Below are 121421 nucleotides of genomic sequence, written 5' to 3' on the forward strand. Positions count from 1 at the left end.
CCATCACTGAGCCCCAGATCCCAAAAAATGAGAATGCTACGGGGCTCAGAAAATGACGCCAAAAGTGCGATTCTTTTTTTTGGACAAACTTCTGAATTGTTAACCCCTTAGATGAAAGTACACCTATACATGTTTGGTGTCTATGAACTCATACCGACCTGAGGCATCATAATGACACATCAGTTTTACCATATAGTGAACACTGTGAATAAAATATCGCAAAAACTATCATGCAATTGTACTTTTTTGCAATTTCACCGCATTTGGAATTTTTTTTCCCGTTTTCCTGTACACTATATGGTAAAACTAATGGCTTCTTTCAAAAAGGGAATCTGTCACCAGGTTTTTGCTCCCCCATCTGTAGAGCCAGGGACCCTGATTCCAGCGATGTCAAAATCAATGTTTTCTCTGCTGCAGATCTAGCAGTTATACAGAGCTCATGAATCTGCTGGACTACCTACAGCATGCCAAGTAGTCTTGTAATGATAATTTCCTGCTGATTAAACAGTTATTTTAGCAAAACTACACTAAGTATCCCAGTAAGTGACACATCACTGGAATCAGGGGCTCTGTCTCTACATTATGCTGCTCTCATATTATGTGGCAAAAAACTGGTGACAGATTCCCTTTAATGTTGTTATGTCACATATGCCTCCGGTACGTGTATGGCAGTTTTCTCACGTACCGGAGACATGTACACACGTAGACCTAGGTATTCCTATGGTTTTAGATACACGTAAGTATTTTCGCACGGAACGTGTGTCCGTTCCGTACTTACGTGTGTCCGTGTGTTTCTCACGGCAACATGTCCGTTTTCTCTCCGGCATCATGGGTGTCACAGGTAATGCAAACGGACCACACGGATGTGTTCCATGTGACACGCACCAGAGAAAAGACATGTGTCTGTGAGAAAAAAAACCAAACCTTTACTCACCTTCTCCAGCCCTCCTGTCTCTGCCGCTGCTGTCACTTGCTTCCGACCCCCGCTCATTATGCTCATTGCATATTCACTTTACTGCGGCTGGAAGCAGCAGCAGTGGGGAGTCGGCAGGATCGGAGACCGAAGATCAGCACCACGGACAGCGACGCCAGGGACAGGTGAGTAGAAAGTTCCCGTTCTCCGTGTGTTATCATGGATAACCCACGGAGCACACACGTGTGCCATACACACGGCACACCGAGGGCAATGCGCACCTTTGACATGTCCGTGAAAAATGTGTGTGATTTTCACGGACGTGTGAAACAGGCCTTATAGACACAAATTAGCCAAAAAATGAGAAAATTATGGCTTCTATAACTGTGAATGAACAAATAAAAAAAACCTATAGGTCCCAACCGTCCCATTTACAGCGGCATAGTCGTGGACATCTGCTGTATGACCCTCACTGCCTCCATGCGCCCTCGGACATCTCCTCTGCCAGGGTAGTTTGTCCCTCTTTAATCTCGGTAAAAATTTGGAGAACCAGATTATGTGTTGGAACGTAACAGGAGATTAAGTCAGAGATGTATGAAAGGGACAGGTTATGTATGGGAGATTATACGTGGGGAGGTCAGAGGTGAGGACAGGTTGTGTACAGGAGATATGTGTTGGTAGGCCACATGAGATTAGATCAGAGATTTATGGATGGAATAGGTTAAGGACCAGAGATTAGGCTGCACATCCAGTAGAAATGCATCGCACTGCATAGGCCAGTCCCCGTTACTGAGGCATTTGATAATTACATCATGCGTTGCAATAGCATGGATGCTGATGAAATCTGTCAGCCACTGTGGGCCAGCTATAGAGGAGGACGCCGCGCAATGTGGGAGCCAGGGAGGGTGAGTACAATATATACCAAGAGGGGAACAGTATACACCAGGAGGGGGACAGTATATACCAGGAGGGACCCAGGAGGGGGACAGTATATACCAGGAGGGACCCAGGAGGGGGACAGTATATACCAGGAGGGGCACAGTATATGTGGCGCCCTGGACAAGCCAGGACGTCACAGGTACTGCAACAACACACCCCACACCCCGGTTAGGAACATCTAAGTCAGACACAAATCCTTGTTGCCTCCCTCCAGGGGCTGATGTCCACACCAGGTGGGGCGGAGCCAGGCGGTTGGCTCCACCCACCGAGGAGTTCACAGTCCTGGAGGCGGGAGAGGGGTAGGAGAGTAGAGTTTGGAGCATGAGTGAGGGAAGTAGGAGCGGAGGAACTGACTGGCCGTGTCCGGGTACGTGGCCCGGACACAGAAACAGCAAGGTTGGCAGACGGTGGTGACTGTCTGCAGGAGAGGCCGATTGACGCACAACCGTAAGGACCAGGGACGGGCGGTGGCCCGCCGGTACCGGATCGGGGAGCGAAGAGAAGCCAGCACCATCCGGCAGGGCCTACGGACCCCGACCAGGCTAGGAGTCACCGTTAAACTGGTCAAATCCGTCAGCGACGGGAACCTCCGGGGTTTCCCAGCAGTAAAGACCCGACTGAAGGCAACCGTCCAAACCGTGAGGGAGATAAAGCTACCGCCAGAGCTAGAGCTCCCAGGGCCAGAGCCTGCGGGCAAAAAGGGTCTCCCTTAGCCAACATACCGCTGGGGAGCGGGTTACCGGTGGGAAGCCATCGGGACCGAGAACATAACACCGGTGCAGGGAGAGACAGTTACCGCCAACCTACCGGGAGTGACCGTGGGACTCGTCCATCCAGCCGTTTGTTTTACCAGAGACTCCGTGTGCGTTACTGGCTGAGTAAGTACCACCGTACCTTCTGGCACTGCGCTGCCCCGCGACCCTGCACCTGGCCAAGCCCCGCAATCCACCAAACAGACAACAACTCCAAACCCCGGGACTACCAAAATCCCCCTGCCCACGGAGGGGAGAGAAACATCCCAGCCGCTCCCGGGATCCCCGTACAGAGCAGCGGTGGTGCTCCAACCTCACCACACACCGTGGGTGGCGTCACAAACCGACATCCCAAACACCAACAAACCACCCCTTTCACTCATGGGCGAGGAGCGCCGCTCGAGTCCCCGGATCCGGCCCACGCTCGAGCCACCTAGCAGCAGCAGCATCAGCGCCGGACCCGAGCGTGGTGAGCGCAGCGCCCCGACGCCCGCGACATATATACCAGGAGGGGGGACATATATACCAAGATGGGGGACATATATACCAAGATGGGGAACATATATACCAGGAAGGAGCCTAGGATGGGGTACATTAGAACATGATGATGGACATTACTACATAATGGGGGGAGGGCAATTTATATGTCTTTATGGGATTTAGAACACATACATATACATACATCTGACCAACATGCGGGGATGGATGGGGGTCCAGGTCCAAATTCATCGAATTCTAGTTACACCACTGGTCATTGTTGATGTGGATCTGAATTCTACATGCAGTGAAAGGTTTGGCAAGTGGAGAGTTTTGGTACAAAGAGACAAGCCAATATCAGACTGTTAAGAGACGATCAACGATATATTGGTCAATTAACGCACGTTTACAAGGGCTGACAAATCTGATATAAACAGAATGATAGTTATTACACTTGTTCTGTCCTCCGCAGCATCTCGTTGTGCTGCTGAAGCCGACATAAACGATTGCGGGTGATGTCCGGGGTGTTTCCACGTGCAGATAATTGGTATTGTGCGTCCTTACATATGTCAGTATTTCCAAAATACAGAAAATCCTTGTTCAGACACAATACAGTATTATCAGACCAGGGATGAATGGATGCAGAAACGTATACTCTAACCAGGGCTACTGAATAGATAACAGTAAGTGCGTGGATTGGCAACTAAAACCAGATGTGTGGCCCTGTCCCACAGGCCACGGTCATGTCTGTAGCCGTGTTGATCGTCGTGTCTCCGCATTCCTTTGAGCCTTTGGCTTGGACGTCAGCAATTGATGGAGATGGAGAGCAACTTGTTGCCTAAGCCTCCTCGAAAGTGTCAAACACTTTCCATCGATGATGTTCACTTACCCAACACACACAAGTGCTACACAAACAACACACAAGTGTCCTAAATGCATCTGAGTGCCGAGCAAACACACAACTGGACCCGAGAGATGTTTACTGACTTCTAGGACCTCTCTACAGAGAGACAATCCCACACTCCTCCTGGTTCTAGTTGCCTTCTTCTTACCTTATGTGCCCTAGGAAGCTAAAAGCATCCCACGTAATAATGACAACACACACCGGCAATCTACACTATATTTTCAATGCATGGAGTCAAGGCTATTTAAGTGGGTCCTAGAGCATCTCACAGTCAGTGACACCTTGGGAGCCAAAGTATGGACTTATAAATAAGGCGGACACAGATATCCATCATCATGAAAAAGAAAATTAGGGACTCAATTGTGTCATTTAGTATGGCCAGCAGTACTCTTCCTTGACATGTTTTTTATCGCCCATGGATATCTATGGAGAGACCCTTGCACTTATTGCTCATCACCTTCTACATGGCTAAGCCATGATAGTCGCTTGAAACCTTTCTCCTAATAGATGGGTGTCCCAAAGATAATATGTCACCATCACGACTATACAAGTGCATCTCAAAAAATTAGAATATCCTCAAAAAGTTAATTTATTTCAGTATTTCAATGCAAAAAATGAGACACATATATTATATAGAGTCATCACACACAGAGGGATTTATTTCTATATATTATATAGAGTCATTACACACAGAGGGATCTATTTCTATATATTATATAGAGTCATTACACACAGAGGGATCTATTTCTATATATTATATAGTCATTACACACAGAGGGATCTATTTCTATATATTATATAGAGTCATTACACACAGAGGGATCTATTTCTATATATTATATAGAGTCATTACACACAGAGGGATCTATTTCTATATATTATATAGTCATTACACACAGAGGGATCTATTTCTATATATTATATAGAGTCATTATACACAGAGGGATCTATTTCTATATATTATATAGAGTCATTACTCACAGAGGGATCTATTTCTATATATTATATAGAGTCATTACACACAGAGGGATCTATTTCTATATATTATATAGAGTCATTACACACAGGGTAATCTATTACTATATATTATATAGAGTCATTACACACAGAAGGATCTATTTCAAGTGTTTATTTCTGTTAATGTTGATGATTATGGCTTACAGCCAATGAAAACCCAAAAGTCATTATCTCAGAAATTAGAATAATTACCACAAAACACCTGCAAGGGCTTCCTAAGTGTTTAAAATGGTCCCTTTGTCTGGTACAGTAGGCTACACAATCGTGGGGAAGACTGCTGACTTGACAGATGTCCAAAAGGCAGACACTGACACACTCAACAAGGAGGGTAAGTCATAAAAGGTCAGTGCTAAAGAAGCTGTCTGCTCACAGAGTGCTGTATCCAAGCATATTAATGGACAGTTGAATGGAAGGAAAAAGTGTGGTAGAAAAAGGTGCACAAGCAACTGGGATAACCACAGCCTTGATAGGATTGTTAAGAAAAGGCCATTCTAAAATTTAGGGTAGATTCACAAGGAGTGGACGCTGCTGGAGTCAGTGCTTCAAGAGCCACCACACACAGACATATCCAGGACATGGGCTACAAGTGTCACATTCTTTGTGTCAAGCCACTCAATGACCAATAGACAACGCCAGAAGCGTCTTACCTGGCCAAGGAGAAAAAGAACTGGACTGTTGCTCAGTGGTCCAAGTTGTTGCTTTCAGATGAAAGTAAATTTTGCATTTCATTTGGAAATCGCGGTCCCAGAGCCCGGAGGAAGAGTGGAGAGGCCACAATCCAATCTGCTGAGGTCTAGTGTGAAGTTTCCACAATCAGTGATGGTTGCGGGCAACGCGGAGCTGGCGAGCGCGCGGCATCCGGCAGGGAGAGGTAGTCGCTCTACGAGCTGAAGATATCCAGGGGTGGTGGGGGACCCGCTGACTCCAACTGTGGGGGGTCACTGACTCCAGCCGCGGGGGGGTGGGGGGGGCCGCTGACTCCAGCCGTGGGGGGCGGGGGGGGCTGCTGACTCGTGCCACCGGGGGGGGGGGGCGCTGACTCCAGCTTCGGGGGGCCGCTAACTCCAGCGGCGAGGGCGGGGGGGGGGCTGCTGACTACAGCCGCGGGGGGTGGGGGGGTGTTGACTACAGCCACGGGGGGCACGAGGGGGGTGCTGACTACAGCCGCGGGTGGTGGGGAGGGGCCGCTGACTCCAGCCACAGGGGGGGTGCTGACTCCAGCCGCAGGGGCGGGGGGGGGCACTTACTCAAGCTGCGGGATGCGGGGGGGGCACTGACTCAAGCCGCCAGGGCAGGGGGAGCACTGACTCCAGCCGCAGGTGGTGGGGGGGGGCACTTACTCCAGCTGCGGGTGGTGGGGGGTGGCACTGACTCCAGCCGCGGGTGGTGGGGGGGCCGCTGAGTCCAGCCCCAGGTCTTGGGGGCGCCCGCTGTCTGCAGCCCCTGCCTTGCTTTAGCTGGATGTGTGGTGGGCACACATCCAGCTGAAATGCATCGCTGCTCAGAGAGAATGCTGCAGGATGTGGGAGCCGGGGAGGGTGAGTAAAATATTTGAGTTTTTTCTTTTTGCAGTAGACAAACATACGAGGAGAGACCCAGGAAAGGCACATATACACAAGAAGAAGGAGATATATACCAGGAAGGGGACAAAAACCAGGATGGTGACATATACAGTTAGGTCCAGAAATATTTGGACAGTGACACAATTTTCGCGAGTTGGGCTCTGCATGCCACCACATTGGATTTGAAATGAAACCTCTACAACAGAATTCAAGTGCAGATTGTAACGTTTAATTTGAAGGTTTGAACAAAAATATCTGATAGAAATTGTAGGAATTGTACACATTTCTTTACAAACACTCCACATTTTAGGAGGTCAAAAGTAATTGGACAAATAAACCAAACCCAAAAAAAAAATATTTATTTTCAATATTTTGTTGCGAATCCTTTGGAGGCAATCACTGCCTTAAGTCTGGAACCCATGGACATCACCAAACGCTGGGTTTCCTCCTTCTTAATGCTTTGCCAGGCCTTTACAGCCGCAGCCTTCAGGTCTTGCTTGTTTGTGGGTCTTTCCGTCTTAAGTCTGGATTTGAGCAAGTGAAATGCATGCTCAATTGGGTTAAGATCTGGTGATTGACTTGGCCATTGCAGAATGTTCCACTTTTTTGCACTCATGAACTCCTGGGTAGCTTTGGCTGTATGCTTGGGGTCATTGTCCATCTGTACTATGAAGCGTCGTCCGTTCAACTTTGCGGCATTTGGCTGAATCTGGGCTGAAAGTATATCCCGGTACACTTCAGAATTCATCCGGCTACTCTTGTCTGCTGTTATGTCATCAATAAACACAAGTGACCCAGTGCCATTGAAAGCCATGCATGCCCATGCCATCACGTTGCCTCCACCATGTTTTACAGAGGATGTGGTGTGCCTTGGATCATGTGCCGTTCCCTTTGTTCTCCAAACTTTTTTCTTCCCATCATTCTGGTACAGGTTGATCTTTGTCTCATCTGTCCATAGAATACTTTTCCAGAACTGAGCTGGCTTCATGAGGTGTTTTTCAGCAAATTTAACTCTGGCCTGTCTATTTTTGGAATTGATGAATGGTTTGCATCTAGATGTGAACCCTTTGTATTTACTTTCATGGCGTCTTCTCTTTGCTGTTGACTTAGAGACAGATACACCTACTTCACTGAGAGTGTTCTGGACTTCAGTTGATGTTGTGAACAGGTTCTTCTTCACCAAAGAAAGTATGCGGCGATCATCCACCACTGTTGTCATCCGTGGACGCCCAGGCCTTTTTGAGCTCCCAAGCTCACCAGTCAATTTCTTTTTTCTCAGAATGTACCCGACTGTTGATTTTGCTACTCCAAGCATGTCTGCTATCTCTCTGATGGATTTTTTCTTTTTTTTCAGCCTCAGGATGTTCTGCTTCACCTCAATTGAGAGTTCCTTAGACCGCATGTTGTCTGGTCACAGCAACAGCTTCCAAATGCAAAACCACACACCTGTAATCAACCCCAGACCTTTTAGCTACTTCATTGATTACAGGTTAACGAGGGAGACGCCTTCAGAGTTAATTACAGCCCTTAGAGTCCCTTGTCCAATTACTTTTGGTCCCTTGAAAAAAAGGAGGCTATGCATTACAGAGCTATGATTCCTAAACCCTTTCTCCGATTTGGATGTGAAAACTCTCATATTGCAGCTGGGAGTGTGCACTTTCAGCCCATATTATATATATAATTGTATTTCTGAACATGTTTTTGTAAACAGCTAAAATAAAAAACTTGTGTCACTGTCCAAATATTTCTGGACCTAACTGTATACCAGAATGTGACCAGGACGGGAATATATATATACATCAGGAGGAGCCTAGGATGGGGATATACATGCTGGGAAAGGGACAAATAAACCAGGATGGGAACATATATACCAGGAGCAGGATATATATACCAAGAAGGGGACAGGAACCAGGATGGGGACATATATACCAGATTGTGCCCAGGAGTGGGATATACATACCAGGAGGTGCCCAGGATTGGACATATATACCAGGATAGGGACAAATAAACTGGGATGGGGACATGCATACCAGGAGGGTCCCTGGATGGGGACATATATACCTGAAAGAGGACATTTATGCTAGAAAGGAAATAATAAACCAGGATGGGGACATGCATACCAGGAAGGGCCCAGGATGCAGACATATATACCAGGATTTGGACATATATACCAGGAGGATATTATACAGAGAGACAATGTGTGTGGGGGGATAGTATACAGAGGGGTAGTGTGTGTGGGGTGATATACAGAGGAGTATTGTGTGTGAGGATATATATAGAGAGGGGCAGCTTGTGTGGGGGATAGTGTACAAAGGGGCAGCGTACATGAGGGATATTACACAGAGGGTCATTGTGTGTGTATATATTATACAGAGTTGCAGTGTGTGGGGTATATATAGAGGGGCAGTGTGTGTGGAGGATGCTACACAGAGGAACAGTGTGTGGGATATTATACAAATGGGCAGTGTGTGTTGGTATTTACAGAGGAGCAGTGTACATGTGGGGACATTATACAGAGCAGAAGTGTCTGGAGGGGGATATATTGAGGAGCAGTGTTTGTGGGGAGATATTATACAGAGGAACAGTGTGTGGGAGGATATTATACAGAGGATCAGTGTGTGGGAGGATATTATACAGAAGAGCAGTGGGTGTGGGAGGATATTATACAGAGGAGCAGTGTGTGTGTGAGGATATTATACAGAGGAACAGTGTGTGTGTGTGATATTATATTGATAAACAGTGTGTGTGTGTGTGTGTGTGTGTGGGATACTAAACAGAGGAGCAGTGCGTGGGGGGATATTATACAGAGGAGCAGTGTGCATGTGGGGATATTATACAGAAGACCAGTGTGTGGGGGGGTATTATGCAGAGGGGCATTGTGTGTGTGGGATATTATACAGAGAAGCAGTGTGTGTGGGGGGGATAGTATACTGAGGAGCAGTGTGTGTAAAGGGATAGCATACTGAGGTGCAGTGTGTGCGCGGGGGATAGTGTACTGAGGTGCAGTGTGTTTGGGGGATATTATACAGAGGAGCAGTGTGGGGGGGATATTATATAGAAGCGCAGTGTGTGGGGGATATTACACTGAGGAGCAGTGTGTTTGGGGGGATATTATACAGAGGAGCAGTGTGTGTGTGTGTGTGTGAACATTATACACAGGGGCATTGTGTGGGTATATTCTACTGAGGGGCAGTGTTTGTGGGGGATATTATACATGGGGCAGTGTGTGTGGGAGAGATATTATACAGAGGAGCAGTGTTTGTGTGTGTGTGTGTGTGTGGGATATCATACAGAGGGGCAGTGTGTGGGGATATTATACACAGGGATATCGTGTGGGGGTACACTGAGGGGCAGTGTGTGGGGGAATATTATAAATAGGGGCAGTGTGGGAGAGAGATTATGGAAAGGGGCGGTGTAGAGAGTATATTATGGAGAGGGGAGGTGTAGGGGGTGTATTATTAAGTTTCTAAGGGAAATGCTTTATTTTCTGGAACAACTTCAAAGGTGCTCACACTTTTGGCCATAACTGTGTGTATGTGTGTATATATATACACACACACACGTTTTTCCAAGAATGGTGGTGAGTGTGGAGGGCTTGAGGGGTGGAGTCAAAGCTGGGGTGGGGTGTAATATCCATGGATATGGCATAAATGGTTGAAATCGGAAGACCTCTAAAAAAACGAGATCAGACGTGGTGGATTTGAGGTGCAGATTCTCCAGCACAAATTTGTAATTTATTGTACATTTGAAGAGATTAATTTTCTTAGGATATAAAAAAATGGCCTCCTGTCCTCATTTGTTTTCTGGGAAACTGGGTAAAAAATCAGTGGGGGGGGGCACAAAAGGGCAGTTTTGCACAGGGCGCCATTCAGGCTAAGGCCGGCCCTGTCTGTCACATCACCCATCCTCTGGGGCCCGGCCCTGCTTGCGGAGTGTCTACCATCCAGGCTGCAAATAACACCAGCCCCAGCAGTGACATTCTGCAGTGGAGGCTCCATACCTATAGCCGCAACCCCACAAGTGGCGTCACATATGAACACTAACTTAATCCCTTGTAAATATATCCCCATTACAAAAAGAGCCCAAGGCACGGAATCGGGCAATGGCCACCAGAGTGACATTCCCAAGACATACACTGCCTGGGACCGAGTACCCTGTATCCCTGGGTGCGACACTACCGCCGCAGAGGATTGCGGATTTTAGTTACATTAGGCTTTCCCCCAGTTCGCTGCACCCCCTCCTCCTCCTTCTCCCTCTCCGAGCATTTCGTCCATATCAGTCGCAAGCTATATGCACTGCGTAGGTGAAGCGGCAACAGGCTATGGTGAAACTAACTTCTTTAGGTGACAAACAGCAGACTGCCACAAAATTGTTGAAAGGTATAACAGACCAGACAGAACTGTGACTCTCAACGCTTAATCTACAACCAGCACGGTCGTGTGTGATAATAGCTGTAACTTGGTGGTGGCTCTGAAGCTTGCCAAGCTCACATATGTACCAGGCCTGACCGATGTGCTCAACTTAATGGTTCAGCACTTTTGGAAAATCTATCCAGATTTGCCTGAGATACATGTAAAGGTACACCGCGTGTGCGCCCCATTTGTGTCCCACTGACTGCCTTTCCCATGACTCTCGCGTTATACGCGTTTTGGCCAACATTGCTTACTGGTTGTTCATTCTTATTCTTCTAGACCCACGCTACAAGAAGAACTTTCCATCTCTCCTTCTTGAGGTGGAGAGAGCTAGTAAAAAAGTGCAATACCTAAAGTTCCTAGTTGAACAATTTGTACAAAAATTTCCCATCTGAGAATGCTGAAAGCACAGATCATAGCTCCATGGGCAAACAAGGAGGACAGAAGAGGGAGACACACAGCAGATCCAACAGAGGCAGGGGAACAATATCAAGGGTCTAGGACACTTTGATCAGATCCTCCCAGCACCCAAGCTCTGATGCGCAGGGTAGCTTAATAAGGACGGAAAAGTGTATGAAGATGGTGAAGGAGTACCTAGCCGACCGTACCAGCATCCTCCGTGATTCCAGTATAATCTTAGGGTATCCAAGCTGGACATATGGCATGAACTCTACTCCCTGGAAGTGATGGCCTGCCTATCGCTAGTGTTTTGTCAGAGCGAGTTTTTAGTGTCGCCAGGGGCATAATAACTGGTCAATTGAAAATGCTAACAGGCTGACTGCTCTCAAAATGAACAAGGCCTGGATTGGCCCCAACTTCTCAACCACAGCGGATGACATCAGCAGACTATAAAGCCAAATCAAATATTCATTTTTTTCCTGTTGTATACCCATGCCCCCCTTTTCACCTCAAGAAGTTATACAGTTCATGCTTTTTGGGGGGCCCTCCTCTTCCTACACCATATCAACAGGGTTATAATGTGACGGTCACTCCAAATGTTTTAGAGGGCCATCAGCCGACCCTCACTCATAATTCTTAGAGGGCCAGCAGGCATACCTATTAATAGGTAAAAGAATAGATGTAGGCCTTAAATGGACTTTTGGTTGTAAGTTGCAGCAGCAAGGTTTGTAAGGCTAGAATCCCTAACTACATGCCTTTAATTCACTATCCTTTCAGCAGCTTGCCCTACACTAGATGCAGATAAGAGCGGTATTATTAGAGAATAGAGTAGATTTTATAAGTATTAGCAACAAAGTCTGTGAATGTAGCCTGGGCTATAGGTTGTTTGTTCAAATGTAATAAGATTATCTGTGTATGTAAATAATCCATGTATAAATGAAATTGCATAAATATCTGTGCCTATATAACAATTGCAATAGGTTATAACCTAGTTCATAGCCCCAGATGTATGTTCAGGAAAGGGTTAACCAACAAGATGATGAAGCCAAGGTACAAATGAACGAACTATGAACAAGGGAGATATTCATTAAGTTAATTGGGGGCCTTATCAGTAAAATTCACAGTAGAAGAAATGTAATATTTGTAGGATGAGGCGGGTGATCCCATACTCCCATGCATCACTCCTACAAAATCTCATCTTTGCTTAAGCGGGTTTTACACACTGCGATATCGGTCCCGATATCGCTAGTGTGGGTACCCGCCCCCATTTGTTGCGGACACGGGCAAATCGCTGCCCGTGCCGCACAACATCGCCCAGACCCGTCACACATACTTACCTGCCCGGCGACGTCGCTGTGACCGGCGAACCGCCTCCTTTCTAAGGGGGCGGTCCGTGCGGCATCACAGCGATGTCACTGAGCGGCCGCCCAATAGAAGCGGAGGGGCGGAGATGAGCGGGACGTAACATCCCGCCCACCTCCTTCCTTCCGCATTGTGGCCGGGAGGCAGGTAAGGAGAGCTTCCTTGTTCCTGCGGTGTCACACGGAGCGATGTGTGCTGCCGCAGGAACGAGGAACAACCTCGTTACTGCTGCAGTAACGATATTTGAGAATGGACCCCCATGTCACTGATGAGTGATTTTGCACGTTTTTACAACGATGCAAAATCGCTCATCGGTGTCACACGCAATGGCATTGCTAATGCGGCCGGATGTGCGTCACCAATTCCGTGACCCCAACGAGTTCGCATTAGCGATGTCATAGCGTGTAAAGCCCCCTTTACCGTCTTCAAAGTGTGAGAAAGGAATGTACCATCTGGGATGATATATGATCTCATGCATTCTCCCAATGCTGCCCATACGCACTCCCCCCTAATTATTCTTTATCAGTATATGTGAGCAAATGGAGAAGGTTTGTAAATATGTTTCAAGGCTGAAATTATGTATTAATGCTTGAACAATTCAATACACGAGTTCAGACGCAAGCCTGGGCTCAATCAGAGAACATGTCCTGTGTTCATTGATTATTGAGTCTCATAATATCTGTACAGATAGATAATTTGGCCCATACCTCTGGATTTGCCCTGAACAAAGACTCCATTAGCAGTCTTACCCAAATTTCTCCCTTGACAGGTCTGTGAATCTAGAATCCCTGCCAACAGACTTCTACTACACTATCCCTTTTCCAGCAGCTTGCCCTACACTAAACGCAGCTAAGAGCGATATTATAGAATTAGCCCTGAAAAGGACTGCTGGTATACTGTTTTATCAGCAGGTACTGTCATGCTATAAAACACTATCCCGTTTCCAGTAGAACTTCTCCCTTCACTATTGCTGGGTACAGTGCACCAATCATGGCATCTCTGGGTCTTATTTAGACTCAATGGCGTGATGTGGCCGGCCAATCACAGTAATGCCAGTAGCCAACATGGCCATAGCATTACTGTGATTGGTAGGCAAACCCCGCATGTTTAGTAGCTGAAAAAAGCCACAAACATTCAGGATGGGGACTCGAGCACTGTATGTCAGGACAGTATACACCAGAGCACTGCATGTCAGGACATAGGACAAAACTACTGGAACAGCATGTCCATCTTGAACTGTCCTCATACCTCTCTTCCTGCTCCATTTTTGACCAGTTACAATCTGGCTTCCGACCCCATCATTCCACTGAAACTGCCCTAACCAAAGTCACTAACGACCTACTAACTGCAAAATCCAAGCAACACTACTCAGTCCTCCTCCTCCTGGACCTGTCCTCTGCCTTTGACACAGTGGACCACTCCCTTCTACTACAAATTCTCTCGTCTCTGGGCATCACAGACTTGGCGCTATCTTGGATCTCCTCATACTTAACCAATTGAACTTTCAGCGTCTCCCACTCTCACACCACTTCCTCATCTCGCCCTTTATCTGTCGGAGTCCCCCAAGGTTCAGTTCTTGGATCCCTGCTGTTGTCCATTTACACCTTCGGCCTGGGACAGCTCATAGAGTCCCACGGCTTTCAGTATCATCTCTACGCTGATGATACGCAGATCTACCTCTCTGGACCTGACATTACCTCTCTACAAACCAAATTCCCACAATTTCTGTCTGCTATTTCATCCTTTTTCTCTGCTCGATTCGTAAAATTGAACATGGACAAAACAGAATTCATTGTCTTTCCTCCTCATCACTCAACTCCCCCACCTGACATATCCATCAATGTCAATGGCTGCCCACTCTCCCCGGTCCCACGTGCTTGCTGCCTGGGAGTAATCCTAGACTCTGATCTCTTTTTTAAGCCACACATCCAAGCCCTCTTCACCTCCTGCCGCCTCCAACTCAATAATATTTCCCGGATCCGTACATTCCTTTCCCAAGAAGCTGCAAAAACCCTAGTACATGCCCTTATTATCTCCTGCCTGGATTATTGCAACCTCCTGCTCTGTGGCCTCCCTTCTAACAGTCTCACACCCCTACAATCTATTCTAAACTATGCTGCCTGACTAATCCACCTGTCCCCTCGCTACTCCCCGACCTCTCCTCTCTGCCAATCCCTTCACTGGCTTCCCATTGCCCAACGACTCCAGTTCAAAACCCTAACCATGACCTACAAAGCCATCCACAACCTGTCTCCTCCCTACATCTGTGACCTAGTCTCCCGATACTTGCCTGCACGTAACCTTCGATCCTCACAAGATCTCCTTCTCTACTCCCCTCTCATCTCCTCTTCCCACCATCGCATCCAAGATTTCTCCCGTGCCTCCCCCATACTATGGAATGCTCTGCCACAACACATCAGACTCTCGCCTACCTTGACAAGCTTCAAAAGGAACCTGAAGACCCACCTCTTCCAACAAGCCTACAACCTGCCGTAACCCTCAGTCTGATACAGCGCCGCACAAACAGCTCTACCCTCACCTACAGTGCTGGCCAAAAGTATTGGCACCCCTGCAATTCTGTCAGATAATACTCAGTTTCTTCTTGAAAATAATTGCAATCACAAATTATTTGGTATTATTATCTTCATTTTTTTTGCTTGCAATGAAAAAACACAAAAGAGAATGCAACGAAAATCAAATAATTGATCATTTCACACAAAACTATAAAAATGGGCCAGACCAAAGTATTGGCACCCTTAGCCTAATACTTGGTTGCACAACCTTTAGCCAAAATAACTGCGAACAACCGCTTCCGGTAACCATCAATGAGTTTCTTACAATGCTCTGCTGGAATTTTAGACCATTCTTCTTTGGAAACTGCTCCAGGTCCCTGAGATTTGAAGGGGCCTTCTTCAAACTGCCATTTTGAGATCTCACCACAGGTGTTCTATGGGGTTCAGGTCTGGACTCATTGCTGGCCACTTTAGTAGTCTCCAGTGCTTTCTCTCAAACCCTTTTCTAGTGCTTTTTGAAGTGTGTTTTGGGTCATTGTCCTGCTGGAAGACCCATGACCTCTGAGGAAGACCCAGCTTTCTCACACTGGGCCCTACATTATGCTGCAAAATTTGTTGGTAGTCTTCAGACTTCATAATGCCATGCACACGGTCAAGCAGTCCAGTGCCAGAGGCAGCAAAGCAACCCCAAAACATCAGGGAACCTCCGCCATGTTTGACTGTAGGGACCGTGTTCTTTTCTTTGAATGCCTCTTTTTTTTCCTGTAAACTCTATGTTGATGGCTTTTCCCAAAAAGCTCTACTTTTGTCTCATCTGACCAGAGAACATTCTTCCAAAACGTATTAGGCTTTCTCAGGTAAGTTTTGGCAAACTCCAGCCTGGCTTTTTTATGTCTCGGGTTAAGAAGTGGGGTCTTCCTGGGTATCCTACCATAAAGTTCCTTTTCATTCACACGCTGACGGATAGTACGGGTTGACACTGTTGTACCCTCGGACTGCAGGGCAGCTTGAACTTGTTTGGATGTTAGTCGAAGTTCTTTATCCACAATCCGCACAATCTTGCGTTGAAATCTCTCAATTTTTCTTTTCCTTCCACATCTAGGGAGGTTAGCCACAGTGCCATGGGCTTTAAACTTCTTGATGACACTGCGCACTGTAGACACAGGAACTTTCAGGTCTTTGCAGATGGACTTGTAGCCTTGAGATTGCTCATGCTTCCTCACAATTTGGATTCTCAAGTCCTCAGACAGTTCTTTGGTCTTCTTTCTTTTCTCCATGCTCAATGTGGTGCACACAAGGACACAGGACAGAGGTTGAGTCAACTTTAATCCATGTCAGCTGGCTGCAAGTGTGATGTAGTTATTGCCAGCACCTGTTAGGTGCCACAGGTAAGTTACAGGTGCTGTTAATTACACAAATTAGAGAAGCATCACATGATTTTTCAAACAGTGCCAATACTTTTGTCCACCCCCTTTTTTATGTTTGGTGTGGAATTATATCCAATTTGGCCATGACAATTTTTTTTTTTCATTGAAGACAAATTAAATGAAGATAATAATACCAAAGAATTTGTGATTGCAATCATTTTCAGGAAGAAACTGAGTATTGTCTGACAGAATTGCAGGGGTGCCAATACTTTTGGCCAGCACTGTACTGTATCCTCACCTATCCCTTGTAGATGGTGAGCCTTCGCGGGCAGGGACCTCTCTCCTCCTGTAGCAGTCTATGTCTTATATTGTTTATGACTATTGTACTTGTCCCTATTATGTACACCCCTTTCACATGTAAAGCGCCATGGAATTGATGGCGCTATAATATTAAATAATAATAATACGGAACCAGGGCACTGCATGTCAGGACAGGGGGCATCAGACCACTGTATGTCAGGACACGGGGCAACTGAGCACTGTATGTCAGCACAGGGAGTACTAAAGCACTGCACGTCAGGACATGGGGCATCAGACCACTGCATGTCAGGACATAGGGCACTGCATGTGTAGCACCCGTAAAGCCATCAGGAGCTACAAGGTACTGCATCCCCACCAGGATGCAGGGCCTACCCCCAGGGACCAAGAAGACCAGTGCCGGTAACAACCAGACATTCAAGTTAATCCCTGTTTTTCCCCAAATTCCGCAAAGACTGGTACCAGGCTAGGGTTGGACCTATGGATGGCCACTTAGAGGTGGAGCCGATCCATTCCACTAGATGACCAGGTGGGAGGGGCAGACAGTGGACAATCAGTCTGAGTCAGAGTGAGCTGGTGATGGAGGGAGCAAGTGGAAGCACTGACAGGAGTGTGACAGTGACCTGAGGGCTGAGGCGGTTGGTTGCCGGTGGAGTACTCCCAGAACCACGCACCAACGGGGTACAGAATCCTAGGTCAGGCAAACGCTCCAGGGAGACCTGATAAAATCTGCACAGTGAGGGGACCATCAAGGACCTCACTGACCTTGAAGTTCGGGACACAGTAGCAACGGGAGAACTGGGGACCAGGACCAGAAACTCCGACCCCACAGGGTTCACTCTACCGTCATACGGACTACCATTAAGTGACTACTAAGAGGGGACCCCCAGCCACTCCAAACCACGGGGACCCACCAACCAAAGACGGGTGCAGGGGAAAGAAGCCACCAGATCACTAAACCGGCACTGGGACTAAGGGGACCAGCGGTCAGCACCATCCAGCCTTAGGTGACCAGTTTCCAGCTTACTGTGAGTAAAGGAACCAGTCACACTGCAACCCCTTGTGTGGCCTACCTTCTTTCCACACCTATCTACATCACTTATCCTCTGGGACCTGGCCCTACTTGTGGAGGGCCCAACATCCAGGCTGCCATTAACACCAGCCCCAGTAGTGAGAACTGTGCAGCGGAGGCTCCATCCTCATAGCCACAAACCGCAAGTGGCGTCACGTGTGAACTTCATTCAAATTCCCATGTAAATACTGTATAATCCCCTTTTTAAAAAGCACCCAGGGCACGGGACCGGGCAACGGCCACCAAGTGACATTTCCCAGTTATACACCGCCCGGGACCGAATACCCCATAACCCTGGGCGACACATAAGCGACAGGGGGCATCAGAGCACTGCATGTCAGGACAGGGGGCAACTGAGCGCTACATGTCAGGATAGGAAGCACCAGAGCACTGCATGTCAGGATATAGGACACTAGAGCACTGTATGTCAGCACAGGGGGCAGAAGAGCACTGCATATCAGCACAGTGGGCAGCAGAGCACTGCATGTCAGCACAGGGGGCAGCAGAGCACTGCATGTCAGCACTGGGGGAAGAAGAGCACTGCATGTCAGCACAGGGGTAAGAAGAGCACTGTATGTCAGCACAGGGGGCAGCAGAGCACTGCATGTCAGCACAGGGGGAAGAAGAGCACTGTATGTCAGCACAGGCGGCAGAAGAGCACTGCATGTCAGGATATAGGGCACTAGAGCACTGCATGTCAGGATATAGGGCACTAGAGCACTGCATGTCAGGATATAGGGCACTAGAGCACTGTATGTCAGCACAGGGAGCAGAAGAGCACTGTATGTCAGCACAGGGGGCAGCAGAGCACTGCATGTCAGCACAGAGGGCAGAAGAGCACTGTATGTCAGCACAGTGGGCAGAAGAGCACTGTATGTCAGCACAGTGGGCAGAAGAGCACTGTATGTCAGCACAGGGGGCAGAAGAGCACTGCATGTCAGGACAGGGGGCAGCAAAGCACTGTATGTCAAGGCAGGGGGCATCAGAGCACTGCGTGTAGGGACAGGGGGCAGCAGAGCACTGCGTGTAGGGACAGGGGGCAGCAGAGCACCGTGTGTAGGGACAGGGGGCAGCAGAGCACCGTGTGTAGGGACAGGGGGCGACGGGGGGCAGCAGAGCACTGCGTGTAGGGACAGGGGGCAGCAGAGCACCGCGTGTAGGGACAGGGGGCAGCAGAGCACCGTGTGTAGGGACAGGGGGCAGCAGAGCACCGTGTGTATGGACAGGGGGCAGCAGAGCACCGTGTGTAGGGACAGGGGGCAGCAGAGCACTGCATGTCGGGACAGCGGGCAGCAGAGCACCGTGTGTAGGGACAGCGGGCAGCAGAGCACCGTGTGTAGGGACAGGGGGCAGCAGAGCACTGCATGTCGGGACAGCGGGCAGCAGAGCACCGTATGTAGGGACAGCGGGCAGCAGAGCACCGTGTGTAGGGACAGCGGGCAGCAGAGCACCGCGTGTAGGGACAGCGGGCAGCAGAGCACTGTGTGTAGGGACAGGGGGCAGCAGAGCACTGTGTGTAGGGACAGGTGGCAGCAGAGCACTGTGTGTAGGGACAGGGGGCAGCAGAGCACTGTGTGTAGGGACAGGGGGCAGCAGAGCACTGCATGTCGGGACAGCGGGCAGCAGAGCACCGCGTGTAGGGACAGCGGGCAGCAGAGCACTGTGTGTAGTGACAGGGGGCAGCAGAGCACCGCGTGTAGGGACAGCGGGCAGCAGAGCACCGTGTGTAGGGACAGGGGGCAGCAGAGCACTGTGTGTAGGGACAGGGGGCAGCAGAGCACTGTGTGTAGGGACAGGGGGCAGCAGAGCACTGTGTGTATGGACAGGGGGCAGCAGAGCACTACGATCCCCGAGGCACCCCTGGCACCCCGTTATATGTGGCGTAGTCGGCAGGATCCGGATCATATGCAAAGGGTCCCGATTCAAGAAGATGGAGACCAAGTGGTGCCTAGGGCACAGGATCCGGATTGTTGGCGAAGGGTCCCGATTCCATGGTGGGAAGAACAAGTGGTGCCTAAGGTGTTGGACCGGGCACAAGATGGCGGCAAGATGGCCGCCGTCTTCATGGACACAGTGAGCGCGCGAAGAATTGGCGCCAAAAGAAGAGCCTGGGGCTGGCCGGTGAAGAAAAAGAAGTGCGGAGTGCGCCGCTCAAAGAGGGGAGGTGCTGGCCCCAGGACGATGCTGATGAAGATATGTGAAGTGGGCGGCGTTACTGGAAAAAAGAAGAGCCGCCTTGGCTGGGTCGATGTGATGTGCGAGACTGGGGGTGGAGTGTACCCAAGAGCGGGAAAAGAAGGCCCGCCTCCACCTTCCCCAGCTTCTCCACTGTCCCCGGCGCCATTACAGGAAACGACAATGCAGAGACTAACTCTGAGCAAAATGGAGGCTCCAAGAACGCAACATACTGCAGTGGGCGCGCTGGTAGCAACCAGCTTGGGCAGAGGACGCCCGAAGCAGACGGCGGACACAGAAGGACTTGCCCTTGCTTTACCGGCCGTGCCAGAAGGACCGGAGCGGCCTACAAAAGTTACCTGGGTCACTACCTGGGATGCCGCGACCGGTGAGACCTCGACCGAAGTCCGGGCCACATACCAGGCGCGGCTGCATACAGGAAGCAAAGTCCTGGGAACCCCAACTCACTCAGCAGTTCCGGCCCCGGAAGAGCCACACGCCCGGGAGCTAGAAGAAGACGAGTGGGGATTCTTTTGGGAGCCGGTGAAGCCGACGCCCCCGACTCAGCGGAAATCCCCATCGCCTGAACCCGATCCGGTGCAGGAGAGATTACTGGCCGAGACCGTGGCCCGCGAGATGATGGCTGGCCCCCTGAGTGACGAGTTTGAACGACAGTGTACCGTCGGCACCGTAGTAAAGTTCAGCCAGAAAGAGGGCTATGGATTCATCGAGGATGAAGAGACCGGTGACCATTTCTTTTACAACCGGGTGAACCTGGACACTGAGGGCTTACCACAACGCCTTCATACCTTATACCCGGGAGAGAAGGTGAGGTTCCGGAGAGAGGTGGGATGCCGGGGCCTATTTGCAGTAGGAGTGACCCGGATGCCCACTACCCAAGAGGCTGCACAGTGGCAACAGGAAATCGAGTGGGAAGAGTGCCAATACCTGCGGCGTACACAACCAAGACCGGTACTGGCTGAAGTTTCCCGGCCGAAAAGCACACTGGCAGTATCACCTGAAGTCATGACCGGACTGAGCGCTGACCCAGAGAAGGAAACCCCGGCGGTGCTGGCAATTCATCAGAGCCTGGTCACACATCCGGTGATCGTTGTGGGCAGCCCACAGCCGTCCCGTTCAGAGACACCGTCACCCCCGTCGGGGGTTGAGGAGACAAGACCGGAGACCGAGACACCGGAGCCAACCGTCAACTATGAACCCTTCCGGAGGCTGCGCCGCTTGCCAGGTCAGTCCCTGTCCGATTACGTGAGGGCTCAGCGGGCTGAATGGCAACGGGCTTACCACCCCGAGTGAACCGTCATGACCGGAAGATAAGGGACCTGTTTGTATTGAGTACCGGCATTGTTGAGGAGCCGGAAAAGTTCCATTGTTTATAACCTGTTCAAGCTGCTGAGCCCGGAAGGAGCCTGACGCTGGACTGAGCTGGGGGCTCCCTCCGCATTGTTAAAGAAGATCTTGCTGTTTTGTGTTCCTGCCTTCTAAGACCGGGAGTGCTGCAAAAGCCTCCGGGCAGAAGCCCTGCAAAGACCGGGAGTGCCTGCCGAAGGCCTCCGGGCACACTATCCACTAAGACCGGGAGCTCCCAGGAGGGACTCCGGGCGCCAGACTGGTGCGCCCTAGAGTGTGCCTCGGTGTGGACCTGTGTAGAGTTTTATAAAAATGACTTTGTTACTTAAATGTGGTTTTTAGGTTTATGCCTTGCCGGGAGGCTTAGGCAGAAAGAGGGGAGGAATGTAAGGGGTGGGCAGACCCCTTACAAGGAGGCAGTGTTGTAGTTAATACAGATGTTATTTAATAAAAATGTTTTATTGTATTGCACTGTTTTAGTGGGTTCCCCTAGTGGCCGGGTGGGACGGCTGTCCCCATGGGAACAGGGTAGAGGAAAGGAGGAGCCGGGAGAAGAAAGGGGAGGGAGGAGAAGAGTTGTTAAGGAAAAGTTAGAACCAGCAGCAATAGAGTCCGGGACGGGAGAGAAGAAGCAGAAGGGGCAGAGTGTGGGAGCTGGGTGAACAGGAAAGCGAGAGAAAAGAAGAGAAGAAGTGTCCTCAAGGGTGAAGCAGTATTGGTGTGGGTCCAGTCTGTGTTAGCCGGAGTGGGAGCCAGGTGAAGTGGAGTAGCCGGGCACATCCCCACTAGAGGAGACATACAGAGAAGGTTTTCTCCAGCCGAAAGTTGTGACATCATCTGAGTTTTGCCTCTGTCATGAAGAAGGGTACAATAAACATGCCTGCTGGTTCAATTGATCCACGTCTATCAAGTGTTTGTATCTCTGACGGCGACATCTGCACCACCACACTCTGCCCCACCAAGTCATCTCCTGTCCCAATAGTGACGGCGGAGCCGGGGGTAAGCCTGCCAGAAAAAGGGGCCACGACTACGATCCCCGAGGCACCCCTGGCACCCCGTTACATAGGGACAGCGAGCAGCAGAGCACCGCGTGTAGGGACAGCGGGCAGCAGAGCACTGTGTGTAGGGACAGCGGGCAGCAGAGCACCGCGTGTAGGGACAGCGGGCAGCAGAGCACTGTGTGTAGGGACAGCGGGCAGCAGAGCACCGCGTGTAGGGACAGGGGGCAGCAGAGCACTGTGTGTAGGGACAGGGGGCAGCAGAGCACCGCGTGTAGGGACAGGGGGCAGCAGAGCACCGCGTGTAGGGACAGGGGGCAGCAGAGCACTGTGTGTAGGGACAGGGGGCAGCAGAGCACCGTGTGTAGGGACAGCGGGCAGCAGAGCACCGCGTGTAGGGACAGCGGGCAGCAGAGCACTGTGTGTAGGGACAGCGGGCAGCAGAGCACCGCGTGTAGGGACAGCGGGCAGCAGAGCACTGTGTGTAGGGACAGCGGGCAGCAGAGCACCGCGTGTAGGGACAGGGGGCAGCAGAGCACTGTGTGTAGGGACAGGGGGCAGCAGAGCACCGCGTGTAGGGACAGGGGGCAGCAGAGCATCGCGTGTAGGGACAGGGGGCAGCAGAGCACTGTGTGTAGGGACAGGGGGCAGCAGAGCACCGTGTGTAGGGACAGCGGGCAGCAGAGCACCGTGTGTAGGGACAGGGGGCAGCAGAGCACTGTGTGTAGGGACAGGGGGCAGCAGAGCACTGTGTGTAGGGACAGGGGACAGCAGAGCACTGTGTGTAGGGACAGGGGGCAGCAGAGCACTGCGTGTAGGGACAGGGGGCAGCAGAGCACCGCGTGTAGGGACAGGGGGCAGCAGAGCACCGTGTGTAGGGACAGGGGGCAGCAGAGCACCGTGTGTAGGGACAGGGGGCAGCAGAGCACCGTGTGTAGGGACAGGGGGCAGCAGAGCACTGCATGTCGGGACAGCGGGCAGCAGAGCACCGTGTGTAGGGACAGCGGGCAGCAGAGCACCGTGTGTAGGGACAGGGGGCAGCAGAGCACTGCATGTCGGGACAGCGGGCAGCAGAGCACCGTATGTAGGGACAGCGGGCAGCAGAGCACCGTGTGTAGGGACAGCGGGCAGCAGAGCACCGCGTGTAGGGACAGCGGGCAGCAGAGCACTGTGTGTAGGGACAGGGGGCAGCAGAGCACTGTGTGTAGGGACAGGGGGCAGCAGAGCACTGCATGTCGGGACAGCGGGCAGCAGAGCACCGCGTGTAGGGACAGCGGGCAGCAGGGCACTGTGTGTAGTGTCGATTATTGACCATAGAAAAAAACAAAACCCTTTAAAAATACATTTTATTATTTCATGTTAAAACAATCCCTAGACATACACACAAACAGGACAGACAGTCCCAAATCTGCCAACGTCCAATGGAACCCCTCTGTAATCCTACCAAAAAGGGGCAGGCAAATAAATGGGATAAGTCAAATTGTCCCCTAATGAACAATCAATTCATGCTGTATCATGATAAATCCAGTATCGTGTAGGAGTATCAAAAAAATGATGATAGTGGTGCAACCAGGGTATGGCCCAAATTCCCTTCAACAGGCCCTACCTACCCGCGGAGGTTGGCACCCTAGACCTGGACGCAATGGCGCCCCCGCTCACCGATGACTCACCCTTCTTTCCCTCCACTGATCTTATGTGCAGCTATTCTGGGAAGAGGAGGGAGTGTGGGGAGGTTGCACCAACAGACTGATCAATAAATGAGGACTCAAACACACACATCAATGATACAGTAGATATTCCATATTACAACAGTGTTAAAGTGGACCAGATCAAAAAAGAGGATCACTTGCAATATCAAAGTACGATTTCTGATCCTGAGTACTAAAAAATTCCCCTAGCACCAATCCAGTAATTGTCCAACAAACCTCCAGGTGGACAAATAGTGAAATACATTAATTGCCTATTCGGTATATTGCATATAGCTTCTGTGGGGGCGTTATGGGGGAGAGGGGGGGGGCAGGGAGGGAATGGGTGGGGGGGGGGGGAGGGGGAAGGGGGGAAAGGGGGGCTGGTTAGATAAAACTAGAGAAGACCAACTGTTCATTCAGACCATTAGGGTTGACAGAATCTAGCCAAAAGATCCAGCGTGTCTCCCTCTGCAGGAGTTTCTTGTCCCAATCTCCTAAACGAACCGATAGTGGGATCACCTCAATGACCCTAAAAGAGATAGAGTCAAGCTTCCCATTATGGCAACTATTCACATGGCGAGCTAGGGGGGTATCTCGTTTATTTCTGATGTCGCCTAGATGTTCACCTACCCTAATTTTCAATTGTCTCTTAGTCTTGCCAACGTAGTCTTTTGGACAACTACATGTGCATAGATAAATAACGCCCTCCGTTTTACAGTTAGCAAAGTAGCGATTTTTATACACTCTGCCTGTAATTGAGCTTTTAAATTCTTTTGAGGGAGAGACATATTTACAATATGAACATGATCCACATTTAAAAGTCCCCACATCTCTACGGTCTAACCATGTACCGCTCTTATTTAATGGGGCAAAAAAACTGTGGACAAGTTCATCCTTTAGGGTTCTTCCCCTCTTATATGTGATCGAAGGATGATCACAAATGGCCCCGCCAATATCCGGGTCACTTTTTAAGATGTTCCAGTGTTTCCTCAGTATTGACATAATCCTACCATTTTGATCATCATACATCCCTATCAATCTCGTCATGTTGTTATCATCCCGCTTTGGAGTAGAAATCAGAAGATCACTTCTGTTCTTATATAGAGCATTCTAATGTGCCTGGTCGATCACATCTACGGGATACCCTCGTTCTCTAAATCTATCTTTAAGGCACTCTGCCTGCCTGCTGTATTCCACAGTCGTCGTACAGTTCCTGCGCAATCTGAGAAATTGGCCTTTGGGAATTCCTGCCTTCAAAGTTCTTGGGTGATAACTTTCCCAATTTAGAAGGCTATTAGTGGCATTAGGTTTCCTGTACATTGTGGTGCTCAAATTCCCATCCGGCTCCTTAGTTATCAAAACGTCCAGAAACGGTATTTTACTGCCACCAATCTCAAAGGTAAACCTAAGTCCCAAGTCATTGTTGTTAAGATGTTGAATAAACTGACTGAATAGGTCAACTGGGCCAGCCCATACCACCAGGATGTCATCAATGTAGCGCCCCCAGAAACGAATCTGGGGGCACCACACCGAATCATCCTCGGTAAACACAAATGTCTCCTCCCACCAACCCAGGAGCAAGTTAGCGTATGTGGGAGCACAGGGGCTCCCCATCGCAGTGCCCCTGAGTTGGTGGTAGAATTTGGTATTGAAAATGAAGTAATTATGTGTCAAAATAAACCGGATCAGTCGCAGCATGAACTGGTTATGTGTGGTCATAGAGATGCCACGCATCCCCAAAAAATATTCCACTGCTCTAATGCCAACATCATGTGGAATACAGCTGTAAAGGGATTCAACATCTATAGATATTAAGATGTCCTCTGGAGCAACAGTCAGTCCCTCAATTTTGCCAAGTAAATCCAAGGTGTCCCTTAAGTGTGAGGGCAAGGCAGAGACAAAGGGGCGAAGGATCTTATCAACATATATGCTGCACTGTTGGCATAATGCATCGACCCCTGACACAATGGGGCGACCTTTCAAGGGATTAACCCCCTTATGCACTTTTGGAAGTGCATAAAAGGTCGCCACCATTGGACATTTTGGGAACAAGAAACTAAATTCATCATCAGTAATCAGTCGTAACTTTTTTGCTTCCTCTAGTAGAACCCTCAATTCTCTCATATACACCATGGTGGGATCTTGTTTAAGGATCTCATACGTATTCCGATCGGAAAGGATCACCTGACACATGATGAGGTAATCCTTCCGATTCATGACCACAACGTTACCTCCTTTATCAGAAGGTTTGATTACAAGCTCAGGATTTGCACCTAGATTTTGTATAGCAAATCTCTGAGCCTGAGTAATGTTGGGTAAGGCAGGTGTAGATCTTGGGTTGATTTTTTTGATATCATCACAGACAAGTTTAAGGAAAATATCAGTGCTATTAAATTCACTGACAGGGGGCATCCTTTTACTCTTAAGCTTTAAATCAGAGAAAGGTCCCTCCCCCTCAATTCTCCTTCCCTCCTCCTCCAAGTCAACCAGTGTATTATAGTCAGACAGAAGGTCTGGTGATATCCCCAACTGTTTACACTTCAACCGGTCATGATTGGCAAAAAACTTTCTCCATTTAAGTTTACGAATAAATAGATTTATGTCCTTAACCCAGGAGAAAGCATCAAATCTGACAGTGGGTACAAATGACAGTCCCGATCTTAATACTGAACATTCAATGCTGGTCAAAACATGGGAGGAAAGATTCAAAATCTGTAAATCTCCAGAGACTACTTGATTTTTTTGTTGTTGTATTGTTGAGGCTTCCGCCTCAAGTCGTACGGACCCAGATCCCGCATTTCTAAAAAAGAGGGCATCGACACTGATGGCACTGAGGACATAGAGGAAGAGGAGTCCCCAGAGGCGAATGGTTGATCCCGAAGAGGGGCCTGAGTGTTTCTCCTCTCTGGGTTTCCTCTCCATCTTCTCTTAGGGGGTCCCCTATTTCTTGATCTCCTATTGTCCGTATCAGAAGAATCAGCGTCTGTTGAGGAGATGTCACCAGGACGTTGTTCTTTAGTTAGGAAGCTATAAGCTTGTTTATCTTTGAAGTCTAAAAGATCTCGGACAAACTGGAACGACGGTGACGGATACCGAGGTGCACACGTGGCTGACTGCAGCCAGTGCTACTTACCCTAATAGGGTGCCCCTGATGAACCCCGATGTGACTCGTGATCGGGGGGAAACGCGTTGGGCAAGTTCTTACAGGTGTCAACTTGGACCCAGGGTTATTTCCACCATTCATAGCGCTTCAAGGATGAGATAAGTACTATGTTCATATCAGATTTATTTGCTGTATGGTTACTTGGACCTGATTGATTCTGGCTGTGCCCCACTGCATTCTTGTGAAATACACAATAGCAATGTGCCTTCTATGAAAGTTTATGTGTATTGCCTTCTGTGAAGTGCCTACTTATGATATAACCTGGTGGATGGTCCCTAACAGCTCATAGAGAGGACTGCTCTGGGATCAAATGACCTTATTTGTGTGACCCCTTAAGAGCTTTTTGCCTCCGTTTGCATTGATTTTCAGCTTAGGGATTGCATCTATTGTATGATCTGGTTATGATACACAGAAGCTATATGCAATATACCGAATAGGCAATTAATGTATTTCACTATTTGTCCACCTGGAGGTTTGTTGGACAATTACTGGATTGGTGCTAGGGGAATTTTTTAGTACTCAGGATCAGAAATCGTACTTTGATATTGCAAGTGATCCTCTTTTTTGATCTGGTCCACTTTAACACTGTTGTAATATGGAATATCTACTGTATCATTGATGTGTGTGTTTGAGTCCTCATTTATTGATCAGTCTGTTGGTGCAACCTCCCCACACTCCCTCCTCTTCCCAGAATAGCTGCACATAAGATCAGTGGAGGGAAAGAAGGGTGAGTCATCGGTGAGCGGGGGCGCCATTGCGTCCAGGTCTAGGGTGCCAACCTCCGCGGGTAGGTAGGGCCTGTTGAAGGGAATTTGGGCCATACCCTGGTTGCACCACTATCATCATTTTTTTGATACTCCTACACGATACTGGATTTATCATGATACAGCATGAATTGATTGTTCATTAGGGGACAATTTGACTTATCCCATTTATTTGCCTGCCCCTTTTTGGTAGGATTACAGAGGGGTTCCATTGGACGTTGGCAGATTTGGGACTGTCTGTCCTGTTTGTGTGTATGTCTAGGGATTGTTTTAACATGAAATAATAAAATGTATTTTTAAAGGGTTTTGTTTTTTTCTATGGTCAATAATCGTGAGTACACCCTTTACAAAAAAATGTTTTCTGGTCTTTCACTGTGTGTAGTGACAGGGGGCAGCAGAGCACCGCGTGTAGGGACAGCGGGCAGCAGAGCACCGTGTGTAGGGACAGGGGGCAGCAGAGCACTGTGTGTAGGGACAGGGGGCAGCAGAGCACTGTGTGTAGGGACAGGGGGCAGCAGAGCACTGTGTGTAGGGACAGGGGGCAGCAGAGCACTACGATCCCCGAGGCACCCCTGGCACCCCGTTATATGTGGCGTAGTCGGCAGGATCCGGATCATATGCAAAGGGTCCCGATTCAAGAAGATGGAGACCAAGTGGTGCCTAGGGCACAGGATCCGGATTGTTGGCGAAGGGTCCCGATTCCATGGTGGGAAGAACAAGTGGTGCCTAAGGCGTTGGACCGGGCACAAGATGGCGGCAAGATGGCCGCCGTCTTCATGGACACAGTGAGCGCGCGAAGAATTGGCGCCAAAAGAAGAGCCTGGGGCTGGCCGGTGAAGAAAAAGAAGTGCGGAGTGCGCCGCTCAAAGAGGGGAGGTGCTGGCCCCAGGACGATGCTGATGAAGATATGTGAAGTGGGCGGCGTTACTGGAAAAAAGAAGAGCCGCCTTGGCTGGGTCGATGTGATGTGCGAGACTGGGGGTGGAGTGTACCCAAGAGCGGGAAAAGAAGGCCCGCCTCCACCTTCCCCAGCTTCTCCACTGTCCCCGGCGCCATTACAGGAAACGACAATGCAGAGACTAACTCTGAGCAAAATGGAGGCTCCAAGAACGCAACATACTGCAGTGGGCGCGCTGGTAGCAACCAGCTTGGGCAGAGGACGCCCGAAGCAGACGGCGGACACAGAAGGACTTGCCCTTGCTTTACCGGCCGTGCCAGAAGGACCGGAGCGGCCTACAAAAGTTACCTGGGTCACTACCTGGGATGCCGCGACCGGTGAGACCTCGACCGAAGTCCGGGCCACATACCAGGCGCGGCTGCATACAGGAAGCAAAGTCCTGGGAACCCCAACTCACTCAGCAGTTCCGGCCCCGGAAGAGCCACATGCCCGGGAGCTAGAAGAAGACGAGTGGGGATTCTTTTGGGAGCCGGTGAAGCCGACGCCCCCGACTCAGCGGAAATCCCCATCGCCTGAACCCGATCCGGTGCAGGAGAGATTACTGGCCGAGACCGTGGCCCGCGAGATGATGGCTGGCCCCCTGAGTGACGAGTTTGAACGACAGTGTACCGTCGGCACCGTAGTAAAGTTCAGCCAGAAAGAGGGCTATGGATTCATCGAGGATGAAGAGACCGGTGACCATTTCTTTTACAACCGGGTGAACCTGGACACTGAGGGCTTACCACAACGCCTTCATACCTTATACCCGGGAGAGAAGGTGAGGTTCCGGAGAGAGGTGGGATGCCGGGGCCTATTTGCAGTAGGAGTGACCCGGATGCCCACTACCCAAGAGGCTGCACAGTGGCAACAGGAAATCGAGTGGGAAGAGTGCCAATACCTGCGGCGTACACAACCAAGACCGGTACTGGCTGAAGTTTCCCGGCCGAAAAGCACACTGGCAGTATCACCTGAAGTCATGACCGGACTGAGCGCTGACCCAGAGAAGGAAACCCCGGCGGTGCTGGCAATTCATCAGAGCCTGGTCACACATCCGGTGATCGTTGTGGGCAGCCCACAGCCGTCCCGTTCAGAGACACCGTCACCCCCGTCGGGGGTTGAGGAGACAAGACCGGAGACCGAGACACCGGAGCCAACCGTCAACTATGAACCCTTCCGGAGGCTGCGCCGCTTGCCAGGTCAGTCCCTGTCCGATTACGTGAGGGCTCAGCGGGCTGAATGGCAACGGGCTTACCACCCCGAGTGAACCGTCATGACCGGAAGATAAGGGACCTGTTTGTATTGAGTACCGGCATTGTTGAGGAGCCGGAAAAGTTCCATTGTTTATAACCTGTTCAAGCTGCTGAGCCCGGAAGGAGCCTGACGCTGGACTGAGCTGGGGGCTCCCTCCGCATTGTTAAAGAAGATCTTGCTGTTTTGTGTTCCTGCCTTCTAAGACCGGGAGTGCTGCAAAAGCCTCCGGGCAGAAGCCCTGCAAAGACCGGGAGTGCCTGCCGAAGGCCTCCGGGCACACTATCCACTAAGACCGGGAGCTCCCAGGAGGGACTCCGGGCGCCAGACTGGTGCGCCCTAGAGTGTGCCTCGGTGTGGACCTGTGTAGAGTTTTATAAAAATGACTTTGTTACTTAAATGTGGTTTTTAGGTTTATGCCTTGCCGGGAGGCTTAGGCAGAAAGAGGGGAGGAATGTAAGGGGTGGGCAGACCCCTTACAAGGAGGCAGTGTTGTAGTTAATACAGATGTTATTTAATAAAAATGTTTTATTGTATTGCACTGTTTTAGTGGGTTCCCCTAGTGGCCGGGTGGGACGGCTGTCCCCATGGGAACAGGGTAGAGGAAAGGAGGAGCCGGGAGAAGAAAGGGGAGGGAGGAGAAGAGTTGTTAAGGAAAAGTTAGAACCAGCAGCAATAGAGTCCGGGACGGGAGAGAAGAAGCAGAAGGGGCAGAGTGTGGGAGCTGGGTGAACAGGAAAGCGAGAGAAAAGAAGAGAAGAAGTGTCCTCAAGGGTGAAGCAGTATTGGTGTGGGTCCAGTCTGTGTTAGCCGGAGTGGGAGCCAGGTGAAGTGGAGTAGCCGGGCACATCCCCACTAGAGGAGACATACAGAGAAGGTTTTCTCCAGCCGAAAGTTGTGACATCATCTGAGTTTTGCCTCTGTCATGAAGAAGGGTACAATAAACATGCCTGCTGGTTCAATTGATCCACGTCTATCAAGTGTTTGTATCTCTGACGGCGACATCTGCACCACCACACTCTGCCCCACCAAGTCATCTCCTGTCCCAATAGTGACGGCGGAGCCGGGGGTAAGCCTGCCAGAAAAAGGGGCCACGACTACGATCCCCGAGGCACCCCTGGCACCCCGTTACATAGGGACAGCGGGCAGCAGAGCACCGCGTGTAGGGACAGCGGGCAGCAGAGCACTGTGTGTAGGGACAGCGGGCAGCAGAGCACCGCGTGTAGGGACAGCGGGCAGCAGAGCACTGTGTGTAGGGACAGCGGGCAGCAGAGCACCGCGTGTAGGGACAGGGGGCAGCAGAGCACTGCGTGTAGGGACAGGGGGCAGCAGAGCACCGCGTGTAGGGACAGGGGGCAGCAGAGCACCGCGTGTAGGGACAGGGGGCAGCAGAGCACTGTGTGTAGGGACAGGGGGCAGCAGAGCACCGTGTGTAGGGACAGCGGGCAGCAGCGCACCGCGTGTAGGGACAGCGGGCAGCAGAGCACTGTGTGTAGGGACAGCGGGCAGCAGAGCACTGCGTGTAGGGACAGCGGGCAGCAGAGCACTGTGTGTAGGGACAGCGGGCAGCAGAGCACCGCGTGTAGGGACAGCGGGCAGCAGAGCACTGTGTGTAGGGACAGGGGGCAGCAGAGCACTGTGTGTAGGGACAGGGGGCAGCAGAGCACCGCGTGTAGGGACAGGGGGCAGCAGAGCACCGCGTGTAGGGACAGGGGGCAGCAGAGCACTGTGTGTAGGGACAGGGGGCAGCAGAGCACCGTGTGTAGGGACAGCGGGCAGCAGAGCACCGTGTGTAGGGACAGGGGGCAGCAGAGCACTGTGTGTAGGGACAGGGGGCAGCAGAGCACTGTGTGTAGGGACAGGGGACAGCAGAGCACTGTGTGTAGGGACAGGGGGCAGCAGAGCACTGCGTGTAGGGACAGGGGGCAGCAGAGCACCGCGTGTAGGGACAGGGGGCAGCAGAGCACCGTGTGTAGGGACAGGGGGCAGCAGAGCACCGTGTGTAGGGACAGGGGGCAGCAGAGCACCGTGTGTAGGGACAGGGGGCAGCAGAGCACTGCATGTCGGGACAGCGGGCAGCAGAGCACCGTGTGTAGGGACAGCGGGCAGCAGAGCACCGTGTGTAGGGACAGGGGGCAGCAGAGCACTGCATGTCGGGACAGCGGGCAGCAGAGCACCGTATGTAGGGACAGCGGGCAGCAGAGCACCGTGTGTAGGGACAGCGGGCAGCAGAGCACCGCGTGTAGGGACAGCGGGCAGCAGAGCACTGTGTGTAGGGACAGCGGGCAGCAGAGCACCGTGTGTAGGGACAGGGGGCAGCAGAGCACCGTGTGTAGGGACAGGGGGCAGCAGAGCACCGTGTGTAGGGACAGGGGGCAGCAGAGCACTGCGTGTAGGGACAGGGGGCAGCAGAGCACCGCGTGTAGGGACAGCGGGCAGCAGAGCACCGTGTGTAGGGACAGGGGGCAGCAGAGCACCGTGTGTAGGGACAGGGGGCAGCAGAGCACCGTGTGTAGGGACAGGGGGCAGCAGAGCACCGTGTGTAGGGACAGGGGGCAGCAGAGCACTGCGTGTAGGGACAGGGGGCAGCAGAGCACCGCGTGTAGGGACAGGGGGCAGCAGAGCACCGCGTGTAGGGACAGGGGGCAGCAGAGCACTGTGTGTAGGGACAGGGGGCAGCAGAGCACCGCGTGTAGGGACAGGGGGCAGCAGAGCACCGTGTGTAGGGACAGGGGGCAGCAGAGCACCGTGTGTAGGGACAGGGGGCAGCAGAGCACCGTGTGTAGGGACAGCGGGCAGCAGAGCACCGGGTGTAGGGACAGGGGGCAGCAGAGCACCGTGTGTAGGGACAGGGGGCAGCAGAGCACCGTGTGTAGGGACAGGGGGCAGCAGAGCACCGCGTGTAGGGACAGGGGGCAGCAGAGCACCGCGTGTAGGGACAGGGGGCAGCAGAGCACCGCGTGTAGGGACAGGGGGCAGCAGAGCACCGCGTGTAGGGACAGGGGGCAGCAGAGCACTGCGTGTAGGGACAGGGGGCAGCAGAGCACCGCGTGTAGGGACAGGGGGCAGCAGAGCACCGTGTGTAGGGACAGGGGGCAGCAGAGCACTGTGTGTAGGGACAGGGGGCAGCAGAGCACTGTGTGTAGGGACAGGGGGCAGCAGAGCACCGTGTGTAGGGACAGGGGGCAGCAGAGCACTGCGTGTAGGGACAGGGGGCAGCAGAGCACCGCGTGTAGGGACAGGGGGCAGCAGAGCACCGCGTGTAGGGACAGGGGGCAGCAGAGCACTGTGTGTAGGGACAGGGGGCAGCAGAGCACCGCGTGTAGGGACAGGGGGCAGCAGAGCACCGTGTGTAGGGACAGGGGGCAGCAGAGCACCGTGTGTAGGGACAGGGGGCAGCAGAGCACTGCGTGTAGGGACAGGGGGCAGCAGAGCACCGTGTGTAGGGACAGGGGGCAGCAGAGCACCGCGTGTAGGGACAGGGGGCAGCAGAGCACCGTGTGTAGGGACAGGGGGCAGCAGAGCACCGTGTGTAGGGACAGGGGGCAGCAGAGCACTGCGTGTAGGGACAGGGGGCAGCAGAGCACCGTGTGTAGGGACAGGGGGCAGCAGAGCACTGCGTGTAGGGACAGGGGGCAGCAGAGCACCGTGTGTAGGGACAGGGGGCAGCAGAGCACCGCGTGTAGGGACAGGGGGCAGCAGAGCACCGTGTGTAGGGACAGGGGGCAGCAGAGCACCGCGTGTAGGGACAGGGGGCAGCAGAGCACCGTGTGTAGGGACAGGGGGCAGCAGAGCACTGCGTGTAGGGACAGGGGGCAGCAGAGCACCGTGTGTAGGGACAGGGGGCAGCAGAGCACTGCGTGTAGGGACAGGGGGCAGCAGAGCACCGTGTGTAGGGACAGGGGGCAGCAGAGCACCGCGTGTAGGGACAGGGGGCAGCAGAGCACCGCGTGTAGGGACAGGGGGCAGCAGAGCACTGCGTGTAGGGACAGGGGGCAGCAGAGCACCGTGTGTAGGGACAGGGGGCAGCAGAGCACCGTGTGTAGGGACAGGGGGCAGCAGAGCACCGCGTGTAGGGACAGGGGGCAGCAGAGCACCGCGTGTAGGGACAGGGGGCAGCAGAGCACCGTGTGTAGGGACAGGGGGCAGCAGAGCACTGCGTGTAGGGACAGGGGGCAGCAGAGCACCGCGTGTAGGGACAGGGGGCAGCAGAGCACTGCGTGTAGGGACAGGGGGCAGCAGAGCACCGTGTGTAGGGACAGGGGGCAGCAGAGCACCGTGTGTAGGGACAGGGGGCAGCAGAGCACCGTGTGTAGGGACAGGGGGCAGCAGAGCACTGCGTGTAGGGACAGGGGGCAGCAGCACTGTGTGTAGGGACAGGGGGCAGCAGAGCACCGTGTGTAGGGACAGGGGGCAGCAGAGCACCGTGTGTAGGGACAGGGGGCAGCAGCACTGCGTGTAGGGACAGGGGGCAGCAGCACTGTGTGTAGGGACAGGGGGCAGCAGAGCACCGTGTGTAGGGACAGGGGGCAGCAGAGCACCGTGTGTAGGGACAGGGGGCAGCAGCACTGCGTGTAGGGACAGGGGGCAGCAGCACTGTGTGTAGGGACAGGGGGCAGCAGGGACTAGATATTACTGGAAACCAATAAGCCTCAGAAAGGTGAGTGGCAGTACAGCACACCCGATACTGTCTGTCCCGTGGCGATACCGGCCCCCTGCGGAGTGGTACAGTCCGGCAATGACAGCTCCAACCGACAGTCTATCAATCAGTAACCCACGATGCGTCTCCACGGCGACTCCAGAGCGAGCGCGGTTGGACACGCCCACTCCTCTTCCTGATTGGCTAACCTTTGTTTTCTTCCAAGTTTTGAGTTGCTGCGGGGCACACAGACCGGAAGCGGAAGTGCAGAGAGCCCCGGAGCGGCTGACAGCGAGGATGGTGTCCTGGATCATCTCCCGGTCTGTGGTGTGAGTATCCCGCTCCTGACTCACATTGCACACCGAGGCGGGCGGGGGAACTACAAGTCCAAGCAGCCCCTGACCTGTAAACGTCTATGGGGGGCTGGCACCAGCTCCCTGCATGGCAGTTGTGCCCAGTATGGGGCAGATACAGCGCTTTCTGGGACCTGCTGAAGCTGAGTGATCCCCCTGATACAGGGCAGCCCAGACTCACTCACCCCCAGTCCTGCGCCAGGATCCCCTCTGCAGTGAGGTGGCCTCCTTATCCGGGGTCACTGACCGAGGGGGTCGAAGGGCGGCCGGTGTTACCCCGGTCTCCATGCGACCTGTCAGTGGTCGCAGAGTCTGGGTTTCCTCTGATTTTGGGGTCACTGTGGGATCTAAGGGCGGTCAACGTCTCCCCTGTCCCGTGTGACCTGTCAGTGTTCATGGTGGCCGGGCCTCCTATTCTCTGGGGTCACTGTCTGTGGGGTCTAAGGGCAGTCAACGTCTCCCTGTAACCTGTTAGTGGTCACATAGCCCGGGCCTCCTTTTCTCTGGGATCTCAGTCCATGGGGTCTAAGGGCCCCCCCATGTGACCTGTCAGAGAGGTCGGGTCTCCTTTCATCTGGGGTCTCTGTTCATGAGGTCTAAGAGTGGACCCCCATGGGACCTTTAAGTGGTCACTGAGGCGAGGCCTCCTCTCCTCTTGGAACGCTGTCAGTGGGGGTCTAAGGGCAGCTGATATCTCCCCATGTGACCTGTTTCTGAGGCCGGGCCTCATCTTATGTGGGGTCACTGTCTGTGGAGTTTAAGCGTGGCCCCCCATGGGAGCTTTCAGTAGTCACAGCACCCAGGCCTCTCCTTATCTGAGAACCCTGGCCCCATGTTACCTGAAAGTGGTCATAGAGGCCGGGCTTCCTCGTCTCTTGGGTCACTGTAATTGGGATCTAAGGGCTGCCACCCACATGTTACCTGTCAGTGGTCACCGAGGCCTGACCTCTTCTTTGACGTCCGGCTCATGGTGGGGGATCATATATCCCATAGATTTGTCACATGGCCCCTCTCCCGCTCCACTGATGGCCGCTGATCAGCTTTGGTCCACCTGAGCGCTCACACCAGGGGCACCCCAGTCCCCGTCAGCCCCCTGATTGGTGGTAGTCGACCGTAAGATCCTTCAGCCCCCATACACCTTAGTTACCACCTGACAGCTGATTGATGCCTCGTCCGTCTCTCTTATACTCAGGAGCTCTTGGTGCTCTTTGAGAGCCACTGGCGAATGTTTCTGGTGGCGGTTTTATCTTTTGGGACAGCAAAAGACATACTTGATCCATAAGTCCTACAACAGTCACCTGTCCTGGCCCCCACACATCATGTCATTCCATCTTATCGGTGGGCTCGGCTGACTTTAGTCTATTGGGAGCTTTACTGAACAGATCTCATGTGCCATGGTTGTGTTATCAATATCACAGTCCTGGAAAGGTTATTTAAAGGGACTGTCCAGTACTGTGATATTGGTATAATATAAGACCAATCAGCTGTTCCTGTGATTAGTACCGCTCCGTCACTGGTACCGAGCCCTATGTTTATTGGATCTGCAGTGACAGATCTGTGCCAATCACATCCGGCTGGCACCATCACCAGATGATCGGCAGGAGTAAAGCTGGGTTCACACATAGCGACAACGACGTCGCTGTTACGTCACCATTTTCTGTGACGCAACAGCGACCTTGTAAGTCGCTGTTATGATCGCTGCTTAGCTGTCAAACACAGCAGCCGAAGCAGCGATCATAACGACGCTGTGCTACATGTGCAGAGAGCAGGGAGCCTCGCATACTGCTTAGTGCTGGCTCCCTGCACTCCTAGCTACAGTACACATAGCTGCAATGGCAGCTAGAGCGGCGGACACTGGTAACGAAGGTAAATATCGGGTAACAAAGGTAAGGTCTTCCCTTGGTTACCCGATGTTTACCCTGGTTACAGCTTACCGCAGCTGCCAGACGCCGGCTCCTGCTCGCTTCATTTCGTCGCTCTCTCGCTGTCACAGCAATGTGTGCGTCACACCGGGAGAGCGACAACCAAAAAATGAAGCAGGACATTCAGCAACGACCGGCGACCTCACAGCAGGGGCCAGCTCGTTGCTGGATGTCACACACAGCGACGGGACGTCACTGCTACGTCACAGAAAATGGTGACGTAGCAGCGTCGTCGTTGCTGTGTGTGACACCACCCTAACAGTTGTTGGAGCCCTCCAATTTGATATTGATGAGCTGTCCTAAGGATTGGCTATCAGTATGACAGTACTTTACAAGCCCTTTAAAGACATGGAAGCATAAATAATAGTCCTAGATTGTAGCATCACATGACTCTTCTCAGCCAATCGGAAGCATTGACAGATCATAGGGCACCTTTGCACAGGGCGATGCTTGGTAGATGTGGCCACTATGGCTACTGCATACGGGATCTCACAGATTTCACTACACATGAACTATAACTGGTCTGGGGGGATACATTGGGGGTCGTTTCCTAACACATGCTGAATGTTGGGAAACGACCCCCAATGTATTCCCCCCCCCCCCTCCCAGACCAGTTATAGTTCATGTGTAGTGATATCTGTGTGAGCAGAGTGTTGCCTGGTGCTGCAGCTCCTCCTTATCTCAACCCCGGGCACCTACATACTGACCATCAGTGGTGTTTTCCTGCAAATCCCCTTAACTTGAAAGGCATTATAGCTCTGTAGACAGGATGAATAGTCAATGACAGAAGCTTTACCAGTCATTTAATCAGGTGTCCAATATTAAAGGGGTAAACATAATGGGTGAGGGACTGCAAGCCGGGACCCTCTGATGCTCAGATTAGGGGTCATTGTGGGCAATCACCAGACGGAGGGCACGAGATCACAGAGCAGGTGACTGCGGACATTTCCATTCTAATGATCCATTAGGCAGGAGTTGTGTTTTTGTGATGCCGCTGAGCAGTGATTCATGTGTTTGGGTGTGCCCCGTGACGCTACCTGCGCTGGCTTCACCGGTATGAGCCTGTAAGCCGGTCACATGGGAGCAGAGTCGTCAAACGTGGAAGATGTCAAATTACTAAGAAGGTGTCATGCTTTTACTACTTTACTGCTATTAGGCCTCACTTTACTTTCTGATTAGTTTTATTTGATCCATAAAACATTCCTCTTAAAGGTGAAGTCCATTTTGGGCACGTTCGGCTCACATTGTGGTCAGATATTGCGGCAGTTTTGCTCCAGGGGTCCCAATAGCAGGGAAGCGGCAATCCATAGCCTAAATCTGGTCGAACGTTGGGGATCTCAGGCGGCCAGCTTCTTTTCAGCAATGGTTATCGTTTCGGATGACACAGGAGTAAGTTAAAACTACAATTCGCTGGTCTCTTTCCAGTGATGGGATACAGACCTGTCACTCAGCACTTTCCACTTGGGTCGGCATCTGTCACTCGTTCGTGTCATAAGTCACCAGAAAATGGCTGTCGAGGCTGAGTGTGTGGGGGGGTGCGGCTGTTGAGGCTGAGTGTGTGGGGGGGATGCGGCTGTCGAGGCTGAGTGTGTGGGGGGTATGCGGCTGTCGAGGCTGAGTGTGTGGGGGGTATGCGGCTGTCGAGGCTGAGTGTGTGGGGGGGATGCGGCTGTCGAGGCTGAGTGTGTGGGGGGTATGCGGCTGTCGAGGCTGAGTGTGTGGGGGGGATGCGGCTGTCGAGGCTGAGTGTGTGGGGGGGATGCGGCTGTCGAGGCTGAGTGTGTGGGGGGGGATGCGGCTGTCGAGGCTGAGTGTGGGGGGGATGCGGCTGTCGAGGCTGAGTGTGGGGGGGGATGCGGCTGTCGAGGCTGAGTGTGGGGGGGGGATGCGGCTGTCGAGGCTGAGTGTGGGGGGGGGGATGCGGCTGTCGAGGCTGAGTGTGGGGGGGGATGCGGCTGTCGAGGCTGAGTGTGCGGGGGGGGTTGCGGCTGACGAGGCTGAGTGCGGGGGGGGGGTTGCGGCTGACGAGGCTGAGTGCGGGGGGGGTTGCGGCTGACGAGGCTGAGTGCGGGGGGGGTTGCGGCTGACGAGGCTGAGTGCGGGGGGGGTTGCGGCTGACGAGGCTGAGTGCGGGGGGGGTTGCGGCTGACGAGGCTGAGTGCGGGGGGGGTTGCGGCTGACGAGGCTGAGTGCGGGGGGGGTTGCGGCTGACGAGGCTGAGTGCGGGGGGGGTTGCGGCTGACGAGGCTGAGTGCGGGGGGGGTTGCGGCTGACGAGGCTGAGTGCGGGGGGGGTTGCGGCTGACGAGGCTGAGTGCGGGGGGGGGGTTGCGGCTGACGAGGCTGAGTGCGGGGGGGGGGGTTGCGGCTGACGAGGCTGAGTGCGGGGGGGGGGGTTGCGGCTGACGAGGCTGAGTGCGGGGGGGGGGTTGCGGCTGACGAGGCTGAGTGCGGGGGGGGGTTGCGGCTGACGAGGCTGAGTGCGGGGGGGCGTATAGTATAGTGGCCATAAATGGCACTGCAGGCTCGTGGGCTCACTCTCAGGCTTTGTGCACACAGTGCAGTTTTGTGATGACTCCATGCCTATCATTATGCCAGCACAGTCAGTGAGAATCCTGAAGTGTTGTGGGCATGTTGCTTTTTCTTCCAGATTTGGTGCAGATATAAATCTGCAGAATGTCTATTCTTTGTGGTTTTTGCAGCGTTTTTACAACCCAGAATGCATGGGAAAAACACACACCAAAGGCGCGTCAAAACAATGGGGTCTTGTTCTGCCAGAGATGTGGATTTGGTTCAGAAAATTCCGCTAGCAAATACCCGGTGCGCACAGACGTAGCATTACACGGTCTGCACCTGATGCCTTTTGTGATGGTTTTTTTCCTGACTTTCTAAGGCCCTGTGCGCACTTACCGGATTTTGCCGCGGATTTGCTGCATGTTTCGCTGCAGAAAATGTTCATAACATCTCTGCAGTGAATCACCAGCAAAACCTATGGAGAAAAAAAATCCTGTGCGCACTAGGCAGAATTTGACAGCTGCATGTTTTGCTGCGGAAATCCCGCAGCAAAAACAAGTGCATGTCACTTCTTTTCCGCAGGTAGCTGCGGGTTTTCCCTAATCTAATGTAAAAATCACGCAGGGAACAGCTTGCGGAAAAACCGCACCAAATCCGCAACAAAACGCGACAATCCGCATGCGGATTTGGGTGCGGATTTTTTCCGCAGGTGATAAGATCTTTGAGAGCCTGCGGAATTTACGCAAGGAAATTTCATTTCCTAGTGTGCACATAGCCTTAACGCGGTGATTTTATCACAGTTTGGCAGAACCGCGTGGCATGGACACTGCCCTCAGCAGCAGGATCTACTCGTGGGGTCTTCAGATGATCTAGTTTATATGGGGCGGCACAATCCTATGATTTGTCGAATCGTTAAATTGACATCTTTCGCCTCCACATATCTGCATGTAAATGAGGGTCTGGGGGTGCAGAATGCGGGGGGCACTGATGTCTGCAGCGAGGGCGGCTGGCTGAGTAATCCCGGCACGTGATTAATGACAGTTTTGGACACTTGGTGGAGCGTGGTCCCGGGCGTGTGCGGCAGCTTGTAAACTCTCCCTGTGTACGCTGTATACAGGGCGGCGGGTGGTGTCGGCCTCTCCTCGCCTCTGATGAAGCTTCGGAGCAGTGCTTGGCGGTGTGGGTGGCTTGTGTATAACGTCTTGTGTTTTCTTCTCCCCTTAGGCTCGTCTTTGGGCTGCTGTATCCCGCCTACTCCTCATACAAGGCTGTGAAAACCAAGAATGTCCGAGAATATGTAAGTATGGGTAGAACACGAGAATCACACATGAAGCCCCCCCGATCTGCCCAAGCTCACAGAGGTGGATCCCGAACAGGACGCAGACACCTGTGAGCTCCACGTATAGACCGGAAAGGTGGTTTCACTTCTCAGCCACGTGGTATGCCACAAATGTCTGCTAGGTGAGGGACCTGCACAAATCGTGAGACTGGAGAGGTGGCTGCACGTGCACTGGTCTCCCCATTCACTTTTATGAGGGACCCAAAAATGTCCCATCACACTTCCATGTTCTTGAGGTTGGTGCAGGTCCCAGATCAGGCCCATTCAGAGCATATACCCTAAATGTATGAGAAAGCATTAATTTTTTTTCTTTTTTTTTTTTTATTTTCTCCCACTTCTTTATACAGTGGAACCTCACTTAACGAGTAACCCACTTAACGAGAATTTTGCTTAACAAGCAAAGCTTTCTGTAAATTTGTAACCCGGTTTACGAGAAACAAAGAAGAAAAAAATCAGCTCACCGAGTTGCTGTGATCCGCTGTATATCCAGGGCTGCGCACGGAGGGCTGGGCTGCCATATAGAAATCAAGGAAGAAAAATATCCAGCGCGGTCCAAATTCTCGTATAAAAAGTCATCTTTATTATTTAATCCATAAAAATAGGGGTTTACAGGCGGTCAGCAAGATAAATGGATGTAAATAGGACCCCACAAAGCTACGCGTTTCGACGTGAGTCTTAATCATGCTCTCCGTGATCATGATTAAGACTCACGTCGAAACGCGTAGCTTTGTGGGGTCCTATTTACATCCATTTATCTTGCTGACCGCCTGTAAACCCCTATTTTTATGGATTAAATAATAAAGATGACTTTTTATACGAGAATTTGGACCGCGCTGGATATTTTTCTTCCTTGGTTTACGAGAAAGCTTTGCTGTGCGAGCAAAATCCTCACCGCACACACTTCCGGTTCTGTAGTTACACCGCACTCTGAACTGCACTTGCAGTCCACACAAACACACACGCACGCACACACATACAGTATTATGCTCACCTTATCTTCCGTTCCACCGCCGGTCTCATGGTTCTTGTAGTTCCCGGGTACATTGCGACATGCTCGCAGCGAACAAGTACCATGAGGCCGGCGGTGGAACGGAAGGTAAGGTGAGCATATAATATGTGTACCTTCCGTTTCATCGCCGGCCTCCTAGGTCCTGTAGTTCACCGCTCCGCTCCACTCCAGGCTGTGCATCGGCATCCATAGCAACGAAGCAGGAACTTCCTGGTTCCTGTCACCGCTACTCAAAGGCAGCGCGCTGGCCAATCAGAAGCAAGCGGCTCTGCCTTTGACGTCAGCGCTCTGGCAGGAAGTTCCTCCCTCGTCGTTATGGTAACCCGATACACAGCCCGCACCGGAGAACAGCAAGTCTCAGGAGACCGGTGATGGAAGGTAAGGTGAGCATATAATGTGTGTTTGCGTGTGTGGAATGGCACAATAGGGGACCAGGATGGGACATTTAACAAGTTGTGGAACGAATCGTCTGCATTGCAATGACTTCCTATGGGAAATCTTGCTTTGCTGAACGAGTAACTTGGTTTACAAGCACAGTCCCAGAACGGATTGTTCTCGGTAAGCAAGGTTCCACTGTATATCAATATTTTTTTTTCTTTTATGTTAGTTTTTCATTACATCGTCATTTTTACCATATAATACACTGAAAAAGGGGAAAGAATTACAGGTTGGTGTAAATGGTGTAGAAAAAAAACCCAACAAACCCCACAGTTCTGCCATTTGTTTTGTGTTTACGTAATTGTTATCTTTACTGCACAAATCCAGGTCAATATGAGAAATGATATGTTATAATTATATATTCTATCAAATTTATATAGTTTTTGTTGGGGCTCGCTCAGACTAGTATAACTCGGACAAGGGCTATCTGTGGGTGCAGCGCATATCAGATGGCAGGCAGCTATTCCAGCTCAATGGGTGCGTGGAAATGGAAATCATCAGACACTCTTGATTACATCCAATTTCTGCCGACGAATTGAGGAGGAGACGTTTTCTTCTCCGGCCCAACACAATCACTTCACTGGAAAACCGCAGACTAGTCCACGAGATCAACAACTACTCCTCCGCCATTAAGATGGTGCTGTTAGTGATTGAATGTGGCACCTTTAGGCTACCTGCGCACACTTTTTTTTTTTTTTTTTTAAGTGCCGCATTTTATGGTGCAGTTTTGTTGTCTGAAAGTTCTCATTTTTGACTTCCCAGCAAAGTCTATGAGAATTCAGATTTGCTGTGCGCACATTGCAGTTTATGGCTATGTGCACACGCTGCGTTTTTTTGACGCTGTGTTTTTGGCTGCGTTTTGCTGCGTTTTTGATCTCTGCGTTTTCTTTTTCGCTCCTAATTGGGAGACCCAGACAGTGGGTGTATAGCTACTGCCTCTGGAGGCCGCACAAAGAACTACACTTAAAAGTGTAAGGCCCCTCCCCTTCTGGCTATACACCCTCCCGTAGGAGTACGGATTCCTCAGTTTTAGCTTTGTGCGCAGGAGGTCAGACACGCACGCATAGCTCCATTGTTTTTAGTCAGCAGCAGCTGCTGACTATGTCGGATGGAAGAAAAGAGGGCCCATACAGGGCTCCCAGCATGCTCCCTTCTCACCCCACTGTATGTCGGAGGTGTTTGTAAGGTTGAGGTACCCATTGCGGGTACGGCGGCAGGAGCCCACATGCTGATTCCTTCCCCATCCCTTTTTACAGGGCTCTGGGTGAAGTGGGATTTACTGGTCTCCAGGCACTGAGACCGTGCTCCATCTACAGCCCCTGGAGAAGATGCTGGATGGAGCGGAGTACATCAGGGACATGGCCCTGCTTCCTCAAGGTACTCTGTGTCCCCGTGCATTTGGCGCTCACACCGCAGCATGCTGGGTGTTGTAGTGCGCCGGGGGACATCAGCGCTACGGCGCTTGTGCCATGGCCTCATTCAGCTTCGCTGAAGCAGGCACACCTCTGGGAATCGGTCGCGCCGGCCGCTGGGACTGCGGCGCGGCTGGCACTTGTGGTGCGCCGGGGACTTCAGCGCGGCCCGCGCTTTTACGGCGGCCGCGCTGATAACTCGAGTCCCCGGCTTTTGCGGCCTGCTTCCGTTGGTTCCCGCCCCCAGACCTGCCAGTCAGGAGAGGGGCGGGACGCTGGCCAGTGCATCAGCGCCGAGGGCTGGAGTCGTTTTTACATACTCCAGCCCTCACAATCGGCACAGAGGGGACACTGTTTCCCGCACTTTTGTTTGGGAACTCCCACGGACCGCCCCTCTCCACAGACGCCGGCAGCCATTCCTGCTGACACGCTGAGCTGCAGAGGGGAGCCGGGGAGACCCAGACAAGGAATTCTGCGCCTCTTACCCGCTATTCAGCGGGCGGTAAGCAGCCCTTTGGGCTCACCCCCTATTGTGCCAGTAGTAATCTTAGTATTTTGTTCCTGCAAATACTTTGTACTGCATAGCGCTGGTCGCCCTTTGGCTATAGACTCTCTCACATTGCAGAGAGCCAGCAGCATGTCGTCCGTAAAACGCAAGGGTGCCAAGGCACAGACATTATATGCTTCCTGCACCGCATGTGGGACTTTTCTACCGGCAGGCTCCACGGACCCCCATTGTGTGCAGTGCTCGGCCCCTGCGGCGCTTGCACAGTCGGGACCTCTGCTGGACGTGACCCAGGGTGTACCACCTGTGAATGCTGTCCAGGTGACAGGAACTGAGTTTGCAGCTTTTGCTGACAGAATGTCTCTCACTATGTCACAAATTCTTGACACATTGCGAGCTAGGCCTGTACTTCAGGCCACGGACACTGTGCAATCATTGCCCCCTGGTCCCCCTCAGCTGAATTACCTCCAAGCTCCGGGACGGGCATATACACCTCAGGGTGAAGACTCTGACTCGGACGATGGCCCCGGGCAGCCTAAGCGGGCTCGCTATGACGGGCCTTCACATTCATCTCAATGGTCAGGATCCCAGCGAGATGAATCTATGGGTGATGAGGCGGACGTAACTGATCAGGATTCTGATCCTGGGACCGCTCTCAATCTAGATACACCAGATGGTGACGCCATAGTTAATGATCTTATATTTAACATCAATAAGATGTTAAATATTTCCCCACCAGCTCCTCTTGTAGAGGAGTCAGCTTCGCAGCAAGAGAGAATCCATTTCAGATACCCTAAGCGTACATTAAGCACTTTTCTGGACCACGCTGACTTTAGAGACGCAATCCAGAAACCCCACGCTTATCCTGAAAGGCGTTTTCCTAAACGGCTTAAAGATACACGCTACCCTTTTCCCCCTGAGGTGGTCAAGGGTTGGACCCAGTGTCCAAAAGTGGATCCTCCAATTTCCAGGCTTGCAGCTAGATCCTTGGTTGCAGTTGAAGATGGAGCGGCACTTAAAGATGCCACTGACAGGCAGATGGAGCTCTGGCTGAAATCCATCTATGAAGCGATTGGAGCGTCATTAGCGCCTTCTTTTGCGGCCGTATGGGCACTCCAAGCTATCTCAGCCGGGCTTGTGCAAGTCGACTCAGTCACACGTGCATTTGCCCCGCAGGTAGCACCATTGACCTCGCAAATGGCGGCATTCGCGTCGTACGCGATTAATGCTGTTCTTGACGCTACAAGCCGCACGGCAGTGGCGTCAGCCAACTCCGTTGTTTTGCGTAGGGCCCTGTGGTTGAGACATTGGAAAGCAGATTCTCATTCCAAGAAGTGCTTAACCAATTTGCCTTTTTCTCGTGACCGATTGTTTGGAGAGCGTTTGGATGAAATCATCAAACACTCCAAGGGTAAGGACTCATCCTTACCGCAACACAGACAAAACAAACCCCAACAGAGGAAGGGTCAGTCTGGTTATCGGTCCTTTCGAGGACCGGGCAGGTCCCAATTCGCCTCGTCAAAAAAGACTCAAAAAGACCAGAGACGCTCAGATTCTTGGAGGTCTCAGTCACGCCCAAAAAGGACAGCCGGAGGAACCGTTGCCAAGACGGCGTCCTCCTGACTTGCGGTCTCCGATTCCCACACCCGCGGTCGGTGGGAGGCTTTCCCACTTTGGCGACATTTGGCTGTCACGCGTCAAAGACCGTTGGGTGAGGGATATTCTGTCTCACGGGTACAGGATAGAGTTCAGTTCTCGTCCGCCAACTCGTTTCTTCAGAACTTCTCCACCACCAGACCGAGCCGATGCTCTGTTGCAGGCGGTGGCCGCTCTAAAGGCGGAAGGAGGGGTGACCTCCGTCCCTCTTCAGGAACAAGGTCACGGTTTTTACTCCAATCTGTTTGTGGTCCCAAAAAAGGACGGATCGTATCGACCCGTCCTGGATCTAAAGTTGCTCAACAGACACGTAAAAGTCAGGAGGTTCCGGATGGAATCCCTACGCTCCGTCATAGCCTCAATGTCTCAAGGAGATTTTCTAGCATCAATAGATATCAAAGATGCGTATCTCCACGTGCCGATTGCACCAGAGCATCAGCGTTTCCTACGCTTCGTCATACACGACGAACACCTACAGTTCGTAGCGTTACCTTTCGGTCTGGCAACAGCCCCCCGGGTCTTCACCAAAGTCATGGCAGCAGTAGTAGCTGTTCTGCACTCGCAGGGTCACTCGGTCATCCCGTATCTAGACGACCTGCTTATAAAGGCACCCTCTCAATAGGCATGCCAACACAGTCTGAAGGTGGCACTAGACACTCTCCAGAGTTTCGGGTGGATTATCAACTTTCCAAAGTCTCATCTAACCCCGACCCAATCTCTGACTTATCTTGGCATGGAGTTTCATACTCTCTCAGCGATAGTGAAGCTTCCACTGGACAAGCAGTGCTCGCTACGGACTGGAGTGCAATCTCTCCTTCAGAGCCAGTCGCACTCACTGAGGCGCCTCATGCATTTCCTAGGAAAGATGGTAGCAGCAATGGAGGCAGTCCCGTTCGCGCAGTTTCATCTGCGCCCTCTACAATGGGACATTCTACGCCAATGGGATGGGAAATCGACGTCCCTCGACAGGACTGTCTCCCTCTCTCAGACTGCCAAGGACTCTCTGCGTTGGTGGCTTCTCCCCACCTCATTGTCACAGGGAAAGTCGTTCCTTCCCCCGTCCTGGGCAGTGGTCACGACGGATGCGAGCCTATCAGGGTGGGGAGCGGTGTTTCTCCACCACAGGGCTCAGGGGACGTGGACTCAGGAAGAGTCCACCCTGCAGATCAATGTTCTGGAAATCAGAGCAATCTATCTTGCCCTGCGAGCCTTCCAACAATGGCTGGAAGGCAAGCAGATTCGGATTCAGTCGGACAATTCCACGGCGGTGGCGTACATCAACCACCAAGGGGGAACACGCAGTCGCCAAGCTTTTCAAGAAGTCCAGCGGATTTTGACGTGGGTGGAAAGCAGAGCGTCCACCATATCCGCAGTTCACATCCCAGGCGTGGAAAACTGGGAAGCAGACTTTCTCAGTCGCCAGGGCATGGACGCAGGAGAATGGTCCCTTCTCCCGGACGTGTTTCAGCAGATCTGTTGCCGCTGGGGGACGCCGGACGTCGATCTGATGGCGTCACGGCACAACAACAAGGTCCCAGTTTTCATGGCACGGTCTCACGATCACCGAGCGCTGGCGGCAGACGCCTTGGTTCAGGATTGGTCGCAATTCCGACTCCCCTATGTGTTCCCACCTCTAGCATTGTTACCCAGAGTTCTCCGGAAAATCAAGTCCGACTGCCATCGAGCCATACTCGTCGCTCCAGATTGGCCAAGAAGGTCGTGGTACCCGGATCTGTGGCATCTCACGGTAGGCCAACCGTGGACACTACCAAACCGTCCAGATTTGCTGTCTCAAGGGCCGTTTTTCCATCTGAATTCTGCGGCCCTGAACCTGACTGTGTGGCCATTGAGTCCTGGATCCTAGCGGCCTCAGGTTTATCTCATGAAGTTGTTGCCACAATGAGACAGGCTAGAAAACCATCCTCAGCTAAGATCTATCACAGGACGTGGAAGATATTCTTAGCGTGGTGCTTGGCTCAAGGGTTTTCTCCCTGGCCATTTGCATTGCCAATTTTTCTTTCCTTCCTGCAGTCTGGGTTGGAAAAAGGTTTGTCGCTTAGCTCGCTTAAGGGTCAAGTCTCCGCGCTATCCGTATTCTTTCAGAAGCGCTTGGCACGGCTTTCTAAGGTACGCACGTTTCTCCAAGGAGTTTGTCATATCGTTCCTCCTTACAGACGGCCATTGGAACCCTGGGATCTGAACAAGGTTCTCATTGCTCTCCAGAAGCCGCCTTTCGAGCCTTTGAAAGAGGTTCCCCTTTCTCGGCTTTCACAAAAGGTAGTTTTTCTTGTGGCGGTCACGTCTCTTCGAAGAGTGTCCGAGCTAGCGGCGTTATCTTGCAAATCTCCCTTCCTGGTGTTTCACCAAGACAAGGTAGTACTGCGTCCAATTCCAGAGTTTTCTCCCAAGGTGGTTTCTTCCTTTCATCTCAATCAGGATATCACTTTGCCATCTTTGTGTCCGCATCCAGTTCACCAATTTGAAAAGGGTTTACATCTGTTGGACCTGGTGAGAGCACTCAGGATTTACATTTCTCGCACGGCGTCTCTACGCCGTTCTGATGCGCTCTTTGTCCTAGTCGCTGGTCAGCATAAGGGATCGCAAGCTTCCAAATCCACCCTGGCGCGGTGGATCAAGGAACCAATTCTTCACACATACCGTTCTGCTGGGCTTCCGATCCCATCTGGACTGAAGGCCCATTCTACCAGAGCCGTGGGTGCGTCCTGGGCATTGCGGCATCAGGCTACGGCTCAGCAAGTGTGCCAGGCGGCTACCTGGTCGAGTCTGCACACGTTTACCAAACACTATCAAGTGCATACCTACGCTTCGGCAGATGCCAGCCTAGGTAGACAGGTCCTTCAGGCGGCGGTGGCCCACCTGTAGGAAGAGGCTGTCTGACAGCCCGTTCATGTGGTATCTTTTTACCCACCCAGGGACTGCTTTTGGACGTCCCACTGTCTGGGTCTCCCAATTAGGAGCGAAAAAGAAGGGAATTTTGTTTACTTACCGTAAATTCCTTTTCTTCTAGCTCCAATTGGGAGACCCAGCACCCGCCCTATTTGTTCTTAGGGTTTCGTTTTTCGGGTGCACATGTTGTTCATGTTGTTTCTTAAGTTCTCCGATCTTGTTATCGGATTGAATTTGTTTTTGAAACTGTTATTGGCTTTCCTCCTTCTTGCTTTGGTACTAAAACTGAGGAATCCGTACTCCTACGGGAGGGTGTATAGCCAGAAGGGGAGGGGCCTTACACTTTTAAGTGTAGTTCTTTGTGCGGCCTCCAGAGGCAGTAGCTATACACCCACTGTCTGGGTCTCCCAATTGGAGCTAGAAGAAAAGGAATTTACGGTAAGTAAACAAAATTCCCTTCTTTCCAATGCATTGCATGGGGGGAAAACGCAGAAACACGCAGGAAAGAATTGACCTGTCCATTTTTTTTTTTTTCTTTTTTTAAGCTCAAAAACGCAGCTTAAAAAAAAAAAAAGTTGTGTGCGGACAGCAAAAATGAAAACTCATAGACTTTGCTGGGGAAGCAAAGTCATACAGTTTTGGGGCCAAAAACGCACTGTGTGCACATAGCCTAAAGTGTCACAAACATCTGACAAAAAAACTGCAGAGTGTTCTATCTTTTTGCGTTTTATCTCTGCATGTAACACTAGTGATGAGAGAACTCGCAAATCGATCGGAGGGGGATTGAACCCTGGCATCTGGCCTGATACCAGTCCCAATATAATCTATGGGGACCAGAATCCGTGCAAAGGGGTAGGAGCAAACGCTTTATACTTACCGAATTACCAATGCGGCTGTACCTGCTTCCACAGAATCTCATTCACTTCCCGGGTCTCTCATTACCTTCATTGAATATGCACTGCTTTCCCCGCCCACTGGCATCTGATTGGTTGCAGTCAGACACCCCCCCACATGCTGAGTGACAGTGTGTCTGACGCTTCCAATCACAAACACTATGTGCGTCTATCATACAGTAAAATAAATAAATAAAATGTTTGGCGTGGAGTCCCACCCCCCCTATTATGATATCCAGCACAGATAAAACATACGGCTACAGGCTGTGCCCTTATCTTTGCTGTGTATCAAACTAAGAGGAACTGCATGCAGCTTTTTTATTATTATTATTATTATTATTATTATTATTATTATTATTATTTATTTAAATAGATAATTTAAAAAAACCTGCGTGTGGTACCCCCAATTTCTTTGTCGCTCCATTGGGAGACCCAGACAATTGGGTGTATAGCTTCTGCCTCTGGAGGCCACACAAAGTATTACACTTTTAAAAAAGTGTAACCCCTCCCCTCTGCCTATACACCCTCCCGTGGACCACGGGCTCCTCAGTTTTATGCTTTGTGTGGAAGGAGGCACACATCCACTCATGCATTCTCATACACAGTTATGTCAGATGGAAGAAAAGAGGACCCCGATGGGGTCCCCGGCATGTTCCCTTCTCACCCCACTATGTCGGCGGTGTTGTTAAGGTTGAGGTACCCATTGCGGGTACGGAGGCTGGAGCCACATGCCGTCTCCTTCACCATCCCTTATGCGGCTCTGGGAGAAGTGGGATCCTAAGCGGTCATCCATGAGCTGGGACCGTGCTCCATCCGCAGCCCCTGGTGGAACCTGCTGGACCGGAGCTTCTTCACCCCCAGGGACCGGGCCCTGCAACTGGAAGGTACTCTGTGTCCCCATGTGGAGTCTGTACAGAGAGGGTCGCACCTTATCCTCGGAAGCCGCGGTAGTTCCGTCCGTTGTCTTTTCGGCGGACTTCCGCGCCGACCGTGCCTGCTTGTCGGGCACGGCCTTAAATTTAGTCCCCGGCTTCGCCGCGGCCTAGTCGCGAAAAATCCCGCCCCCGAGCCTGCCTGTCAGGGGTTAGGGCGGGATTGCCGACATGACGTTCGGCTTTGAGGGCTGGAGCATCTTGCATGTTTCCCTCCCCCCTCATTGACCACTGTGGGGACTCCAGATTCCCGCTCTTTGCTAGTGCCGCCCCCCCCCCTCCCTGAGAGCTCCGGCGGCCATTTTTTAGCATTCTGCCCGTGGATGCTACTCAGCAGCAAAGCTCTGCAGCTCCGGGGGATCCACGACAGGGAATCTGGAGGACACACTCCGCTCGTTAGCGGTTGGTAAGCCACACCGGTCACCCGGTGCTGGTCCCCCTAGGGTGCCGGGATATGTGTGTGTGTGTGTGTGTGTGTGTGTGTGTATGTGTGTATATATGTATACCGTATATATAATATAATATAATATATTAGATATATATATCTGTTCGGAAAGGCCGTATACCCTTTTCCTATATACCCTCAGTGGTCACTCTCCTAAGAGACAACAGCATGTCGTCCACAAGGAGCAAAGCTACTAAGGCACAGATTTTTTTCGCGGCCTGTACCTCTTGTCAGGGCTGTGGAGTCGGTAAGCCAAACCTTCGACTCCGACTCCGACTCCTCAAATTCTCTTGCACCGACTCCGGCTCCGACTCCGACTCCGACTCCGGCTCCTACATATATTGCTTATAGTTAGGTGAAAAATTTATTGTAGTACATGAATATGTGTATGTGAACATCAGACATTTAATAATTTTTATGATACAATAATCAAGATATTTGGATAGAACATAAAATATATTTATTGGAATACAACTTTAGAACACAAAAAACTGTAATAAATTGTAAATATGTAATACACTATGTAATATACAGTAGATTACATATATATCTTGTGTGTGTGTATATACACTGTGTATATATATATTACATATTTACAATTTATTAGTTTTTTGTGTTCTAAAGTTGTATTCCAATAAATATTTTATGTTCTATCCAAATATCTTGATTATTGTATCATAAAAACAATTAAATGTCTGATGTTCACATTGTACTACAATACATTTTTCACTTAAATATAAGCATTATACTAAATGTTATTATTTAGTCAAATATTCAGCACATTCTGCATTGCACTCCTGTCCCCAATTTATTATATATTTTAGGAGTCGGAGTTGGTGAATTTTATACCGACTCCGACTCCACCAAAATGAGCTCCGACTCCGACTCCGACTCCACGACTCCGACTCCGACTCCACAGCCCTGCCTCTTGTGGGGCTATGTTGCCTGCGGGATCCACCTATCCTCACTGTGATCAATGCTCGACTCCTGCCACGCTTCCTCAGCCGGAGCCTAGGGCACTTGTGGGCCCCTCGGCTCATGTAGATCCCCCTGCTCCCACTGAACAGGCTGCAGGGACAGAGTCACCGTCGTTGGCCTCTTTCGCTGAGAAACTCTGTTACTTTCTCAGTCCATTGCACAGTGTATGGACAAATGGTCATCTAAGCTCCTTGAGGCTTTGCAGTCCAGACCGGGTCCTTCACAGGCCCCGGCCCCTGTTAGTCTGTCTCCTCCAGGCCCTTCTCGGTCCGCGCCGCAGCGCGCTCCCAGGATAGCCCCTAGGCCCCAGGCGGAGGACTCCTGCCCGGACCGCAGCCCCAGACCGGCTAAGCGACCTCGTTGGGACTCTTCCCCGGCCTCCTCACACTGCTCTGGATCCCAGCTTGAGGACTCTCAGGACGACGAGGCGGACGTGGGAGCTGAGGGCTCTGACCCTGACTTCGCCCTTAACCTTGATACCCCTGAGGGGGACGCCTTAGTAAATGATCTTATCTCGTCCATCAACCAGGTGTTGGATCTCACACCACCGCCGCCTCCTGCAGAGGAGTCTGCTTCTCAGCAGGAGAAACACCAGTTTCGGTTCCCCAAACGTACGCGCAATACGTTTTTTTGATCACTCTAACTTCAGGGACGCTGTCCAGAAGCCCAGAGCGGTTCCGGACAAGCGCTTTGCTAAACGGCTCACTGACACACATTATCCCTTTCCACCTGAAGTCGTTAAGGGCTGGGCACATTCTCCCAAGGTGGATCCTCCAGTCTCTAGATTGGCTGCTAGGTCCATTGTGTCTGTTGCCGATGGCTCATCCCTGAAGGATGCCACTGACAGACAGAGCTCTTGGTGAAGTCTATTTATGAGGCCACGGGCGCGTCTTTCGCCCCGGCCTTTGCGGCCGTGTGGGCTCTCCAAGCAATCTCGGCATGTCTGACTGAGATTAATGCTGTCACGCGGAATTCTGCTCCACATGTTTCTTCCTTGACCTCTCAGGCATCGGCATTTTCGTCCTACGCCATGAACGCCGTCCTGGACTCTGCTAGCCGTACGGCTGTAGCATCCGCTAACTCCATGGCAGTCCGCAGGGCCATGTGGCTGCGCGAATGGAAAGCAGACTCTGCTTCCAAAAGGTTCTTAACTGGTTTGCCTTTTTCTGGCGACCGTTTGTTTGGCGAACGGTTGGATGAGATTATTAAGGAATCCTTGGGAAAGGACTCCTCCTTACCCCAGTCCAAGCCTAAGAGACCTCAGCAGAGAAAAATCCAATCAAGGTTTCGGTCCTTTCGTCCCTCCGCCAAGTCCCAATCCTCTTCGTCCAACCGGCCAGAGGAACTCCTATGCGTGGCGGTCCAAGTCACGCCCCCAAAAGGCCGCAGGAGCCACTGCCTCCAAGACGGCCTCCTCATGACTCTCGGCCTCATCTAGCCACATCCTCGGTCGGTGGCAGGCTCTCCCGCTTTGGCGATGCCTGGTGGCCACACGTTCAAGACCGATGGGTGAGAGACTTTCTGTCTCATGGTTACAGGATAGAGTTCAGCTCTCGACCTACGGCTCGTTTCTTCAGAACCTCCCCACCCCCCGCACAGGCCGACGCACTTTTTCAGGCAGTGGACGCTCTAAAGATAGATGGAGTTGTGATTCCCGTTCCCCTTCAGGAACGTGGTCGCGGTTTTTACTCCAACTTGTTCGTGGTGCCAAAAAAGGACGGGTCATTCCGTCCCGTTCTGGACCTCAAGCTGCTCAACAGACATGTGAGAACCAGACGATTTCGGATGGAATCTCTCCGCTCGGTCATCGCCTCGATGTCACAAGGAGACTTCCTAGCATCGATCAACATCAAGGATGCTTATCTCCATGTGCCGATCGCACCCGAACATCAACGTTTCCTGCGTTTCGCCATCGGGGACGAACACCTCCAGTTCGTCGCATTGCCCTTCGGCCTGGCGACAGCCCCACGGGTTTTCACCAAAGTCATGGCATCCGTCGTGGCGGTCCTGCACTCTCAGGGCCACTCGGTGATCCCCTACTTGGACGATCTCCTAGTCAGGGCTCCTTCTCGGGTGGCGTGTCAACGAAGTCTTTCCGTCACTCTGGAGACTCTCCAGCAGTTCGGGTGGATCATCAATTTCCCGAAATCCAAGTTGACGCCGACCCAATCACTGACTTACCTCGGGATGGAGTTTCATACCCAGCCAGCGTTAGTCAAGCTACCGCGGGACAAACAGCTTTCTCTGCAAGCAGGGGTGCAATCCCTTCTTCGGAGTCAGTCACACCCCTTAAGGCGCCTCATGCACTTCCTGGGGAAGATGGTGGCAGCTATAGAGGCAGTGCCGTTCACGCAATTCCATCTCCGGCCACTCCAATGGGACATTCTTCGCAAATGGGACAAGAGTTCGGCTTCCCTCGACAAGAACATCTCTCTTTCCCTTGCAACCAAAACATCACTTCAGTGGTGGCTCCTACCCACATCTGTCTCGGGGAAAATCCTTCCTACCTCCAACCTGGGCCGTGGTCACCACGGACGCGAGCCTGTCAGGTTGGGGAGCGTTTTTTCTCCACCACAGGGCTCAAGGAACCTGGAATCCAATAGAATCGTCCCTTCAGATCAATATCCTGGAGATAAGGGCAGTATATCTAGCCCTATAGGCTTTCCATCGGTGGCTGGAGGGCAGGCAGATCCGAATCCAGTCGGACAACGCCACTGCCGTCGCTTACATCAACCACCAAGGCGGCACTCGCAGTCGTCAAGCCTTCCAGGAAGTCCGGCGAATTCTGCAGTGGGTGGAAGTCACAGGCTCCACCATCTCCGCAGTTCACATCCCGGGCGTGGAAAACTGGGAAGCAGATTTTCTCAGTCGTCAGGGCATGGACGCGGGGGAATGGTCTCTTCACCCAGACGTGTTTCGAGAGATCTGTCGCCGCTGGGGAACGCCGGACGTCGACCTCATGGCGTCACGACACAACAACAAGGTCCCGGCCTTCATGGCTCGGTCTCAGGATCACAGAGCTCTGGCAGCGGACGCCTTGGTCCAGGATTGGTCGCAGTTTCGACTGCCATACGTGTTTCCACCTCTGGCGATGCTGCCCAGGGTACTACGCAAGATACGGTCCGAATGCCGTCGCGCCATTCTCGTCGCTCCAGACTGGCCGAGGCTGTCGTGGTATCCGGATCTGTGGCATCTCGCGGTGGGCACTTCCAGACCGCCCAGACTTGCTGTCACAAGGCCCGTTTTTCCATCTGAATTCTGTGGCCCTCAACCTGACTGTGTGGTCATTGAGTCCTGGCTCCTAGCGTCTTCAGGGTTATCTCAGGATGTCATTGCCACCATGAGACAAGCCAGGAAGCCTATGTCCGCCAAGATCTATTACAGGTCTTGGCAAATCTTCTTATCCTGGTGCTCTGATAACGGTTTTCCTCCATTGCCGTTTGCCTTACCCACATTCCTTTCATTCCTACAATCTGGAATGGACAAGGGTTTGTCCCTCGGCTCTCTCAAGGGCCAAGTTTCTGCGCTCTCCGTGTTTTTTCAAAAGCGTCTAGCCAGGCTTCCGCAGGTCCGCACGTTCCTGCAGGGGGTTTGCTACATGGTTCCACCTTACAAACGTCCGTTGGAACCTTGGGATCTTAACAGGGTCCTGACGGCTCTTCAAAAGCCGCCTTTTGAGCCGCTGCGGGATGTCTCTCTCTCCCGTCTTTCTCAGAAGGTGGCCTTCCTGGTGGCAGTCACATCACTTCAGAGAGTGTCTGAGCTTCCAGCGATGTCATGCAAAGCTCCCTTCCTGGTTTTTCACCAGGATAAGGTGGTTCTGCGTCCTGTCCCGGAATTTCTCCCTAAGGTGGTATCCCCTTTTCATCTAAATCAGGATATCTCCTTGCCTTCCTTTTGCCCTAATCCAATTCACCAGTGTGAAAAGGATTTGCACTCTCTGGATCTAGTGAGAGCACTCCGGCTCTACGTGTCTGTGCGAGACACGCACGGCCCCTGCGCCGTTCAGACGCGCTCTTTGTCCTTGTCGCTGACCAGCGCAAGGGCTCTCAGGCCTCCAAGTCAACCTTGGCTCGGTGGATCAAGGAACCGATTCTCGAGGCCTACCGTACTTCGGGGCTTCCGCTCCCTTCAGGGTTGAAAGCCCATTCTACCAGAGCCGTAGGTGCGTCCTGGGCATTGCGACACCGGGCGACGGCTCAGCAGGTGTGTCAGGCAGCTACATGGTCTAGTCTGCACACTTTCACGAAGCACTATCAAGTGCATACCTATGCTTCGGCAGACGCCAGTCTAGGTAGGCGAGTCCTCCAGGCGGCGGTTGCCCACCTGTAAGAGGGGGCCGTTTTCGGCTCTTTCTATTGAGGTATTGTTTTTACCCACCCAGGGACTGCTCTTGGACGTCCCAATTGTCTGGGTCTCCCAATGGAGCGACAAAGAAAAAGGGAATTTTGTTTACTTACCGTAAATTCCTTTTCTTCTAGCTCCTATTGGGAGACCCAGCACCCGCCCCTGTGCCCTTCGGGCTGGTTGTTTTTTGTGTACACATGGTGTTGATGTTGATTTGTTCCTTTGGTTCATGGTCTTCAGTTCTCCGAACATCCTTCGGATTGAATTTACCCTAGACCAATTTATAATTTTTCTCCTTCCTGCTTTTGCACCAAAACTGAGGAGCCCGTGATCCACGGGAGGGTGTATAGGCAGAGGGGAGGGGTTACACTTTTTTAAAAGTGTAATACTTTGTGTGGCCTCCAGAGGCAGAAGCTATACACCCCAATTGTCTGGGTCTCCCAATAGGAGCTAGAAGAAAAGGAATTTACGGTAAGTAAGCAAAATTCCCTTTTTTTGATACCCAGCCAAGATAAAGCCAGGCAGCTGGAGGCTGATATTCTCAGATTCTGGAGACCCATAGTTATTGGGAGCCCCCCAAACTAAAAAATACCCTGAAGCCGGCCAGGATTGCTGCATTCATTAGACAGTCCCGGCACTTTTCCCGATTGTCCTGGTGCCATGCAATAGGGGTAATAAGCGGTTAATGGCAGCCCATAGCTGACACTAAGGGGTACTTTGCACGTTGCGACATCGCTACTGCGATGTCGTTGGGGTCAAATCGAAAGTGACGCACATCCGGCGCCAGTAACGACGTCACAACGTGTAAAGCCTTGATGCGCCGATAAACGATCGCAAAAGCGTCGTAAATCGGTGATCTGTGTAGCGTCGGTCATTTTCATAATTTCGCTGCAGCGACAGGTACGATGTTGTTCCTCGTTCCTGCGGCAGCACACATCACTGTGTGTGAAGCTGCAGAAGCGAGGAACTTCTCCTTACCTGCCTCCACCGGCTATGAGGAAGGAAGGAGGTGGGCAGGATGTTTACGTCCCGCTCATCTCCGCTTCTATTGGCCGCCTGCCGTGTGACGTCGCTGTGATGCTGCATGACCCGCCCCCTTAGGAAAGAGGCGGGTTGCCGGCCAGAGCGGCGTCGCAGGGCAGGTGAGTGCATGTGAAGCTGCCGTAGCGATAATGTTCGCTACGGCAGCTATCACAAGATATTGCAACTGCGATGGGGGCGGGAACTATCGCGTTCGGCATCGCTAGCATCGGCTAACGATGTCGCAGCGTGCAAAGTACCCCTAAGCCCTAGATTAGTAATAGGAGGCGTCTATATGACACCCCCATCATTAATCTGTAAGTGAAAAGCAATAAACACAAACACCGAAAAAATCCTTTATTTAAAATAAAATACAAAAAACACCCTCTTTCACCACTTTATTAACCGCAAAAACACCTAGGTCCGACGTAATCCACACAAGGTCTCGCAACAATTCCAGCATTGCTAAATCTGATTTCACACTAAGCGGCCATAGAACATGAACGCCCTCTGTGAGGTTCAGGCAGAGACTGAATGAGCCCCACAATGAGCAGTGATGTCACTCAGGTTAGCCGTGGCCACACTTGAGGTTCCTACAGTCATTCACCTGTGATCACAGGTAACTTGACTTCAGTGACCTCACCTGAGTTCATTGAGGTGAAGTTACCTGCAGTCACGGGTGGACGATCTTGGGGAAAGTCCAACTGTGGCTGCGGCTAACCTGAGTGACGTCAGCGCTGATAGCGGCTCAGTTTCTGTCTGAATTTACAGCGTGCGGTCATGTACCATGATTGCACACTGTGATTTAGATGTAGCAGAGCTAGAATTGTCGTGGGACCTCGGGTGGATTACATTGGACCTGGAGGGGGGTTTTGGGGGTTAGTAAAGTGGTGAAAGAGCGTTTTATTTGAAAATAATTACAATAAAGGATTTTTCCAGTGTTTGTGTTTATTTCTTTTCACTTACGGATTAGTAATGGGGGGAGGGGTCTCATAGACGCATCACATTACTAACAGTGGCTGCTGAGGGCTGCCATTAACTCCTTATTACCACGATTTCCATTGCACCAGGGAAATCGGGAAGAGTCGGGTAAAGTGCTGGGATTGTCGCATCTAATGGATGCAGCAATTCTGGGTGGTTGTGTGAGAAAATGGTCAGTCGTGTTATACTTAGATCCTGGGACAATTTGAGCAGACCAACTTTGCAGCTAATGAGATGCATAAGTGACAGTTCTCCCCAGAATGGAGCCATAAAATGACCTCCGTGTCATTTAGAAAGAATAGAGAAATGCCATAATTGAGACAGCCTCAGGGCTAGGAGACTGAATATGTGGTATTATATAGTAGCAAATAGTGAATATAGTGAGTTAATACAAGAACCAGAACCATAGGCCTGTCAGTATTGAAGTTATGGCAGCATACTAAGAGCCGTGATGTGATTAATGATGTTAGTTGATATGAACCTGGAGCTTGATGGTTTTTAACGGAATTGGGTATTAATGTGTATGTATATTGACATGTTGGACTATTGCTTTGCTATCTTTGTCTTATAATGCACACACATTTTTCCTCAATATGTAGCTCTTTGTCTAACCAAGTATAAAAAGCCCCTACACTATAGTTCGTGGCCAGATAGCCAGACCACCCACTGCCTTCGTATCTGGACACCTGCGCGTGTTTGCATGTCTTGTATCCTGTATCTGCTCTGTTGCGTACTCTGAATAAATCCTCAGCCCCTGCTTTAAGAAGTTGTCTACACTGTCTTCTTCAAAACTATTGAGAAGGATTCATTCTTGGACACTCACGTAATCTTGCAGGCTGCTATTTTTAGGCTAGGTGGCTCCCAATAATAATTGATCTCCCCAGCCTGAGAATATCAGCCCCCAGCTGTCAGAGTTTACCATGGCTGGGGATCAAAATTAAGGGGACCGCACACTGTTGGCTTTTTTTATTTTAATAAAAAAAAAAAAAAAAAGCCACATGTGGTTCTTTAGTTTGATACATAGCCAAGATAAGCACACAGCTTGGGGCAGCAGCCTGCAGGCGTGGGCTTTATCTGTGCTGGGTATCGTAATATGGTGGGGACCCTACTCCAATTTTTATTTATTTTTTACTGTATGCTTAAAACCTGCAGACAAGGGTGTCTGACTAATCACAGGCCCGGTCATGCAGGTTGGGGGCGCGTCTGACTGCAACCAGTCATAGACACCTGTGGGTGTGGGAAGCGAGGAATATGCATGAGCCTAATGAGCCACAGCGGGAGCAGTTCACAGCTGTGCAGGAGGCTTGGTAATTATGGCGCGCTCACTCTTCTGGCATTCGGGTGCCTTTGAATCTGCGTACGCATGTAGCCTTATCGTTAAACTGTTGCGATCGTCAGATGTCATGTATGGAGCGGGTTCAGCTTCCTACATGAGGACTCCATCAGTGTTGGATGTACTAGAACATCCTACGTCCTGAAGAGGTTAACGGGGGGCCAACAACTGATGACAAATACATTTCTCATGTAGCCTGCTGTATTATTCTGGTGATGGGCATCTCGGTAGTGTTATTGGGGATGCACATGGGAGAATAAATCCAACGCTCTTCACCCGCAGGGAATGATTCATTCTGCAGAGGCCCGAATTCTCACAATTTTGACCCGCGTTGTCCAGCACATTGGATGTGACCTCTTCTTGTCTTCTCAGGTGCGATGGATGATGTACTGGATCGTCTTTGCCCTCTTCATGACAGTGGAAACCTTCACAGATATTTTCCTTTCCTGGTAAGGGTTTATGGAGAATCTCCTTGTATTAATGAATAAAGTGACTTTATGAGCAGAAGAGGTTTAGCTTTTATTAGGGTGAACCTGTAAGGAGGACTCATATAAAAAATTACTTATTAGGCTATGTGCACACAGTGCGTTTTTTTTGCAGCATAAGGCTATGTGCGCACAGTGCGTTTTTCGCGGCGTTTTTGCGCGCTTTTCGGGTGCGTTTTTGGCCTCAAAACTGCAGGACTTTGCTTCCCCAGCAAAGTCTGAGTTTTCATTTTTGCTGTCCGCACACATCTGTTTTTTTTTACCTGCGTTTTTGAGTTAAAAAAAAAAATGGACATGTCAGTTCTTTCCTGCGTTTTTCTGCGTTTTCCGCCCATGCAATGCATTGGAAAAACGCAGCAAAACGCAGAGATCAAAACGCAGCCAAAAACGCACCAAATAGCGGCCAAAAACGCACAAAAACACAGCGTCAAAAAGACGCAGTGTGCGAACCAAGCCTTATTGTGCGTTTTTGGGCTCAAAACTGCATGACTTTGCTTCCCCATAAAAGTCTGAGTTTTCATTTTTTCTGTCCGCACACAACTTTTTTTTTTTTTTATTTAAGCTGCGTTTTTGAGCTTAGAAAAAAAAGACATGTCAATTCTTTCCTGCATTTTTCTGCGTTTTCCCCCCATGCAATGCATTGGGAAAACGCCAAGATCAAAAACGCAGCAAAACGCACAAACACGGTAAAAAACGCATGCGTTTTTTAATCTGTGCGTTTTTTGTGCGGTTTTAGTTGCCAAAAACGCAGCGTCAAAAAAATGCTCTGTGCGCACATAGCCTTAGTTAGGTCCCTGCTATTTTGGAGATCCATGAGGGTCTTTATACTCATGAGACCCTCTAACTGCTGCCTGTTCAGGGCCCGAGGAGCGATTCTCAAGAATGAATGTCTGAACACAGAGGACTAGTTCCTGCAGTTTCCCTGTGTAAACAGTCCCCCCCCCCCCCCCCACACACACACACACCCTTAAATCCACCATATAATGACAGAGATATGGGTATTTTTATATGCTGGGCTTTGAGGGGACGTGCCTCACAGGGCAGTGATGCAGAACAGCCTAAATACACGCCCCAGAGGAGCCTGTAAGCCTTGCCCCCTTCAACAATAATATCGTCACCAAATAAAAAGGCCCATATGTCTGGAACATATCTGGAACATGTCTGGGTATAAAACAAGGCATTAAAGAGCAAACGCCTTGATTAAACCACATACAGTGGGTGAAATAAGTATTGAACGTGTCACTCATTTTCTATGGAAATATATTTCTCCAAGTGCTATTGACATGAGATTCTCACTTGATGTCGGTAACAACCCATCCAATCCACACAGGCAAAGAAATCAAATAATAAATGTCCATTAATTAAGTTATGTGTAATAATGAGAAATGACACTAGGAAAAAAGTATTGAAGACATGAAGAAAGTGGTACAAAAAGCCGTGGAAAGTCATGACGCCAGCTTAAATCTGTCAGTAATTAGAAAGCAACCCCGCCACTTAAGTGGGCTTCACACGCAGCGACATCGCTAACGAGATGTCGTTGGGGTCACGGAATTTGTGACGCACATCCGGCCTCGTTAGCGGCGACGTTGCGTGTGAAACGCACGAACGACAACGATCAAAATTACTCACTTGATCGTTGACACGTCGTTCCTTTCCTGGTTATCGTTGCTGTTGCAGGACGCAGGTTGTTTGTCGTTCCTGCGGCAGCACACATCGCTATGTGTGACACCGCAGGAACGAGGAGCATCACTGTACCTGCAGCCGCTGGCAATAAGGAAGGAGGTGGGCGGGATGTTCGGTCCGCTCATCTCCGCTTCTGTTGGGCGGCCGCTTAGTGACGCCGCTGTGACACCGAAGGAACCGCCCCCTTAGAAAGCTAGGCAGGTTAATATATGTGACGGGTGTAAGCGATGTTGTGCGCCACGGGCACCGACTTGCCCGACGGGGGTGCTTTTACCAGCGACATTGCTAGCCATGTTACTGCATGTAAAGCCTGCTTTAGTGAAAACATCAGCTGGTTCAACTGATGGCTATAGAAAGGTGTCTCATTACCAAAGTGCCACACAAGAAACATCTCATGATTGGTAAAACCAGTGAGCTGTCTCAAGACCTTCACAACCTTATTGTTACAAAACATTTTGATGGCTTTGGTTATAGAATATTTTCTAAACTATTGAAGATTAATGAGCAGTGTTGGGGCAATAATTCAGAAGTGGAAAGAATATAATTTCACCATAAACCGACCAGATACTTTTCCCACAAAAGTTCAAACAGAGGATTGAAAAAAATTATCAGAAGAGTTGTCCAACAGTCAAGGACCTCCAGAGGAGAACTACAGAAAGACCTGGAATGAGCAGGCACAATTGTTTCAAAGAAAATCATTAGTCATGTACGCCACCTCCATACCCTGTATGCACGCTCACCACGCAATACTCCATTGCTGAACTAAAAGCAGGTTCTAGCGTGTTTAATTTTACTCAACAACATTTAGACAAGACTGTGAAATACTAGGAGAATATAGTCTGGTCATTGAACTCTTTGGATGCCATAATGCACACCATGTTTGGAGGCCAAAAGGCAGCACTGCATATCACCCCAAAAACACCATACCAACAGAAGTTTGGAGGTGGGAACATCATGAGGTGGGGCCGTTTTTCAACATATGACACTGACACTGGCAAATTTCATATAATTAAAGGAATGATGAATGGGGGAAAAAAGCACCGTGACATTCTTGATAACAATCTGCTGCCATTTACCAGGATGATGAAACGAGGGAGGACGTTTCACCACGACAATGATCTCAAACACACAGACCAGGTGTCAGAGAAAATAAATCTGCAAGAATGGCTGAGCCAATCACCGGACCTGAATCCAATAGAAAAATTTATGGAAGGAGCTAAAGCTCAGAGATCATAGAAGGAGCCCACGGGACATTGAAGATGTGAAGTGTGCTTGTGTGGAAGAATGGCCAAAATCACACCTGAGCAATGTATGTGACTTGTTTCTCCATACAGGAGGCTTCACCAACAAAGGCTTTGTACGAAGTATTAACCCCTTAACGACCGCAGGCCGTAAAATTACGTCCCTGCGGTCATAATGTTACTGCCCGCGGTCTGCCGGCAGCATCATGCTGCGATCGGCGCACATCTCAGCTGATTTTCACAGCTGAGATGTGTGCCTGCTAGGCACGAGCAGAATCGTTATCTGCTCGTGCCGTTTAACCCCTTATATGGCGCTGTCAATACGTGACAGCGCAATTATAAGCGCGATCGCGGTAAACATTTACTTACCGCCCAATACCGGGAAGTCACGTGACGCGATCACGTGACTTCCGATAGTTGTCATGGTAGCACAGGGTCATGTGATGACTCCTGTACTACACCTGACTTGCTTTCGCTGTGCCAGCGGCACAGCAAAAGAGAAAGAGAGCGTATCTGCTGTTTACAACCTTGTAGCTGTGATCAGCAGATACTGCAGAGCGATCGGAATGCTGATCGCAATAGCCCCCTAGGGAGACTAGTAAAATAAAAAAAAGTTAAAAAAAAGTTTTAAAAAATTAAAAAAAAAACAAAAAACCTAAAAGTTCAAATCACCCCCATTCACCCCATTGAAAATTAAAGGGTTAAAAAAATATACACACATTTGGTATCGCCGCGTTCAGAAACGCCCGATCTATCAAAATATAAAATCAATTAATCTGATCAGTATACGGCGTAGCGGCAAAAAAATTCCAAACACCAAAACAATGTTTTTTTGTCGCCACAACTTTTGCGCAAAATGCAATAACAGGCGATCAAAACGTAGCATCTGCGCAAAAATGGTACCGTTAAAAACGTCAGCTCGAGACGCAAAAAATAAGCCGTCAGTGAGCCATAGATCCCGAAAAATGAGAACGCTACGGGTCACAGAATGACGTAAAAGGTGCGCCACTTTTTTCGGACTAACTTCCGTTTTTTTTTTTTTTTTTTTTACCCCTTATATAAAAGTAAACCTATACATTTTTGGTGTCTACGAACTCGCACTGACCTGAGGCGTCACACCAACACATCAGTTTTACCATATAGTGAAAACAGTGAATAAAATATCTCAAAAACCATAGTGCTATTGCACGTTTTTTTGCAATTTTTCTGCATTTGGAATTGTTTTGCCGTGTTCTAGTACACTATATGGTAAAACTGATGGTTTCATTTAAAAGTACACCTCGTTCCGCAAAAAAATGAGCCCTCACATGACCATATTGACTGAAAAATAAAAAAGTTACGTCTCTCAGAAAAAGAATGGCGAAAAGAAAAAACGGAAAGCGAAAAATCGGCCGGTCGTGTAGGGGTTAAATACATTTCCGTAAGCGCGTTCAATACTTTCTTTGTCGCTCCTTATTGGGAGACCCAGACAATTGGGTGTATAGCTTATGCCTCCGGAGGCCACACAAAGTATTACACTAAAAGTGTAAAGCCCTTCCCCTTCAGCCTATACACCCCCCGTACTGCTACGGGCTCATCAGTTTTTATGCTTTGTGCGAAGGAGGCAGACATCCACGCATAGCTCCACAGCTTAGTCAGCAGCAGCTGCTGACTATGTCGGATGGAAGAAAAGAGGGCCCATAACAGGGCCCCCAGCATGCTCCCTTCTCACCCCACTCTTGTCGGCGGTGTTGTTAAGGTTGAGGTATCCATTGCGGGTACGGAGGCTGGAGCCCACATGCTGCTTTCCTTCCCCATCCCTCAATTAGGGCTCTGGGTGAAGTGGGATCCTTTCGGTCTCCAGGCACAGGAGACCGTGCTCCATTCACAGCTCCTGAGGACCATGCTGGATAGGAGCCGAGTATCGTTCAGGGACAGGGCCCTGCTACTTTGAGGTACTCTGTGTCCCCGTGGGGACCGTGCACAGCAACACTCCAGCATTGCTGGGTGTGCTAGTGCACCGGGGACAGCAGCGCTGACTGCGTTTGTGCCATTACACACTTCAGCGTCGCTGAGTGTGTTCGTGTAGGGGGACTGCCGCGCTGACCGCCGCTGCCATGGTTATCACTGCGGCGCGGCTGGGACTGTTAGTGCGCCGGGGACTTCCGCGCCGACCGCGCTTATACGGCGGCCGCGCTTATAACTCGAGTCCCCGGCTTTTGCGGCCTAGTCTCGTTTTTCTTCCCGCCCCCAGCCCTGCCAGTCAGGGGAAGGGCGGGACGCTGTACAGGACGGCAGCACTGAGGGCTGGAGCATGCTTTGCATACTCCACCCCCCTCACTGCACAGTGGTGCACCAGTTCCCGCACTTTTCTGGGTCACGCCCACGGCTCCCTCCTCTCCTCAGGACGCCGGCAGCCATTCCTCTCAGCTCTGCTAACGCTGGAGAGGAGAGACAAGCTCAGGGAGACCCAGGCAGGATTTCTGGTGCCCACACAACCGCTTTGCGAAGGCGGTAAGCAGCACCTGTGGTGCTGGCCCCACTAGTGCAGAAGTGTACTTATAGATTATATGATTATAGGCTATACTTTACACTGTATGGTGCACTGTTGATTTTTGTCTATATACCCTCCTGTATTGCTCAGAGGAGACAACAGCATGTCGTCCACAAATAGCAAGGGTGCCAAAGCACAGACTTACTATGCTGCCTGTGCAGCATGTACGGCTATACTGCCGGCAGGTTCCACTGACCCTCATTGTGTGCAATGCTCGGCCCCTGTGGCACTTTCTCAGCCGGAGCCTCTGCTAAGGGCGGCCCAGGGAGAACCACCTGTTAACACTGTCCAGGTGACAGGGACGGAGTTTGCAGTTTTTACTGAAAGACTTTCTGAGACTATGGCTAAGATATTAGAAGCCTTGCAGTCCAGGCCGGCATCTCAAGCCAGGGGCACTGTGGAATCATTGCCCCCTGGTCCCCCTCAGTTGGAACAGCAATGTCCTCCCGGGGTGTCTCATGGATCCCAGGGTGAGGTCTCTGACACGGACCGCAGCCCCAGACCGATTAAGCGAGCTCGCTATGATATCCCCTCGACATCATCACAATGTTCAGGGTCTCAGCGAGAGGACTCTCTGTATGATGAAGCGGAGGTAGCTGATCAGGATTCTGATCCTGAAGCCGCTCTCAACCTTGATACTCCTGATGGGGATGCCATAGTGAATGATCTTATTGCGTCCATCAATGAAATGTTGGATATTTCTCCCTCAGCTCCTCCAGTGGAGGAGTCAGCTTCTCAGCAGGAGAAATTCCGTTTCAGGTTTTCCAAGCGTACAAAGAGTATGTTTCTGGACCACTCTGACTTCAGAGAGGCAGTCCAGAAACACCGAGCTTGTCCAGATAAGCGTTTTTCCAAGCGCCTTAAGGATACACGTTACCCTTTCCCCCCTGACGTGGTCAAGGGCTGGACTCAGTGTCCCAAGGTGGATCCTCCAATCTCCAGACTTGCGGCTAGATCCATAGTTGCAGTGGAAGATGGAGCTTCACTCAAGGATGCCACTGACAGACAGATGGAGCTCTGGTTGAAATCCATCTATGAAGCTATCGGCGCGTCTTTTGCTCCAGCATTCGCAGCCGTATGGGCACTCCAAGCTATCTCAGCTGGTCAGGCGCAAATTGACGCACTCACACGTACGTCTGCGCCGCAGGTGGCGTCTATAACCTCTCAAACGTCGGCATTTGCGTCCTACGCTATTAATGCTGTCCTGGACTCTGCGAGCCGTACGGCGGTTGCAGCCGACAATTCGGTGGCAATACGCAGGGCCTTGTGGCTGCGGGAATGGAAGGCAGATTCGGCTTCCAAAAAGTGCTTAACTGGATTGCCATTTTCTGGCGACCGTTTGTTTGGTGAGAGATTGGATGAAATCATCAAACAATCCAAGGGAAAGGAAACATCCTTACCCCAGGCCAAACCAAAAACACCCCAACAGAGGAGGGGACAGTCGAGGTTTCGGTCCTTTCGGGGTGCGGGCAGGTCCCAATTCTCCTCGTCCAAAAGGCCTCAGAAGGATCAGAGGAACTCCGACGCATGGCGGTCTAAATCACGCCCTAAAAAGACCGCCAGAGGTGCCGCTACTAAGGCGGCTTCCTCATGACTTACGGCCTCCTCACACCGCATTCTCGGTCGGTGGCAGGCTCTCCCGCTTTTGCAACACCTGGCTGCCACAAGTAAAAGACCGTTGGGTGAGAGACATTTTGTCTCACGGTTACAGGATAGAGTTCAGCTCTCGTCCTCTGACTCGATTCTTCAGAACATCTCCGCCTCCCGAGCGAGCCGAGGCTCTTCTGCAGGCGGTGGGCATTCTGAAGGCAGAAGGAGTGGTGGTCCCGGTTCCTCTTCAGCAACAGGGCCACGGTTTCTACTCCAACCTGTTTGTGGTTCCAAAGAAGGACGGGTCCTTCCGTCCTGTTTTGGACCTAAAACTGCTCAACAAACACGTAAGGACCAGGCGGTTCCGGATGGAATCCCTCCGCTCCGTTATCGCCTCAATGTCCTAAGGAGATTTCCTAGCATCGATCGATATCAAGGATGCTTATCTCCACGTACCAATTGCTCCAGAGCATCAGCGCTTCTTGCGCTTCGCCATAGGAGACTAACACCTTCAGTTCGCGGCACTGCCGTTCGGCCTGGCGACAGCCCCAAGGGTTTTCACCAAGGTCATGGCTACAGTAGTTGCGGTCCTCCACTCTCAGGGTCACTCAGTGATACCTTACTTAGACGATCTGCTGGTCAAGGCACCCTCTCAAGAGGCATGCCAACACAGCCTCAACGTTACTCTGGAGATTCTCCAGAGTTTCGGGTGGATCATCAATTTTCCAAAGTCAAATCTGACACCGGTCCAATCGCTGACATATCTTGGCATGGAGTTTCATACTCTTCCAGCGATAGTGAAGCTTCCGCTGGACAAACAGCGTTCACTACAGACAGGGGTGCAATCTCTCCTTCAAGGTCGGTCACACCCCTTGAGGCGCCTCATGCACTTCCTGGGGAAGATGGTGGCAGCAATGGAAGCAGTCCCTTTCGCGCAGTTTCACCTGCGTCCACTTCAATGGGACATCCTACGCAAGTGGGACAGGATGCCGACGTCCCTAGACAGGAACGTTTCCCTCCCTCAGGCAACCAAAGCTTCCCTTCGGTGGTGGCTTCTTCCCACTTCATTATCGAAGGGGAAATCCTTCCTACCCCCATCCTGGGCGGTGGTCACGACGGACGCGGGTCTGTCAGGGTGGGGAGCAGTTTTTCTCCACCACAGGGCTCAGGGTACGTGGACTCAGCAAGAGTCCTCACTTCAGATCAATGTTCTGGAGATCAGGGCAGTGTATCTTGCCCTAAAAGCGTTCCAGCAGTGGCTGGAAGGCAAGCAGATCCGAATTCAGTCGGACAACTCCACAGCGGTGGCTTACATCAACCACCAAGGTGGGACACGCAGTCGGCAAGCCTTCCAGGAAGTCCGGCGGATTCTGCTGTGGGTGGAAGCTACAGCATCCACCATATCCGCAGTTCACATCCCGGGCGTAGAAAACTGGAAAGCAGACTTTCTCAGTCGCCAGGGCATGGACGCAGGGGAATGGTCCCTTCACCCGGACGTGTTTCAGGAGATCTGTTGCCGCTGGGGGATGCCGGACGTCGACCTAATGGCGTCACGGCACAACAACAAGGTCCCAACATTCATGGCTCGATCTCAAGATCACAGAGCTCTGGCGGCAGACGCCTTAGTTCAGGATTGGTCGCAGTTTCGGCTTCCTTATGTGTTTCCTCCTCTGGCACTGTTGCCCAGAGTGTTACGCAAGATCAGGGCCGACTGCCGCCGCGTCATCCTCGTCGCTCCAGACTGGCCGAGGAGGTCGTGGTACCCGGATCTGTGGCATCTCACGGTCGGCCAACCGTGGGCACTGCCAGACCGACCAGATTTGCTGTCTCAAGGGCCGTTTTTCCATCTGAATTCTGCGGCCCTCAACCTGACTGTGTGGCCATTGAGTCCTGGATCCTAGCGTCTTCAGGATTATCTCAAGAGGTCATTGCCACTATGAGACAGGCTAGGAAACCAACGTCCGCCAAGATCTACATTTCTCGTACGGCGCCCCTGCGCCGCTCGGATGCACTCTGTCCTTGTCGCTGGCCAGCGTAAAGGGACACAAGCTTCCAAGTCAACCCTGGCTCGGTGGATCAAGGAACCAATTCTCGAAGCTTAACGTTCCTCGGGGCTTCCGGTTCCCTCAGGACTGAAGGCCCATTCTACCAGGGCCGTGGGAGCGTCCTGGGCCTTGCGACACCAGGCTACGGCTCAGCAGGTGTGTCAGGCAGCTACCTGGTCGAGCCTGCACACTTTCACGAAGCACTATCAGGTGCATACCTATGCTTCGGCAGATGCCAGCCTAGGTAGGCGAGTCCTTCAGGCGGCAGTTGCCCACCTGTAGGACGGAGCCGTTACGGCTCTATTATGAGGTATTATTTACCCACCCAGGGACTGCTTTTGGACATCCCAATTGTCTGGGTCTCCCAATGGAGCGACAAAGAAGAAGGGAATTTTGTTTACTTACCGTAAATTCCTTTTCTTCTAGCTCCAATTGGGAGACCCAGCACCCGCCCCTGTTTTTGTATAACACATGTTGTTCATGTTAAATGGTTTCAGTTCTCCGATATTCCTTCGGATTGAATTTAATTTAAACCAGTTTATAATTTTTTCCTCCTTCGGGCTTTTGCACCAAAACTGATGAGCCCGTAGCAGTACGGGGGGTGTATAGGCTGAAGGGGAGGGGCTTTACACTTTTAGTGTAATACTTTGTGTGGCCTCCGGAGGCATAAGCTATACACCCAATTGTCTGGGTCTCCCAATTGGAGCTAGAAGAAAAGGAATTTACGGTAAGTAAACAAAATTCCCTTCTTTTCCCTGTGGCACTTCTCATTGCAGTTTGCGGTCACTTTGAGTGCTGCAGATGTTTTCTGAGACGGGATAACTCCTTTTAACTGGACATGTGTGTGCATACAATACTTTTATATGATATGTATATGACACTGTTTTTCCTGTCCCCCAATGTCCTTGTACTACTCTTTTGTAATTTTTTTTTTTTTTTTTTTTCCTGGACAGGTTTCCATTTTACTATGAGATTAAGATGGCCTTTGTGGTGTGGCTGCTGTCCCCGTACACACGTGGCGCCAGCTTACTGTACAGGAAGTGTGTGCATCCGGTGCTGTCCCTGCGGGAAAAGGTACTGTGTACTGCGTATCTGTCTCCATTACCATTCCCGCCCTGAGGCCAATGGAGGACATCTGTGCTGTAGGGTGTGTGCAGAGCACACAGAGATTAGGAACAATCGTCCTCCCCAGCCTATACAGGATACATAAAGGACAGCGATATCTCATCCCTGATAAGCCGTGTGATTACAGAAGAGGTCATGTTAGTGAGGAACAAGCGATGACTCCGCCATCACTGATCCCACACAGCTGCTCTCAGCTTTCCTACATTTCTGAGTAACAAATGTATTTTCCAGTTGTCCTCATATTGTCAGTAATCCAGATTCTTCTTGCGGAGTTACAAGGAACCCTGGTTACATGAGAGGAAACGGGGAGCTCAGGAGAAGCAGTGCTTACATGGTGGGAGCTCAAGAGGAACTCTGGTTACACGGGTGGTGGGAGCTTAGGAGGAACGCTGGTTACATAGGTTGGGGGGAGCTCAGGAGGAACGCTGGTTACATAGGTTGGGGGGAGCTCAGGAGGAACGCTGGTTACATAGGTGCGGGGGAGCTCAGGAGGAACGCTGGTTACATAGGTTGGGGGGAGCTCAGGAGGAACGCTGGTTACATAGGTTGGGGGGAGCTCAGGAGGAACGCTGGTTACATAGGTGGGGGGGAGCTCAGGAGGAACGCTGGTTACATAGGTGGGGGGGAGCTCAGGAGGAACGCTGGTTACATAGGTGGGGGGAGCTCAGGAGGAACGCTGGTTACATAGGTGGGGGGGAGCTCAGGAGGAACGCTGGTTACATAGGTTGGGGGGAGCTCAGGAGAAGCAATGCTTACATGGTGGGAGCTCAGGAGGAACTCTGGTTACACAGGTGTGGGGAGCTTGAGAACTACTGCATACATGGGAGCTCAAGAGGAACAATGGTTACATGGGTGGGGCGAGTTCAGGAGAAGCAGTGCTTACATGGTGGGAGCAAAGGAGGCATGCTGGTTACACAGGTTGGGGGGGAGCTCAAGAGAAACACTGCATACATGGTGGAAGCTCAAGAGGAATGCTGCTTACACAGGTAGGGGGAGCTCAAGAAAAGCAGTGCTTACATGGTGGGAGCTCAGGAGGAACACTGGTTAGATAGATGGGGGGAGCTCAGGAGAAACGCTGGTTACATAGGTGGAGGGGAGCTCAGGAGAAGCAGTGCTTACATGGTGGGAGCTCAGGAGGAACACTGGTTACACAGGTTGGGGGGGTGAGGGGGTAGCCTCAGGAAAAGCTCTGCTTACATATTGTGAGCTGAGGAGGAGCGCTGGTTACACAGTTGGGGGGGATCTTGGGAGAAGAGCTGGTTACACGGGAGGAGAAGTTGCTTTCATTTTTTTCTTCTCTCCCACGGTTTTCCCTCCATTTCTTACCATGGCTCGTGTTGGTTGTCTGACTATGTTGGTGGTTGTGTAGCTCCTGTAACTTCTGGTTATTGTGATGTTCCTTTATGTTCTTGTACCTCGATCTCACTCTCTCATGTAAGGCTCGCGTCCGTCATCGGCAGCCGCTCTGCCCCGAGGCTGTGCCGGGATTCCACAACCTGCGTCTGTCTTGACCTGCTTCTTACCTCTCAGAACAGCTGCAGGAAGAGTCTTTAGTCCGGCAGATTCCTCAGTATTACCCTTCTGTCGGCCTCCACGCTCCACATCTGACCTGTATCTTATTTCTCTCCTTAGGAAATTGACTCCTATATTGTGCAGGCAAAAGAGCGAAGCTACGAATCCGTCGTCACGCTTGGACGGAAAGGTCTAAACATAGCGGCCAGTGCGGCCGTACAAGCGGCCACCAAGGTAAAGGCACCCACACAGGGGGGAATGTATTCCATTGCGATACCATAAATGTGCACAATGGGAAATCCAATCCCAATCTGCTCTCACTACAGAAGCCTGTTTATGGGATGGAAACATGAAATAATTCTATTTAATGGATTTTTATATATATAATATTATTATTAATTATAAACATCTGATCTCTTTTTAGGGCCAAGGCGCGCTGGTTGGACGACTACGCAGCTTCAGTATGCAGGATCTGAGGGAGCTCCCAGATGATACCCCCTTACACTACAGAGATCCCCTGTATCCTGATGCTGACCTTCATCGCCGCCCTATTAGTAAGTATATGTATATTTTTTTTTTGTTTCTTAACCCCTTAACGACCCATGACGTACTGGGTACGTCATGGATCGTGTGCCGGTAAGCCCCGCCCCCTGCCGCCGGCATGTGGCGGCGATCCGTGCACATATCAGCTGTTCTCAACAGCTGACGTGTGCCTGCTAGCCGCGGGTGGAATCTCTTCCACCCGCGGCCATTAACCCCTTACATTTCGCTGCCAAAATCTGGCAGCGATATGTATATGGGCGCCGCCATGACAGTCACTTACCCCCCCCCCCCCCCCACCACAGCGGAAGTCACGTGACATAATCATGTGACTTTCGGTGGTTGCCATGGTAGCACAGGGTCATGTGATGACGCCTGTAGCTAACATGAGTCCCTTCCTCTCAATGCCGGAATAGAGCCGGCATTGAAAGTAAAGCAGCAAATCTGCAGTTCTCAGCTCTGTAGCTGAGATCTGCAGATAGTGCAGAGCGATCGGATTGCTGATCGCTATAGCCCCCTAGGGGGACTAGTAAAATAAAAAAAAGTAAAAAAAAAGTTTTAAAAAATTAAAAAAAAAAATAAAAAAACCTAAAAGTTCAAATCACCCCATTAAAAATTAAAGGGTTAAAAAAATACACACATTTGGTATCGCCGCGTTCAGAAATGCCCGATCTATCAAAATATAAAATCAATGAATCTGATCAGTAAACGGCGTAGCGGCAAAAAAATTCCAAACGCCAAAATTACGGTTTTTGGTCACCGCAAAATGCAATAACACGCGATCAAAATGTAGCATCTGCGCAAAAATGGTACCGTTAAAAACGTCAGGTCGAGAAGCAAAAAATAAGCTATCACTGAGCCTCAGATCCCGAAAAATGAGAACGCTACGGGTTTTGGAATATGGCGCAAAACGTGCGCCACTTTTTTTTGGACAAGCTTGTGAATTTTTTTTTAACCCCTCAGATACAAGTAAACCTATACATGTTTGGTGTCTACAAACTCGCACTGACCTGAGGCATCACATAGATACCTCACTTTTACCATATAGTGAACACAGTGAATAAAATATCCCAAAAACTATTGTACGATCACACTTTTTTCTTCATCGTTCCTTATGGGAGACCCAGACCATGGGTGTATAGCTTCTGCCTCCGGAGGACACACAAAGTACTACACTAAAAAGTGTAGCTCCTCCCTCCGAGCATATACACCCCCTGGATAACCAAATCTAGCCAGTTCAATGCTTTGTGTTCAGGAGGCACACATCCACACATGCATTCTCATCTGATTTTTGATTTTAAAAGAGTTGGAAGAAAAGCGGGTCCAAGCTGGACCCCCGGCATGTCCCTTCTCACCCCACTGTGTCGGCGGTGTTGTTAAGGTTGATTTCAAGACTGGAGCCTTACATGCCGCGCTCCTTCACCATCCCTCGGGCTCTGGCTTGAAGTGGGAGCCAGCACGGTTCTCACTGCTTTGCAGGAGACCGGTCTCCATCCGCAGCCCTTTCAGGACCCTGCCGGACGGAGCACTCATCCCTCAGGGACCTGGCCCTGCGTCTCACAAGCTAAGTATTTGAGATGTTATTGCAGGGGGTCCTTTGCATCTTTATTGTTGGGGAGAGTGTGTCAGGTTACTTTGGTGACATTTCCGGCTGGTTCTCTGGTTTTCACCTGAGAACCGCGCCGAGGGTGCCTGCTCGCCGGCCGCATTGTAAAATTTAGGCCCCGGCTTCGGCTGCGGCCTACTTTCGTTTTCACTGCCCCTGCATGTCAGTCATGCAGAGGGACAGTGCGGCGCCGCCCACCGGCCGTTCAGCACAGGGGAGGACACTCCTCTCTGAGGAGATGTTTCCCTCCCCTGTATATCTCCTTGGCCCTCCGGTTCCCGCTCTTGGACTAGGCCCCGCCCCCCGCCTCACTCCGGCGCCATTTTATCAGCGTTCTCACACTGATCGGCGCTGGCTGCTGCATCTCTGCAACCTGTCTGGGGGTCCGAGCTGTGGAATCCGGAGGGCACACAAAACGGTCTGGTAAGCCACAACCTCTGGTTGTGGACTTTCTTATACACTCTCTGGGGGTCATTCTGAAGGAGTGTGTTCTTTACTGCAGAGCCTCCACCTCAGCAGCATGTCTCACACTAGGAGCAAGGCTGCAAGGCTGTACTCAATATGCACTGCATGTAAGCTCGTACTGCCTGAACCGAGCACATATCCACATTGTGATGCCTGCTCTAACATGGCGGTGCCTCAGCCTGGAGTCTCCCCAGTGGTCCCTCCGGCTGCTCCGGCCCCGGTGGCTGAACCCCCGGCTTGGGTAGATTCGTTTTCTAAGGCTATCTCCCAGTCCTTTGCCGATTCCATGGGACAGCTGTCCCGGACTCTGCTGAGCATGCATCAGCCCCCTTCTCAGGGCGCCTCTGCTGCTTCGGCTCGCTCGGCAGAGCTCACAGAGGATTCTTCATCTGCTCCCAGACCCCGTCCTCCTAAACGGAGACGCAGGGTCCCCTCTCCTTCCTCGTCCCGCGGCTCCGATTCACGAGCCGACTCGCAGGACGAGGAAGATGTCTTTACTGGGGGCTCGGACGCTACCTCCATGTGCCCCATTGATCTGACTGAGGGTGATGCGGATGTTAGTGATTTGATTGCGTCCATTAATTCCGTACTGGACCTCAATCCGCCAGTATCAGAGGAGCATCCCTCTCTGGCAGAAAAGCACCAGTTTACCTTGCCTAAGAGAACAAGGAGTGTGTTCTTTAACCACTCCAGTTTTCAGACCACTGTGACCAAGCCCAGGGCCTGTCCTGACAAACGCTTCCCAAAGCGTGGTTCTGATGATCGTTTTCCTTTTCCACCAGAGGTGGTCAAGGAGTGGGCTCACTCACCAAAGGTAGACCCTCCGGTGTCTAGACTCTCAGCCCGGACAGTTGTATCTGTGGCTGATGGCACCTCACTTAAGGATCCCACTGACCGCCAGGTTGACCTCCTGGCCAAGTCTGTCTGAGGCGGCAGGGGCCTCGTTCTCCCCATCCTTTGCAGCAGTGTGGGCTCTCAAAGCCATCTCTGCTTCCCTAGAGGAGATGCATTCCCTCACTAGGGACTCTATGCCTGAATTGGTTGCCTTAACTTCCCAGGCTTCAGCTTTTTCAGCCTACGCCATGTCTGCCATGCTGGAGGCTTCTCACCGCACTGCGGTGACCTCGGCTAATTCCCTCGCTATCCGCAGGATCTTGTGGCTTCGACAGTGGAAGGCAGACGCTTCCTCAAAGAAGTACCTTGCTGGGCTTCCATTTGCTGGGTCCAGGCTGTTCGGTGAACAACTGGATGAAATAATTAAGGAGGCTACTGGCGGGAAGAGTACTTCCTTGCCACAGACTAAAACCAGGAAACCTGTCCAGGGCAGGAACCAGTCCAGGTTTCGTTCCTTTCGTTCCTCTAACTGGTCGTCCTCTAAGCCCTCGGCCTCGTCCACTAACTCAGCCAAGGACCAGAAGCCCACCTGGCGCAAGAAGCCGCGTCGACAAGGGTCCGCAGGAGCTGCTGCCACCAAGGCAGCCTCCTCTTGACTATCTGGCCGAGCCAGCAACGTCCTTAGTCGGTGGCAGGCTCTCCCACTTTGGCGACGTGTGGTTTCAACACGTCTCCGATCAGTGGGTGCGGGATATCATCTCCCACGGCTACAGGATAGAGTTCTCTTCTCTTCCAGCCCGCCAAACAGATTTTTTCTGTCAACTCCCCCCTGCTCCAAGGCCGCCGCCTTCTCTCAGGCCGTGGCATCCTTACAGGCCAACGGAGTAATTGTACCGGTTCCCGCCAGGGAACGGTTCAGAGGTTTTTACTCAAATCTCTTCCTAGTCCCCAAAAAGGACTGTTCCTTCCGGCCCATCCTGGATCTCAAGCTTCTCAACAAGCATGTTCAGGTGCGGCATTTTCGCATGGAGTCTCTGCGATCAGTCATTGCCTCAATGACCCAAGGAGATTTCCTGGCATCCTCGACATCAGAGATGCCTATCTGCATGTGCCAATTGCAGTTTCACACCAGCGTTGGCTACGTTTTGCAATCGGAGAGGAACATTTCCAATTCGTGGCTCTCCCCTTCGGGTTAGCCACGGCCCCTCGTGTATTTACCAAGGTCATGGCAGCAGTGGTTGCGGTTCTGCACCTCCAGGGGTTGGCAGTGATTCCTTACCTGGACGACCTTCTTGTCAAGGCTTCATCCAGTGCAGACTGTCAGCGGAGTGTCTCGCTCACTCTCGCCACGCTTGTTCAATTCGGGTGGCTTGTCAATCTGCCCAAGTCCACTCTGACCCCGACCCAAAAACTTACGTACCTAGGGATGCAATTCGAGACTCTGCCGGCACTTGTGAAGCTGCCCTTAGTCAAACAGCAGTCCCTTCATCTGGCGGTGCGCTCTCTGTTGAGGCCCCGTCGTCATTCCATCAGGCACCTCATGCAGGTGCTGGGTCAGATGGTGGCGTCAATGGAAGCAGTTCCCTTTGCCCAGTTCCATCTGCGTCCTCTGCAGCTGGACATTCTCCGCTGTTGGGACAAGCGGACTTCTTCCTTGCACAGGTTGGTGGCTCTGTCGCCACAGACCAGGGTTTCTCTTCAGTGGTGGCTTCGGCCCCTCTCTCTATCCCAGGGACGCTCCTTCCTGATCCCGTCCTGGGTGATTCTCACCACGGATGCCAGTCTATCCGGCTGGGGAGCAGTATTTCTCCACCACCGAGCACAGGGCACTTGGACTCCGTCCGAATCAGCCCTCTCGATCAATGTGCTGGAAATCAGAGCTGTGCTACTAGCTCTCGTAGCCTTTCACCACCTGTTGGCGGGCAAGCACATTCGAGTCCAGTCAGACAACGCGACAGCAGTTGCCTACATCAATCACCAGGGCGGGACTCGCAGCCGCCTGGCAATGTTGGAGGTTCAACGCATCCTTCAGTGGACGGAGGACTCCAAGTCCACCATATCCGCAGTCCACATCCCAGGCGTGGAAAACTGGGAGGCAGATTATCTCAGCCGTCAAACCGTGGACAGCGGCGAGTGGGCTCTGCATCCGGCAGTGTTCCGGTCGATCTGCCGCAAGTGGGGCATTCCGGAAGTGGATCTAATGGCATCCCGGCACAACAACAAGGTCCCGGTTTACGTGGCTCGCTCCCACGATCCTCAGGCCTTTGCAGCGGACGCGCTGGTTCAGGATTGGTCCCAGTTCCGTCTGTCTTACGTGTTTCCCCCTCTAGCTCTCTTGCCCAGAGTCCTGCGCAAGATCAGAATGGAGGGCCGTCGGGTCATACTCATTGCTCCAGACTGGCCCAGGCGAGCTTGGTACCCAGACCTGCTCCGTCTGTCCGTAGAGGTGCCGTGGCATCTCCCGGACCGCCCAGACCTTCTCTCACAAGGTCCGTTTTTCCGCCAGAATTCTGCAGCTCTCAGATTGACGGCGTGGCTCTTGAGTCCTGGATCCTGACGGCTTCCGGCATTCCTCCCGAAGTCATCTCCACTATGACTCAGGCTCGGAAGTCTTCCTCGGCCAAGATTTACCACAGGACTTGGAGAATTTTCCTGTCCTGGTGTCGTTCTTCCGGCCATGCCCCTTGGCCTTTTTCCCTGCCGACCCTTCTGTCCTTCCTGCAGTCTGGTCTGCAATTAGGACTATCCCTCAATTCCCTCAAGGGACAGGTCTCGGCTCTGTCAGTGTTGTTCCAGCGGCGTATCGCCCGGCTGGCTCAGGTGCGCACCTTCATGCAGGGCGCATCTCACATCATTCCGCCTTACCGGCGGCCTCTGGATCCCTGGGACCTTAATCTGGTCCTCACGGCCTTGCAGAAACCCCCTTTTGAGCCTCTTAGGGAGGTTTCTTTGTTTCGACTTTCACAGAAAGTCGTCTTTCTGGTGGCCATAACTTCTCTCAGGAGAGTTTCTGATTTGGCTGCGCTCTCTTCGGAGTCACCCTTTTTTGGTTTTTCACCAAGACAAGGTGGTTCTCCGTCCGACTCCGGACTTTCTCCCTAAGGTGGTGTCTCCTTTCCACCTTAACCAGGACATTTCATTGCCTTCCTTTTGTCCGGCTCCTGTGCATCGCTGTGAGAAAGCGTTGCATACTTTAGATCTGGTGCGGGCGCTCCGGATCTATGTGTCACGCACCGCTGCTCTTAGGCGGTGCACCTCTCTTTTTGTGCTGACCACAGGTCAGCGCAAGGGTCTCTCGGCTTCTAAACCGACCCTAGCTCGTTGGATTAGGTCGACCATAGCCGATGCCTACCAGTGTACTCAGGTGCCTCCCCCGCCGGGGATCAAGGCGCACTTGACCAGAGCTGTCGGTGCCTCTTGGGCTTTCAGGCACCAGGCTACGGCTCAGCAGGTCTGTCAGGCTGCCACTTGGTCTAGTCTGCACACCTTTTCGAAGCACTACCAAGTGCATGCTCATGCTTCGGCAGATGCGAGCTTGGGCAGACGCATCCTTCATGCGGCTGTCGCCCATTTGTGAAGTTAGGTTTTGCCTACTTCTCAGTTTTCTGTTTATTTCCCACCCATGGACTGCTTTGAGACGTCCCATGGTCTGGGTCTCCCATAAGGAACGATGAAGAAAAAGAGAGAATTTTGTTTACTTACCGTAAATTCTTTTTCTTATAGTTCCGACATGGGAGACCCAGCACCCTCCCTGTTGCCTGTTGGCAGTTTTCTTGTTCCGTGTGTTTTCTCCGGCTGTTGTTGTAGACAGAGGTTCCGGTTGTTCCGGATTTTGCTCTATCTCTACTTGTGGGTGGATGTCCTCCTTCAGCTTTTGCACTAAACTGGCTAGATTTGGTTATCCAGGGGGTGTATATGCTCGGAGGGAGGAGCTACACTTTTTAGTGTAGTACTTTGTGTGTCCTCCGGAGGCAGAAGCTATACACCCATGGTCTGGGTCTCCCATGTCGGAACTATAAGAAAAAGAATTTACGGTAAGTAAACAAAATTCTCTTTTTTGCAATTTTTCCGCACTTGGAATTTTTTTGCCGTTTTCCAGTACACTATATGGTAAAACGTATGGTTTCATTTAAAAGTACAACTCGTCCCGCAAAAAACAAGCCCTCATATGGCAAAATTGATGGAAAAATAAAAAAGTTACGCCTCTCGGAAGAAGGGGAGCAAAAAACAAAAACGGAAAGTGCCCGGGGGCTGAAGGGGTTAAATACAAAATCATGACTGTATTTCTTTTATCGTGCAGTATACAAAAGAGATTTTTAGTCCCAAATACATGGATTTAGGTAAAAAAAAAATTGTCCTCATCGGTGGACAACCCCTTTTTAACGTCTGCAAACATCTCACACAGGTTACACAACTCAGTCCCAAGCTGACAGTGACTCCATGGATGAAAGGTGGTCAGACACAGAGAGCAGGACGTCGGCAAGAACGAGAGGCGCTCTACCACCAAAACCCATGCAGAGGAGTCAGAGCCTGAGGGTGTCAAAGAAGAAGGTGCTAACGAGAGAGGTGAGGACTAATACTGACCTAGTGTTGTAAAGGGAATTCTCTCAGAGCAGTGGCGTCTCTGGGGGTTTCCGGTCAGACACACCGAAAAGTTGAGAAGCTTTATTCTCTCATCATCCAAAGGTAATCACATCAACAGTACAATAACACAAATCTTAGGCCATCTGGCCACTGGGAGCTGCATATGAGAGAATCAGCGCTTTCTTAAACTGGTGATCTAGCACCTGTCGTTTCCGGTGGGTGAGAGGTATCACTGAAATGGCGTTCGTCATCACCAGTTCTCCGCTCCTTACGGTCTTCCATCCTCACCAGTTTTCTCCTTACTTAGCCATCCTCACCAGTTCTCCTCTCCTCATTTACATTCGTCCGTCCTCACCAGTTCTCCTCTCCGTACATTTGTCCGTCCTCACCAGTTCTCCTCTCCGTACATTTGTCCGTCCTCACCAGTTCTCCCCTCTGTACATTTGTCCGTCCTCACCAGTTCTCCCCTCTGTACATTTGTCCGTCCTCACCAGTTCTCTCTTACTTACATTCGCCAGTTCTCCTCTGCTTACTTACATTCATCCGTCCTCACCAGTTCTCTCTGCACATTCGTTCTTCCTCACCAGTTCTCTTCTCCTCTACGGGGGTACGTCCTCACCAGTTCTCTTCTCCTCTACGGGGGTACGTCCTCACCAGTTCTCCTCTCCGTACATTCGTCCGTCCTCACCAGTTCTCTCTTACTTACATTCGCCTGTCCTCGCCAGTTCTCCTCTGCTTACTTACATTCATCCGTCCTCACCAGTTCTCTCTGCACATTCGTTCTTCCTCACCAGTTCTCTTCTACTCTACGGGGGTACGTCCTCACCAGTTCTCCTGTCCTCTACGGGGGTACGTCCTCACCAGTTCTCCTGTCCTCTACGGGGGTACATCCTCACCAGTTCTCCTGTCCTCTACGGGGGTACGTCCTCACCAGTTCTCCTCTCCTTGCAGGCATCTGTCCGGAGCAGCAAAACCCGAGCAAAGAAGAAGACCGTGCACTCCGAATCAGAAATGTAATTTACAGAGGACGAGTAAGAAGCCGGGGGCCACAATGGCCGACGTCCTGGTGTATACAAAGCTGAAAACACTGAATTTTAAACCTCATTTAATGTCCACACTGGCTGTGTGTTACGGTTTGCGGTTTCACAGCATGTGTATAATTGTGTAAATATGATTTGTCCGTCTTCTACGTGTCTGTAGATATATATGTAAGAGGGCTCCAGTCTGTACTACGCTCATCTTCTGTGGTCACCATCCTAGCTGGCCGTAAGTATCCAGATACCTCACTTATGTCACCAGCCTCCACAACCCCCATCATGTCCGGGTCACACACTCTGTATGTCCACCTTTTATCATTGACCCTCAAATTGGTTGGAGAAACCTCTTCCATTAATCGAGGTGTCCATATTGGCCATCACCTCTTTTATTTGAGGGTCCGGAGTGTTGTCCTCTGTTCTCATGACCTTAATCCTTTCTTTACATTTCTTACTTATTTGGTGTTTTTGTTTTCTTTTGCCTGTGAATGAATCTTTTTGATGTACCGGTTGCGGCCATGTTTTCTGCACAGGCACGCGCCTCCTCTGTCGGCACAGATGTACCCGGGGGACTGTGTGGGTCCTTTGTTTCCTGTCTTTTTGTATTTATACATATATGTATGAATGTATGTGAGCACAGACTGCAGTATATATGTATACAGCCCCCTAGGTAGGTATGACCAGCTGTATTTTTGTTACCATACATGACCTGATCACCGCCGTGGGGCAATGCAACCTCATTATCATTGGCCTAATTCCGATTGTGCCTTACAGGGTCCATCCGGTGTCGTTCACTTCCGCATGGGGAAGGTGAGTGGCACTGATCACGTTGTGTTACGTGATCGTACCTGCTGATCGAGAACAAATCTGGGCGGATATGTGCAGACACAACATAATTTCCTGAGCGACTCCGGAGAGACCCTTTCGAGGAGTTTTCCACTTTTAGAAAAAGTTTTTATACTTGTGAAATAGAGCAGGTACTGGTCCCCTCGCGGTCGAGCGCCGACTCTTCAATGCTGCTCTTTTGGCTCCACCGGTGACGTCACTGCGTTGGCCAAGTCATATGAAATGTTACCAGCGGCACATATATAAAAACTTGGAGACCCTTTTTTTTTAATTTGGAAAACCCCTTTAATATGGGGGGGGGGGGGGAATTCACTACTGGGCACATACTGTATATATCAGAATACGCACTAGAGATTAATTTTTATTTCTTCTTATCCCACTTTGGGGTATATTCACACACAGCAGAATATTGTGCCGCTGATGACAGGGTCCAGCGCTTGTACATGGATTTCCGTCAGTCTGATCCCCATGTCTGGCACACACCAGTGTCCGCCGTTGTGCCCGCTGGCTGATGGCCTTACATACGCACGGCCAGACTTTGCACACATCATGCACTAATTTATTTTAGCTTTCTTTTTATTATCTGATCATTAACATTAAAGGTTAATATGTTTTTATTGACAAAAAATATATGATCTGTAGGGGGAGGAGTGATGCGCGGCAATTGGAAAATCAGTGCAAAAAGAAATCTGAAAAGCCTTCTTGTAAAATATGTTCAGGAATGAATGAATTGGAGAAAGAAAAACACATGTCTGCTTTATCCCGGGATATAGAATGTATTGTGGGAGTGAGCTGCAATGCCAAAAACAGCCACTAGGGCGGCATCCTATTCACAGGTTTTTTATATATATATATATATATATATATATATATATATATATTATATATTTCTGCAATCCCATTTAAGAGTAACACTGATTTTAGAGAACAGCAGGGGAAATGTGGAGGCTGCGTATTTTATAGGTCAGTCCGAACCTAGGGCAAGAGTGAGGACGGTCATTCCCAGTGGTTACCATTGCAGCCCCCCTCCGCAGGGTGTAGACCCTAGTTATAACAGTCTTTAGTTTGTTTACACAGCACAAACTATGGCCTCTGTATCTGGAAATTGGAGGTATATGTTAAAGGGAACCGGTCAACGTATTGTTACATATTGAAGTATTGGTGGTGTTTTGTCACTTATCAAGTGATATCTTTGTAAAGATACAAATCAGGCTGTAAGTGCACTGGGGGGGTGTCCATGCACATAGGCTGCGTCTTCCGAGTGCACTGGGGGGGGGTGTCCATGCACATAGGCTGCGTCTTCTGAGTGCACTGGGGGGGTGTCCATGCACATAGGCTGCGTCTTCTGAGTGCACTGGGGGGGTGTCCATGCACATAGGCTGCGTCTTCCGAGTGCACTGGGGAGGTGTCCATGCACACAGGCTGCGTCTTCCGAGTGCACGGGAGGGGTGTCCATGCACATAGGCTGTGTCTTCCGAGTGCACGGGGGTGGGGGGTCATGAACATAGGCTGCGTCTTCCGAGTGCACTGGGGGGGGTGTCCATGCACATAGGCTGCGTCTTCCGAGTGCACGGGAGGGGTGTCCATGCACATAGGCTGCGTCTTCCGAGTGCACTGGGGTTGGGGGGTGTCCATGCACATAGGCTGCCTCTTCCAAGTCCACTTCCTGCCTGATTTGCGTGTGTCTTTTACACTAGATTTCTCCATCGCTGACACATCCGATCTCTACAATATGATTTTTATCGGGGGAGGTAAGAAGCGCCTACACAGCCATGTTACATCTTCCATATGTAAAAACGAGCAGACTGGTTTCCCTTTAAAGGGACTTTGTCACCAGGTTTTTTTCTCCCCATCTGTAGAGACAGAGATCCTGATTCCAACAATGTGTCACTCATTTTGGTAAAATCAATGTTTTCTCTGCTGCTGATCTAGCAGTTATACAGAGCTCATGAATATGCTGGACTATTTGCAGCACGCCAAGTAGTCCTGTAATGATAATCTCCTGCTGACTAAACAATGATTTTATCAAAACTACACGAAGCAGCCCAGTAAGTGACACATCACTGGAATCAGGACCTCTGCCCCTACATCATGCTGTCATCCTGGTGACAGTTCCCCCTTTTAAAGGGGTTGTATCGCTACATTCATTTATATAGCATAAATGTCTGATCAATGGGGGGTCTGACCACAAATGCCCCAACTGATCCAAAAAATCAAAGATACCTGATTGCCAGTCTTAGATGCTTGTGTTACGGAGGAGAATCCACAGTGCTCTGACCCCTGGATTACATTAGTCTGAAATCTCTCCATTGTGGTGAATGGGAGAAAACAGCAGAGTACCTTTGTCCATTCACTGTAAGGCTATGTGCCCACGGTACAACGTACCTGTGGATTTTGCCTCGGAAAACCCAGTGGTTTATCTGGATTTTCCAGATAAATCCGCAGGTTTAAGCAAGTACAGACACTTTCCATGTTATCCTATGGGACATGGGGAGTGCTGTGTCCATGCTGCGGTATGTGCGGCTGCGGAATATGCTGCGGATGTCCCGCAACCGCACGTAACTGCATGTCACTTTTGTCATGCGGAAATATCTGCGGAATTCCCGCTCCTCCACTATGGAGATAGAGGCCGGGAATTCCGCACTTGTTCCGCAGGTTTACCGCAGCAACTCCACACATATACCAAAGCAATGGATAGCTGCGGATTCCGGGGAGCAGCTGTGGGAAACCTGCTGATAAATCTGCGGGTACATTATCCCGTGGGCACATAGCCTAATAGAGAGGGACCATCGAGAGTGTTTGTTTTCGGGAACTATGGGGGTCTCATAGTCCATCCTGCCCTCACCAGTCACTAATTTATAAATCAGCCAGAAACTGTTTCCCCCTATTGGTCAGTGACTTGACTTCTGCAGCTCTTGCCCCCAAAATTTAGAAGCTCCATGTAGAGTAGGGAAGGAGGGAACGAGCTTTTGTATTTTGTGCCATGATGTACCGTAGGAAGGCACCATTGTGTCTGTCACCATTGCATCACGTCCTTGTCTTAGAAAAGTCTCAATTTCTGTCTTACACTGATGACCAAAGCTCCAGTACCAAAAATAGTCGGGTCTCTGGTAACTAGGTCTTCGAATATTCTACTTCCTACTGCCCTACATGCAGAAGTGATGCTGACGGAGGTGGAACGAGGCCCAAAGACTAAAAACAATTACCAAAGAGAATCCAAGTGCCATGTACCGGCCTCTCGTTCCTGCGCTTGGCGTTGATTTTGGCTGCGGTGGGGGCCATATTGGTTGTCACGCAGCTTTCTCAGCCTTATGTCCTGGTGGGATGTCCTGAGCTTCTGCTCTCGGGTAGATGAGATTGCACTTTGTTTAATATTTGCACTTGTTCTTTGTCCGGCTGACATTCTCATCCCACCACGATGCAGGAGACGACACAACGCGGCTTTGTCTTTGTATCGATGTCACTTGTCTGCTCTATAATAGAACTTGTTATGGAGCCACTTAAAGACGCGGCTTAATCATTCCCCAAAGAAGTGCCAAACTGAGCGGCTGCCGGCCGCAGCTTCTCCTCCACGGAGCAAAGTGTCCTTATGTGAAGTGTCTGTTATCAGATCACCCTGGTACATGGCTCCCGGAGTCGTCACCTCAAGTGCCTCACGTTTCTGACCTCTTTTTATATATATTTGCTTGTCTGTCCTTTTTTTTTATTTGATACCCCAGAAAATAAACCTTCGTTTTTTGCTTACATTGTGGTCTGTGTTTTTTTTGGGGGGGAGGAAGAGGGTGGGGGGGGGGGGCTAGGATAGGATAGGAAAAGGGGTGCATTTGTGAAATGTCCCATCCGTGGGATTTTTAAACATTGCTGGTCAATCCTATGGGCTATTAATGTTTTTATGAGTGTGGTCTGACCCAGTTATTCTGTTCTGCAGGGTGGGGGAGGGGGTATCTTTGTAAATTAACACTTTGTTTTTCAGTTACTTAATTCATCAATTAAAGGGGGTGTTTCCTAATCGACCTTCAGGAACGCCCCGCGCATCGTTTGTAGGGAAAAGGAAGGGGGGGGGGGGTGTTCCTGATAATTGCTGGTTCAAGCCGGCAGTATGGTTGGCCTGAAATGTGCACACTGGCACGATGTGAGCCGAGGTGAACCATCGGAAAAGTGCAGTGATCCAGTGCAGTGCAGTGATCCAGCCAGCTTCAGTCTCGCAAGCTGTATAGCAAAGAATGTGTAAGCGTTGTGCTCCTTGCCTAGGAAACCGGCCACTGCTGATGAACTTCAGAGGTGGCTGGAGAACTAGGAGTAAGCAATAAACTATAGAATTAAAAATTCCACCATACCTGACTAAAAACCGGTAAATTGTAAAATTAATAATAATCTTTATTTCTATAGCGCCAACATATTCTGCAGCGCTTTACAATTCAGGAGGATGATATACAAACAAGTAACAATTATGGAAAATACAATATTTAGAGAGAAAAAAAGACAACCCTGCTCGTGAGAGCTTATAATCTACAATGAGATGGGGGGGACAAGGTACAGGTGCTTATTTACAATGACAATCCAGCCATCTGAAGGAAATGGGGGATAGATAATGGCTTCCTGGACCAGTTGGCCAGAGCCTTGAGATGCATTTGGGTGCAATGGAGTTTGACGTGAGGTTATGATCTGAGAAGTTGAGGAAGGACTATGTGAATTTAGTTCGGCTAGGGAGTGTGAATAAGCCGCCCTAAAAAGTTGCGTGAAGTTGAGTAGGTTATGATTCTTCTTTGGGTAGAGCTTACCAGAGGATTGGTGCAGCTCTGAAGAAGTTTTGGATCCGGGAGTGGGAGGTTTGAATTAGTGTGGTTGTTAGTCAAAAGTCATTTGCAGAGCGTAAAGAACGTGTGGGGTGATAGACCGAGACGAGGGCGGAGATGTAGGGGGGTGCCACATAATTGCTTGTTTTTACAACCCAATCCGTCAGCATGTTTTTGCTACCTCATCTGAGTGCAGCATGATGTAGGCAAAGAGATTCTAAATCTAACGATATCTCACTTAGATTACTGGGTGCAGCCGTTTTGACACAATCCAAGATTTTAGATTTTGTATGTAGCAGAGCCCATACAGCTGCCCATGCCAACATCAGGCCTTTAGTGTACATTTCTATAGACAGTTGCTGCTAATCACTGAAGGGGACTGAGTTGGACTACAGCTCATGAGCTGCTGAGACCCACCAACGGTAAAAGCTAAGAGGCTTAAACTAACATTGCATTGGCTGTAAACAGCATGCTGGCCAATTCTCTAACTTCTATCCCTGGCACTGCTGACAGAATACAATCATTGTTCATGCCGCCTGTTCCGAGAGCTGAAGGATTTCATGAAGTCTGTGCTAAGGAGCCTTCTCCGTATACATTCACACAGCTATGTTGTTTTCTTCCCCCTTATAAGACACTGTGCTGATACAGAGGATTTTTTTTCTTAGGTGGTCAAAAACAAGGTTTTCAAGTGGAATCCGCTTCAGGAAATTTTCGTTTAATTTTTTTTTTGTTTTCCCTTGGATTGGTTTTGAGTTTTTTTTTTTTTTTTCTTTTTGTGAATAGGTTTTGAATAGGTTTTTGATGGGACAGTTCCTAGTTTTCAAGGTTTCTGTCAGGATCCGCTTCAAAGAAAAGTGTCTGACATTACACTACACTTATAGACTACACTTTTCAAAATTTCTATGGTAAAAAGAATAAAAATGCTTAAAAAAAACAGCAATGTGGATTTTCAATAGAAATAAATAGGAAGAGGTTTGCAATTATTTCTGAAAAGGATTTTGAGAAAAATCTTAGAGGATTTGAGCTTAAAAAAAAAAAAAAAAGTCTGAACACCGCCTGAGGGTATGATCACATGTATCCTACGCCAAAATCCACATAAAACAAAGCTTCAAATTTGCTTGCACCAATCTTCCCATTTACTTAAAAAGACAGACTGCACCTACATGTGGTGGAATTTTTTTTTTTCTTTTGTCATTGAGGTTTTTGATGCAAGTTTGAAAAATCATCATGACCATTCTCCAATATGCAAATCAAAAAAGGCCCGTGGAGCCTCTGTTAGGAGTCTCTGCACAGAAAATAGCCAGATATCCCTCCGGGAAGGACCTAGCCAAGGAGTGGCTCTTTTTAGGAGACCACCATAACCACCATATTAAGTGGCCCTTTTAGTCAATATCCAACTCTTTGACAAGTTGAAAGATATGACAAGGGAAATACCAAGGCCAGGTATCCATCCACAGACAGCTGTTTCGGGGTATTGCCCCTCATCAGTGTGGAGTAGGATTCTGGCCAGGTGCGAGCAGTGCCTAGTAGACCAACAAGACAAAACAATCACTGATCTTCGGGGAGACCAGCCAGAGAAAACACAGCCGGCAGCCAGCGAGGGTGCATTGCCCCCTGAGAAGTATGCAAATCAAAAAAGGTCCGTGGAGCTTCTGTTAGGAGTCTTGACATGGAAAATAGCCAGATACCCCTCCGGGAAGGACCTAGCCAAGGAGTGGCTCTTTTTAGGAGACCACCATAACCACCATATTAAGTGGCCCTTTTAGTCAATATCCAACTCTTTGACAAAATTAAAAGATATGACAAGGGAAATACCAATTCTCCAATAGGGTTATATGCTGGAATATCCCCCATATACATTGACAAATTTTGGAGTTTAAAGTGGGAGTGCTGCTCCGTGTAATCTGGGGATTTTCTCCGCAGCGTGAGATTGAGATTTCATTAATTCTTACAATATGCTGCTTCTATAATACAAAACAGGTTTTTCTACCTCGGTGGAAAATATTTCAGGTGTGTGCGCATGGTGCAAATAGGTACAGAAATTTTCTGCACCAAAACAACGCACCTTGTGGCTGAAAAACGCACCAAAAAAAATATGCAATTTTTTTGGTGCGTTTTTGTAAAATGGCTGGAAGAGCTGAAAAATGCAGGAAAACAAGAAAAAAAGAACCAAAAACACACCAACAATTGACCTGCTGCTTCCTTTTTTTCTTCAACTAAAAAAAAGAAATAATAAAACAACGTGCACACAGCCCTTCAGAATTCTCATTGACTTTGCTGACATAAGGATAGACATACAGATTTGGGCAACAAACTGGACCAAATCTACAATTAAAAAAAAAATAAAAAAAATAATTCAGTGAGTGCACATAGTCTTACAGTGCTCAGCATAAATGAGTACACCCCTCCTTGAAAAGTAACATTTTTAAAGGAATTTGTCAGCAGATTTTCCTGTGTAATCTGAAGGCAGCATGCTGTAGGGGTTAAACACAGATTTCAGCAATGTGTCTCTTATCGCACAGTGGTTAGCACTGCAGTCTTGCAGCACTGGGGTCCTGGGTTCTAGTCCCACTAAGGATAACATCTGCAAGGAGTTTGTATGTTCTCCCCGTGTTTGCGTGGGTTTCCTCCGGGTTCTCCGGTTTCCTCCCACACTCCAAAAACATACAGATAGGGAATTTAGATTGTGAGCCCCAATGGGGACAGTGTTGCTGATGTATGTAAAGCGCTGTGGAATTGATATCCCTATACAAATGATTAAATATTATTATTATTATTATTTATTATCAATCTCCTTGCTGTTATTTACATGCAATGATTGTTTTAGCACCAGGACCTTATTGTTTGGACAAAATTGCCTGGTAGTCCAAACATGTTCCTTCCTGTGACTAGCAGCATGTTAGTGTCTATAGACATTGTATATACAGAGCCTGGTGTGGGCGGTGTTAGCTTTCTGAGCTCTGCTAAATTGCTAAATCTAAAAACTTGCCAGAAAGGACGCACCCAGTAATCTAAGTGACACATCGTTTGATTCAGGATCTCTTTGCCTTCATCATACTGTCAGATCAAGTAGCAAAAATCTGGTTACAGATTCCCTTTTTTTTTTTATTCAAAGATCATTATTTTTTGAGTTTTTGACGCTGCAGAATTTCTGTACCTTTTTTAGTTTAGTTTTGTTTTTTTCATTGTATTTTTTTTTATCTCTGGTGTGTCATGCTTTAAACAAAGCTGCTTTGGTCTTTTGAAACTTCCTGGTATTGATATTCTTCGGTGCAGATTACATGCTCTTTTGCTGCGTTTACGCACCAGAAACTCGTGCATTTTTTTACCTGCGGAATTTCCGTTTCTAATACAATTCTATGGGGAAATTCCGCACAGAAAATTCAGTATACCAGCAATAGAAAGTGACATGCAGGGAACTGGATAAATTCTGAGTTTCCGCAGGCTGCTAGTGGTGTCTGTTAGCGCTGCAGCCAATCAGTGAACTAAGTGGCTCTAGTAGACGATGACACCAGTGCTCCGAGCTGCTGAGCTGACTAATAAGCTGCAGCGCTGTTGATGTGACATGATGACTGCAGACAATAATAGCAACTGTAGACTCTGTGCCGGACCCAGGAAGGGTTGGTAAAGCACAGTTTGTTTGATTTTCAAACAAACGGGAGCCAAGGGACAGAAAGCCTTTTTAAGGGCGTCTTTTTCAGGCCGGTTCACATATAAGTAACCGGGTACTTAGTAAACACTATTTTTGATAAAAAGAAGCAGAAAGCCCTCCCACCGCGACAAGGTGTACCCAAATCGGGATGGTACCTAACACTTTCTAATGTTAAAACCTTATCATGTATCAGAAGAAAGAGTGTGGCCTTTCATCCATTGCTTCCCATGGCTGAGTGGCCATGGTCGGGATCCAGTCACTCTCTGCCCTTAATTCCTTTACGGTCTGTTCACACACGATAAGGTTTTAACATTCAAGAGTGTAGGTACCTTCCTGATTCGGGTACACCTTGTCACGGTGGGATGGCTTTATGCCTTTTCTTTTTTTTTTTTTTAATCAAAAATAGTGTCTAAGTACCCTATGTTATTTTTATATGCACTATGATTTTATTAATTTACAGCAGGGTATACACCATATTAGTTTTATCTTTGGTTTTGTTTGTTTAATGGTCATTCTTTGGGTTAGATAGTTGGCAGGTTCTGACTAAAGGGTGCTTTACACGCTATGACATCACTAGTAATTGCTAGCACTGTCGAGCGCGAAAGCACCCGCCCCCATCGTACATGCGATATCGTGTGATCGCTGCCGTAGTGAACATTATCGCTACGGCAGCGTCACACGCACATACCTGCTCTGAGACGTCGCTGTGACCGGCGAACCGCCTCCTTTCTAAGGAGGCGGTACATTCAGCGTCACAGCGACGTCACAGCAGCGTCACCGAACCGCCGCCCAATAGAAGTGGAGGGGCGGAGATGAGCGGGACGTAACATCCCGCCCACCTCCTTCCTTCCTCATTGTGGCCGGGAGGCAGGTAAGGAGAGGTCCCTCGTTCCTGCGGTGTCACACACAGTGATGTGTGCTGCCGCAGGAACGAGGAACAACTTCGTACACCGAGCAGCAGCGATATTCGAGATTAGGGGGCATGTCACAGATGAGCGATTTTGACCATTTTTGCGACGATTCAAAATCACTCATAGGTGTCACATGCAAAGACATCGCTAAAGCGACCGGATGTGCGTCACAAATTCTGTGACCCCAACAAGATCGCTTGAGCGATGTCGCAGCTTGTAAAGCGGCCTTTACGCTGCATTTACACATCCATGTGCTATATACTAGTGCTGTCCATTTTTTTTTCCTCTGATAGCACACTCACCCATAGACTTTAATTGAATTATATACACATTCATTTTAAAAATGCGGTTTTAATGCTCACAGAGATGTGTGAATGTATCCTAAATCAACAGCATGACTTGGCATCCATCCATACCCAGATTTGGGAAGCTGTCCTGGCAGGTTGGAGGTATGTCTACCTTTCAGTTTTATCTGTGTCCTTGGGAAAAAGATTAATTTAAATCCAATGGTGGAGCAGGGAGCATTCCACTGTCAGCTCCCTGCTCCACCATCCTGACAGTGTTTGCCCTTTGTAACTGTCTGACACTTAAGGTACCGTCACACTTAGCGATTCTCCAGCGATCCCACCAGTGATCTGACCTGGCAGGGATCACTGGAGCGTCGCTACATGGTCGCTGGTGAGCTGTCAAACAGGCAGATCTCCACAGAGATCAGCCACCAGCGACCTGTGTAATGACGCTGTGCTTGGTAATCATAGTACACATCGGGTTACTAAGCAAAGCGCTTTGCTTATAGTTACCCGATGTGTACCTTGGCTACGTGTGCAGGGAACGGGGAGCCGGCTTCTAGAAGCTGCGTACTCTGGTAACCAAGGTAAATATCGGGTAACCAAGTAAAGCCTTTGCTTGGTTACCCAATGTGTACCTTTGTTACCAGCGTCCTCAGAAGCCGGCTCCCTGCACATTCAGATCGTTGCTCTCTTGCTGTCAAACACAGCGATGTGTGCTTCATAGCGGGAGAGCAATGACCAAAAAATGGTCCAGGACATTCAGCAACGCCCGGCGACCTCACAGCAGGGGCCAGGTCGTTGCTGGATGTCACACACAGCGACATCGCTAGCAAGATCGCTGTTGCGTCACAAAAATGTGTGACACCTACCAGCGATCAGGCCCCTGCTGTGAGATCGCTAGTCGTTGCAGAAAGGTCCGGACCATTTTCTTCAAAAGCAATGTCCTGCTGGGCAGGACGCATCGCTGTGTTTGACGCTGTGTGACAGGGTCCCAATGACCACCGAGATCGTTATACAGGTCGCTACTGCGACCTGTATTGTTACTATGTCGTTGGTAAGGCCTGACTGTGTGACATCTCACCAGCGACTTACCAGCGATCCTCATCAGGACGTATCGTTGTCGGAATCGCTGGTAAGTCGTTGTGTGTGTGACTGGACCTTTAGCGCAGAAGGTGTGATAACATCACTAGAAAATTTAAACAGCATATCGGGCGCAGGTTTACTCCTCTCAAAGTGGGACTTGAACTAGGGAAGTTTATTTTAAGCCCATTCTGGGTGGGGTGACACCATACTTTGTGGGGGCACTGTGGGGTCCCCATTGTGTGTGTTAGGGAACAGTGGGGACATTATGATGTTTTGTGAGGGCACTGTTGTCATCATGATGTGTATGGGTTCATGGGGGACATCAGGATATATGTAGGGGAGCATCATGATTTGTCTGAGGGCACTGGTGGCATCATGATGTCTGTAGGGGGCATTATAAGGGTAGCATAATATGTGTGAGTACTGGGAGCACCATAATGTGTGAGGAACACTGTGGGATCAACATGATGTGGGTGGGGGGCACCATAATAATATATATTATGCAGCATTGCCACCAGACGCCGCAGTGTTTTACAGAGTTTATCATCACTGTCCCCATTGGGTCTCACAATCTAAATTCCTTATCAGTCTTTGGAGTATGGGAGGAAACCCACGCAAACACGGGGAGAACATTCAAACTTGCGATCAAATTCGGATCACAGCTGCGGAGAAGAGGGAGGGAGTGATCTCTCCATCTCCTCCATTGTCATCCAAGTGCAGTCCGATGTTTCTCTCGCACCCATAGATTTGTATGAGTGCCAGTGATCCGAGACTCGCAGATAGGCCAGTGTCACATTTGCGAATACCTCGCGCGAGTCTCGCTTTGCATCACTTGTCACGGCCATACACTCTCCTCACAGCAGCGGGTCGGTTGCATGCATCTGTGGTGCCCTGGACAAGCCAGGTCGTCACAGAACTACACCAACACACCCCGGTTAGGCACACCAAAACCAAACATAAAATCCTTGTTGCCTCCTTCCAGGGGCTGATGTTCACACCAGGGGGTGGGCCAGGCGGTTGGTCCCGCCCACCGAGGAGTTCACAGTCCTGGAGGCGGGAAAAAGAGTCAGTTTTAGTTTAGTTTGGAGTTTGAGAGGAGTGAAGTGGCAAGAGAGCAACTGTCTGACGGCGTCCGGGTGTGTGACCCGGACGGTACAGCAAGGTTGGCAAACGGTGGTGACCGTCTGCAGGAGAGGCCGATTGGAGCGAACCGAAAGGACCGTGGACGGGCGGTGGCCCGGCGGTACCGGACCGGCGAGCAAAGAGAAGCCAGCACCAACCGGCAGGGCTTACGGACCCCAACAAGGCTAGGAGTCGCCATCCAATTTGTCAAATCCATTAGCGAGGGGAACCTCCCGGGTTGCCCAGCAGTCAAGTCCCGATAGAAGGCGACAGCTCAAACCGTGAAGGGAAACACAGTTACCGCCAAGGCTAAAGTTCCCAGGGCCAGAGCCTGCGGGCAAAAGGGGCTCCTTCAGCACCCATCCAAGCTGGGGAGCGGGTTACTGGTGGGAACCCATTGGAACCGTACACACTACACAGGTGCAGGGAAAGGCCGTCACCATCAACCTGCCGGGAGGAGAAACACCGCAGCCGTCTGTGGGACCCGTCCATCCAGCCGTTTGTTTTACCGGAGACTGTGTATTCGTTACTGGCTGAGTGAGTACCACCGTGCCGTGCGGCACAGCGCTGCCCCCGCGACCCTGCACCTCACCAGGCCCCGTAACCTGCCTGCCATCCATTCCTACCCCTCACCAGGCCCCGGGACAACCAACTCCCTACCCACGGAGGGGAGAACCAACATCCAAGCTGCTCCCAGTCATCGCTCCCGGGATCCCCGTCCAAAGCAGTGTCACAACCTCACCACAACCGGGGCTGGCGTCACGGACAATAAATCCCCAAAACCAAACCCCTTTTCACTCACGGGTGAGGAACGCCGCTCGAGTGTCCGGGATCCGGCCCACTGCTCGAGCCACCACCGAGCAGCAGCAGCCGGACCCGAGCAGTGGGTGAGCGCAGTGTCCCCTCCTCCGCCCGCGACAACTTGGCGTCACGAACAGGATCTTACCGCTCTGCCATCTGGTAGAGGTGTGCCTTGGGACCGCCGGAGGTGTCCGGCCGAAAATTTGGAGAAGCCGAGATCTTGGGCGCGAAAAATTCCCGCTCGAGCGTCTCCTCGAGCAGTGGAGGCGCGAAGGCCTAAACCCCGCCCCTGTAGAGGAGGAGCCGGAAAAAGACTAAGGGGGACGGAAACAATATGTCTGCGCCCGACGGAGCCGCTGGAGGAGCGGTGGTCGCAGCCGCAGTGGCACCCGTGGATGGGAATAGGCCCACCCAGGTTCCGGCAGCACTTGCAGGAGGTGCCATGGCCCCAGCTCTCGCTCAGGTGATGCCGTTCTCCTTGCCCTATGTGCCCGGAGCTACCTGGCTGCCGCAGTACGATGGGAAACCTGATGCATTGCAGGTTTTCCGGAAGAAGCTTAGCCCGCTACTGGAACTGTACCCCCTAACTGATAAGCAACATGCAGCGGTAGTGCTGGGGCAGCTAACCGGTGCGGCTGAGCAGGAGGCGGAGATCTGGGCCGAGGGGGACCAGTTCTCTGTAGCCACCATCTTTGAGAAGCTACAGACTGCCTTTGAGACACGTACCGAAGCCGAGCTGCGGATGCAGTTTTACCAATGCCGACAACGGCCCGCGGATAGCATTCGGGACTACGCCTTGCATCTGCAAACAGCCCTCCGCACACTGAAGCGGGTAGACACCATCAACGATGCGGACAGCAACAAAATGATAGTGGAGCAGTTTGTACATGGGATGAGGTCCTCAGAGGACCGCAAGCAACTTCGGCTCTGGGCCCTAGAACACCCTGATGTGGGCTTTGCCGTGTTAAAGGAACGGGCCATTAAAGCTCTGCAGCCTCCAGCATCGGAAGTCCCTGAGGTAGCCCCATGGCCAGCTGAGACGGCTCCTGTCGTGGTGGCCCCTGCTCTCCCAACACCTTCGGTACCTGCAACCCCAAGCAGCATGATGGAGGAACTGGCTGCCCAAGTCCGCCGCATGGATGGGGACCTCGCCAAGATCCTTGCCGCACTCCAGCCTCCGACCAGGTCCCAGCCCCCAGCGAAGATGCAGCTCGCCGACAGCCCTGAGGACGTCCCCTGGATGCAGCGGAGAAGGGCCAATGACTCACGGTATGGACCCCCGCTTTGTTACAGGTGCAGCAAGCCCGGCCACTACTCCCGACGGTGTCCATTAAACGAGCAACCCCTGGGGCCACGGGCCAATCCTCAGGAGTAGAACCCCATGGCCCCCCAGACTGGCGGGACCGGTACATCGGAGCCCGACCCATCATCCCCGTGGCAGTGGACGGTATACCGGTGATGGCTCTCCTGGACACTGGATCTCAGGTAACCACAATACCATACACACTGTATTAACGGTATTGGGGGAAGGACGAACTTGCTCCCCCCGATGGTAGCATGACACCGATTGCCGCTGATGGGCTCCCATTGACCCAAGTGGGGTACAAACAAGTGGCCATGACTGTGGGACGAGCTGAACTGCAACACCAGGGAATGATTGTGATAATGAATGAACCCAGTGAGCATGACCCGAAAGTGGTGCTAGGGACCAATGTGATGGAGCACTGCATGAGTGATGTGCTGACTCTACTGCAGCAGCTGGCCGCCACAGCGGCGGGGAGCTGACAGAGAACGGTGCAGCGTGAGATCAGGGCCCTGATGTATCGCTAGCATGTGAACTCGACAGGAGAAGAGATTGGGGGAGTGAGAGTGATGGATGCGGCCCCTTTGGTTGTGCCTCCCAGGAGTGAGATGATGATCTGGTGTAGGGCAGCGGTAGATCCCCAAGGGCGGGACTATCCCGCCATGGTAGAACCCATGCCCTCTGAACACTGGCCCACAGTGATGGCCGCCTGAGGGGTGGTGGACGTCACGAAAGGGAGGGTGCCTGTGAGGGTGCTGAACTGTGGGGAGGAAGAGATTAGGCTTCCCCGGAACGCTACCCTTGCCAAGTTGCTCACTCTAGATCCCCACACCATCCATGAGGCCGTGCCCCCGATCTCACCACCTACTGCCAGTCCTCACCCATCCCTAGGGGAGCTAGATGAGTGGTGCCGAGAGCTACACGTAGGCACTGACGATACCCCTACATATCACAAAGAAGGGGTATACCGGGTGGTACGGGAGTATGAGCGAGTTTTTAGCAAACATCCTCTGGATTTTGGGCAGATTAAAGGGGTCCAACACCACATCCCCACCGGGGAACACCCCCCTATTAAAGAGAGGTACAAGCCCATTCCCCCGGCACACTACCAATGCGCCAAAGACATGTTGAGGAACATGAAGGAGGCTGGGGTTATTAGGGACAGCTGTAGTCCATGGGCTGCCCCGTTGGTGCTGGTTAAGAAGAAGGACGGCACCATGCGGATGTGTGTGGATTACCGGAAGATTAACCAGATAACACATAAGGATGCTTACCCTCTGCCCCGTATTGAAGAGTCCCTGGCCGCGCTGAGAACCGCAAACTACTTCTCTACCCTTGACCTCACCAGCGGGTACTGGCAGGTGGCCGTGGCGCCTGAAGACCGAGAGAAAACTGCCTTCACCACTCCTATGGGACTCTGCGAGTTCAACAGCATGCCGTTCGGGCTGTGCAATGCCCCCGGGACCTTCCAACGGCTGATGGAATGCTGTCTGGGACACTTAAATTTCGAGACCGTCTTGCTGTACTTGGATGATGTGATCGTGTACTCACAAACGTATGAAGCCCACCTGGAGCACCTAGCTGAGGTGTTCGCGTCCCTTGCTAAGTATGGGATGAAGTTGAAACCCTCCAAGTGTCATCTGCTGAAGCCCAGAGTGCAGTACCTCGGACATGTGGTGGGTGCGGAGGGTGTCGCCCCCGACCCCGAGAAAATCACCGCCATCCAGGACTGGCCGAGGCCGACCACGGTGAGGGAAGTGAGGCAGTTCTTGGGCCTGGTGGGGTATTACCGTCACTTCATCAAGGGGTACATGAAGATGGCTGCGCCCATGCAAGACCTCCTCATGGGACAGACCAAAGGTGGTAGACCCCTAGGAGCCCCACTGGTGTGGGAAGAAAGGCATGAGGAATCCTTCCGCCAGCTGAGAGCGGCCCTGACCGGAGAGGAAATCCTAGCGTACCCTGATTACAGCCACCCATTCATCCTCTACACCGACACCAGCAATGTGGGCTTGGGGGCAGTCCTATCCCAGGTCCAAGACGGAAAGGAAAAAGTGATTTCTTATGCTAGCCGAAAGCTCCGACCGACTGAGAGGAACCCTGAGAACTACAGCTCTTTCAAGCTCGAGCTCCTGGCACTGGTGTGGGCTATCACCGAGCAGTTCCGCCATTACCTGGCAGCAGCTAAATTCAACGCTTTCACGGATAATAACCCGCTGACCCACCTGGACACAGCCAAGCTGGGCGCGTTGGAGCAGCGGTGGGTGGCCAGGCTAGCCAACTACGATTTCACCATCAAGTACAGGGCCGGCCGTGCCAACGTTAATGCTTATGCACTCTCTCGGATGCCCCACCTGTCGGAAGAAGGGCCCGAGGATGACGACCTCGAAGACATTGAGTTGCCTGCATTTCACCGGCTGCCAACTAAGAAGGTGCATGTCCATCAACAACGGGTGAACCTGGACCCGCTGCCCAGTCAGGAGTGGCAGGAAGCTCAAGACCAGGCACCCACTGTCCGCCTAGTCAAGATCCTGGTGGAACAAGGCGCTGCTGTGATAGACCCTGCCGCCCCGGCCGAAGCCCAACGCCTGTGGCGAGAACGGACCCGGCTGTACCTACACCAGGGGAAGTTGTATTGCGAGCTGATTAACCCGAAGACTCATGAGAAGATCCGCCAGTTGGTGATCCCCCAAGCTAACGTGCCCACCGTCCTGCAAGCATACCATGATGGTGCTGGGCACTTCGGGTGGAAGAAACTAGAGATGCTGTTGAGAGAGCAGTTCTATTGGCGTGGAATGCGGGAATCTGTAGAGGCCTGGTGCCGAGAATGTGGCCCTTGCGCGCTGAGAAGGAAAGACGAGGCCAGCCAGAAGGCGCCCCTACACCCGATCATTACGCATCAACCGCTGGAGCTGGTTGCCCTGGACCATGTAAAGCTCACCCCCAGCCGAAGTGGGTACACCTACGCTCTAACCATTGTAGACCACTATTCAAGGTTCATGGTGGTTGTCCCAGTCAAAGACCTAACCGGCCGTACCGCCGCTAGAGCGTTCCAGGCTTATTTCTGCCGACCACATGGATACCCTGAGAAGGTCCTTACTGACCAAGGCCTGGCCTTTGAAGCGGAGGTATTCCAAGAATTTTGCCAGTTGTACGGCTGCAAGAAAATCCGGACCACGCCTTACCATGCCCAAACCAACGGCATGTGTGAAAAGATGAACCACTTGGTCCTGGGCCTCCTCAAGACGTTGCCGCTGGAAGAGCGGAATCTGTGGCCGGAGAAGCTACCTGACTTGGTCGATATATATAACAACATCCCTTCCAGCTCAACGAAGTGCACCCCGGCATACCTGATGAAGGCGCGCCCCGGCCGGCTACCAGTGGATTTGTAAATGGGGTTGGAAGCCCCGGAAGCACTCCCTTCGACAGCTGAATGGGACACTCGGCGGAGGGTGCAGTACCGACAGGTTCAGGAATATGTTGAAAAGAACTTGAGCCGGAGTCGAGAACAACAGGAGCAGCGCTTCAACCAGAGGGCGTCTGCTGGTCCCTTCCAGCCTGGAGATGTAGTGCTGAAGTGAAAAAGGAGGACCCACAAGCTGGATGATCAATGGGAACAAACCCCGTATTTCATACAGCCCACAGGATGGGAGAATGGGAAGGCTTATCAGATCAGCCGTGACCAAGGAGGAACTCTGGCCACAGTTTCCCGGGACCATCTGAAGAGGTGCCCCCCCGCGTTGAGGGTAGCGGCTGAAACTACAGTTCCCAGATCGGCAGAGAAAGAAAAGGAGGTAATCCATACCATGATGGGTGATTTTCCAGCAGACTGGCCTACACAAAACGGCGCGGTGATACTTCCAGTGATACTGTTCCCACAACCCGTGGATGAGGAAGTAATGGAAGTGATCAACCATGAGCCAGTGCCAAGGAATGAACCTGTACCCAGCTCCCCTACGCCTCCGCCTGCCCTACATGATAGCAGGGAGGAGGAACTGGTTGTTCCCCCTACCCCATTCCCTGTCACCACCGATACCGGGCCCCGAAGGTCCACCCGTCCCAACCTTGGTAGACCCCCACTTAGGTACAGGGAAACTACTCTTTAGAGGGGGGCTTTGTGTGTTGAGAATACCGTTTAGAAAGTTTGTGAATGATAAGTAAAAATGATTATCTGAGAAGTTCACCTGATTTGCAACTTGATTGAACCGGTCGTTGCCGGCAACTGGTCCCCGTTGGGACCCCTTGAAACCGATGCGTAGAAACTGCTACGGACAAGCCCGAGAACTAGCAGGGCAACCACGAACTTGTGGTATGTAAATAAAAATGTTGTTGGCTTGAAACCGTGACCGCCTCCGGAGAGGCTGATTTGGAGGATGGGCCTGGAGGAAAGGGATGGTCCAGGCCCGCCACTACCGTAACCGGTGGCGATCCTCCAGGGGGTTCAGGGGTTCCCCATGGACGCGGGGCCCCTGAAAGGGACAAAACCCGCTCGGGCAATTTGGTGCTGGACTGGGGTCAAGGGGTGCTGCCCAATTGCTTAGGGGCAGCATCAGGGCCAGGTTGCTTGGGTGGGAGAGAGCGGAAGCCGTAACCGTTATTTATTAAAATGTTGGTAACGTTTAAGAAATGTACCTCCCGTTATGGGAAGATTGAAAATGCTTGTTTTACCGTTTCTTTATCTTTTTACAGTTAAAATAAAACCGGTGATGGACGGGCAGCCCGCGGACGGTCTGCATTTTGCTAAGGGGCAATGTGGCGCCCTGGACAAGCCAGGTCGTCACAGAACTACACCAACACACCCCACACCCCGGTTAGGCACACCAAAGTCAAACATAAAATCCTTGTTGCCTCCTTCCAGGGGCTGATGTCCACACCAGGGGGTGGGCCAGGCGGTTGGTCCTGGAGGCGGGAAAAAGAGTCAGTTTTAGTTTAGTTTGGAGTTTGAGAGGAGTGAAGTGGCAAGAGAGCAACTGTCTAACGGCGTCCGGGTGTGTGGCCCGGACGGTACAGCAAGGTTGGCAGACGGTGGTGACCGTCTGCAGGAGAGGCCGATTGGAGCGAACCGAAAGGACCGTGGACGGGCGGTGGCCCGGCGGTATTGGACCGGCAAGCAAAGAGAAGCCAGCACCAACCGGCAGGGCTTACGGACCCCGACAAGGCTAGTAGTCGCCGTCCAATTTGTCAAATCCGTTAGCGAGGGGAACCTCCTGGGTTTCCCAGCAGTCAAGTCCCGATAGAAGGCGACAGCTCAAACCGTGAAGGGAAACACAGTCACCGCCAAGGCTAAAGTTCCCAGGGCCAGAGCCTGCGGGCAAAAGGGGCTCCTTCAGCACCCATCCAAGCTGGGGAGGGGGTTACCGGTGGGAACCCATTGGAACCGTACACACTACACAGGTGCAGGGAAAGGCAGTCACCATCAACCTGCCGGGAGGAGAAACACCGCAGCTGTCTGTGGGACCCGTCCATTCAGCCGTTTGTTTTACCGGAGACTGTGTATTCGTTACTGGCTGAGTGAGTACCACCGTGCCGTGCGGCACAGCGCTGCCCCCGCGACCCTGCACCTCACCAGGCCCCGTCACCCGCCTGCCATCCATTCCTACCCCTCACCGGGCCCCGGGACAACCAACCTCTTACCCACGGAGGGGAGAACCAACATCCATGCTGCTCCCAGTCATCACTCCCGGGATCTCCGTCCAGAGCAGCGGCCCGCGACACATCTCTATGCAGCTGAGACGCTCCTGTCCGGAGAGTGTTTGGCAGTGACAGGTGATGCAAAGCAAAGACTTGCGTGAGATACACGCGAGGCACTCGCAAGTGTGACACAGGTCATAATCGCAGCATGCTGCAATTTTTTTCCTCGGTACGATTAGAGCTGAAGAAAAACTCGCAGATCTGAGCTGCAGCATTGTCTTACATGGGGCCGAGTGCAATGTCAGATTTTCTCACTTTGCACTCTTGTGAGTCATACATGTGTGACTCTGCCCATAGGATGCCATACAGGTGTGACTACAGCCTAAGAAGAAAACACACAATCTGCCCATTCAGCTGAGCAGTCTCTGCACTTGGGTCCTGTCTCTTTAAATCAAACCACGCCATATTTGTTTAGAAAATTACATAGGCCAATCAGAAGTTAAGGGAGGATCAGCTGGGACCAATGGGTGCAGGGAGTAGCCTGTCCAGTACTTCCTGGTTTGGAGAGATGAGGTAGGAGGATGAGACGGCAGCAGAGAAAGAGACGACAGGAGAGAGACTGCAGCAGAGAAAGAGACGACAGGAGAGAGACTGCAGCAGAGAAAGAGACGACAGGAGAGAGACGACAGGAGAGAAAAAGACGACAGGAGAGAGACTGCAGCAGAGAAAGAGACGACAGGAGAGAGACGACAGGAGAGAAAAAGACGACAGGAGAGAGACTGCAGCAGAGAAAGAGACGACAGGAGAGAGACGACAGGAGAGAAAGAGACGACAGGAGAGAGACGACAGGAGAGAAAAAGACGACAGGAGAGAGACTGCAGCAGAGAAAGAGACGACAGGAGAGAAAAAGACGACAGGAGAGAGACTGCAGCAGAGAAAGAGACGACAGGAGAGAGACTGCAGCAGAGAAAGAGACGACAGGAGAGAGACTGCAGCAGAGAAAGAGACGACAGGAGAGAGACTGCAGCAGAGAAAGAGACGACAGGAGAGAGACTGCAGCAGAGAAAGACGACAGGAGAGAGACTGCAGCAGAGAAAGAGACGACAGGAGAGAGACTGCAGCAGAGAAAGAGGTGACAGGAGAGAGACTGCAGCAGAGAAAGAGACGACAGGAGAGAGACTGCAGCAGAGAAAGAGACGACAGGAGAGAGACTGCAGCAGAGAAAGAGGTGACAGGAGAGAGACGACAGAAGAGACTGCAGCAGAGAAAGGGATGTCAGGAGAGAGACAGGAGAGAGACTGCAGCAGAGAAAGAGATGACAGGAGAGAGACGACAGAAGAGACTGCAGCAGAGAAAGAGATGTCAGGAGAGCGACAGGAGAGAGACTGCAGCAGAGAAAGAGACAACAGGAGAGAGACGACAGAAGAGAAAGAGATGACAGGAGAGAGACGACAGGAGAGAGACTGTAGCAGAGAAAGAGATGACAGGAGAAAGACAGGAGAGAGACTGCAGCAGAGAAAGAGACGACAGGAGTGAAAGAGACGACAGGAGAGAGACTGCAGCAGAGAAAGAGACGACAGGAGAGAGACTGCAGCAGAGAAAGAGACGACAGGAGAGAGACTGCAGCAGAGAAAGACGACAGGAGAGAGACTGCAGCAGAGAAAGAGACGACAGGAGAGAGACTGCAGCAGAGAAAGAGGTGACAGGAGAGAGACTGCAGCAGAGAAAGAGACGACAGGAGAGAGACTGCAGCAGAGAAAGAGACGACAGGAGAGAGACTGCAGCAGAGAAAGAGGTGACAGGAGAGAGACGACAGAAGAGACTGCAGCAGAGAAAGGGATGTCAGGAGAGAGACAGGAGAGAGACTGCAGCAGAGAAAGAGGTGACAGGAGAGAGACGACAGAAGAGACTGCAGCAGAGAAAGGGATGTCAGGAGAGAGACGACAGAAGAGACTGCAGCAGAGAAAGAGATGTCAGGAGAGCGACAGGAGAGAGACTGCAGCAGAGAAAGAGACAACAGGAGAGAGACGACAGAAGAGAAAGAGATGACAGGAGAGAGACGACAGGAGAGAGACTGTAGCAGAGAAAGAGATGACAGGAGAAAGACAGGAGAGAGACTGCAGCAGAGAAAGAGACGACAGGAGTGAAAGAGACGACAGGAGAGAGACTGCCTCAGAGAAAGAGACGACAGGAGAGAGACAGGAGAGAGACTGCAGCAGAGAAAGAGACGGCAGGAGAGAGACGACAGGAGAGAGACTGTAGCAGAGAAAGAGATGACAGGAGAAAGACAGGAGAGAGACGACAGGAGAGAAAGAGACGACAGGAGAGCGACTGCAGCAGAGAAAGAGACGATAGGAGAGAAACTGTAGCAGAGAAAGAGACGACAGGAGAGAGACTGTAGCAGAGAAAGAGATGACAGGAGAAAGACAGGAGAGAGACTGCAGCAGAAAAAGAGACGACAGGAGAGAAAGAGACGACAGGAGAGCGACTGCAGCAGAGAAAGACGACAGGAGAGAAATAGACGACAGGAGAGAAAGAGACGACAGGAGAGAGACTGTAGCAGAGAGACAGATGACAGGAGAAAGACAGGAGAGAGACTGCAGCAGAGAAAGAGACGACAGGAGAGAGACGACAGGAGAGAGACTGTAACAGAGAGAGAGATGACAGGAGAAAGACAGGAGAGAGACTGCAGCAGAGAAAGAGACGACAGGAGAGAAAGAGACGACAGGAGAGACACTGCAGCAGAGAAAGAGACGACAGGAGAGAGACTGCAGCAGAGAAAGAGACGACAGGAGAGAGACGACAGGAGAGAGACTGCAGCAGAGAAAGAGACGACAGGAGAGAGACTGCAGCAGAGAAAGAGACGACAGGAGAGAGACTGCAGCAGAGAAAGAGACTACAGGAGAGAGACTGTAGCAGAGAAAGAGACGACAGGAGAGAGACTGCAGCAGAGAAAGAGACGACAGGAGAGAGACAACAGGAGAGATACGACAGAAGAGACTGCAGCAGAGAAAGAGATGGCAGGAGAGACACAGGAGAGAGACGACAGGAGAGAAATAGATGACAGGAGAGAGACTGCAGCAGAGAAAGAGGTGACAGGAGAGAGACTGCAGCAGAGAAAGAGGTGACAGGAGAGAGACTGCAGCAGAGAAAGAGACAACAGGAGAGAGACGACAGAAGAGAAAGAGATGACAGGAGAGAGACGCCAAGAGAGAAAGAGACGACAGGAGAGAGACTGCAGCAGAGAAAGAGACGACAGGAGAGGCAGAGAGAGAGAGAGACTGCAGCAGAAAAAGAAAATGCAGGAGAGAGACTTTAGCAGAGAGAGAGAATGGAAAAGAGGCTGCAGCAGAGGGAGAGATTACAGAAGAGGCAGTGAGAGACTGCAGCAGAGAGAGACAGCAGCAAAGACTGCAGCTGAGAGAGACACAGAGTGCAACAGAAAGAGACTGCAGCAGAGACAGACTGCAGCTAAGAGACTGAAGATGAGAACAGTCATCAGAGAGAAACTGAAGCAGACACTGTGACAGAGACTGCAGCTGAGAGACACAGACTGCAGCAGAGAGAGACTGCAGCAGAGAAAGAGAATGCAAGAGAGACTGCAGCAGAGAAAGAGAATGCAAGAGAGACTACAGCAGAGACAGACTGCAGCAGAGACAGACTGCAGCAGAGACAGAGACTACAGAAAAGAGACTGCAGCAGAGAGAGAGACTGCAGCAGAGAAAGAATGCAACAGAGACTGTAGCAGAGAAAGAGACTAAAGAAGAGACAGACGGCAGCAGAAACAGAGACAGACTGCAGCAGAAACAGACTGCGACAGAGACTGCAGCAAAAACTGCAGCTGAGAGACATATACTGCATCAGAAAGAGACTGCAGCAGAGACAGACTGCAGCCGAGAGGGAGACTGCAGCAGTGACAGAGAGACTCCAGCAGAGAGACTGCAGCAGAGAGGAAGAGACACTCATCGGTCCATGGTGTTGTCATCCAGCTCTCCCTGGTCATGAATAGAAAATATGGCTAATTAAGGATGTTCGCACAGATTGCCCATCAGGGGTCTAGGAAAGTTGGGTGACAACAGGCATTGTGGGCGTGACCCCACTATCCCAGAAACAGATAAACTAAAGAGCATATATGTGACAAGAAACGACTGCAGATCCAGAACCTGAGCAGAGATCTATGGACGACAGACGATCGGGGGATTTTTCGTTTGCTCTGTCTGAGGATAAGCAGCGCTGCAGCATCTGCAGCCGCTTACCTGTCCCGTCCCTATGAGAGTAGGGAATGTTTCCTAATTATCGTGCTCTTCTTGTGTTTCAGTCATGTCTGGTAGTCTGGAGGAGGAGCTGAGCACCCTCTTAGACGGCGGCGCAGTCCCACTCCCTGACAGATATGATGTGGCCCCCGAGAGCCCGCAGCCCCTGAGACTCCGGCACAATGTCTGCTATATCGTCATGGGGATTCTGCTGAATGAGCAGGTGAGGACTTGAGATGAACGAACCTTTCAAAGTTCGGTTCGCCAATCTTTACTGAGCCTCCCGATATTCGACAAAGAGTTCGTCAAACATACCGAGCCCATTGAATTCAATGGGAAGCCAAACTTATGTGTAGGGGGCTGTAACGGAAAAAAAATAAAGCAGCACATACAGAGTCTCCGGCACAACTGTAACTGCTCCTTCGGCTGTACTTTCGGGGCCGCTGATTATCCCTCATCCATATTCATTGCTTTCCCTACCCACCGATGTCTCTGATTGGCTGCAGTCAGACCCCACCCCCAGATAGCGTCTGTGATTGGTTGGAATCACAGACCCTCTCTGTGGGTCTATCAAGGTAAAAAATAAAATTAGCGGAGGGTCCCTCCATCTATTTATACCAGCCAAAATAAAGCCCATGGCTACAGGGTGTAGCCCCAGCCGTGCACTTATCTTGGCTGTGTATCAACTTAAGAGGAACTGCATGCGACTTTTTTTTTTTATATGATTATTTAAATAAATAATGAAAAACAAAAACGGCATGCGGCCTCCCCCAATTTTGTTATCCAGCCATGGTAAAGACTAACAGCTGGGGGCTGGTATTCTCAGGGTAGGTAGACCCATGCTTATTCCCCCCCTCGTCTAAAAATTGCAGACTGTAGCCGCCCGGAATTGTCGCATCAATTAGATGTGACAGTCCCGACACTTTACCCGACTCTACCTGATTGCCTGACTGGTGCGGTGGTAATCGGGGTAATAAGGGATTAATTTCAGCTCACAGCTGCCACTAAGTCCTAGATAAGTAATGGCAGTCGTTTATGAAACCTCCCCATTACTAATCTGTAAGTGAAAGTAAATAAACACATACTGAAAAATCCTTTATTTGAAATAAAATATAAGAAAACACCCTCTTTCACCACTTTAACCCCCAAAAGACTCAGGTCCGACATAATCCACACGAGGTTACATGATGATTCTGGCTCTGCTACATCTGAAGTCATAGCGAGCGGCCATAGAACTTGACCACCTGCTGTGAGCTTCAGGCAGAGAATGAATGAGCCGCGCAATCAGTGATGACAAGACTCAGGTTATTTGTGGTCACAGCTGGAGGGTCCCATGGCCCTCCACCTATGACCACAGGTAACCTGACTTTAGGGGACCTCAATGAACTCTGATTAAGTTCACAGACCTGCATCTCCTGGCAGAAAACTGGTTTGTTTTTTTGCCAAGAGATGCAAATTTGGTGATGAAATTTTTACACCATATTCCTGCACCCAATCTACCATTTCCCCAAAAATAAGACCTACCCCAAAAATAAGCCCTGGTATGTTTTTGATTTTTTATTTTACTTTTTAGAGTATGCGTAACATATAAGTCCTACTCCAAAAATAAGCCCTAGTTGCTGGTCCATAAGAAAGTGTCCAAACAGCTAAAAAAGTTAAAGAATACTGCCCGACACTTCATCAAAGAAAGCAGACATCAACAAAATAAAGCAGACTATTTAAGACATCCCCTGAAAATAAACCCTAGTGCATCGTTTGGAGCAAAAAATAACATAAGAACCTGTCTTATTTTTGATGAAACATGGTACACCTCCTGGCAAAAAAACGCATTGCTACTGTATGCAGTATGATGCGGAAGTGATGCAATTTTTTTGCCAGGAGGTGCAAATTTGGTGCTGAAATCTGGTGAAGACATTTCAGCATCAAATTTGCACCTCTTGGAAGAAAACTTTTTTCTTTTTTTTTGCCAAGAGATGCAGATTTGGTGCTGACATTTTCTCACAATATTCCTGCACCCAATTAACACCTCCTGGCAAACAAATTTGCATCATACCGAATGCAGTGTTGATGTGGTTTTTTTTTTTGCCAGGAGGTGTAGATTGGATGAATTAATAGGGTGTAAACATTTTAGCACCAAATCTGCATCTCTTGGCAAAAAACCCACAGTTTTCTGCCAGGAGAATTAGGTCTGTGAACTCAGTGAGAGTTCATTGAAGTCCCCTGAGGTCAGGTTACCTGCAGTCACAGGTGGAGGCCCGTGGAACCTCCAGGTGTGACCGCAACTAACCTGAGTGAAATCACTGGTGATCGCTGCAGCTCAGTTTCTGCCTAAAGTTACAGCGTGCAGTCATGTTCTATGGCTGCTAGCTGGCACTTCAGATGTACTAGAGCTCAAATCGTCATGGGACCTTGTGTGGATTACATCGGTCCTCGGTATTTTGGGGGTTAATAAAGTGGTGAGGTGAAAGATGGTGTGTTTTTTTTTGTATTTTATTTAAAATAAAGGATTTTTCAGTGTTTTTGTTTATTTACTTTCACTTACATATTAGTAATGGGGGGGTCTCATAGACGCCTCCCATTACTAATTTAGGGCTTAGTGGCAGCTGTGAGTTGACATTAACCCCTTATTACCCTGATTGCCACTGCACCAGAGCACTTGGGAAGAGCAGAGACTGTTACATCTAATGGATGCGGCAATCCTCGGTGGCTGCAGGCTACTATTTTTAGGTTGTGGGGGTCCAATAACCATGGGTCTCTCCAACCTGGGAATATCAGCCCCCAGCTGTCGGGCATTATATTGGCTGGGTATGAAAATTGGGGGCGACTACACGCCATTTCTTTTAATTATTTATTTAATTTATGGGGGAAAAAAAGCTGCGTGCAGTTCTTCCTATTTTCATATACAGCCAAGATAAGCGCAGGGCTGGGGGCTGAAGCCTGTAGCCATGGGCTTTATTTGTGCTGGTATCAATATATGGGGGGACCCTACGACAATTTTATTTATTTTATACCACAATATAGATGCACAGACAGAGTTTGTGATTCCAACCAATCACAGACTCTGTCTGGATGCAGTCAGACCCCGCCCCCAATCAGATGCTGGTGGGCAGGGAAAGCAGTAAATATGGAAGAGGGATAATCAGCGGCCCTGGAAGTACAGGCGTTGGAACAGTTGCAGCCGTGGGAGAAGATATTTACCGAGACTACCCATAGCTGTATGTCGTGCTTTAACCCCTTTGCTTTTTTTTTTTTTTTTACAGTGATTTCCCTGGCCAATCACAGCCAAGCCAATACTTGCCATGGCTATGATGGGGCCGGGAGTTTGTTTTCTGCAAATGAACAGTTACCAAACATTGCCGACTTTTGAGCAAAGTGTACAGTGAGCCAAGCCCGAACAAACTGGCCAAGGCTCGTACTGAATTTGAAATTGGCGAATGCAAACTGAATAGTGAGGACATCAAATATTCCGCTCCCACACTAAATTGACCAGTATTTTTTTTTCTTGTGGTTACTAACGTACGTTTTGATTGTTTTTTTTTTTTTCCCCACACATGACCGTGTTCATTACATTTGTCTTTTTATCAGTATCTTCAAATAAAATCAGGCAATCAGGAATCATAGTACAGACTTTGATTTCCCTGTATTCGGATCGTGATATATGGATGTCTGAATTTGGTTTTAGTGTAAAAAAAAAAGATGTAAAACACCATTTTCAGCATAGTCAAACAATATGGTGTAAAAGAAGAACACCACAATGGAAAACTAGGTCGTGCTGCCTGATAAAACAAAAATGATAACACATTTTTTTTATCATAATTCAATTTTTGTTTTTTATTCTAATCAGTTTTTTGTCATCCCAAAAAAGGACAGAAAATACTAATAAATACACTGCTGAAACAATTAAAGGAAACACTAAAATACCACAGCCTAGATCTACAATGAAATATTCCAGTTGAAATCTTTATTCATTACTTGGTGGAATGTGTTGAGAACAATCTAATAAAGGTGTGTGTGTGTGTGTGTGTGTGTGTGTGTGTGTGCGTGCGTGTGTGTGTGCGTGTGTGTGTATGTATATATATATATGTATATATATATATATATATATATATATATATAGTTGTATAGTGTGTGTATATATATATATATATGTATTCGTGTGTGTGTGTGTTTGTGTGTGTGTATATGTATGTGTGTATGTCCGCTAAAGGAATCCACACCGTGACATTTACAATCATGAAATTTTGTACAGACGTCTCATTTGACTCAGGGAATTTCATACACTATGTTTTGAGGGGAAAATGTAACCCCGCACTTTACAGTTATTTGCCAAAAAACCCCTGCTTACATTAAAGTCAATGGAGCTGGGAGCTACAGGATAGCTCTGACTGGTTGCTATAGGCAACAAAGGATATTCTTAGTATAAGAAGCTTATGTGTGAGGTATTATGATTTCGGTGGAGACAGAGACACACACAGACACAGAGAGACAGCGACACAGAGACAGACAAAAACACAGAGAGACAGAGACACACACAGAGAGAGACAGACACACACAGAGAGACAGACACACACACACGGAGAGGGAGAGAGACCGAGAGACACTTAGTTACTATCCCAGGCAACGCTGGGTACTACAGTTATGCGGGCTTTACACGAGACGACCGATCGTGCGATGCATCGTCGGGGTCACGGTTTTCGTGACGCACATCCGGCATCGTACACGATGTCGTGTCGTGTGACACCTCCTAGCGACGCAGTATCGCTCACAAATCGTGAGTCTTGTACTCGTCGCTAGGTTTCATAAAATTGTTTGATTAAAATGGCGCCGGTTGTTCATCGTTTCCGTGGCATCACACGTTGCTCCGTGTGACACCACAGGAATGATGAACACAGCTTACCTGCGTCCCGCGGCACCCGCCGGCTATGTGGAAGGAAGGAGGTGGGCGGGATGTTTACATCCCGCTTATCTCCGCCCCTCCGCTTCTATTGGCCGGCTGCCGTGTGACGTCGCTGTGACGCCGCACGTCCCTCCCACTTCAGGAAGTGGACGTTCGTCGCCCACAGCGAGGTCGTCCGTAAGGTAAGTACGTGTGATGGGGGTTAAACGAGTTTGTGCGCCACGGGCAGCGATTTGCCCGTGACGCAAAAACGACGGGGGCGGGTACGATCGCTTGTGCTATCGCACGATAGATCGACTCGTGTAAAGCAGGCTTTAGTAAAACATAGAAATGATCAATCTAAATCAAAATTAATATCCCATGGAGGTCTGGATTAGGAATGATACTCAACATCAAAGTGGAAAATGACAGCGGATATAGACAACTTAGGATTTATATGTCGGCGCTAGCTAATGGGATATCGATATGGAGCGTTTGTTTGTTCTGTTGCCCAATACGGTAGACCAGCGCGTAACTTGTGTTAGATTAACCCTTACAACCCCCCTCCCGTTTACTCTTTCCTTATGTTTTTCCCTTCCTGATGTCTTGTCTAGTTTGATTGACGTTCCTCAATGATTATTGACTATTGTTTTAATTCTATTGATATGAAAAAATCTTTAATAAATAAACAGTTTAAAAAAGAAAAAAGTGGAAAATGAAATTACAAGCTGATGAAACTTCAGTTTAAATGACTCAAGACAAGGAAATGCGGCTCAGTAGTGTTATGTGGCCTCTACGTCACTGTATGACCTCCCTACAATGCCTGGGCATGCTCCTGATGAGGTGGCAGATGTTCTCCTGAGGGATCTCCTCTCAGATCTGGATTAAAGCATCAGTTAACTCCTGGACAGTCTGTGGTACAATGTGCCGTTGGTGGATGGAATGAGACATGATGTACCAGATGCTCAATTTGGATTCAGGTCTGGGGAACAGGTAGGCCAGTCCATAGCATCAATGCCTTCATCATGCATGAACTGCTGACACACTTCATTCACATGAGGTCTAGCATTGTCGTGCATCAGAAGGAACCCAGTGCCTACTGCATCTGCATGTGGTCTAACAATGGGTCTGAGGATCTCATCCCAGTACCTAATGGCAGTCAGGGTACCTCTGACTAGCACACGGAGGGCTGTGCGTCCCTCCAAAGAAAGGCCTCCCCACACCATTACTGACCCACTGCCAAACCGGTCATGCTGAAGGATGTTGCAGACAGCAGAACGTTCTCCACGGCTTCTCCAGACTGTCACGTCTGTCACATGTGCTCAGTGTGAACCTGCTCTCAACCATGAAGAGCACAGGGCTCCAATGTCAAATCTGCCAATGTCTGTGTTCTCTGGCAAATGCCAATCGCCTTGTACAGTGTTTGGCTGTAAGCACAACACCCAATTGTGGATGTTGGGCACTCATAACACCCTCATGGTGTCTGTTTCTGACAATTTGAGGAGACACATGGATATTAGGGGCTTGCTGGATGTCATTTTGCAGGGCTCTGGAACTGTTCCTCCTTGCACAATGGAGGAGGTAGAGGTCCTGCTGCTGGGATGTTGCCCTACTACGTCTCCTGATGTACTGACCTGTTTCCTGATCTCTGCTCCATGCTCTGGACATTGTGCTGACAGACACAGCTAACCCTCTTGCCACAGCTCGCATTGATGTACCATCCTGGCTGAGCTGCACTACCTGAGCTTCTGCGGGTTGCGGACACCACCTCATGCTACATATAGGGGTGAGAGCAATGACAAAATGCAAAAGTGACCAAAACAATAGCCAAGAAGGATGAGAACAGAGAAATGATCTGTGGTCACCACCTGCAGGACTGCTCCTTCATAGGGGGTTTCTTGTTAATAGCCGATCATTTCTACCTGTTTGTTACATTTGCACAACAGCAGGAAAAATTGATTGATTCACAATTCACAATCAGTGCGACTTCCTAACTGGCCAGGTGGAATTCATAGAAGTGTGATTGACTTACAGTTTCCTTTATTTTCTTGAGCAGAGTAGGTATATGTGCGTATATATTATATATATATATATATATATATATATATAGATATATATATATGCAAACACATATATATACTAGCTGTAGTACCTGGGCGTTGCCCGGGATAGTAACTGTCTCTCTGTCTCTCCCAGTCTCTGTCTGTGTGTCGCTGTCTGTCTCTTTCCTTGTCTGTCTGTGTATATGTCTCTGTCTGTTTCTGTCTCTCTGTCTGTCTTTGTATGTCTCTATCTCTGTGTCTGCCTGTCTCTATCTCTGTGTGTTTCTGTCTCTTTCCAGGTCTGTCTCTTTCCCCATCTGTCTCTTTCCGGGTTTGTCTCTTTCCCCATCTGTCTTTGTCTGTCTCTTTCCCCGTCTGTCACTTTCCAGGTCTGTCTCTTTCAAGCTTTGTCTCTTTCAAGCTCTGTCTCTTTGCCCATCTTTCTTTTTCTCAGTCTCTTTCCCCATCTGTCTTTGTCTTTCTCTCTGTCTCCTTCCCTGTCTGTCTCTTTCCCTTTCTGTCTCTTTCCAGGTCTGTCTCTTTCCCTTTCTCTTTCCCCATGTCTCTTTCCTCATCTGTCTCTTTCTCCGCCTGTCTCTTTCCAGGTCTGTCTCTTTCCTTGTCTGCCTGTCTCTTTCTTTGTCTGTCTCTATCTCTCCGTTTCTTTCCCGATCTGTCTCTTTCCAGGTCTGTCTCTTTCCCAGGTCTGTCTTCCTGTCTCTTTCCCTGTCTTTTCCTGTCTGTTTCCCTGTCTGCCTGTCTCTTTCCTTGTCTGTCTCTATTTCTCTGTCTTTTTCCCCGTCTGTCTCAATCAAGGTCTGTCTCTTTCCCCATTTGTCTTTGTCTCTCTGTCTGTCTCTATCCCTGTCTGTCTGTGTCTGTCCCTATCTGCCTGTCTCTTTCCAGGTCTGTCTCTTTCCCCGTCTGTCTCTATCTCTCTGTCTCTTTCCCTGTCTGTCTCTGAGTCTGTGTCTGTCTCTATCCGTCTCCCCACTGACATCATATTACCTCACACATAAGCTTCTTATACTAACACTGTCCTTTGTTCCTATAGCAACCATTCACAGCTACTATTAATAAACTGTAGTTCCAGGCTCCATTCACTTTAATGGAGGCATGTTTTTTGGAGAGTAACTGTAAAGCACGAAGTTAAATTCTCCTGTCAAAACATAGTCTATGACGTTCCCTGGGTCACACGAGACGTCTGTGGAAAATTTCGTGACTGTATATGCGACGGTGCGGATTCCTTTAGTGGACATACATATATATACACACACACACACACACACACTCAGCTTTATATATTATATACATATATATATATATATATATATATATATACGCATGCGCACACACACACATATATATGAGTAATATATATATATATATATATACACACACATACATACACAGCTCGAAAAATATAAAATGTGCAATATATATATATATATTACACACAGAAAGATTTGTGTTTTTTTGTCTTACTTATTTCTCCTACAACTGTATCTGCCATAATATCTTCATGTACAGCGTAGTCCAGCCGTGACCAGGGACCACTGCTATTTAGACCCGGCACCTTGTGACGTTACTGGGAGAGCATTTGATCAATGGGAGCGATGGAAGCAGCGACATTACTGCACTCATGTACAGACCAATTGAAGGGGCAGAAAAATCCTTTCCCGCTTTTCTCTTGTGGGCACCTGACTGTCTCCGATCTTCATTTTATCCATTATTGTAGGATACACTGTCCCTACAAAAATGGTGGCCTGAATGTAGCCATACATGGTCCGGTGTTTAGCCTACCTTTTATATTTGTGACCTTCCCTGTAGAATGAGGTGCTGATGATGCAGGAGGCCAAGGCGGAGTGCTACGGGAAATGGTACCTTCCTGCCGGGCGGCTGGAGAGGGGAGAAAGCCTGGTGGAGGGTCTGCGCCGGGAGGTGACGGAGGAGACAGGACTTCTGTGCCAGCCCCTTACCCTGCTGGTTGTAGAGGAGAGAGGAGCCTCCTGGGTGCGGTTTGTATTCCTCGCTCAGGAAACAGGTATGTGTCAGGGGCTTTTGTATAGGATTGTTTCTGTGTTTAATCAATAGACCGTATGGGGTATTTATAGGGGCACCATGATGGCTCTAATACGGGCTGGTGCCATTATATGTCATAACCCGCATCCCATACCTTGAACATGTAATGAATGCCAGCTGGGTCACTGCCATACTCCACTAATTATCCCATAAGTTTTCCCATATTTTTCACATTATTTACAGAATAAGTGTTAAATGTATAATCACTGAGGGGTCTAGCAGCCCCATAATCATCCAAGAGCAGGGTTCCCGAGCTTCCTTGTTGCATTGACAAAGAGTTTGATTGGAGCAATGGTCAAGTAAGCGATGTCCATGGGACTGATGGAAACCACAGAGTGCTATACTCAGCTATCTCTGTCAGCCCTACAGACTTTCAATGTGTCGGCACTGCGCATGCACAACCCCATTGCGCACGCGCGATCCTCACAGCCTTCAGATAGCATATACCGACCACCGATCAGCTCCAGGATCTGAGAAAGGCCATTACAGTGTATGGAGCTGTGATCTTTCTGCTATAAACACTGCACAACCAGCTTCAGCTGATGCTGTAAACAGCTGATCAGTGGTGGCGCCGGACTCCCACCGCGCTGACATCGATGACTGCTCCTGAGGATCATATTGATGACTTAGGCCCCTTTCACACATCATTTTTTTTTTTTTGCCATCAGTCACAATCCGTCGGTTGGATCCGGTTTCTTGACAGATCTGTTTTTTTTAAAGGGGGTGGCTCCCAAACGTTATTGGCTACTGAAAACCAATCACAGCACTGAGAATGACATGTGGGGTGTATTCTATGTTATATGCTGATCCGTCACTGGATTCCATCATTTGACGGATTCCGATGGATCCTGTGCCCATAGGCTTCCATTCTACCAAACGACGGATGGCAACAGATCCGTCGCTATCCGTTTTTTTCGACGTACACAAAAAACGTTGCTGTGGATGTCGTCTCCGTCCGACAAACATTTTTCGACGGATAAAACGTGAGGCCATCCGTCACAATCCGTCACTAATACAAGTCAATGAGAAAAAAACGGATCCAGCATCATCAGTCACTGTATCCGTTTTTTCCAGAATTCGACGGCTTGTGATTGATGGCCAAAAAACTGATGTGTGAAAGGGGCCTTATCCTTTTCCTAGAATAGGTCATCAATACGAGTCATGGACAACCCCTTGAAATAAAAAACAAATGGACGAAGAACAGTGCTATTTCAGGGAAAGTTGTTTTGTTTTTTTTTCGAATCATACCCTTTGCCCTAAAGCTTTAGGCAATCCTCACTAATACCGATCACTTTCTCTGCAGGTGGTGTCCTAAAATCCTCTGCCTCGGCTGACAAGGAATCTCTCCAGGCGTCGTGGTGGGACACGGAGTCTCCCCTGCCCTTGCGCTGCAGAGACATTCTCCCTCTCATCAAGCGTGCTTTGGAGTATCGCCGCATGCCCTCACATCCATCTATCCTGCCTCAAATATGCCCCTCACCCTTTCTGGTTCTGCGACTGCTCCTGGTGTGTAAAGTTTCAGGAGAGATTCAGATCCTACAGAGCTCCTCTGAACCCGCTCATATCCCCACCATTGTCTGCGCTGGACGTGGCGGCAGCATCCTCAATCCGATATATTATCTGCTGCACCATCCATCCATGTCATGCGGTATCTTAGGAATTCAGCATCAAGGTGGGGACGACGCGGATGGGGTGTGTTTTAATATCATGGGGGTCTTGCATGATCATGAACTGCCTATGGTCAAATCCGGGGATCTAAGTTGGGCTACAGTTGAGGACGAAGCACTGAGGACCAGACTGGACCACGCGATGAAGAAGGACACCATGCTGCCTTTACATAGCTGATGCCCTGAGATATATGGGACAAGTATGCCAAGATGGAAGTGGCCAAACATCAACCCAATCAGCCATAACTTTCACACATTCTGCTCTTACACCGCCAAAACAGCTCTGACCCTTCGAGTCCCGGACAGCACCAGATCTGTGCCACGCCCTGTTGTATCTTACACAAGACTTTACCACGAAGTGTGATTCAGACTTGATTCTCCAGCACATCCCAAACAAATTGAGATCTGCAGTTTTGGGAGAAAAGTCATCACCTGGATCTCGTTTTCATGTTCCCCTCCATTGACCAGGGGAATGGTCACACCCAGTTGTCAATTTGTTTATATATTTTCAGGAGGAACAACAGAGGAAATGTTATTTTATTTGGAAAGACACAGAGAGCTGCCAGATCCTCATTACTATTACTAGAGTATTTTACTCATCACTTCCCGTTGGGTGATTCTTAAAGGGGTATTGCCATATTTTACATTTATCACATATGCAAAGGATATGCCATAAGTGCCTGATAGATGTGGGTTGGGGGGACACTTGATTTAAGAGATTGGTTTGTGCCTTATTGGTGTGACCCATATTTATGGCATAATCTGTATGCATTCTATAAATGTCTCAGGTAGGAATACTTCTTTAAAGAGAACCTATCACTAGTCCTAAATAATTCATTTCATACCTAGTCTAAAAGCCGCTCTTCTCCTGAATCCGGAGTAGTTTTTCTTTTGTTCCTGCGCCTTTCTGTTCCTGAGATATGGCCCTCTCTTCTTTGTATATAAAGCTAGTCTTTTAACAAACTGGGTGTGGTTCTTTTCTGTGGACATCCTCTTCTTGAGAACCACACCCACTTGAGTACCCAGTCTAAATTTTTTATACAGGGAAGAAGCGGCCATATTTCAGGAATGGGGAGGAGCAGGAACGTGAGGAAAACAACGTTGGATTCAGGAGAAGCGGGACATTTATACCAGGTACAAAAAATTACACAGTTCTAGGAAATGACAAATTCACTTTAAAAAGCTACAACCCTATAATATAGCCATAGTCACACATTGGGAGGGTTTGAAAATCCATAATCCACTGTAGGAAATCCACAGATTAGCTCCACTTAATTACGATGGAGCTGATCCACACCCAGATCTGCAGATTATCCGCAAAAGCAAAAATGGATTTGGCTACTGTGAATGCTGGTCAGGTGGACATTGCCTGCGGGCGACCCATGTTATATCCTGGATTTACTGTGAATTTCTGTAAAGCACAATGTGCCATATGTTGACTCCGTAAAAGAAGATGCATGCCATTCATATAGGAAATATGTCCGGTTTACACAGATATAGGTGTACACGTAGATTAGCACGTGGGATTAATCGTTCCTTGATGCAGATATGGATTGGTGCATGTAAGAAGCAATTGCCAATATCTGAAAATCCCCATGTTGTGCCTTGTTCTGTGTTGCAGTTCTACTATGTTTATGTGCCATTCATGTACACAAGAACGCCAACCGAAAATTGCACAAGTCCATGTCGAACCTCATCATTTTCATTGTCACAAATAAAGATAACCATGCCTTGGCAAAAGTAAACCACCAAACCTTGTGTATCCGATCATCTTCCGCTCTACTGCCTGCTTTACAGTGGGATCCCCCATTAGTCTCAGTAGACCCCTCTCTCTCTAGGAGGTGCCACGTTGTTGCATTACATAAATAGTCCAGTATTAAGGCCCCCATATAATTTAGGTCACAGTTGGCCTAACCACTACGTAGATTCAGCGGTTAATTTATCCCCCAATACGCAATGAAGAGCTGTCGGGACAAAAGATGGCATCAGCTGTCCGCTATCTCCCCCCATATAGGAGCACTTAGTTCGGCCACACACTCCTGTGTTCCCCAGACTTGTCGGGTGGCAGCACGTCTCGAAGAACATAAGGATCAAGAGTCCAAAATCAGACACGCCGAATCCTTCTCTCCCCTCGACATCATCTGTGAGAGTCTACTAAGCACATTAGAAGGTCAACCGCAGATATCGTTAAGGGGGCTTTATATGTCGCGGGTGGAGGAGGGGACGCCGCGCTCTCCCACTGCTGCTCGGGTCCGGCTGCCGCGGCTGCTGCAGCCTGCTGCTGCTCGGTGGCTCGAGCGATGGGCCGAATCCCGGGGACTCTAGCGGCGCTCCTCGCCCGTGAGTGAAAGGGGGTTTTGGGTATAGGGATTGGTTATTGTCCGTGACGCCACCCACGGTTGTGGTGATTTGTTGACACCACCGCTGCTCTGTATGGGGATCCCGGGAAGGATGGTATGGAGCAGCCAGTTGTTGTGTTGCCCCTCCGTGGGTAGGGGTTGGTAATCCCGGGGCCCAGTGAAGAGGTGGGTGATGCAGGGCTTGGTGGGGTGCAAGGACGCGGGGGGCAGCGCTGTGCCTTGCGGCACTGTGGTACTCACTCAGCCTGAGACGTTGACACAGTTTTTCGGTAAACCACACGGCTGGAAAGACGGTTCCCACGGACGGCTGCACTTGCTCTCCCAGTAGGTGACGGTGATGTCCCTTTGTCCTGCACCTAATATTTCTGTGTTGGTGGCGATGGGTTCCCACCGGTAACCCGCTCCCCGGCTTGGATATGGGCCGGAGGAGCCCTACTTTGCCCGCAGGCGCTGGCCCTGAGAAACTGGTGCCCTGGCGGTGGCGGTGTCTCTCCTCAATGGTTGGACTGTTGCCTTCAATCGGGACTTGGTTGTTTGGAGACAGACGTCCCCTTCACTGACGGATTTGGCAAATTTACGGCGACTCCTAGCCTTGCCGGTGTTTGAGAGTCCCCTGCCCTGGTGCTGACTGTTCTTTGTATACTGCTCCAGACCGCCGGGCCACTACCCGTTCGCGGTCCTTCCAGCAACCTCCGAGCAGTCCCCCTCCAGACTGTCACCGCCGTTGCTGACCTTGCTGACTCTGTCCTGCACACAGCTGGACCAACTTCAGGCTTTTCTACTCTCACTTTTACTCTTTTCTTCTGTTTCTCTACTACTTCACTTCCACTTCACTTAGCTCCTCTACCACTTCCTTCTACTTAACTCTCCTAGCTTGAACTCCCTGGTTCCTCCCGCCTCCAGGGCTGTGAACTCCTCGGTGGGCGGAGCCAACCACCTGGCCCACCCCCTGGTGTGAACATCAGCCCCTGGAGGAAGGCAACAAGGATTTTGGTAGCCTTGATGTTCCTAACTGGGATGTAGGATGTGGTGGTGTGATGGACCTGTGACCCCTGGCTTGCCCAGGGCATCACATATACACAGCGATATCGCTAGCGAGTGTACCCGCCCCCGTCGTTTGTGCGTCAAGGGCAAATAGCTGCCCATGGCGCACAATATCGTTAGGAGCCGTCACACATACTTACCTGCCTAGCGACGTCGCTGTGGCCGGCGAATCACCTCCTTTCTAAGGGGGCAGTTCGTGCGGCGTCACTAAGCGGCCGCCCAATAGAAGCGGAAGGGCGGAGATGAGCGGCCGTAACATCCCGCCCACCTCCTTCCTTCCTCATTGCCGGCGGCCGCAGGTACGCTGTTTGTCATTCCCGGGGTGTCACACGTAGCGATGTGTGCTGCGTCGGGAACGACGAACAACCTGCGTCCTCAACAATCAACGATTTTTTGAAAATGAACAGCATGTCAACAATGGATGATTTGGTGAGTATTTTCCATCGGTAATGGACGCTCGTTGGTGTCACACGCAACGACGTCGCTAACGATGCCGGATATGCATCACGGAATCCGTGACACCGGCGATATATTGTTAGATACGTCGTTGCGTGTAACGGGGCCTTAAGTCTAATGTGCATAGGGGGTCTCACGAATCGCCCCCGGACAGATGATATAAGGAAGGGGGCGGTAGAAGAACAGGGAAGTTGGAAATGATCCGCTGCCCTTGTGAAAACGCATGGACGGTCGAGCACTCACAGCGGGAGAGATGGCCAACAGATATCAAATATTTATGGCCTCTCTGCAAAAAGAGCTGATCGTCGGGGGTCCTAAATAAACTTCCTGCCTGATTTTTTTCCTATTTAAAAGAAACTGACTGCAGATCGGTCCTGAGACCCCCACCAAATCGCACAATAGAGCCCCAAGAAGTGCGCAGCTCAGCAGCGCACAAATTCAATAGAAAGCATAGGCTTCGTACATTCTTGTCTGCTGAGCTGCGCACCTCTGTGTGTCTATAGAACGATCGTTGGGGCGGTGAGTGGGGTATTAGGTCCCGGACCCCTTCTCATCTGCATGCGATTTAAGTGGCTGCTAAATATTTTAAAAATCAGCCACAAAATTTATTTCTTCAATAGTTTTTTTTTACACTACAATAGGAATACCCCTTATTAATCGGAGCATGTTCGCTCTGCCTCTGTGGATGCGTTACACAGGTTTGTCCATTCATTTCATCGGGTGCAGTGTAAGACCCACTGATTGTGGGGGGTCCTACAAAACTGTATGATGTGGGGGGGGGGGTTCTTCTTCTACAGATCTCTGAACCCTAACAAAATATCTGCTGTATCGAAGGTGGCAGATATCATTTTCAGACCATAACAGGAATAAACCAGAGCTGTAATAATAGGATTGGCCACTAGGGATCACCACGGTTGAATACAAAAAAAAATAAATAAAAAAAAAAATAAATAAATAAA

The 121421-nt window shown here is 50.5% G+C and overlaps 2 protein-coding genes across 2 annotated transcripts; both read left to right on the forward strand.

Annotated features, from left to right (window-relative positions):
- The first annotated feature begins 35233 nt into the window (after positions 1-35233).
- REEP4 (receptor accessory protein 4) lies at positions 35234-85837 on the forward strand. The gene is made up of 8 exons (XM_075346449.1): positions 35234-35316; positions 41000-41072; positions 60343-60419; positions 70501-70621; positions 72305-72418; positions 72609-72738; positions 80035-80195; positions 81165-85837. The coding sequence occupies exons 1-8, from the start codon at positions 35285-35287 to the stop codon at positions 81228-81230; spliced, it is 774 nt and encodes a 257-aa protein (XP_075202564.1). The 5' UTR covers positions 35234-35284; the 3' UTR covers positions 81231-85837.
- A 16393-nt stretch (positions 85838-102230) lies between these two features.
- Positions 102231-118347, forward strand: NUDT18 (nudix hydrolase 18). The gene is made up of 4 exons (XM_075346450.1): positions 102231-102255; positions 106001-106158; positions 114684-114897; positions 116239-118347. Exons 2-4 carry the CDS (start codon positions 106003-106005, stop codon positions 116778-116780), a joined length of 912 nt encoding a protein of 303 aa, XP_075202565.1. The 5' UTR covers positions 102231-102255; positions 106001-106002; the 3' UTR covers positions 116781-118347.
- The last annotated feature ends 3074 nt before the right edge of the window (positions 118348-121421 follow it).

Source organism: Anomaloglossus baeobatrachus, chromosome 4 (genome assembly GCF_048569485.1).
Source record: "Anomaloglossus baeobatrachus isolate aAnoBae1 chromosome 4, aAnoBae1.hap1, whole genome shotgun sequence".
NCBI lineage: Eukaryota > Metazoa > Chordata > Amphibia > Anura > Aromobatidae > Anomaloglossus > Anomaloglossus baeobatrachus.

Excerpts from the sequence above, each read along its gene's own strand:
- NUDT18 (XM_075346450.1), top strand. The coding sequence starts at position 106,003 with ATGTCTGGTAGTCTGGAGGAGGAGCTGAGCACCCTCTTAGACGGCGGC. Across the intron at positions 106,159-114,683 it reads GGATTCTGCTGAATGAGCAG|AATGAGGTGCTGATGATGCA; the intron begins GTGAGGACTTGA and ends CCTTCCCTGTAG. Across the intron at positions 114,898-116,238 it reads ATTCCTCGCTCAGGAAACAG|GTGGTGTCCTAAAATCCTCT; the intron begins GTATGTGTCAGG and ends CTTTCTCTGCAG.
- REEP4 (XM_075346449.1), top strand. The coding sequence starts at position 35,285 with ATGGTGTCCTGGATCATCTCCCGGTCTGTGGT. Across the intron at positions 72,419-72,608 it reads CCGTACAAGCGGCCACCAAG|GGCCAAGGCGCGCTGGTTGG; the intron begins GTAAAGGCACCC and ends ATCTCTTTTTAG. Across the intron at positions 72,739-80,034 it reads CCTTCATCGCCGCCCTATTA|GTTACACAACTCAGTCCCAA; the intron begins GTAAGTATATGT and ends CATCTCACACAG.